This window comes from Diceros bicornis, chromosome 31, assembly GCF_020826845.1.
Source record: "Diceros bicornis minor isolate mBicDic1 chromosome 31, mDicBic1.mat.cur, whole genome shotgun sequence".
In the NCBI taxonomy this organism is placed as follows: Eukaryota; Metazoa; Chordata; class Mammalia; order Perissodactyla; family Rhinocerotidae; genus Diceros; species Diceros bicornis.
Window position 1 is genome coordinate 13,244,077 of NC_080770.1, and position 121,896 is coordinate 13,365,972.

General features: G+C 38.2%; 5 protein-coding genes across 10 annotated transcripts; 1 reads left to right on the forward strand and 4 right to left on the reverse strand.

The window, feature by feature from the left end:
* Positions 1-13,806: 13,806 nt before the first annotated feature.
* Positions 13,807-33,993, reverse strand: MS4A2 (membrane spanning 4-domains A2). Of its 3 annotated transcripts, XM_058526769.1 has the most exons (10): positions 30,052-33,993; positions 27,826-28,101; positions 25,033-25,243; positions 23,189-23,415; positions 21,986-22,109; positions 21,310-21,444; positions 19,652-19,708; positions 18,960-19,115; positions 18,497-18,595; positions 13,807-14,323 (listed from the first exon to the last, which is right to left on the reverse strand). In XM_058526769.1, exons 4-10 carry the CDS (start codon positions 23,248-23,250, stop codon positions 14,141-14,143), a joined length of 816 nt encoding a protein of 271 aa, XP_058382752.1. In that variant the 5' UTR covers positions 23,251-23,415; positions 25,033-25,243; positions 27,826-28,101; positions 30,052-33,993; the 3' UTR covers positions 13,807-14,140. The 3 variants fall into 3 exon arrangements, with proteins under 3 accessions (XP_058382752.1, XP_058382751.1, XP_058382753.1); XM_058526770.1 differs by lacking the exon at positions 13,807-14,323 and adding an exon at positions 17,506-17,627 and having other exon boundaries at positions 23,189-25,243; XM_058526768.1 differs by lacking the exon at positions 30,052-33,993 and having other exon boundaries at positions 23,189-25,243; positions 27,826-29,843.
* An 85-nt stretch (positions 33,994-34,078) lies between these two features.
* Positions 34,079-49,335, reverse strand: MS4A3 (membrane spanning 4-domains A3). Of its 4 annotated transcripts, XM_058526771.1 has the most exons (9): positions 47,917-49,335; positions 45,656-45,711; positions 44,887-44,926; positions 43,978-44,149; positions 43,183-43,317; positions 39,953-40,009; positions 37,176-37,334; positions 35,798-35,899; positions 34,079-34,985 (listed from the first exon to the last, which is right to left on the reverse strand). In XM_058526771.1, the coding sequence occupies exons 4-9, from the start codon at positions 44,131-44,133 to the stop codon at positions 34,890-34,892; spliced, it is 705 nt and encodes a 234-aa protein (XP_058382754.1). In that variant the 5' UTR covers positions 44,134-44,149; positions 44,887-44,926; positions 45,656-45,711; positions 47,917-49,335; the 3' UTR covers positions 34,079-34,889. The 4 variants fall into 4 exon arrangements, with proteins under 4 accessions (XP_058382754.1, XP_058382756.1, XP_058382757.1 ...); XM_058526773.1 differs by lacking the exon at positions 45,656-45,711; XM_058526774.1 differs by lacking the exon at positions 44,887-44,926.
* Positions 49,336-51,994: 2,659 nt separating this feature from the next.
* OOSP2 (oocyte secreted protein 2) lies at positions 51,995-67,504 on the reverse strand. The gene is made up of 5 exons (XM_058527229.1): positions 67,441-67,504; positions 62,364-62,542; positions 61,235-61,338; positions 59,481-59,667; positions 51,995-52,405 (listed from the first exon to the last, which is right to left on the reverse strand). Exons 1-5 carry the CDS (start codon positions 67,502-67,504, stop codon positions 51,995-51,997), a joined length of 945 nt encoding a protein of 314 aa, XP_058383212.1.
* An 8,548-nt stretch (positions 67,505-76,052) lies between these two features.
* OOSP1 (oocyte secreted protein 1) lies at positions 76,053-85,938 on the reverse strand. Its single transcript, XM_058527230.1, is given in 6 exon segments — positions 76,053-76,091; positions 76,946-76,974; positions 76,977-77,074; positions 78,236-78,333; positions 81,905-82,086; positions 85,863-85,938. Coding segments are annotated over 6 exon segments (522 nt in total).
* Positions 85,939-97,004: 11,066 nt separating this feature from the next.
* Positions 97,005-102,859, forward strand: LOC131395301 (oocyte-secreted protein 3-like). Its single transcript, XM_058527231.1, has 5 exons — positions 97,005-97,167; positions 97,347-97,525; positions 99,776-99,873; positions 101,683-101,821; positions 102,621-102,859. Exons 1-5 carry the CDS (start codon positions 97,005-97,007, stop codon positions 102,693-102,695), a joined length of 654 nt encoding a protein of 217 aa, XP_058383214.1. The 3' UTR covers positions 102,696-102,859.
* Positions 102,860-121,896: the final 19,037 nt, after the last annotated feature.

Sequence of the window (121,896 nt, forward strand, 5' to 3'; positions counted from 1 at the left end):
TATTCAATAACAGTGATGTATCTAGAATATATTAAAAACTCAATAATGATAAAGCAAACAACCCAAGTAAAAAATGTGCAAAATAATTGAACAGACACTTCATCAGAGAAGATATAGAGATTACAAATAAGCACATGACAAGATGCTCAATATCATTAGTTGTTCAGAAATGCAAATTAAAACCACAATGAAATGCCTTTTTACTTCTATTCAAAAGGCTAAAATTAAGAAGACTGATCATAATGTGTATCGGCAAGGATGCAGAGAACAGAAACTCTCATACACAGCTGGTGGGCAAATGAAATGACCCAATCACCTGGGAAAACATCTTGGCAGTTTCTTAAAAATCACCCAGCCATCCCACTCTTGGGTATTTACCCAAAAGAAATAAAGGTATATGTTAATACAAAGACTTGTACACATATGTTCATAGCAGTTTTATTTGTAACAGCTCTCAACTGGAAACACTTCCAATGTCTCTTAACAAGTAAGTGAATAAACAAATTGTGGAGTATCCATACAATGGAATACTATCAGTGAGCAATAAAAAGGAATGAACAATCTATAGAAAATGCAACACGGATGAATCTCAATATAATTATGCTAAGTGAAAGAAGACAGCCAAAAAGAGTGCATGCTGTATGATTTCATTTATATAAAATTTTAAAATGGCAAACTAATCTATAGCAACAGAAAGCAGATAAATGATTTCCTGGGAGGGGGATGGGGGTAGGGAGGGGCAGGAAACTTTTGGGGTGTGATGGTTATGTTCATTATCTTGACTGTGATTATGGTTCATGGTTGTATACATAAGTCAAAATTTTTCAAATTTTAGTCTTAAAATAATTGCAGTTTTTTGTATGTCAACTCTATCTCAATGAAGAGTTTTGTTTTGTTTTTGAGGCATTGTTAACAGGCCTGAGGACTGTTCCTCCAGAAAGCAGAAGCTGGAGGATGGATAGAATGACTAAGCTGAAGAAGACCCAGTTCTTGAGACAATTATTCTAGCTCGCTTTACTCTCACGAGAATCAGCACTTTCTTTACAGAAATTGAGGAATCACCTTTTGCCACTCATAAAACAAAGAACATACTCTTTCCTGGCATATGGGACAGCATTGCAACCCAGTTGGATATCCTCAAAAAGTGTGGATTCAGGCTCCAAGTCTTCCTTATATGACCAGACCAAGATTGCTCAATCTTGTGTTTCTAGCTTTCAATAGTGGAGGTTATATCAGGTTACTACCCACCCACTCCCCAACCTAGTAGTGAGATCTTATCACAGCTTTAGTTCCCTGAACTCACCTCATGCTAGAGGATATCTCTGCCACAAGACTTTACTCAGTTGGTGTGGGTCTTTGCCAAGCATATTGGTGACTCTCTAAAAGGGCGAGAACTGGAAATTAACTTCACTGTCTCCCTAGTTATGCAATGGATAGATGATAGACATTATTTTTAATTGTTTCTCTGTTCCTTAGTGAAGATGACGTACCCTGGAAGGTTCCCCTTTTTGGGTCTAATCTGATTGTCAATGCCAGATGAATATATAAGATTGTTTAAATCTTGTAAGCAAGTCATGCTGTTCCCCAGCTAGGGGCTATTTCCCAACCAAGTAAAGAAGGCATCCTAATCTTCTTAGATATCTTCTATCTTTGAATGTCCCTTGAACCACGGCCTGTTTTCAGCCTTGGTCATTGTGAAATCTGATCTTTTATAGACTGTAAAAGACAGAACAATGACTTAATTGAAAGTAAAACACACAATTAATCAGAGGTTCCAGTGAGTTACAGCCCATTTTTATTAATTTTCTATCTAAATTAGGAAGTGTTTTCAAAATGAAAATTACTAGAAAAAATAAATGAAGGGTTATTTCTGAACATCCAGTATTCTAGAGATCAAATGGGGGTTTCTTAAGAAATAATGACTAATATTGTGGAGTGCTTAATATGTGCCAGGAGTTGTTTTAAGCACTTTAAATTTATTAAATCATTAAATCCTGACAACTTCTGTTTGAGGACAATGCCTATTGCTACTATCATTTTACCAATTAGGAAAATGAAACCCAGGGAATTTAAGTGCCTTGCACAAGGTACGCAGGAAGTAGAGAGCGATGTGCTTGAAGGTAAGGTAGACTCTGAAATAGACATGTAAAAGTATAGTGGCTTAAACACAATAGAAGTCCATTTCTCATGCACATAATAGTTCACATTGGATGCCCCTGGTCAGTGGGCAGCACTTTTCCAGGTGGTGATCCAGTGACTTTTTCCATCTGGTGTCTCTGCCATCACTTAGAGCCCTATTCTTATGTGTATTAAACTGTAAGAATGGGAAAGAAAGCAGAGAAAGGCACAATGGGAGATTTTCTTGTGCCAGACTTGGCATGTGTCACTGTCACTAACATTCCAGAATGTGGTCACACTATAGAGTTAGCTGCACAGGAGGCTGGGACATGTAGTCAAACTTTGCGTCCAGATCAGAGAGCAAAATAGATTTTGGTAAAGAGCTAGTTCCTCCACCAGTCCATAATTCTGGTTGCACAATGACCCACAGGCACCCTTTCTTCCCACTCTCAAAACACACTCACCCCTCTCATCAAAGGAAATGACCTGAAGTTCCACCCGGTAAACGTATCCATCTTAAAAAACTGGGATATCTGGGTGATATACAGTTTTCTTCATCCATTCCTGCCATGATTCCTCATGGTCAGAGACTTTTGAATTAAAAAACAACAACAAAACCATGTATTTTCCATCAACCCCTGCTCCAATTCATATACATATATACAAAGGTGGAAAACTCCCATTCCTAAAAGGGGAGAATGGAAAACATGGAGCAGTCACTGGTCTACACTAATAATGGCACCCTGTAGGGCCAGCATCGTGAAAACTCCTTGTGCTGTCAATTAACAAAGTTCATTGTAGAGGACCTGTTTCAACATGGGATGAGCTTATTATCCATCGTCTCCTACAACCCTAGCTTCAGTGTGGGGCTGGATACAAACCCAGTCAGTCTGGCTCCTATCCTATGATGTTAAGCAAATAATAGGCATATGTACATATTGATTTCAAGAGTGATTTACTCTCAGATAGAAAGAACCTGTCACCTGGCTTATGAGAATATAAAAAACAGAACACATATATATAAATATTATAGAGAAATTTATCACCAAGTGTACACTGACAAAGAATACATTAATGAATCTTTAAAGCTTTCAGAATGAGATATTAATGAAAGTCAGGCTGGCATCAACTAACTCATTTGTAACACAGGATGCAATAAGAAATGTTAAGACACAAGTGGAGGTGGGAATAGGCCAGGTGGATTTGCAAGGGCTGTCCCTAAGGAAAGAGTGTTCCTCTGTAATTTAATCTCATTTCCATTCCCCCACTTTTATTCAAACCTGACTTTGTTTTAAGGTTCTGTGAGTAAAGTCACACCCACACAAGTGGCAAAGAATTCATTTTAAAGGAATGGGCTCTGGAATCAGCTGCTAGTCCCTAGTTAATCTGTGATCTTGGAGAATCGCTTGTTATCTCTATGTTCTCTGAAATGAGGATGACAGTAGATCTATGTCAGAAGGCTGTTTTGAAGAATAAATGAGATTTTGCCACAAAGTACATTTTATCTAAAATATACTTGATACATCGATTAAGCTTGACATATGCTAAAAGCTCAGTGAATATTAGCCAATATTATATGAGGCCTGATAGTAACCTCCTATTTTGCCCTGTTCTCTGCTTTATTTAAATTCCTATTAAAATACAGCAGGGCTGAAAACATTATGCTAAGTAAAAAAAAAAACAGACACAAAAGGTCACATATTGTACACTTCAATGCATATGAAATATACAGAATAAGTAAATCCACAGATACAGCATGCAGATTGGTGGTTGTCAGGGTGGGGGGGAGGGAGTAATGAGGAGAAATTGCTTAATGGGTACAGGGTTTTATTTTGGAGTGATGTAACTAGATAGAGTTGATGGTTGCCCAACATTGTGAATGTACTAAATGCCAGTGAATTTTTCAACTTAAAATGGATTATTTTATTCTATATGAATTGCACCTCAAAAAATTGAAAAACAAAATACAGTATGAGCTTAGTTAGAAATTGCTCTTGGATTTGTTATGGGAGAAAGGTATGAAAAGAGACACTGACCAGTGACCACGCCCTTCCCAGAAGATGGCCAGTTCATCCTACTGTGGGAATCTAAGCACTGAAGTCATATTTATAGGTTCACACATGGTAAGAGGGTTCTTATATCACCACACCAAGTCAGCATAAAAAAAAACCAAGGCATTGCTCAAATCTCTTCCTCTCATTTCTCCCGACATGAATTTCTTGGTTTTGCCATTTCATTCTCTCTCTTTCTGTCTTGAATTCTCTATCTTACCTCAGCTGTCATCCTCGGTGTTTTCCATGCTTGTTTAGGCATCCTTCTCCCTGACCAAGTCTTAGCTTCTGATACGGTCCCATTCATGCCATTCTACGACCAAAGTTGTTAGCTCGGGCTACAGGAATTTTTTTTTTTTTTTTGAGCACAAAGTCTGGATGAAAATGAAAACCTTGAGTTAGAGAAGACCCAGGTTAGTACAGTAATTTCTCATTCTTTCCCTACATGTGTTTTAAGGCTCATTAACATAAACTTCTGGCTCTGTTTCCACCATGATATATGGTCTGTGAGTTCTGCACAGTGGCAGGAACTCTCTTACCTCTTCTGAACTGCCGTTTTCAATCCTTTGCCACAATAAGTGCTTCCATTTGTCTAACTACAAGCTATTTAGGCCATGAAACCTACCTACCTGGATGGTAACTCCTTGATTGCATCATTTGTTTCAGCTGGAGAATCACCCTGAACAAATTCCTAAACTGAAACACTTGTTTAAAGATTTGGGTCAAGGGCCTAATAAGTCTCTGAGGCTTCTGCCATGACTTCTTCAAGACATTGCCTTTCTTTACTCTTGAATGCCCCAGGTTTTGAGAAGCATTTTTTTCCTGTATTTCTTTCCAAAGTGGTATATGCTGTAGTGATTTGTACATATTTAAATTCATCTCCTTTTTACAAAGGCACAACCAAATTTGTAGTAGTTTGACGGGTTCTTGAGTTGGGCCTTTCCTTTTCTAACACCTATAGTCTAGGAGGATATGTTCATCAGAATTTCTCACCTTAGAGACTTAATGCCAACATTTCTCTGGTGTATTTATTCAGGAAACAATAAATGCCTTCTAGCCTACCTACAATATGTATACTCTTTGGAAATGCACAATCATAAGCTGTGAGCACGACTTTTGAGCCTCTGCATAAGCCTTGGGGTTTCAAAGTTGGTAGGTCTGCCTTTTTCTATTTTGTCCTCAGTGCAGATTACTCTCAGGTGTGCCTGCCTCAGGCTGCCTTTCCAGACCTGAAACCCAGTTTGAATTACAAGCTCACTAGTGCTTCAAAGGACACAGAAAACTCTCCTGAGCTGCAAGATTAATTAATTTTCTACTCCTTAATATGTAAAAGACTATTATAGGAATACTTTTTTTCTAGCAGAAGCTGATACCCTACTGCCTTTGTTAACATCTTTACCAGTTCCTTTGCTGAGAAACTCTTCCTACCTGTTTACTGTGGTGGTTAATTTATGTGTCGACTTGGCTGGGCCACAGTACCCAAATAGTTGGTCAAACCATTATTCTAGAAGTGTCTGTGAAGGTATTTTTAGATAAGATTAACATTTAAGTTGATTGACTTTGTAGATTACCCACCATAATGTGGGTGGGCCTCACCAAACAGTTGAAGGCCTTAAGAGAAAAAAGACTGATTTCCCACAAGAGAGGGAATTCTGCCTTTGGACTTGAGCTGCAATATCAACTATTCTCTGGGGTGGGTCTCTAGCCTGCTGGCCTACCCCACAGATTTTGGACTTGCCAGCTTCCATAATTGTGTGAGACAATTATTTAAAATAAATCTCTCCTCTGTCTCTCTCTCTTTCTCTCTCTCCCTCTCTCTCTCTCTTTCTCGATAGATAGGTATAGAGATAGACAGATGGATATAGATATCTCCTATTAGTTCTTTTTCTCTGGAGAACTCTTCTGTCTCAACTACTGTGCACACACCTGTCTTTCTAGAAATAACTATTCACCTAGGGACCACGCTCCTATAAGCTAAATTACCATCAAAGTAGAAACCCCACAAGGCCACTCTACAGGACAGCTAAAGGTTAAATCCATCCTCCATACCCATGCAAGAAGCTCCCATCTGTGTGCATTATTCTGTGACCCAAAATAGTAGTTTTATTCTCTTTTTAATGGCCATGACTAATGCACCAGATATTGAGATTTGAGGGACACCCAATAAATATGATTTATCTTCCTTCATGATGTTGCTAACCTATTGAAAAATGGTAGAGTAAAACAGAAGGAGATCAGTAAGTCTGATACCGCCAGATGTGGCTTATACCTGGTGGCTTCTAGATTTCCCAACAACAGGCCTCAGAATGACACAACCATGCAAAGTCATGGCAGGGCTGGACACACAGGATTAGAACACTGTCACATACTACCTTTCTGAGCTTTGCAGCCAGCCCATTCTTATAGACAGAATAATGACTCTCTATGTTATGCCTAATTCTTCCTCCCAAATGTATCAGATCACTTCCTCCTTTCTGCAGAAGTCGTAAGTGATGGATAAGAAAGAGACCAGAATTGTTGCCCTGGTGGAGCTCCTGCCCCATGGGAGGAAACACACTTTGCAGGGGAAAGCAACCCTCTCGCCACCCCATGCACCCTAATAGTTATCCCTGTTTTATAGATGGGGAAATACAAGCTTAGCAAAGATAAGATCTACTGCTATAGGTCACCTCGCTAATAAATAGTTTGACTATAGTTCAAATCCAAGTCTATCTATTGTGGGGGAATCTATCCATGCATTATTCTTTATGAAATAACACTCCTTTTCCATAGGAAATAGAGAACCCATTTTTACATGCTTTATGCAAATGAAATGTGGGCTGAAGGATTTAAGGAGGCAGCATTGCAAATACCCACATTCATTCTAATAAAGATAATGGTCTGGTGGTTTAGAGAAAGAGATTGCTATAACTGGATTAACTGAAGGAAACAAAACCAAAAAAAAAATGAGGAAATCTTAAATATTAATTACACATTGTTTAGGCCTAATTATCATTTTCAGAAATAATCAGAATCCTCTTTCTGCTTGGTCTGAGCGTCTCCCCATATTGATAGACCATGTGTACCATTACTCTTCCTCCTTTGACTGACATGTTCTTCCTTGGCCCACTTAGGGCTCCCATTCCTCGCTTCATAAGAGACTCTCAGCATTGGACGACCTCAGGAAACTATGAAGTGTGTTGCCTGCTGATCCCCCACTCCCACCCCACCATACTAATTTTTTTCTATTGCTGTAGGAAAAGCACTTCCACTTTTACAGCATAGCCAGAAGTAAAGAGACAGAAGCAAAGAGGCAAAGGTATTCCTAGGAAATATATGGTGGAGAAGGGCCCAGACAGAAGTAAGCCTCTTTTCTACCTGAGATCATGTGTCTCGGACCTTTGAAATTGCCCTGGACTCTGGCCTCTATTTAAAAATCCTGCTAAGGTCACAGAGATGTTACCAGATGGAACATCTGCATCGGGCAGATTGTGTACATGCTGATTTCTGATGCCTTTCTAATGTGAGATTCCAACAATTCTATGGTGACCAGTAACAATTGATGATGCTGATAATGTAAGGCCCTTTTACAAACACATATGGAAGAAATTTTGTGGTGATTCTGTAAATGTGGCCACACTTTTAGGTTTACTTTAAGGCCCTACAAGGGCTTTAGGGGAGAGACATTAATCCTGTCTCCGTTTCCCAATGTGATTGTTTGCTTTCTTCTAGCACCAACTTCTGACTGTGAGGAGTAAGGAAGACAATGTCTCATGAGAGTTCAGAGCAGAATTAGGATTTGTTTCAAACTTAATTACTGGTATGCGTTGGATTGCTTATATCCTCAAGGATACAGCCAAAGTGGAAGAGGTGGGAGATTGGTAGAGGTTTCCAAGCATGCTCCCTTAGGGATGACTGAGGAATCAGCACCCAGATTCCTTTCCCCTAGAGAAGAAAAGTCAACCAGAAACTCTGGTGAAATCCATCTTTCTCTTTCCCCAGAGTCAGCCTGTCCTGATCCGCTGTTTACCCTATAAATACAGGGACTGCAGCAGGAGTGAACAGCCAACATGTATATGAGAGGGCACAGGGTCCTCTTTCTGAAGTTATCTGAGACACCAACTTGGCTCACATAGGAAATGACACATTCTTAGTGCCATTTTCGTGAGTAAGGGACAGTCATTCTGGTCCAGCTGTACACACACCCAAATGTAAAGTGTTTATCTAACTATGGGGCTGGTTTCCTGTAGTAAAACCTAATTTGATTTTATCCCCAGGCCCGCTTTGTGAAAATAGGATACGTACTTTCATCGGGTTTGGACTAGGTTTATATCCTTCTCACGCCCAACATAGAACAGAATATTTAACATGTAAATTGGTCATCAGCTTCCAAAACTTCTTCCCTAGGAAGAAGCATGCTGGGTTTCTAAGGTTAGAGCTTCTCCATCAGGCCTGTTCCACAGTCTGAGTGCCAACCTTCCGTGCCATTAGCCAGGCTAAGCGTACCTGCTCCACAGTTATAGGGATGGAGAAAACTCCTCCTGAGCCGGGGATGGCGAGTCCACCTTCACATTAAAGAACTTTCCTAGCCAAACTCTGTTTCCAGCACATGGTCTTCCTGGGGACCCTCTAAATATTGAGGACAGTAGTAGTGCTGAACCTATGGATAAATTTTCTAGTCTGTGCATGGATTGACCAAAAGTCCTAGTGTATGTCTGAAGCTCCTATAGGGTCTTCTACTAAATGCTAAGGAACTGGCTGAAGCTGGCCCTGCAGGCTTAACATCTCCAGGTTCCACAGGCTTAACTTGGATGGTCAGGGACTGGTTTTCTTATAGGAAGTCACTATGGTTATCCTTCCAGAAGCCATGGAAGTTGGTTGTGAATTTGAGTTCCTTTGTCAGGTCCCGTAGTTTTGGTTGTACCTCCCCATGGGACAATCCAAACACGTTGAGATTTGCTTTGTTTAAGCCCTCAGGCCCATACTCTCTCAGAACTTCAACAAGGTCTGAAGAGTATCATATGGACAATTTGCTCTATAGAGTTGATTAATTTTCTATTCAAGGAAAACTTGAGAATTCTCTATGTAGCAAACACTCTTCTAGGCAATTGGGGAACAAACAGTGAATAAAACAAACAAATCCCTCCTGAAGCACATGTTCTAATGGAAATTGATGAATATTAAGCAAAGTAAATAAACACTTTTTTTTTGTTATGTTAGAGTGTAACAAATGCTATGGACCAAATTTTGAAGCTTAAAGGGATTGGAAGTTCTGTGGGTTGGGTTGCAATTTTAAATAGAATGGTCAGGGAAGGTTTGCCTGAAAAGACCTCATTTTTTAAATAGTTGAGGAATGAGAATGAGTCTTCCAGGAAGAGGTGACAGTGTAGTGAGCAAGCATAATTTGTTTACTACAAGAAGGCTGTGGCTAGACGTCGTGACTCAGTGAGAGGTGACAGAGGCAAGGTTAGAGAGGTAACCTGCCTGTCAGGTAACTGCCATTCTTAATTGTGGTAATCATTTATTGGTTTTGTGTAAAATATTACTGAGTGTATATATACATGTATATTTCCAACATAAACTTTCAGTAGGGGGATAGAAAGGTGGATGGAATCATAATGAAGACAGTCTCATGCTTTTCCACCTATGGCATTTTGGAGACTCATTGAAGTTGTCACACACAGCTGTGGTTCATTCATTTTTTACTGCTTTATAATGTACCTTTGTGTGTATGTGTGTGTGTGTGTTATCCAACACGCTATAGATGGATGTTTGGATTGCTTCCGTTGTTTGCTATCACCATCCTTACTTTAAAATACCTTTTTGTGCATGAGTCCTAGTCCACATATGTACAAAGTTATTCTTGAGTATATATCTAAGAGTGGAATAATTGGTTAATAAGAAATGTAGTATGTAACTTTATGAGAAAACCTAAAATTGTTTTCCAAGTTTTTTTTTAATCAAATTTCTCCTTCAAAATAAGAGTAAATGTTCACATTGTTCTACATACATCTTAGCCAGCACTTGGCGTTGTCAGATTCCCTCGTTGGTGTCCAGTTGTATCACACTATGGACCTAATTTACATTTCCCTGAATATTAATAAGGCTGATTATCTTTCTTATTTTTCTTTGTTATTTGCATGTCCTCTTCTATGAAGTCCCTGTTAATATTTTTTGCCCTTATCTATGTCTTTTTTAAAAAATTGATTTGTTGCAGTCTGTAAAGATTCTGCATATTAATCCTGTTGACATTTAGTGTATTGCAATTATACTCTAGAAAGTTATTTTCTGATTTTTCACTCTCCTTATGTTTCTTTTTGATTAAAAAGTTAATTTTATACAGACCATATAAAATGGTCTGTATAATACGCTTTTCAGTCAAATTTTATGCATCTTGTTTAAGAAATTTTTCTGTGCCTCAACATAGTAATATATTATTCAATATTGCCTTATAGACTTTATAAGAGTTTTCTTATCAAAATTAATCCATCATTCATGTGGAATTGCCTTCTTTATGATATGAGTTATGAATCCAATTTCACCTTTTTCCCCCTTAAACTTACTTAAGATTATTGGTCCAGCATCACTTATTTAAATGATTATATTTCCCCCCAGTCTACATCTGTGTCATTTGTCATTTATTAACTGGAAAGAAAACCAGCAGCATACTCAAACAGGATGAGTGAGGATTGCTTTTTAAAGGATCGTTTACACATGACCTTAAAAGAGGGAGATTATCCTGGGTTGTCTCTGGGGACCAATAAAATCACATTTCCTGGCTCCAGGCCCTTCAAAGCCAGCAATGACGGGTCGAGTCCTTCTCACATTGCATCTCTCTGACTCTCCTTCCATTGTCACGTCATTCTCTATACCACAACTAGGAAAAATTCTTTACTTTTAAGAACCTATATGATTATATTCGGCCAAAGAGAAAATCCAGGATTAGCAATCTTAATTCTTTCTGCAATATTTGACTCCTATTTGCCATATAATATATTCAAAGTTTCTGGGAATCTGATGTGGAGATCTTTGTGGGACTGTTACTCTGAATACCACACTGTCATTTGTCTGAGAGTGTGGTCAAGGAACATAGCAAGAAAAATATAGGTTATACATAAAGCCAGAGAGACATTTAACTGTGCCCAATTAATTGTGGTTCTGGCAAGCCAGACTTAGTACTCAGGAGGAACACAGCAATGGGGAGGAGCTAGTGTTGAGAATACATTCTTGCTGTGACGTAGTCTTTAGCATGTGCGAAGTGGAGTTAGATTATTATCTTAGGGACATATTACAAAGCTTAAAAACATTACAGATACTCATCTGGCAAGTTGGGTAAGATAAATCACAGGAAACAAATGGCCAACAGGACTCCTGGCAATGTTTTCATCACACACCACACATCAGAGCAGGTCATTCTTTTTGAGGGCTGTGAATTAGAGACCACACACCAGAAAGGACAATAATACCCATTTGTCCGCTCTGAGGAGATGTAAGGGTAGGAAGAAATGGTTTCTCACTTTAGCCCTGTGCTTGGTCTTTAAGAAGGGATCTGGGTGGGAAGGATATGAGTGCCTGGGCTATAGAACTCCCTGTAAGTTGAGTTAGAGGAAATACCAATTTATTTACAAATAACAAAAGACGTGGCTAGAGGCATAGTGTCTAGCCTAGAACAATTGTCTCTTTAAAAAAAAAAGCCATTGAAAACTACTATACTGTGGAAAAAATCATTCCTAACTTTCTCACATGAGTAATTGCCATCCTTCCATCTGCCCAGCCTAAATCTAACTCCATGACCAAAGCCTTGCAGAAGCACAGGCCAGAATCCAACCCGAAAGTGTTATCTGGGACCCCAAGGAACAAGAACAGGAAATAAGCTGTTCTATCTGGGCTCCTTTTTTGGTACAGCTTAGCCTTAGGGCCAAGAATTGCCCTTGATTATCTCTCTGTTCCTTGTGTTTGTTATAAATGGAGGCTCTTGTTCTGTGTTTCTCGAGCAGTTCATTCCTAATAGGTTGATACTATGTGTTAAGATATTTTTCATTGCTGAAGAGAAGATTTATGTTTTTAGAAGTTTCTCAAAGCTCATCTGATAGCATTTTCCCTATAACCTCTTTCCATCTATTTCTCTGCTTTTATAGGACTAAAACAATTTCACCTTGTAATACATATTTCTTGCGTTTCAATTTACCTGAAAATATTCTACATGAAGGCTACTAATAATTACCTGGTGTTTTCCAGAGTCCCACACACACTTTCACCAACCAGAAATAACAAGGAATTGGTGAATTTTGTCAAAGGCTCCTGAGAAGTAGGGACCGTGTCTCCTTTCCTAATTTCAGGTTCAGGATTAGGCATCGATATTTACAAATGCAAAAATATGTTCCAGACACCCTTCTAGGCACTTGGTTACATGATCTTTGAACATACACAATATATTTGAATTAGTTATGTTTAATATATCCATTTAAGAGATAAGAAAAATAAACTAAGATAAAATTAAAAAGGTTGCCCAAGGGGCCAGCCTGGTGCTATAGTGGTTAAGTTCCCATGCTCCACTTCAGAGGCCTGGAGTTCATGGGTTCGGAGCCCGGACACAGACCTACACACTGCTCAACAAGCCATGATGTGGCAGTGTCCCACATACAAACTAGAGGAAGATGGGCATGGATGTTAGCTCAGGGACAATCTTCCAAAAAAAAAAAAGGTTGCCCAAGACCATAGGGCTAGTACCTAATGTAGCTATTACAATTTGCTTCTGAGTATTTTGTATTCCAAAGTCCACGTTCTAAACAATCCCTGCTCCTCAATGTTGTTCAACAAAACCCTATACAGGGAGTCCCAGACAGAAGCTGTCTGGAAGACATAGATTGAGCCTACTTGACTGTGGAGTGAGCAGAGGTTTTCCAGTGGAGGGAAATAGTCGTGAAATGCAGAGGGTGACTACCAATGGGTTCTCACACTCTTGCTTGTATAAATTTACCTCAATACCATAAATCAAGCTGAAATTATGAATACAGTACCCTATTGTATCAATGTTGTTTGTAGGTAGACCCATGCCTCATAGAATGGGAATTACTTGGGAAATTTTATTTCTAAGACAATTTTCAGGAAGAAACCTTTGATTAGCTTTTGTCAGAGGAATTTAGAACAAATATCATCATCCCAGATGCCTTGCTAGACCATTTATCAAATAACATTAAATAGCCCTGATTGCTGTCCCAACCGCAAACTTAATAATTGTGATTACCAAAAGCACAGAGTATGGAAACAGAAAGATAAGTTGGAAATCTTTAACTGCAAACTGCTTATCTTCAAATGGGAAACCTGAGGCCCACAAAGGGAGAAGACTGTCCCAAGTTCACATAGCACAGCAAATAAATTAGAGACAGGACCAACTAGTAAAATGTGACTCATGATCACAGTTTCTTTTCAACTTTTTCCCACCGTTTATTGACAAGAGATGGCTGACAATCGTTCTTACAACTGTTTTCTGTCTATGGAGTTATTTATAGATTGTCCCATTTGATAAAGCATTGATAAAAAGGAGGACTCCAGAAACTGTTCCTGGTCCTTGGCATCATTGAATTGATGCTTTGATTCTCCGTTATCCTTGATCAGTCCCTCACCCTCATATACCAAGACAAACACAGACAAGAAGTCAAGTTAAATGATTCCAATTTATTACACAAATACTATTAATTGAGGATACATCAAAACTATCACAAGTACACGAATAATAAATGATAATATACTGCATGATGGGGTAAAGTGGTTATGAGGCAAGAAATTAAGGCTGGATGAATAGGTGTGCATGAGGCAGTCTTCACGGACAAGATGACCTTTAAGTTGAAGTTTTTAGAAAGATAATTTGGAGCAATGAATGTGTGAAGAGCATGCCAATTGTGTGCTCAGTGTATGCCTGAGATGGGCGTATGATAAAAGGCAGGCAGGGACAGGACAACCATTAGAACAGTCTCGAGACAAAAATTGCGTTATGTACCTAAGAAATATACAATCAACAATGTGGTTAAAATATGAATCGAGTGGGAGAAAGAGTGGTGTAATGTATCATACAATTGTAAAGATAGACTGGATCCACTTCTGGAAGTCCTGGTAGGCCAGGTTGAGCAGTTTGGATGTGAATATATACACCATGGAAGTGTTGGGATTAATACCTATGGATGATCAAGAAAGGAGATACAGCTTAGCAAGCTACACAGTGAGAGTATATTTTTATGCTGCTGTCAAATTTTCAGAAACACAATTTTATTTCAGAAAAATGGAAATAGAAAACCTGAGGTCCTGAGGTTAGACAAGCATACCAAGTCACTGGATCATTTGCTGTGTGGTTATGTGATTACTTTTATAGTCTGGGGAAATTAATCTCTACCTGTCTATTTTTAATTTTGGCATTCTAAATACATAAAATGTAATTATTTTATTAATGAATTGTAACTAATATACCCAAAGTGGTATTTCAGTCCCTCCACAGGTTTCTTCTATTTAAGCTAAAGACGTGAACTACGTTTTCCCTCTCTTAAAAATAAAAATATCAATAGCAACAAAATCAGTTTGCTTAGCTTACTTTTTCTTCACTACTTTCAATTCACAATCTACTCTCTTATTTCTCACATCACATATACCCCCATCCTCTCTCTCTAAATGCCTCTGCAAATGTTTTATTCATTTACTTATCACCCTAACCATGTTTTGAATTTCTCTGCACCTTTTGCATTCATTCACCATTACTATTTTCTCTGCCCATCTCCATGCCCCACCTGGAGTTGATTGATCACTGTAGATTTTTCTCTTGCCCAAGCCAGCAGAGACTGTCTCTGATGGTTAATTATTCTCTCTTTGTCTAAACTCTCTTTACTTTGGGCTACCTGGTGTCTACTGTTTCACTACACACTTTTCTGACTAATTCTTGTGTCATCTACCCTAGACTTTTTTCCTTCCTTTTTCCCTCTGATTATAGGCACGCGAAAGTTAGCTTGGCTTTACTTTTATCTCAAAATAATTCTCTCAGAGTGTTAATCTGTCTAATTTAATAGTGATCTCTCTTATATGACACCAAATCTCTATCACCAAATTTCATCTTTACCAGAACTTGGTGTTGGATGCCATCAGGCCCTCTCTAGCTGCATTTCTCTTTGGTCTCCTAAAAATGACAGTCTAAAACTACTCTTAATTTAGGTCTGTCTGTACTCCTCTCCTATCAAGTCATATTTCTGACTTCCTATCGCTTCTTTCAACATCACCTAGAAAGATCACTGATCCTTCTAACCTGTTCTCCTTTGATCTTAGACTCAAACACTTAATGTGTTAACCAACCAATTACTTGTCTAACTTTGTTCTTTAATTCAACTCTTAACAAGAAGACCAATTACTCTTTCCCTGTTATAGACATGACAATTTCTGTCCATGCCCACTCACTTCATTTTAGCTCTGGTCTCCATGAATTCATTCTTATTTTGTTTCAAATTCCTCATTAAATGACCTTTCCGTTTATAGTTTCCATCTCATCAGATACTGAGTAACTTAATAAAACTTCCTACTGCCCACTCATCTATCTGCAAACATGATTGAACAATATTGTGTCAGTGAAGGCACTGGTGATTCAGGCAACATACAGATTTTTATGAGACTTTATGTCTTTGAAAAAATGTATTAGCATTGAAGGGATTTAAAATATTTGCATATTGAAAGTTATATATAGTGTAAAGTGTGTGTTCATGTGTGCATTTGGTTTGAAAACTTATCGTCTAGAGAAAGGAGCAATTGCAATTAGAAAAAAACTAAAGAATGAGATGGGATTTAAGATTGGCATTAAAGAGAGAAGAAATTCAAGCAAGCTCAGAAGAGAGGGCAGAATATTTCAAGCCAGGGAGCTGATGGGAGGTAGTCAAGCACAAAGCACATTCAAGAGAAAGCTAAAGTGGGATTAAAGAGTGAGACCTTTACGGTTGGAATAAAATAGACTTAAATGTTGTATCATTAGAGATCACTAAAATTTGGAGATCACTTTTGTGTACATATGAATTAAATAATTTATATAATAATCCCTTTCTCTTTTAGAGCACTTTTAATTTACACTGTGCTTGTGCATGTGTGTGTTTCCACATTTAACGCTGGCAGATGAATTATTCCTAATATCTTAATTTTATAGATGAGGAAACAGAGATTGAGTAAAAGTTAAATGATTTGCTACATCACTCCACTAATAAGCAATAGGCCTAGGATTCCAACGCAGGCTCCCTGCATTTGACAAGAACAGTGATGCTTCCAGGCCGGCCCGGTGGCGCAAGCGGTTAAGTGCGCACGCTCCGCTGCAGCGGCCGGGGTTCGCCCGTTCGGATCCCGGGTGCGCACTGACACACCGCTTGTTAAGCCATGCTGTGGTGGCATCCCATACAAAGTAGAGGAAGATAGGCATGAATGTTAGCCCAAGGCCAGTCTTCCTCAGCAAAAAAGAGGAGGATTGGCATCGATGTTAGCTCAGGGCTGGTCTTCCTCACAAAAAAAAAAAAAATGAACAATGATGCTTCTAACATACCACGTTGTTTTCTCCATATAATAAGATCAAACATAAGCAGGAAGCATCCATTGCTAACCTGATATGGATCCACCAACATGTTTAATACATGCCTGTGGAATCTCTACTCAAATCCCATCTGATTACCCTCCTACCCCTATTCTTAATACACACCCATGTGGTCACCTTATCACCTCCAAATTCACTCCAGAATCATTTCTTTTTCCTTTTCTCCTCTCCTTCCGGCCTGATCTGGTCTGAATCCTCACCCATCCACTCCATAAATACACACTGAGCATCCACTATTGTGAAATACTGGGATACACACTATGAAAGAGACAAGCATGGAAAACTTCAAACACTTAATTGGTTCTCAGCATATGTTTGCTGAACTGGACTTTGCTCTCAAGGTGCTTACAGTCAAGTAGGGGGACATATGTCATGCACATCCGTAGCTCTTGTAAACTCTAAAAAGGGCTAAGAAATAACTATTATCAAACTGTTAAAGTTTAACTCAACTCTCAACCAGCCTTCCTCCTGTTTTCCCTATTTGCGCAGTTATAGGCACGCCGTAAACGTTACTTATTACATGTTGACTTTCCAGAAGGTATGGGTGATAGAAAAGACGAAAAACAGGAGTCTATCATATCTACAAATGGGGGGGGGGGGGTGGGCAGTGTTTAGTGAACAGAAACAACAAAAACAGAATATTGCTATCTGGAAAATAAATCATAATGTAAAATTGGCAGATCATAGAGAGAATAGAAATTTTGCCAGTAGCCCCTTAAACAAAGACCTTGGCTTTGAATCAGAATCTGAATCAGAATGTTCCGGGCACATGATTCTTATGAGTCACTGGGAGAAGATATCTCCCCTCTGTCTTCCAATTCACTGTAAATTGGTGAATATATGTTTAATTCTTCATAAAGACGATCTTCTGGAATCTGATGAGGGAAAAAAATCATTCAAAATCTATCTCCAAGAATTTTCTACTACTAGAAGACTTAGAGGTGTATCTCATCTCCTTTTGTCTTTCTGAGTCTCATATTCTCCCCCATGACACTGTAATTATTCCCTCGATTTCCAACAAACCAAGCCACATTGACTGGCCAAGTGGACCCAAAAGAAGTTATGCCAGTCAATGGCAAGTTGGTGAGACTGTTATGCGTATGAATTTTGATATATCTGCTGTTTCATATTTCTTTGGAGGAAAGTGATCAAAAAAGGCAGCCAGCTTGAATGCAGGCAAGTGGACAGGTGGGGAGAGAGTGTTTCATCTGGAAGATTTGAGTAAGTGCACGTGCATCGAGTATTGGTGATTCTTTTTCACAAATCAAAGGTGCAATGGATGGGTAAGGCAAGTGGAAATGCATTTGGCAGTCACGAATTAGGGAGAAAAGAAAATTGAGACTTCAGAGCAAGTGGGAAGGCAAAAGCCAAGAAAAAAGAGAGAGCAGGAACACGTATAAGGGAGCTATTCTGGAACCGAAAATAAACACAAATATCTGAGTGGTTCCATCACATGCTACCTGAATATTCATGTCTCATGCTCAACACAATTTGGAGCATCTATATTTTCTAAAATAATGAAGATGTTGTTTCCCTGACCCTCAGTCATGGGGATATACTGATATTTGTGCTACTTAGGAGTGGAAAATGTGATTTAAAGTATGAGATTTGGAAATCAAATACAGAAACTGGGAGAAATAATTTTCTGGAAGAAATGTTCCAGGAAAGCCAGTCGTATTTTTAAGTGATAAAGCTCAAATTCTTTAACTTGTCATTCAGGATTTAGGATCAGGCTTCTACCTACCTTATTTCCTTCGATTACTTCTCTCACACCATAGACTGTGAGTGACACAGCACTGCAAAACCCCAAAATGGTGAGAAACAGGATCATCGCCACAATTTCCTGTTGAACAACAACCAACAACCAAAAAAACAAGTAGAGTCACAAGGTAGGTGCCCCAAAACTGCGTTCTCTTTCAGCAGTCTGTTTTCATCCCCACCCCCCAACATGATCAGTCCCTATAAAGTCACACATGCGCACACACACACGGAAAAACCAGGAAATAGTAACTCAAGACAGATGACTCCAACCTTGCAGAATTCAACTGGGGGGTGGGTGGGGGGTAGCCAGCATCTCTGGGCATGGACCTACAGAACACTGCGTTATGTGATAAAGGTTGTAAAAAAGGATTGTGTTCACGAAAAAGGAAAAGATGGCTTCTCACTTAGAGTAGGACCCAGAATCTTAGCCTTCCCACAATACATACAGTAGAAAAAGAAGCCACAAGGCAGAGGACATCCTCATAAGTTTCCTGGCAATTGTAGATATAAGCCGAGCTCTTCTTTAGGTTGATGATCAGGATGATGATTCCTGCTCCTGCAGCAATGCTGCTGACAGTGTTTGCCCCCAGGCTTCCTCGCACCTGATGGTACAGAAGAACACTCAGACCTGGACCTGCAACTGCAAGCACATTCAACAAACCTATCTGCATTTCATGGCTGGATGCATCCAGTAAACTCTGCATTAGTTCAAAATATAGATTAAAAAGGGAAATCTTGAAAATATACTCCTTGTTTAATAAGCATCTATAACTTTCTTGCTAGGACTGCATTCAGGAAGACCCACATGGACACACACAGTCTCTCCTCAAGTAGTCCCCTTAGTTGGAAATGAATCATTTATTTGATCATAGGACTGTACTTAGAAAGACAAGGCCAGTGTGAGGATATTTTTTTCAACAAGTGTCAAGGTAATTACACTTTGTTGTTTTTTAAATGATACAATTGATGTTTTAATGATTATATTTTTAATGATGATATCCAACACAAAATAGACTGGAAAAAAATTATATATCCACCTTCACTCATAATATAGATGATAACATGTCCCCTTCAAGACTCCTAAAATTCAATGTTTCTTACCTTCTCCAGGATGAACAAAGGCAGAATTGCAACTCACCAGATATATTCCATGTTTCTCTTCAGACATAACTGACAAAAATCCAGAAATAACAAACTGTCCAAAAGGGAGGGGGAAAAAAACACAGTGAGTCTCTATCTTTGTCTATGACCCTTTCACCTCTATCTTCCAAATAAGGAAAAGTTAGGGGTTCTCTATAAAGCTACCCATTAAGGGTTTTTGTGGGCTTGCTATTTTCTTATTCTTATTTCCTGTAGAGTGCTTTCTCAAAATTAAATGTGCATGAGAATCATGTGAGAGTCTTGTTAAAATGCAGATTCTTATTCAGTAAGTCCTGGATGGGGCTTGAGAGTCTTCATTTCTACCAGGCTCCCAGGTGATGCTGATGCTGACAGTTTATTGGTCAGTTTTGGAGTTGCAACGTCCAGCAGCACCCAGTGCATGACTCAGCTGTAACACTACTCTCAATTTACTCTAATTATTTGTTTGTATGAGCATCCTGTGTGTTAGTGTCAGGTCCTTTGGGCAATAAACATGTGTTTGTGGCATGTATATCTCCAGAGTGTAATGTATATCACATAGACATGTAGTAATTATGAAAAGGTACATGGCGAAAGATTTAGTGAAAATACAAATCAATAGCACAAATTCATAACAATTTCAAAGGTTCAGATTGTATGATGGATTGAGGGACACCTAGTAAGCTAAGTGTTTCGAATGAAAAGATAGTAGAGAGAAGTTTCAGATAAACTCTGTCAGAGATTCAAGGAGAGTCCTGAACAAGCGATCTGAGTCCTAAGTATTGAGCAGAGTGCCAAGCCACGGTGGTATTTATTAGAGTTAAAATATATCTTTGTGAATGAAGTGTTGGTACAAAAAGCAACACGAATTAATCAAAAATAATTATGCTGAGTGAAGGAAGCTGGATGGTAAATAGAACATGCTGTACAATTCAATTTATATAAAACTAGAAAATGCAAACTAATCTATAGGACAGAAAGCAGATTGGTGCTTGCTTGAGGATGGGAAGATAGAGAGTGGAGGGAGGAATGGATTACCAAGGGCCACAGGGAAACTTTGGAGGTGATGGCTATTTTCATTATATCAATGTGGTAATGTTTTCATGTGTGTAAACATGTGCCAAAATTTATCCAATTGCACACCTTAAATATGTGCCATGTCTTGTATGTCAATTATACCTCAATAAAGCTACATATCTTTGTGATCTCGTTCAGTCATCTAATTTCTAAACAATACAATGATTAAAAGAGATACAATGAGGATGCACCTCACAGAGTTTCTAGGGCCCGTAGAAGTTCATCAATTGCCTTTGACCTTGTTCTCCTCACCTCAGCAATCTCTTTCCCCTCCTTTCACTAAGATAACACCATTGATGAACAGTGTTAGCGAGAGTGTTCTGGAATTGAATTTTGAAAGGTTAGATTCATTTTTTATTAACTAAACGTCCTTTGGATAATTCATTTAATTTTTATTAATCTCAAGTTTCTCATCTGATAAAAGTGTGGTAACATGTTTAACTTGAAGTGCTCTGTAAACTCCATACACACACACACACACACACACACACACGTATATATAATCTAAATACTGAAGACAGACAGTTGGTTAGATCCATCTATGTAAGAGAAAACCTATGTGCAGTGTTATTTCAAAGACAATTGTAGATGTATACTCACAAATACTGCTCCCCAGAATGGGTAGCCGACTTTAAATGATGAAAATAAATCTTCATCAAATTCTGAAATATTGAGCACGAAGCAGACAATTGTTCCAAAACAAAAGCATAGGAAACCAATCAGAATTTGTGTTACCTGTCAACAAATGTATAAGTTTCGTGGAATAAGAAGATATTTTCAAAAAAGATTGCATCCATTTCCTAATAATTGAGGCCAAATGTGAGAAATTGCTTTGGTGTCTTAGGCAGTCCTGAGAAAGGATCCAAATGTGATATTTTCCAGTATCCTCTGACTACTCTAAGAATTGATACAGGCATAACCTAAGGCAGGGATGGTCAATATATTTCTCATATGCCTTTATTTACGTAGTCCTGGTGGACATCAATAATTGTTCTTTCCATATAAGTGAAGAAAGAGATTATAAATCCTTCAAGCAAAATATTACATTAATCCACCAAGAACTGACCAGGGTTGGCAGCTCCTATGTGCCATTCTTATTCTAGCCTTCATGAGGAAATGCTTCTCTCTACCTAACAGGCCCCAGTTAGTGTCAACTCTTCATCTACCAGGTTTTTACTCTCCTCATGAATCCAAGTGGGGAAACTGTTGATGTAACCAAATACTCTTTCCTAGAGCCAGTCCTTACTCTAGTTGAGGTTGGAGGAGGCTCACTCACCCCCAGGAATTCCAGCTCCTTCCTCAAAAATGTCAGCCACGTAAGGCCTGGTGGGGTTGGGGCAGCCTTCCCCAGCAAGCTGGCACCACGAAGGGAAACTTCTGAAACTTCAATTTCAGACACTCTGTGAAGTTTAAACAGAAATCCAGTCATGAGAAAATTCTTTAAGTCCCCATGTAAAGTTCTCAACTGACAGAAAGGGAAGTTTGGATTGTTTATTTTTTCCAAACAATCCTGCACTTAAAATTTTCATTGTAATGTGTAAAAAACTCTGAGACTCAGAGGGTCCAAGTTAGTGGCTAAGATCACTATCTAATCAATGATTAGATGGAACAAAAGGGAACAAAAGCCATGCCAAGTCTTCTTATTCTTAATCCAGGGTTACTACCAAGTTCTTTCCCATTAATCTATGCTGATGATTAAAAATCAAAACAATCAAACAAACATGTTTGCCTATGCATCTTTCAATCTTTTTAACATAGAAATGTATCTGAATATATTTTGTCAATGACACACCAAATTTCATGTGCACAAAGAAATGGCTTTGAAATCTCTTAGTTGAATCTCTTTTCCTATTTTCATCCTCAGAGGAGGCTAACTGGAAATACTGTCCATTCTAAAGCTTCAGAATATACTTACTATTTTATAATGATATTCAATCCAATATTGATTCCCAAAGCTCTGTCTTCAGCCTCTCCTAAAACCTTTAAAAGGAAAGTCTTAACATATGCTTAGCTTTGGTATTGAAAGGAAAACTAAATTGTGCACTTCTATCAGCCTTCACTCCAAGATCATTTCCCCTCTAAAGAGTAGGGCAGGATACCACAGCTGGAGATTCACAGAGACTAACCAGGAAGGAGCCCAAGGTCATTTTGAAAAGTTTCTGTCCCTTAACAGATCAGACACAGAGGCAAGACATCTATACTGACAGTACAAACTCCTCCACCTCATACCCAGAAGATGAGCCTTTACTATGAGAAAACTTAAGTTATTCCCAGTCCACAAGCTGAGTGAAAACCTACCTCCCCATCAACTAGAGAGAACTACTGGGAAAGTATAACAAATAGCTTCTTCATACTCAATATATTAATTAAACCAGATAGGTCCATGCCCAAGTCCATGAATTGGCATCTCCCCAGCACTGTGACTATCTCTGGCCCACTAAGTGACTGGGAATAGAAAAAAATTACAGCCTGTACCTACCTGGAGGGCTCCTGTGGGTTTGGGAGAGCAATAGCTGCTCTAGGTCTGTTTTCCGTGTCCATTTTTTCAATAACTGAGCTTTCCAGTGGTGAAGAATATTGTTACAAGGAGCCTTGGTGGGCTTCCTCTCACAGTGTGCTCCAGATGGGTAGTTAAGATGGGCTGGTTCATGACATTGATGGCAATCTTCACACTTAAGACATTTGTCAGAGACAGAAGTTTCCTGACTGATTAAGATCAACAGGGTTTTTCTTGTTATAATGAAGAGCAAAATTGAGTAGGCTACTAAGTAGGGACTAGTATGAAATGAAGAAATTTGAGACTTCTGGAGAATACTTCTGCCTGAGACCAGTAAAATTCACAGACCCTAAAAATGAGACAGTTTAGTAGAGACTGAGAAGGTGAGAAAGAACTGCAGAACAGAAAGAGATGTTCTTCTCTTCTGGAGCTTTCGTTACTTGTGTCCCAATCAAGCCATTTCTATGCCAGAAGTTCTCCAACTGTACATCTGAAAAGCCTGTCTTCCCTGTTTAAGGCATATTTGGCTTCACCACGTAATCTAATGCTGAAGTACTGTTTGCAAGTATGAGTGTCTTAGTTTCTAAATCTCTGGATTTGTCTCTGACTCCAATGTTTACTGTCTCTCTCTCTCTTCTTGCCTTTTAGACATTTTATATAGCTCTCTGCAGCAGATGGGCTCAGAAACTGGACAGGCAGAGTTCTAACAGCTGTGAACCATTCCTCATACAGTGTGAAAGCTAAGAAATTTCCACACTAAAGACTCCGTTGTCTGCTAAACTCTTAGATTACTCTCTGCTGCTTTGATTTTTGTGATGGCAAGGATGGAACAATGGAAACACTGAGGGGCATGAACTTGATGATAAATCCTATGAGTAGATATAAGCAGCATTGGACTGAGCAGTATGCCTAATTTAGATTTGGAGCTAAACTAATATCTTCAAAAAGCATAACTAGCTAGACAATAGCAAAGTGAATATACAGGTGAGATTCACAGATTTGGAACTCTTTTATTTCAGTTTAACTATAGACATAACCTTGAATGACTCTTCATTCAACTGTAAGATACTACAAATTATACCTCTAATCTCCTGTATTGCTTCTCTGGGGTATGATAAAATTTCTCCTTGTTCTCCAGGAAGCTAATATATTTGTGTGAACAGAGGACATTAAAAGACCTGTTAGCATACCTTCCATAACAAAAATTTATTAACCCATGTGCCATCTTCCCACTGTGTCTTCAGGAATTGGTGGACCTAACTAACATGTTATTGGAATTAAGAAATAAACCTCATTCACTTATACATTCATCCAAAAGGGACTTAATGCTCCATGTCAGACACTACTTTTGTCACTGAGCATGCAGAGATGAACACCATGGTCCCAGCCCTTGTCCTGGTCACAGCCTGGCAGAGTAGAACAAAGATAAATGACATAATATTCCCAATATGTCAGAGGCTGCTAGAACACACAGAGGATATAAACAATTTCACTTGATAGGGTGTATGTAGAATTCAAGGAAGAGATTCTCAGAGAAAATAACATTTGAGCCAGCACTTGAAACCATAGCCTTATTTGCTTGCCTCTGCTTCAGTGAAATTACACCACATCTGCTAGGATTGGGCCTGAAGAAATGTCTGTTTATGGCATTTTCTGGGAGTATATAATAATTCATTACGTGTGCAACAAATAATTAAAAATTACACCCGAGATTTAGACAGGAAACAGATGGAGGATGGTCTTCCATGTTTGGATGCAACATTATTTCGTGAGAATTTTCAACAGAACCTTGCAAAATGCAAATCAGAAACTGAGACATAACTTACGACCTCCAAATTGTTTCACGTCCCAACCTTCGCCAGCTTCTTCTTCATACTCCCTTCTGAGATGCTTGTCATCTTCTGTGCCCCCATTTTGGATCCTTACAGTCATGCTCTTTCATCTTTCACAAGAGTGAACATTGAACCATATGACAAAATGATGTTTTTTTTCTGGTGGGGGCAAAATTATCAAGATGAGTTTTAATCATGCCTCAGCCTGAAAGGAAGAGATAACAGAGCTAACATTTCTTCCCCATCACATATATTTCCTCCTTCTGGCAATATGTTTGCACACGCTTTTCATCCACTCACCATCTGGTTTCCTCTTTGACAAGCAAAGTTTCTTCTCTCCGTTACACACTAGATTCATTTCCCCAAACTCAAAAGAAATTTGCTTTCAGATCCCATCTGAACAATTATTTTCTCAAACTGAATGCTCAATTTACTTAAAATAAATATGAACACATTTGCATGTTACAAATCGAAAGTTTGCTATCTCGAAGCGGGTATTTTCTGAGACTCCCAAAGGAATCACAGTCAGTCTCTCATTTCTACAGCTCAGGGCCAAGCATGGGTTCAATAAACATGGATAAGAGGCTAAGAGAGGCTGAGACTGGCACCAAGCTTCAATGTTCCGTTGGAAATTTGGTTGCAAAAATGAGAAAATATTGTTTACAAAACAAGACAGGTAGGTGGTTCTAAACGGCCTAGAACTGACAGCAAACTTGAAGAGAAAATTTTTGTCTCTTCATTTATGTGACTTCAGGAATGCAAAGAGAAAGCTTTATACAGACTACCCAGGTGCTTAAAATCTCTTTGAATCTTTTCTGAAATTGGGGTTTATCTACTATTGCAGCCTCTGGCTCACTCAACTGCCAAGGTCCAGCACACATTAATTCTTTATCTCCTCACACCGCTTCTATCTTCCAAAATGACACTTTTCACAGGGAAAATTATAAGCATGTAATATATTTGTTCTCTTCTCACCAAGAACATCTTCTCAGTGGAGAAAATTATAAGACACCTAGAATCATAGGCAAGATGTAGACATTAGCTGTTGCTCCCTATCGTGGGTGATGAGCTTATTAGCTTTCTTAAACTCATTCTTCCTTTCTCTCTAGCCTCCTAATATAATTATATCTGACTGTGTGGTCAAATTCATTTTTACTATTTTCAATATTATTCCAAAACTTTAACAATTTCCTATTCTTTATTGGCTTATTTTTGAAAATGTACTTTTATCTTCCAATGCTTTACAAGTGTTGTATCAGTTGCCTGTCAATCTTCTTTTTCACATTGTTAACCTTGGAGAATGACGTATTACATATTGTTTTCCTGGAGTCACTTCTCTCCCCTCATGTTTCAGGCTGGACTGTTTTGCCTTTAAGCATGCCCGCAGCTAGCATCTTAGACTTCCCATTGCCCTGCCTTATGTGGGATTCCCTATTTCCTTGATCCCACTTTTTCCTGTGTCTCAGTGTACTGTTGCATGTGTCAGGGAGGGAGGAAATTCCCCCTTCTACCCTTTTTGTGTTCTTATGACTGGACTAATAGTAAAATTGACACAAGACTAGATTAACAGGAGAAAAACTCAATTTAATTATGTGCACCTGGGAGAATCATGAAAATGATGCCCAAAGAGTGAACAAAGCAGGCAGAATATACATCTTTTACACAAAGAAACAATAATTTTGTGAGGAATGACAGGACAAAGAAACTTAGGTTTGAGGTACATAATTAGTGAGGAATTTAAGCAGAGTTTAGGCTTGAGGTGGTAAATTAGCAAGCTTTGTTGTTATAGGCTCCCTGGCCCTGAATTCTCTAGCTCTGGTGATAAGGACACGGGGAGAGCACCTATCACATGGGAGATTTAGTTCCTGCTTTCAGGGGGAACAGAGACAGCAGGGTCAGAATGACCTTTTTGCTTCTCAAGTAACTTTAATTCAAAATAATCAATATGCCATTGTGGGATATTTTGAGGCAGCCTGCCCTGGGTCCCAACACATGTTGGTAGAATATATTCTTCAGTTACATGCTGAGAAAGGGTACCTGGGAGATATAGTTTTTGAGACTTTGCTGGTCTGAACATTTCCTTTTTACACCTTCATACTTAATTGAATTCTAGAGAGGTATAGAATTTGAACTGGAGAATATTTTTTACACAGAATCATTCACTCCATTTTCTTCTAGCATCCACAGTTCATTTTCAGAATTCCAATGTAATTTTTAATTCCAAATATTTGTATGTGTCATATATTTTCCCTCTGAAAACTTTTATAGTTTCTTTTAAATCCTAGAGGTAAGAAATGCATGATGTCAAGACAATGTAAATCTTATGCCATAATTTTACTGGATAGTGAGTAGCCGTGTTCAAACTAGAGACCCATGTACTTTGTTCTAAAGAATTTTCTATGTATTCTTTTTTGATAATTTCCTCACAAAAATTTTGTTTCTTCTATTTATATGAAACTCCTATTAGAGAGATTGTAGACATCCAAAATTTGTCCCTATTTTTTGTCCTTCTCATATGCAGAATACACTCATTCCATCCATAGAGCCTAAATTGTTCCAGTTTCAACTGAAAAATCTCAAGACCAAAATCTCAACTAAATATCATCTAAATCTGATGTGAGTGAGACAATTCATCCTGAGGCAAATGTTTTTATACATGACACAAACTCTTCTTTAATCAGTATCAAATTGTTACAATTAACCTTTTTTTGGTTGGGGCTTTATTTTAAGCATTTGACTTAATGAATTATCATTCAATGAAAATAGGGACAAAATTCTACAACTTACCGTTTTGAAATTTTTAACATAATGACAAGCACATGGTCAGAGCTCAGTATATATTGAATGAATTAATGAGTAGATCAATCAATCAATCAACAACTTCTCCAGCATCCCCAACTTGCTGATAAACTTGAAGAAAAGAACACTGGGCACAGTCCAGGATCATCAGTGGCTTAGAGGTTATAAGCTGCAAGTTCTTCTCAAATTGCTGATTCATCAGAGACAATAAATCTTCAGAGATTTTTCCATTGGATTCTTTTTGGAGACAGTTTCACCAGGAACCTCCAAAAAGCAATAAAAAAGATTCATATTTTTAAAATATCAAGACATCATTCTCTCTCTCTCCCACTGCCCTTAAGCATTCCAATTGTTGTCTTTAAATAGTCCATAATTTTCTTTTTACCTCTATTGTTTTTTATGTCTCACATTTTTGTCACAACCTGATCATGAGTAATGTATTTTTTTTTTCTTTTTCTGAGAGATTTCCAAAATATCCCCTCCCTGAGGAATGTCAAGACATCTATCTTAGGATTCCAACTTTTCTAAGCCACACTGTCCACTGCTTCCCCGGCCCAGCCTACCCAAAATAAACCTGGGCTTGACTGAAGGGCTTTCTGAGAGCCAGTGGAGAAAAAATAAGTAGAAGCACTTTGCTACCTATAAAATAATCATTTTAAAAATTTGAGTTTTATTGTATTCAGACCTGAATTGAATATGAGCCTATATGTTACTAGCTGTGTGCTTATAGGTAAATATCTTCCTTTCTCTGATTTTCACTTTAAAATAGGAGTAATAATACCTACTTGCAAGGGTTGTTATGATTAAATGAGATAATAAAATGTAAAGTAGCACAGCGTGAAAACTAATAGCTTCAAAGTCAATCTTACTTTCTTCCTCCCACCTCTCCTACTTTTTATCAAATCATAACAATGTTCTGAGGGTCAAATTAAAGTGGATAATAAATGCAATGCACCTAACAAAGAGCCTGAGAAGTAATGTATATTCAATAAATGTTAATATCCTTCTCTTGTGAATTTAGGTTTTGTTATTATTTATTATTATTAGGTTTTATTTGTCATTTATGTGAAGCTGTGCCTCTTCCACTATGTACCTGCTTCTTATAAAGAGTGATAGAAAGGAAATATTGTATCAGAGAGCTTCCAAACAAAGGATTATGTAATTTATATCGTAAAAATAGGAGAGAGTCAAGGAGAGAATGTGGCTTCCTGTAAGGAAACAATTCTCCTGTATCGTTTTGGCCCTCAAAAAAAAAAAGAAAAAAGAAAAAAATCAACCAGTGTATGTGGAACCCAGGATGAAATGCAGACTGTGAAAAATGAATTAAGCCCTATTACAAAGGCATGAAAACTCGCTGCAAGAGGTGGGGGTTAAAAGGAGCTGACCTAAGTAACTGAAAAATAACTGCTTGATTGTATACCTTAAGGCTAAAGATAAAAAGAACTGTACATAAATGCTATATTGTAGTTGGTAAATTTATTTATTACAAGAATACTGGCTAGTAATTCTGAAACAACTGTGTAGGTATACTAAGGTTCAACAAACCCGTCAATAAATTTTGTATAATTGTTGCCAGATTTCTTACATTCAGGAAACAGGTTACAAATTAGCAAGGTGTGGTGGGGGGGATGGTGCTAGAATGAACTCTGTGGCGCTGGATTTGAGTGGACTATATCAGTATAGACTCATGTATCTTTTAATATATGTACAGACAATAGATACAGCAATAATATAAACATGTGTGCACATAGGTTAGTGCATATGCATGCATTTCCTAGCCTTATCCACTGAGATGGCCAAAAAGCAGTGACAACCAGTCACGATAAGCCCCCAGGTCAGGTTTTTAAAATATACTTCTCCAAAAAAAGGAATCAGCGCTCCCTGTAGAAATGGAAATTCTAGGTCTGCAACAGGGAAATGAGCCTGGAGTATCTTGTAGTTCTAGAAAAGAAGAAAGTGCTAAAAAATGGAAGAGTTGGAAGCACATCCAAACTACACAAGAGCCAACCCAGCTCTCAAGGCCCAAAGCTGCAACAATTTGAGTAACAAAATAAATATCAGTCACAGCCCAAAGAGTAATATAAATATCCATGAGTCCATACTGATAGAAATAAATGATTTAATAAATAAATAAATGAGAGAGAAGGGACAAATCTTCTTTACAGAAAAATTCAAATCGTAAATGAAGAAGAAATGAGAGAAATAGAAAATCACCTGTTGAACATTACAGTGGTAATTGCTGCAGCAGAATCTACACGTGAACACAAAAATTGGTGGGTGAAACTTTGAGGAGAAATTGGATATTTGCATAGCCTCAAAACATCTTCTCTGAAATATTTATTACTGTGGTGGTTTCAACAAGTGTTCACATTTGTTTTGATATTCTTCTGTCCAGGTGGTGGCACTCATTTCTCCTCCCCTTGAATGTATGTTGGATTTACTAACTCACTTCTAATACAGAGGATGGAAAAGAAAAAATAGTAACTTTATAGTGCAGACAGCTGGCAGACACTACCTTAATCAAGTAATCATAGTTAGTTTCACCAATGATGTCATGTTGGTATGAGGAGTGTACTGGGTGTCCTGATATGATGTGATGAGAAGAGCACTTTACCTATGTGGAATTCTTCCCCCAGAACTCATAAATTAGCCTAATCATGGGGTAATACGAGACAGACCCAAACTGAGAAGACAGTCTACAAGATACCTGACAATGCTTTTCAAAAATGTCAAAGTCATGGAAAACAAGGAGAGTCTGACAAACTGTCACAGATCAGAAGAGACGAAGAAAACATGATAACTAAGTGCAACGTGGTATCCTGGATTGGATCCTGAAACAGGAAAGGGGCATTATTGGAAAAACTGTGAGACCCTAATAAAGTCTATGGTTTAGTTAATAGTGTTTCTCAAATGATTATTCTGTAGTTTTGATAAATGTATCATGTTTATGTAAGACATTAGTATTAGAGGAAGCTGGATAAAGAGTATACGGGAATGCTGTATTGTCTTTATAACTCTTCCATAAATCTAAAAATATTACAAAATAAATAGTTAAAAATTAATCAGCAATAAAAAAATTTCGTTCAACATTAGCCTGTGCTTCCTTAACTGTTTTTCATTGAATATCTACAATAATAACTCCATATACTCTCTCTCTTTCTGTCTCTCTTGCAGACACCTCACGCAAGTGCAAACAACATATAAATATTCTTCCCCTTTTCAATGTTATAGAAGTTATCTGTGGCAACTCAGTGAGACAAAAAAATATATAAGGATCTATATTCATCTTTAAAAAAGAAAGAAAACTGCCTTCATTTGTAGAAGTAAATATAACAAAAGATGAGCAAGATCTTGAAAGGAAAAATTATATAATTAAAGAGAATAAAATAAGGCCTATAATAAAAATATATAAATGATACCATTTAATATTATAAATTACAAAAATAATGTCAATTCCCACCAAACTAATCTATGACTTTAAGTCAAAATTGCAAAATATCTTTAGAGCTTTAACAGATGATTATAAAAATTCATATAGAGGGACTGGCCCTGTGGCGTAGTGGTTAAGTGCACTCACTCCACTGCTGGCAGCCTGGGTTTGGATCCCGGGTGCGCACCAATGCACTGCGTGTCAGGCCATGCTGTGGCAGCGTCCCACATAAAGTAGAGGAAGACTGGCACTGACGTTAGCCCAGGGCCAGTCTTCCTCAGCAAAAAGAGGAGTATTGGCATGAATGTTAGCTCAAGGCTGATCTTTCTCAAAAAAAAAAAAAAATTCATATAGAAACATAAGATCCAAGTATAGCCAAGAAAATGATGAAAAATAATCACATGGAGAAATTTGTCCTCCGTGATAATAAGAACAACTATATTAAGTATATAAAACAATGTGGTATTTTTACAATAACAAAAATATGTCCCCAGAATAGGAAGCTCCTAAATAGATGCATGCGTGTATGTGAACTTGAATATTATAAATGGTGGAGTATTCAATGAAAAGTTCTGGAGTTATTAGCTTTCTAGAAGGATGATGATGATGATGATGATGGTGATGATGATGATGATAATATTGTCACTCTCTATAGAAAAAGTAAATTATAGATGTATTAAAGCTCATAATATAAAAAGAAAAACTTTAAAACTTTAATAAGAAAAGCTATAATAATGTCTCCATGGCCTTGAGGTAAGGAAAGTTTTCTCGCACAAAATACAAACTGCGTAAGTCATGATGAAAAGTGAATAAATAGGATTACAACAGTTTGGGGTTAACAACAGTTAACCAAAAAAAAAAAAAATTAAAAAACTCAGAATAGGAGAAGACATTTGCAACAAATATTGTTTAAATAATAAAAACAAAATGTATGTGTTCATGACACTTCCAATTCCAGATATAGGTTAAATTTCAGGTATAGTTAGATTAGAGTTTGATTTCTTTCTGAAATTCTCTTATGTTGCCTTCAGCTTAATACTTAAGTTGGTTTTTGTCATGGCCATTAATAGGTACTAGTTCTAGTTGTATCTCAATTCACAAATATGATGAAAGGGAAGGTCATGCCACACATTTGTCATAAAAAGCATCCAACTTGATGATGGCTCTACAACTGAATCAAGCTCTGGTCCAGGGGAATTTCATGGGCTAACACAATCATGAATGGAATTGTCCTGATGGATTTAGACCTATCACGGTGTATCCCTGGAGCACAGGGTGAGGTTAACGCCACCAAAATCCCAAGGTCACCATCAATCTGGGATAGAAAGAATAGATGCTAGAGAGGCAATCACAATGTTTGCTACAGGCTGTCAATATGTTTTAATCAAAATTTGTTAGCAGATATCTTTGGAAAAATATAAAGAAATAATTTATTTATTTATAACATAATAGGAGAGAAGTTGGATTAATGAAAAATGATACAACTGTTACTATAAATACCTTTCCTTCTACTGGTCTATATACATCCATTGTTTGCTTGGTTTACTGTATTAGACTCCTGACCAGCCTTCTCTCCAATGACTCCTTCCAATACAGTCTACGTTGCGACTACAACGATGCTTCTAAATTTCAAATAAGTACATGGCCTGTCCACACTTATCCAGAGGCATGGTGGTAAATATTTAACAATTGGCTCTCCAGGGTTGGAGGGTGGGGGTGGGGGTGGGAATATGATTTGTGGTTTTTGCCAATTTCTGTAGTGTAAATACTCCCACTACAGCCAATTTCAAGCTACCAAAATTGTGTTCACTTGTGCTCCCTGGAAATTTAAAATCAGCTATTGACTTATAAGCCAGTTCAACACCACTGCATAAATTTTCAATTGCCCCTTAAAACTTACAGAGTTGCCCTGTCTTATAATCTCTTGTGATGTATCCACTTCTTCTCTCTCCAAACTTATATCTTGCCATCTGCCCCTCACACACCAAAGTTAGACACACTAAATGCTCTTATTAGTCCCCTGAATACCCTAAATTCTCCCTAGCTTAGAGGTTTCTACATGTATCTCCCTTCTTTCTTTTCCCCTTCATCATGCTAACTCCCAGTCATCTTTAAGATCTCAGTTTAAAAGAAAAGTCTTTTGAAAAATGGTCACTGACATCGCCTCTAACCTCGGTTATGTGCTTCCTCAGATTGCTCTACTCTTCCTATCATAGCTCTATTGCTGTATGTTGTAATTTTATGTTTCTATGGGTCTATATAGCCCACTATGAGCACCTGGAGAGCAGAGACTATACAGCATCCTCTGTTGTATGCCAAACTCCTAGCACAGCACATGGCACATAGTAGGCACTCCCTGAATGATTGTTGAATGGATTAAAAAACAAACAAATAAATAAACTTTGTATATATATTTTTTATATATACACATATGTATATTCTGAAGAGAATAGTAGAGAAGAGTGTAGAAAAATCTTAGCACACATGGTAAACAAGGAGCTAGGAGTAACTTATGCGTATGAGCTTACCGACATTGTGGATGACCAGTTCAGCATCAAGTGAGAGAAATTAACTTATAAATCAGAAATATAAGTATTCCAGCAGTATATTTATAAATCAGGAACCAGATATGGCAGAAGGAGCTTTAACATCAAAATGCCACCTTGAAAAGATGGCCATTGATGTGATTGGGGGGCATAAGAGGAGCCACAATGGAAGCGTGAGGATTTCTGCCACCTTTCCTGCACAATCTCACCTCAGCCTTAACAGTGCAACAAGACCAACAACAACAGCAACATCATTATCAAGTAGTTGTGCTATTTCACATTGGCTTTATTTTTATTTAAACCTCATAGCAACAAATGGCGTAGTTGATACTATTACACCCTGTTTACAGAGGAGGAAAAATAGGTCAGAAAGATTAAGTAACTTGCTCAAGTTCACACAGCCAATAAGTGACAGTATCAGAATTTTAACCCAGATCTGTGAGATTCTTAAGCCCTTATTCTTTACTTCTCTGTATTACAGTCTCTCGCTGCCCTTTGGAGAACAAATGCTGATCTTGCTCTCAAAGTTTCCAATCATTTACCCATCTGGGCATGTGTGAATCTCACCAGCTGATTGAAATAAAATCTCCAAGGCTTGATCCTCCCACTTCACATATAGTAAAATTTATCTTAATGATTATAATGATAATTTTTTGACAGTTTTTGCAACACTGATGTCAACTAAAGTAAGGTACATTTTTCTGTAATGGAAAAAAAAAGATCTGACTCATTTTCCTTCTCTTTGGGTGGTAGGCAGGTATTTTAGAGAAAATACAAGAAATAGGGATTATTCTTCCTGCCTTCTTTAAACCTTATAAGGCGATGGAATAGGTGGGTAAGAAGAAAGAAAACCAACTTCTGGAAACACCTTTGGAGTGGTGATCACAGAAGTTACAAAACCAAGAATGCCTGAAGAAGCATATTTGTCTTTCCATACCCAGGACATAGTAATGGGATTTATAATTAGGACAGAAAGGATTGAGTTAAATGTCCAAGTTTCTCATGATTGGTGCCATGATAGTAGAAATGTGTTTCACAGGCTCATGTTCTCTTGAGTTCTTGGATGGAGCTCTGACTCATTGGGAGACTTGAAGTTGAATTTCCTTATTCTCAGATTTACTTTCATCAGGAGGCATTCCTGATTCCACAGAATTGGGAGGTGGCGAAATTGCCTGGAAAATAAAACAATATCAATCTCCAAGAATAGGATCATCACCTCCTTCTCCTTCCATCACTTCCTACTATCATCATGATCACCACCGATAATATTCATTCACTGATTATTACTGTGCTGAAATTCTGTATACATAGTCCTTACAACAAACATCAGAAATGAATGAAAATGTTTTCATTTTACAGTTAAGATACCTAAAATCCAGAAAGAATTCGTGATTTTTCTTGAGTATACAGGTAGAAAATGACAAATTACAAAAAAATAATAATTCTATCTGTATAAAAAATGTATGCTCTTAGATATGAAATACACTGTTTCTCCTTGCTTTTTTTTGTGTGTGTGTGAGGAAGACATGGAAGAACATCCATGCTAATCCTCCCCTTTTTGCTGGGGAAGACCGGCTCTGAGCTAACATCTATTGCCAATCCTCCTCTTTTTCCCCAAAGCCCCAGTAGATAGTTGTATGTCATAGCTGCACATCCTTCTAGTTGCTGTATATTGGACACGGCCTCAGCATGGCCGGAGAAGCTGTGCATCGGTGCACACCCAGGATCCGAACCCAGGCCGCCGGCAGCGGAGCACGCACATGCAACCGCTAAGTCACAGGGCCGGCCCTCTCCTTGCATTTTTACGTTAAAATTCTTTTCTAGTCTTTATTCCATGTTAACATTCATACCATCTCTGCTCCAGGAACCCCACAAATCATTACCACATAAAAATTTCTGTCCAATTCCAGGAGTCAGACACAACCTCAAACCCTGGAGGGAGGTTGAAGATCATGTGAATTATTAGTCATTTAAAGAAACTCACCTCTCTTGAATGGCAGCAATTTGCTCTGAACCATATGATTGAGAGAAAGACGGTTATGCACAATTCCAGGAAGGTAAAGATCAGCATTATAGACACAAGGCCCTAGGAGATATGATGCTTCATATCAAACTCAGTAGAAACATTCAGAGGAAAAAAAAATGTCAGCAGGAAACAAAACTATGAGATCTCCCTCCCATAAAACAGAAGAAAGTAATCATAAATTAGGTTTAATACATAGCCACACACGAACACTCTATAAGAGACACAATGTCAATCTAAAAGCATGGACACATCTTTCCTAGAAAGAGAGGCATGTATTTCTGTATCAACCCGTGTGAAGTAGTCATGGGGGGAAGATGCTGTAGAGGCAAAATCCTGACACTATCACTAACATCTACCAATTGGAATAGTGGTAACTAAGTCGATGAGCAAGCAGTTTAGGAAAATGGAAAAAAAATGGCTCCTCTACCGTTTCATTAATAGTACTTCCTAGAGGTTTAGGCATTTACACTACCCCTAGAAACTAAAACACCAAGCTGAAATATTAAACACAAAATTACTGGACTTGTGATCTTTCTATTAACACTGAGGCAACCAGAAGAAGCAAATACAAAATTGCTCTGAAGGGAAAATACCACAAAATCCACAGAAAAATCAGGCCCATATAAATATAAACTTAGATCATTAAAGATAAAATAAAGAAAATGAGGCTACAAACTTCCATGGGTAGTGTCAGCAAACAGGAGGATTAGGAGTGAGTCAGTAAATGATGTTTCATAAATCATCATGGGGAAAATGGACAAATTTGAGGGAAAATATTAATTTCTAAGTTCACCTCAGAAGAGGGAGAATACCTAAACACAAACAAATGATAATAATTTGGAAATGTTATTAAAGAACTTCTCTTTGAGAATACCATACTCAAATAAATTCAAAAGTGAGTCATTCAAAACCTCAGCAGGTCATTATTTGAAAATCCAAGACCACAGAGCAAATTGTAAATCTCCCAAGTTAGTTTTATTAAGCAAGATGTGAAATAAAATTTTTTAAAAGTTTAGTCTCTCTGGAGAGTATAATTGTGGTAGTGGTAATATTAATAATAATATAGGACAATGCATACTGTTTTCATTGCTTATCAAATATTAACTTATGTAATGCTTACACCAACCCTGAGAGATTGACACTATTACTATTCTTGTTTCAAAGATGAGGAAATTGAAACACAGAGAGGTCATCTACTTTGTCCGTCATTACAGAGCTAATAAGTGGCAAAGCCAAGATTCAAATCAAGGCAGCACACTACCTGATATATTATTTTTCTGTATATTTTGGATTGTTTGAAACATGTTATCATTAAACCTAATTTTTAAAAACATACATTTGCTACGGCACCCATGTAAATACATGAGTCTGGTGACTGCGAAAATGGACAAGTCTTGATTGACAGCTTATTAACTGCTAAATGCACTGAGAGTATAATAAACCCAGTTAGTGAAATTGTAGCACTGGACATGTTGATCCCATAACTGGTTTCCACCTAAAAAAGAATAAGAATTTTCAGTTAACATGGGCAGCACATACTTCATTTCTTTGGCTACCATTCATTTAAATAAGTTTCTGTTGAAGCTTGTTTACACACCTGAAACCTGTGGACAGTTAGCTATTAATGATTAGGTAGTTAGTAGCTAAAGTTTTTTGGCAATTATTCATTGTAGCTTTTAGTTGTCCACCCACCCATTGTTAGTTGTGTTGCTTAGGTAATATGTTATCCAACTCACACTAGCTTCCTATAGATAACACCTCCTTGGTGCCTGGGTCACCATGGTAATGAATGCTTGAGTCGTTTTTCAGGAAATAAGAGTCAACCTCTGTCTGGTTCAGGCCAGTTGAGACCACCAACTCATCAACTGGGCCTGTGTGGATGACTGATAGGTGACCTCCTGACATCAGGGAGCTGAAAACTCCACCCTCAGATCACGCCAACACCGCCATTTTGTGAACATGCATCCTATGAAGAGGCATGAAGTTTGACCATGCTTACAAAGATCATCAATTACTTCACTTCTAGCCTCCAACTGTCTATTCCTATACTTCAGACCACCTTGTCCCTCTCCCCCATAAATATCCCTAGTCCCCATTTTTGTGGAGGTGGATTTGAGATTTGTTCTCCTATCTCTTCACTTGTCTATCTTGTGAATAAACCCCTTCTCTGCTGCAAACTCTTCTCGGTGATCAGCTTTCCACGCAATGGACAAAACAAACCTGGTTCAGTAACACACCTAGTAAGATTCTAGATGCTGGGAAAACATCAATGAACAAAGATCCCCACCCTCGTGAAGTCTAAGCAGCAAAAAAGGTACAAAATTGCAATTCTTTGATCCCAAAATAAATGCCTCTCTGTCTCTCATTTTGGCTCTTTATTTTTAGGTTAACACTCTGATGTCTCAAGTGAAACTAGTTTAGAGAGGGCCAAGGGTGGAAGCAAGGAGCCCAATTAAGAGACCATGGTAGATTGGATGAGGTGTTATCAACAGAAAGATGAAAAAAGGTCAAACTCAGATATGGCTTGAATGTAGGGCTGACAGGATTTGCTGGATTCAAGATTGTCAAAGAAAGAAGAACCAAGGATAAGTCTAAGGTTTTGGCCTGGGAATCTGGGGAGATGGAATTCCCATGAGCTGACGTGAAGAAGAGAGTGGATGGAGAAGGGTTAAAGAGGAAGATTAGGAGTAGAGTTTGGACCTCTTAGACATCTAGCTGAAGGCAATAGATATGTCAGTCCGATGCTCAGGAGAGAGATCTAGGTGGGAAGTATTTATTTCAAGGTTGTGGGCATATAGATGTTACTTGAAGCCATGAGAATGGATGATGAGATCACCAAAAGAGTGAGTGGAGCAGGTAACAAGAAATTGAGGTCTGGGGCACCCCAATATTAAAAGGTCACAGAGAAGAAAAGGAACTAGAAAAGGAGATTGAGAAGGAAAAACCAAAAAGACAGAAAGAAAACCAGCCAATCAAGGTGTCCTGGAAACCAAATGAAGAAATTATTGGAAGGAAGAGTGAGTGACCAACTGTGTGCTAAATGCTGCTCGTGGGTCAAGTTAAATGAGGATTGAGAATTGAACACTATGTTACCAACACGGAAATCTTCAGTGCTCTTAAAGAGAGCAGTTACAGAGGTACGGTAGAGAAGAAAATAAAGCCTCACTGGAGTGGATTTAGTTGAAACTGGGTAGATAGGAACTGAAGACAAAGCATAGACAATTCCTTTAAGAAGTTTAGCTATAGAACGAAAAACATGTTGTGCCAGTAGCCAGCAGGAGAAAATAAGGTCAAGATATTTTCTTTTCTTTTAAGTTAAGAACAGTAACTAAATGTTTATAGGCTAATTTTAAAAAATCTAGTAGAAAGAGAAAAATTGGAGTGATGAACTTGTGTGGGGAAAAAGGTACAAAATCTATTATTCTGGTACGGGTACTGGCTTTGAAAAAAATCACAGAGAGGTCTCCTATGGTAAGAGGTTAGAATGAAAAAATATATTGGTGCAGATCTGGTCCATTAAATAGATGTTATAGTGGTCTGAAAATTCTCTTCTGATGGCTGGAGTTTCTCAGAATAGGAAGCAATGTCATTAACAGAGAGTAAGGATTAGAGGAAAGGGATTGGTGTTTGAGGACAGAATATAAAGATGAAATAGCCATCTAGGAAGGAGAGAGAGTGAATGGACTGGAAAAATATCATAAATGGGTAGATGATTCAATGAGAAGGAATAATAGAGACTCAGTAATTGTTCAATGAATCACCAATGGAATAGAATTTTGGCTTTCTGTTGTGGAACTAGTGGTGCGAGTGTGTACACTCAAAATAATTAGAATTGGTCAAATTTAATAACATACAGAAATCAAGAAGCCTTTTTCCAAGCTTCAGATTCATCAGATATTCGTAGTAACCATCCCAGTAATCATATTCACAATCTATATGATTTTCTGGTGATCTACCATCTGAATGCCATTAGAAAAGACAATTAATTTTCTTGTACATTAAATGAGACTTAGTGTCTCAGTTGGATTCACCAAACTCTACTCTCTACTATTAATGGATAACTTATTTCTACTCTTATCGTTATATAGAAAAAGAGGAAGAATTGCCACTCACCAGTTTTCTTGTGGGTTTTATCCCAGCTGCAACAGATAAGGATCCTGAAATAATATACTGTTCAAAAATAGGAAATGAGGCAGGTAAAGGAATTTTAAGTCTCAACGATTTTTTCTTGTTCCTCCCTTGCTTAGCAGATATCTAGCAATAGTCATACAAAACTTCTTTTTTAAATTCATGTCCTAGAACACAAAGTTGTACTTGAAGTTGTTCATCATTTTATGTGAACACAATTTTAAATTAATTTAAATTTTGAGTACATTGATAATATTTCCATTTTCTTTTATGTCTGGTTTTTTACAGGTTTATCGGACTGTGCATACTTTAAAAACATACAATAAATATATATTTAATGTAATATAGTTATCTTTACTCTTATATTTATATCAAATGTGAATAATATTTATTTACATACACATTCTCATTTTCTTACCCAAGCTTCAGATAAGGGTTTGATTTATTTGACTAGATGTTCTAAAAGATCTTTTACAAATCTAAATGTCTATATTGATATATCCACTAATTTTTAAATTATTATTTTGATATGCTATTGTTTCTATGACTCTAATTTAGATAAATTGAATTCTCTACATGGTCATGGTTTTCTCAAAGCTTCATTCTGTTTTTTTACCTCATAAATCTTACAACCACTTATCAAGCCACACCTATGGTTTGTGGGAAAAGGTGCCAAAATTATGGAGAGTGAAGGCTTGCTACATAAAATTCAATGATTGAATTCTGGCTGAACACGAAGGAACAGGCTTTAAATTCTATTTCAAATAAGAAAGAGGTTATCACAGGTCACGCCAGTCACTACAGCTTTATGATTAAGAGCATATGCTGTGTGTGCTGATCCCATCTTTAGCTCATATTCATTCTGTCACTTTAGACAAATGATCAAATCCTTCTTTGCCTCAGTTTCTTTTTCTGTAAAATAGAGATCCCGCATATCCCCGTGTTAATATTACTTACCTTATAGCTGTACAGGGATAAAATGACATAACACATAGTAAGGGCTCAGATATGTGCCCAGCCTAGAGAAAGCACTCAAATTATTAACAATAGCTAAGGTTTATATATACATTTTTCCATTTAATTTCCATTTAGTTTCCATTTAATTTAACAGTGACCCAAAGAGAAGGTCCTTATATTATTTCTACCATCCTAGTGAGGAATTGAAGGGCAAGAGTTCACATATATTTTCCAAAGTCACACAGTTACTAAGAATTACTAAGAGAAAGATTAGGCGAATAGAAGGTATCACAGTCAATATACAGCAAATCATGTACACAGAGGGTACCTACAATTGTAGGTAAGGCCAGATATGAAGGGCTTTGTGCCATGTCATGGACCTTAGCCTTTGCTCTGTAGGTGACACAGAGCCAGAGAGAAGCTTCCAGCAATGGGAATCCAATGGTCAGATTTGAATCTTTTAGTGCTGAGGATGCTAAAAGAGTGAAACTCTGGCTCCCTGACTATGGCTCTTTTTTCAACAAACTGACCTCACTTTCTGAGAAAAGAAGACTCTTTTCTGATTGAACAGTTGAGATACTTCATTATTCTCCTTTTTCCAATATGGAAAATTTCCATTTAGGTAGTCAGGATTCATCATGCAGAGCAAATGTGTACCCCAGGTCTTCTAGAAAAATTCATGTTTTAACTATTCCATCAAAATGATATTAACCAATTAAAAATATCAGAAATGTTAAATTCAAATTACATGTTTTAGACTATATACAGAAACAGAAGATAATCTTTTGTCAGAATATGAGATCTGATTTAAGCCAAGAAATTTTGGTCAAATATGAGCACTTTCTTTTTTTTTTCCTTCTGAGGAAGATTTGGCCTCAGCTAACATTTGTGCCAGTTTTCCTCTATTTTGTATGTGGGTCACTGCCACAGCATGGCCACTGATGAGTGGTGTAGGTCCACACCCAGGAACTGAACCCATGCCGCCAAAGAGAAATGTGCCGAAATTAACCACTAGGCCATGGGGCCAGCCCCAAGAGCAATTTCTTTTTTTTGCTGAGATAGACCAGCTCTGAGCTAACATCTATTGCCAATCCTCCTCCTTTTTTTTCCCCCAAAGCCCCAGTAGACAGTTGTATGTCATTGTTGCACATCCTTCTAGTTGCTGTATGTGGGACGCGGCCTCAGCATGGCCGGACAAGCAGTGCGTCAGAGTGCGCCCAGGATCCAAACCGGTCCGCCAGTAGCAGAGAGCGCGCACTTAACCGCTAAGCCACGGGCCGACCTGAGCAATTTCTTTTTAAAGGCGATCTGAAGGTCAGTGATTTTGAAAAAACAAAATCATGAATAAATTAGAGCCCAAGACTTGTTATAAATTTCTTTCTTCTCCATTTGCCACTTACATGTTGTAGTCACCATTTTCAACTAAACTTTCCCATCTTAGATTTCATGGTAGCATCAAAAAAGACAATATCAGGTGATTAACAAATAGTTCCTATTAACCAGTTTTTAAAAAATGAATCATCAGATAAGACAATCAAATGACAAAGCTGAATAAATAAATTTTAAAAATCAGCTAGACGCAAAGCCTATTTTTACTGATTACTTTTGACTCAAATAGGGGAAATTACTCTTCTGATTTTCAGACAGTTAGCAGCAGGTAAATCTCTGATTTCCCAAAGTAGGACTTTCTTGGCTATACCACAAGGTAATTCACCAATACTCATTTTTCATTCAATTTTCTTAGTATCCATAAATTTAATACATGTGTTTTAAGTTAACATTTAGGAGTTAATTTGTACTCAGCAAATGTGATTTCTTTTAATCAGAAGGGAAGACGCTGTGTTTTTAAAACTTGTTTGTGTCAAGAATTACAAATCGAGGGGCCGGCCCGGTGGCGCAAGTGGTTAAGTGCGCGCGCTCCGCTGCGGCGGCCCGGGGTTCGCTGGTTCGGATCCCGGGCGCGCACCGACGCACTGCTTGGCAAGCCATGCTGTGGCGGCGTCCCATATAAAGTGGAGGAAGATAGGCACAGATGTTAGCCCAGGGCCGTCTTCCTCAGCAAAAAAAGAGGAGGATTGGCGGATGTTAGCACAGGGCTGATCTCCTCAAAAAAAAAAAAAAAAAAAAAAAAGAATTACAAATCGAACCCACAGCATGCAACCTTCAAATAACCTAAGAACAATACTTGAACAATCAAACACATCGCTAGCAATGGTATCTAAGAAGTGATCTATGGTCAGGGGAATCTGAATACTCACAAATGGAGTGCCCCATAGCGGATAGCCTGTGTAGAAGGTAAATAAATAGCTGTTGAGGAGATGGGGTAAGGATTGTAAGGAACCCAGAAAAACACCCAGAGCCAGAATTATTGCTCCATTCAGGATCTGGATGGCCTGTAAGAAGGAAAAAAAAAAAAAGCAAATCAAAAACGTAATGGTCATATACCAGTGCACATTGAGAAGAGACTATTTTAATTTTCCTCAGAAAGGAGATGTCAGCGCTTGAAATGGTTTAAAAGTCAAGCTTAAATTAACTGGGCAAGAGCTTACCCTGGGAGGTTTTTGTTCCATGCTGGTCCCACCAACCCTTCCTCTTCACCTCTCCCACATCCTTTGGGAAAGTGGTAGGAGAGTAAAGGAGATGTGGCTGATAATACCGATTGAGTCAAGCGACCCTCCCAACATGCTTTGGGGCCATAATATGATGAACGCAGATAGACATTAAGCAGCATTCTACTCAGCCTTTCCCTCAACCCAATTTTTAAGTTTAAAATACAGAATATGAGTTCACAGAGCTCAGCCTCCTGATGTGGATGGTGAGATTGGAGTCCATTCTCCAATGTTGATAGGATGTTTCCTGCTATGAGATTATGCCTCTGCGTTTCTACTTCCCAGGTCTAAAATACGTCCCAGACTTCTCCTAAAGGAGCAACATTATTATTGACTCAGTGATGAGTAACTCAGAAATTCCTCCTTATGGCCATAAACGAGGTTTTCCACATGACATTTATTTTCTTCCTTCATAAACCAATTTCTTAATCAAAGCTGACTTACCCCAAGGGCTTGAAGTTCCACTTTCTGGTAATTTTGTGATCTATCAATGGGCTGGTAGGCAGAATTTTTCACCACCCCTGGTTCCACATGGCTTCCTGGGGTACCACTTGCTGAGGCTGTCCCCAGCTCTGCATTACCAAGTTCTTGGGAGGCCATTTGGGGTTGTTGATGGCTGTCATAGAAAAAAAATCTAAAGGTTTCATGTTTTCCTTTTTATCACTAGCAGTAATATTTTTTGAGTGCAACAGAAGGGTTCAATCTATCCATACATCAAAATGACTCCACAAATGGGGCAGGAGGGCAGAATAATAGTGTTTACACTGTTTAACTCTATTTTGTCTTGGAGTAGTGGACATCATAAAATCATTGTAGTAGGCCTGGGTGCTTCACTGAACTTTGATAAAGAGCAATTCCTTTTCCCATTTTTACATGTGATTATATATTATATAGTCCCTGCCTCTCTTCAAATCAATCCTGGACAATCAGACATTTGTTTTCAGTGACCAGTGATCTCTTGTGTGAGGAAAATGGCTTTAGTCACATTCCAGTAATAACAATAGGTGTAATTTATGGAGTGCTTACTGCCATGTGCCAAGCACTGTCTCATTGCTGTGAATGTGTTAACATATTTAATCTTCCCAATAACTCTATGTTGCAATGTTATTATTTCCATTTTAAAGATGAGAAAATTGAGGCATAGAGACGTTGAGCAACTTACCCAAACTTATACAGCTCATAAGTGAGTTCAGATTCTATTAGAGACACTCTACTTTAACGTCCAACAGTTTTTTAATCATTATACTATATAGTACTATATGGAAGATACCTTTCTGGGGAGCAAAATAGCACAGTGGAAAGAGTTTAAGCACTATGGAAGAGCCAAGTTCAAATTCAAATTTGGCCACTTACTAGTTGTATGAGCTAGTAGTAAGAACCTCAGTTTTCTCACCTGTAAAATAGAAATAATTTCAATTTCATATTAACATTGCAAGGGGAAACTTTGACAATGTATGAAGCCCTTAACCTAATAAACAATTGGTAAATGTTGACATTTAATTTATACTCTGCCTTGAATCAAAAAGAACTTTAAGTATTGTATATAACGGTCACCAAATAACCACCTCAATCATTACAGCTGAAAAATATGTATCACTAAAATATACACAGTGCAGTCATGCATTGCTTAACAACAGAGATATGTTCTGAGAAATGTATCATTAGGCAATTTGGTCATTGTGCAAACATCATAGAGGGTACTTACGCAAACCTAGCTGGTATAGCCTACTACACACCTAGACTAAAAGATACTAATCCTAGGGGACCACTGTTGTATATGTGGTCCGCTGTTGACCAAAACGTCGTTCTGTGTTACATGACTGTATGTTTAATCTTGAACAATGTAACTTCCCAGTACATAGTGTCCTCAAAATACAAAATATTACAAAATACTTTTGTACAAAAGATTACAAAATACTTATATGCCCTTACAAGTGATGAGGTGGATCGTATGAGATTAACTATAAATAGTGCTGAATTCTGCTAAAACTATTGACTTTGAGTTTAGAATAATCTTAATTTCTACTTTTTGTTGGAAATTATATGGCAGATCCATTTTTCTAATAATTACTCATTTTTGTCAAAATAAATCTATTCCACTTTCATTCAGGATAATACTTACCTTTCTAGTTCTCTATGGCAGGGGTTATGTATCACGCTTATTCAATCACCAAGGCACTAAGAAAGTGACAGTCAGAGCACATTCGAACTTTAACTTGATCACGTTGGTAATTGCTATTTCACCCCTCATAAAAGTTTCCTACCAATTCTTTTTAAACACTGATAAATGTGAAATGACAAGGAGCCCTTACCTCCTAAGCTCAACACTGTGCGCGGAATCCAAGAATAAGGGAGGATCAAAAAAGGTTACAACAAACTCTATTTTAATGAACGCCTAATGTAATTCTGTTCAAGATGTATAATAACAAGAATGGCCAAAAGTAGAATAATATTCTTTAATTCCTTCTCTTATCTATGTTAAACATCACCTTGCAAAGCCTAGGCTTAAAATTTATCCATTGGGAAATACATATATATTTTAGATAAAATATCTAATATGCTAAAATGTATGTAATGTTGGGAGCATTGCTCCTTAATGATCAATTACTTGCCCGTATCTCCAGCTTCATTCCTCACCCCTCCCTATCTCATAGCTCAGGCCAGCCTTGTTTTATTTTCTTTCAATCCTCCCAAGTGTCAAGCTCTCAAAAGTCTTGAATCCTTCTCACTACTGATAAGGAACCTCTTAATCTCAAATTTGTGTGCCCAATGCACACGAAGCCAAACACTGAGACATTGGTGCTTAGAAATGGAGAAAGATTTATTTGAATTGGCCAAAATGACTAGCTGGGAGCCTGAGTTCACTCAAATCCCCCTCCCCAAGAACAGAAAGCTCTTTATGGAGCTGAGGGGCTTGGCAGGAGGAGCTTCAGGGAAACAAAGGGGTCACTCTCCATAAGCCCCTGGGCGTTCTGACTTCTGGGCTTCAACGGCTGCTGAGGACCAGCTATCTGGTGATCACAACCTCCCCAAAGGCATTCTCTTTCTTCTGCCAAACCAGCTCACGGTTCCTCAAGATCCCTGAGTCATCCCTCCAGTTAAACAGGAAAAACAGCAAATTGGTTTAATTAATATCTACAGTACCCTTCAGGTACCTGGCTTCAGTACTGTTCCCTTCTCCCTGAAAGACATTTCCCCCCAAGCTCCACCTGGATAATTTCTGCTCTTCTTCCAGACTGAATCTCAGCCCACGCTCCTACTTTCATGAAGGAAGCCTTTTTCAGTCCTGGCCAAGCCTGGGTGAAGCACCCCTTACAGTAACTCTCAGAATTCCCTCTACTTCCCTTCTATACTTATCAGTCTCAGCCTCAATTAACTGGGTACTTATCTGTATCTCACTGTCTTCTTATCATTGTAACTCCAGTGCCTGGCTCAGTGTCTGTCATATGGTGGGCACTCGGCTATACATGTTTAGTAAATGAATGAACTTTTGATCCAGTCTGATATAGCCATGCCTTACGGATGATAATGGAAAATACGTTTGTAAGGATTGGAGCCTTTCATACAGAGAAACTCTAGAGCAGTTCTGGAGGGAAAATAAAATCTATTTCAACCACATTATTTAATTTGACTTTTTAAAATAACCATAAATATCAGGCAGAATTTTCTGCCTTCACGTAAAATAAACTATGTTCTATAATTTGGTCAATTTAGCTTTTTTTTTTAATGGGAGAAGTGTAGATTTATTAAGAACCCACAAGTTAAGTTCACCTATCTAGCTTTCAGTGCGTGTCAGGCATTATTTTGCTCATGTTCACCAATTTAGTTCTCACAACATCCATATGAATAGACTACTGTTATGATCTTTTCCATTTTACACATGAGAAAGCTGAGCATTAGAGGAGTTAAGTAATTTGCCCAAGGTCACACAGCCAGCAATTTGAGGAGCTAGGGAAGAGAACGTGGTAGTCTGGTTCTATAGTATCATTACTGTCCCTCTGAGCTTATGCAGACACTCAATCACCAAATCCCATACCTCAGATACATCCAGACCATCCTTCATTACCAGAGCTGGCAGCCAAATCTGGGGGCAGCCACTTGGATTTAATATATCTAAGGGGTGTGTGTGTGCATGTGTATGTGGCCATGCCCAGGTTTTTCCAAAGAAATAACTATATAATTACATCTAGCATTTTTTTACCATGGCACCAGAGTAACAATCAAATTCTAAGGGCAGCCATCCTCATAGCTAAATGTTCCAAATCTCTGCATTACAACCAAACGGAAAACTTTGCAGGCAACCACAGTGGCCCACTGGGTGGGACCTTTAACAGACAATAAAGAAAGGGGGCTTTCTGTGGGGAGAGAATCTATAGGGTTTACCTTGGAGCTTCAGGCCTTGGCAGACTTCTTTCCTCTCAAGCCCATCTTGTCGCGACTAGGAGACACTCAATAAGGATCGCCATAGTGTCTCTTCCAGAAAACAGCAGCCTCTTCTAACTTGGGCTTAAAGAATCGTATCGTTGCCTAATGCAATACTTTAGAGAAGTCAGTGAAAATGTTTCATGGGTGGACTGGAGAGTATGCTCATCACACCCACATCCGAGGCCCCTCAGATTGCATTGTGCTTCCCGAAGGCTCTTTGTTGATTAGGAAACTAGTGTCAGCAGTAACTGTCCCCTGGCTTTGAGATATTGCTTAACACATTGTTGGAACAAGAAATACATGCAGAAGAAATGAGTAGGTGGGTGGGAAAGGGTTGTGGAATGGAGGTTAGAACAGTTATTTGCATAGTCAGAAGAGACAACGTCGGATAGTAAGAGTCGTGTCTGGAAGAGGGAGGGTGGTTGCATGCATTATGCTGTTCAATTCTTGCAGACTTAGAAAGGTTAATTAATTCTCCAACATCATCGGTATAAAAGTGATGAAAACTGTAGTTTAAATGCACCGAATGATTACTATGTACCAGTCACCGTTCTAAATGCTTTCCTTGTGTTAACTCATGTCATCCTCACAATGTCCCAAGACCTAGGTACAACTATTAACCCAATTTTATGGAAGAAAAAACTATGGCATAGAGATGTTAATCAGCTTTCTCAACATCCCATGATAACTGGCCAAGCTGTGTGCAAAACTCAGGAGCTGGGTAGGGTGAATTCAGAGTCATGCCTGTGACCCCAGTGTGATTGTAATAACGTGTCCTTTTGTAAGTGAACATAAGTGAGACCATCTTGTTACACTAAATGACTCCAGCCCCTCCTCTGTGTGACTACTCACTGCTCTTCACATACTCTAAAATATTTCACATGCTTTCCTGATTTATGGCCTCCACTTATGCAGGTACTCCCTTATAGCTTCATAAATTAAAACTTTGTTCTATGAGCTTCTTTCCAGGAACAGGCTGACCACAGGTGGGAAACACACTTACAAGGTATCCACCACAGCTGACAAAAGAATGGAACAATGTGATGCCTGGAGCCTGTCACGCCTGGAGACCAACGTCCCTGGACCCCCTCCTCACTGCCCATTTTCTCTATATAACTGCCTCAAGATTCTGTAATACTTGAAGATGGTTTTTTTGAAACATTAGTCTGCTATCTTCCCGATTATGCTAGCTAATCTGATTAAAACTTCCTTTCTTGATCCCTAACTTGTTGTGATTAATTGGATCAGATTGCAGCAAGCAGAGTGAGCCCATTACTTGGTATCACTTTCACTTTCAAAATGTCCTAGTTTAGAAGATAAATTATAGCATCATCCTAAACAAATAAGTGTCCTGAAATAGATGATGGAAAGATCAGAGCCAAGTAAATAGATACCGTGTAAAGATTCATATCAGAATCCTTAGGAACGTCACATGGCAGGACCTGTGAGGAAGACCTAGAAGTGGATCCCAGCCTCTGATCTGCAGGTCTGGGGAGTCTGTGAGAAAGAGAAGAATGTTCTCGGCAAACTAGACGAGGTCCTAGTTCTGGAAACTGGAGTATAAGTGGGGACTTGATCACAGGAAAGAGAAAGAAAGCCAGATTGGGAAGGGGAGATTGTGAACTCTGTGGCAGTGAATATGTAGTGAGCAGGGGCCCTGCAGCCAGGAAAGCATAATGCATAGGAACTCTGTGACCAGGGCTGGCACCTGAGCCTGTAGCAGAGGCTCTGAAGAGACTGCCTCAGAGTGAAGGGAGGGATGATGACAGAGAAGACCTAAACAGCAGTCATGAGGAAATAGCTAAAAGAATGGTGAGAAGAGATATGATCCTCCCTGCCTCATTTTAGCCAGAGCCATTGCAAATGGAATACTGAAGAAGAAGAAAGGAAGGGCAACAGAGTGCCTTAAGGGAAGGTGAGGAAGAAATATCAGGAAGTGAAAAAAAAAAAAAAGTAGTTCCTTTCAACATACTTGTTTCAAATTCAAAGGTATAGAAAGAAAGAACTCTGAAAGGAAGTTACTTAAACTCAAAGAGGTCAGTTATCTCATTTTTAAGTTTAAGATCATAGTCCTCACCTTAGAGAACAGTATAAAGATTAAATGATAGAGTGCATGTAGAGGTCTTAGCAACTAAGATCTTTACATGCATTCAAAAGAAATAAACAAAAACGAGAAGCCTCTTCAATTCTTGAGAGAGAACGGTTACGAGAAACTGCTTTCATCAGAAGATTCATAGAGATTTCCTCCACTGGCCCGCAATATCCTCCAGTTACAAGAAAACATTTTCTAAGAGGCTGACTAACTTTTGGTGCTGAAATATCCTAATGAATAATGAAGTTCAAAATTCAAGTTGCTAATTTCCAAAAGGAAAAAATAAATCTTTATTTGAATGAAGTTGATATTCTAGCTGTTGATTCACAAGGGACTCATCAGACTCTTGGAAAAGTGATATATTGCTCAAGACTTGCTTGTCCTAATCCAGTTACTAAATATCCTTGCTTGCGTTGTTGGTTTTGTCCCTACACCCACACTCACGCTGATGTGTGCACATACTAAAATTATGCTCTTCTGGAGACAGTACCTTTATTTATCTTAATAAGTGTAAACTTTATTGATAAAAATAATTAACCATCTAAGGTCTCTGACTTTGTTAAATGTGTTTGATTCATCGCTTACTAGTTTTTAACTTTGTAAGTTTTTAAGTCACTGCTTTGAAACCATGCCCTTTCAGAAATTATATTATTTAGTATAATTGTAAGACAATAAAAGGTTATGATGGATGAGGATTGCTGTTACTAGAGGCCTGAAAGGCGATCCATCAAATGAAGTGAAACCAATGATCAGAAATTAGCCTTGATTCTTTCCGATTTTGACCTCACGCTGTTTTTTAGATAAAGGGGGAAAAATATATTTAGTAGAGATCTAGTCTTAGAATTTGAAGGAAGGCATTGCATTTCTAGAGTTCCACAGGAAACCAGAGAATTTATCATAATATTTGTTGGTAAAAAGAGAAATAGCCTAGATAGAAAATGTTAGGACTGTTGTTCTCAACTTTCAACTACCTAGTTGAATCTTCTGGGGAGTTTATAAGGCATTAAATCAGTACCACTGGAGTGGACCCACTCACATAGATATTTTTTTTAAACCGTCCCAAGATGATTCTAACGTGAAGCCAGATTGGGGAACCACAGGGTAAATTGGCAAGATCTTTAAAATCAGAGGGTTGGAGATGAGAGAGGAAAGAACAAATTAATTTCTTCAAGAAAGATTGTCCCTTCCACCAAGGTGGCTTGCGTACTTTATTTTAGTGGAGAAAATTGAATCTTAGCTTGAAGTTAAGCAGATTTCACTCATTGGAGCCAATTTTATAGGACTTCATACTGATAAGTATATCCTCTGTGGTGCAAGAGAGGCATTAAACGAAGAATTACAGTTCATTAATTCACTCTCTCATCTATTGACTTTTGTCTGCATTCTCCTCCCCACCAAAGGCAAGCATTCTAATGTCTAATGCATATTATTTTGTGTTCTTATGAAGTGCATATTTCTGTTTTACGTACATACATTTTTAATATACATAAATTGCCATTGTGTGATAGACTTTATTTTCCTTTTTTTACTCAGCTCTATTATTAGTACCCAATCATAGTTATTGTATGTGAGTGTCTAGTCTGCTTCTTCCTACAGCTGCATCATCTTTCTTAGTGCACATTTATCACTTCTTACCTGACCAGAGATGAACACCCAAATGGATCCCAACTCTCACCACCATAATGACTTGAAGATTCTTCTCATATCCATCTTCTCTAAATCTATGTGAAAATTTCTTTGAGACATAAAATCAAAACTATGATTGCTAAGCCATAGAATATGCACATAATTAATTTTGTTGAGGACTGCTAGATTGTATCCTCTAGAAAGCCTGCACCACCTGTGAGCACACATACAGTGTATGCAGTCTCCAATACTCCCACTTTCTGCCCTCCATGGTGCTACCCAGCCCTCTATTTTTAACAGCTTTAGAGTTGTCCTGTGTCAATTAGCTAAGCTGGAACTAGATTTGCCAGAATTCCCTTCCCTGAACAGTTCTGGGTTAAGGTTCGCCACATTAGAAATTTGCGTGAGATCTGGAACACAGAAGTGAGGCAGCAGCCAAGATGCTCCAAAGGTGGATGTAGAGGGCCGGGTGCTGCTGCACCGTGCACCCACTGCTGCTGATCTGCTGGCACACCTTGTTAGCACAGGACCATCGCTGGGCCTGCAGCTTCTCCTGCTCTCGTCAATCTCCTCCTTCATCCTCCCTGAGCCTTGGACCACGTACTTGCGCAACTCCATGATGATGAGTGCCACCTTCTTCTGCAGGTCATCCATATGGTCAAGATTAGAGACAATGAGAGAAAGATGCAGGTTCCAATATGTTCCCATGATTCCATGCTTCAAGTCAAGCTTTTTAAATTATTATTGTGGTTAAAAACACATTACATAAAATTTACCCTTTTAACCATTTTTCATGTCCAGCTTCTTTTTCCAGACTGCCAACCTTGCTTACCTACATCAGCATCAGGTCCACCACCAGATGCAAAGGCAATAACCTTCCATAGATTTCTTTCCTGGTTCCCCCAAATTTATTATCACTTATGATAATTCCCTTATCAATATCACTCACACTGGTTCTGCTTCCCTGATTGAACCCTAACTGCTACAAGATATGAGTATATATGACCACTCTTTCTGGTTTCACTTCTCGATTAGCTTTGGACTCTCCTATGAGTTGTCAGTAGAATTATCGGATTAGAACAGCATAGATTCTATTTTTCTGGAAACAGCTTTCAATCCTAAAATGCCTTTTCAATCTTCTTCAAAGAAGAAAAGTAGTAGATGCTAAGGAACTCTAACATTTTTACACAATACAGAATCCTTGACTTGTAAATAATTCAGAATCACTCCTTATTTCCGAAGTCTTTTAAATATCTCTAATTTTCATTCCATTTCATTCGATGTGAACTTTTGATATTCTGACTACTATTTTGGATGAGTAGGAGGAATATAGGCTCTGTAATCAAAATGGCTAGGTTCTTTTTAGATGTGACTCCTTTGTTGATACACCTCTTGCCAAATTTATGTCCCAACTAGAAACAGAAGTGGATGGCTATAGGGTAAGGGGTAAAAAGGCACATACGTACGGTGATGGATAAAAATTAGACTATTGGTGGTGAGCACGACGCAGTCTATACAGAAACTTATACACAATAATGTACACCTGAAATTACACAATGTTATAAACCAATATGACCGCAATAAAATAATTGAGGGTCCGGCCCAGTGGCGTAGCAGTTAAGTGCACGGGCTCCGCTTCGGTGGCCCAGGGATCGCGGGTTCGGATCCCGGGGGCACACTGACGCACCACTTGTCAAGCCATGCTGTGGCAGCGTCCCATATAAAGTAGAGGAAGATGGGCATGGATGTTAGCCCAGGGCCAATCTTCCTCAGCAAAAAGAGGAAGATTGGGAAAGGAATGTTAGCTCAGGGCTGATCTTCACAAAAAATAAAAATAAAATAATTGAAAAACAAAACTTGTTGAGTATCTATTAGGTACAAGGTACTGAGATAGGTACAATGGACATACAAAGATGAACAGAATATACAAGTTAGAGTCTGGTAGGGTAGATCACAAATGTTCATGAATAAAAAATAAAAAAATAAGTAGATGTTTATGCATATTCTAAACAGTCCTGAGTATTGATGAACATGTGTCTGCTGATGTAACAAGGTAGAAAAAAGCCTTGGATCACTTACTTACAGGTCCTACCTAGGCCTGGATTCCTTCTTGTGCTACTTTCCTCTTGTGTAAGAAGTCCACGTGTAAGTTCGAGGTTCTTCTCCAGGAGAATGCCAATGGCTGGCATGCCCTCCTGCATTTCAATGTCTCCCCATGAAGAGAGGGTTGGTTTCCAACGGGCCTGGGTTCTGTACAGAGCCTGACACTGACTTGTCTTTTTGCAGCAGACCTTCCTGCACTTGCCCTGGGTCCTGGGATGAAGTCAATGGATCAAGTGCTTCATCTTATACCCACAGAGTTCCCTCTAGAGGAGCCTATCCCTTCTGTTGCAGGAAGTGGAGGTTCTTGCTTACAAGGTTGTCTACTAACCCCCTAGTCTGGGCAGGGATTCCTCTTCTCTCTGGCTTAGGAGGTCCTTAAACCTGCATCTCCTCTTCAATGCTCCCCTCCTTTGTGTCTCCTGGGGTCCCCTCTCTCATCAGCTGGCTTGGAAATTAGACCTTTACTCTTCCTTGGGGCTTGAAATATAGAGCTCTGAGCTCCTTCCGACCCAGGCTGTTACTTCTAGCTTCCACATGGACATACGGCACTTGGGAAGCTGCCATGTTCCCACAAGACACATTCCAGGGCTAATTCAGTGGGTCCACTTTGATCCTTAACTCACCAGCATGCTCTTCTTTAAGGCTGTCTCCATATTGATCCAACAACCTTCTTGTTGGTCAAGTGGCATTTCTCAGTCACTAGACTAGTCAGATCCCCAGTTACCTTCTGGGAGTCTCCCCACTTACTGACTCTCAGAATGTCCCCCAATTGTGGCTTAGGATCTGAGGATTGCCCAGCTTTGACTATCTCCTAAACCCTTTGGCCCTTGAACAAGTTCTTTTTTTTTTAATTGCAGTAACGTTGGTTTATAACATTATGTAATTTTCAGGTGCACACCCTTATATCTCGATTTCTGTGTATATTACATCGTGTTCACCACCCAAAGGCTAATTACACTCCATCACCATGCACATGTGCCTAATCACCCCTTTCACCCTCCTCCCTCCTCCCTTCCTCTCTGGTAACCACCAATCCAATCTCTGACTCTATGTGATTGTTTGTTGTTGATTTTATCTTCTACCTGTGTGTGAGATCATATGGTATTTGACTTTCTCCCTCTGACCTATTTCCATTCGCAAATTCTTAAATTCATCTCCAGTATTCTTTTTCTACAATGAAAAAATCTTAGAGGTGATACAGCCCTTCTTTGGTGAGCATCTTCCTTCCAGACTTTCTTTCCCCTCTGTTCTCTGCTGCTAGGCCATTGCTTTTCTCTGGCTGGATTCTCTTGGGACTAAGGTTGCCAGATAAAATATAGGATTCCCAGTTAAATTTGAATTTCAGGAAAATAATAATTTTTTTAAAATATAAGTATGCCCCATGTGATATTTGAGTATTTAAGTAAAGCAAGTCCCAAGTATTACATGGGATATAATTAAAATGAAAATAATGTTATCAGAAATTCAAATTTAACTGGGCACCCTGTATTTTGATTTGCGAAATCTGGTAAACCTATTTAGGGCACAAATTCTAATCTACTCCCTTGGATCATTCTTGACCATTTCCAGGCACCTTGTCCGGTCCATGCTAGCACTCAGCCCCCAACCCCATACAATCCCTTGCCTCCAGAATTTGTCCATGATGCTGGGCTTGAGGGGCTGAAGAGCTTAACTGCTCTCATTCTTGGCCTGAGGGGCCTCTGTAAGTCCATGAGGAATATCAGAGAGGGAACCTCTCAAGGCCCTATTATTTCTCCTCCACAAGTGGGAGAGGGAGACAAGTAGTGAGTTACCCCCAGTGGAGGTTGAAATTTTTATGAGTAACTTGTCTACCTGGCCTGCCTGAGGCTTTTCTCTAAGGAGCTCAGCAACCCTGGCTCAGGATCTCACATGGCTAGATGACAATGGAAAGGAAAAATGGGGAAGGACTAGAATTAGTTCTCAGTTTAAACAGTTCCATGTATTAAAGGAACTTGAGTCCCTTCTGCTACACATACAAAACTATATAATGTGGGCTTCATACCACCTGTTGAGTGCCTGGATCAACGAAGGAAATCTCCCAAGAGGGACTCAAGTGGTGTTTTCAGCCACTATGGTATTAGACTTCTGGTTTGTAAGTGGCTATGAGACGTCTCAGGAAAGAGCAACATATAGTTTGCAGCAAGCCACAGCTGATGCACATCTACAGGGATCCACCCTGGTCAATCTGCCCAACTTGTTGGCCAAGTAGACCTCCTGAGCACCTTCCAGTTGCTTCTTGGTAAGTCATTCTCTGAGTGAGTCATCAACTCCCTTTTGTCTCCTTCTCAGAGTCAGTCTGCAGATTTTCCCTGGGTAGTTTTTGGAGCCTTTTGGTGGGCTATTTAGAGGGCCTCTCTACAAGTTTTGCTCAAGATCCTATGGGGGTCTTTCCCTAGCTGGAATGTGGTTGAGCTCTTCAAATGGAAGTTGCCTGGGTGCTTCAATCCAAATATCCTTAGATCCTTATTGCTTTTTCCATCTCCTTTCCACCAAAATCCTTATTGGCCTCTCAATACTTTTCTTTTTCTTTCAAGAGCATATATTTCATACAATAACTTTCATTTTCTGATAGAACAGTAAATCCCAGCCTAAAAGTCTCACTGATATACTGTTAAATGTTATCTCCATGCACTTAGATTCCTATGGGATGGAGATAATTGTGCCTTGTAGCCAGGCTGGCATATTTTTATGTCAGCTTTCTTGAAATATAATTTATACACAGTAAATTTCCTTCTTTTTCAGCTGTGTAGTCCTATGAATTTTGACTAATGCATACAGAAGTGTGAACACTACCATAATGAAGCTGAAACAGTGATTCATCTACTGATTCTTGGCATGTTGAACATTTTTTCTCTTTATCTACAACTGATCTTGAACCCATGATGTCACTAAAACCTACTTCTCAAGAAAAAGAATTTCTACTCTCCCCTGCCTCCCTCTCTACCTCCCAAGGAAAACAGGAACATATTTTCAAGAATAAAATAAATCAGCATTTAAGCATATCAACTAATCAATACTGGTTCTTCAATGAGTTTTGATTATACCAAGTCCAGCTTTACCTCCAGCAAAACTGAAAACAAAGTATCTATTACTTGTGTGAATTATATTGGGTTTTGTAAATGTTCTTGATGAATTCATCCCTCAGTCACTTACATGGAATGAAACAGAAAAGAAAGATATACACAAAATCCTACATTAACATGGAGAGCCTGGGCAGGCTACTAGCTACGAACTTACGACCATAGAATATTTAACAGAGACATTCTTGTAATTTTATTATGTGCACTTTTGATTTCCAAAAAGGACTGGCAATTATTTAAGTGACACCTTAGCCAAAATAATTATTTTGAGGCTCTGAAATCTTTGCATATTCGATTTTTAACACTCATCACATATTCTCCAACTCACAGGAGCCAACAGTAGATTGTATACACTTTTTCCCACCTGAGAGATGGGGGAAGCATTTGTGGATAAGGAGATTTCGTAAAATAGATGTAGATTGAAACGTTGAGCTTCTGCTGCCTGGAGGGTTGTTGAGACTCACAAATGACTTTACCTGAGTGAGAAATAAACTTTTGTTCTTGTAAGCCACTGATAATGGAGGTCATATTATTGTAGCAGAACCTAATCAATACTGTCTAATGCAGGTGGAGAAACAAGCTTATACTGTGTTGTACAGTTGTCAGTATGACACCTCAAATCGGAATCATTCACTCCCGGATTGCAACTGTTCCAACAACTGTCAAGTTGCCCTACACTATTATTCAAAAACAGTCTTATAATTTCCCCCCAAATAACTTATTAAAAAAAAAAAAAGCAGTGGCAGGGTGGGGGTGGAACAAAGGGCTTGTCCATATATTTTTGAATTAATTATAGAAATATAGACTTGATTTAAATTCTTATATATTTTGCATACATTGGAATAAGAAAGTGAAAAACATTAAATGGAAATTCAGTCAAGAAAATAGATCCCACAATCCCATTCCACCCTTTGCTTTCATTCTCTCAAATGACACTCCAGGTGGTCTTTGATTAACTATCCAGTTATATATCAAAAAAATCACATTGTACACCTTAAATATACACAATTTTTGTTTGTCAATTATACCTCGAAAAGCTGGAAAAAAATTAAAAAATTCATCATGAAATGATTACCACAACCAAGCTAATTAACATATCCATCATGAGGCCAGCCCAGTGGTGCAGTGGTTAAGTTCACACGCTCTGCTTCAAGGGCCTGGGGGTGCCATGGGTTCGGAACCCCGGGGGCAGACCTACACCACTCGTCAAACTATGCTGTGGCAGCATCCCACGTACAAAATAGAGGAAGATTGGCACAGATTTTAGCTCAGGGACAATCTTCCTCAAGCAAAAAGAAGAAGATTGGCAACAGATGTTAGCTCAGGCCCAATCTTTCTTACCAAAAGAAAAGTGTGCATCACCTCACATAGTTACTATTTTTTGTGTATGGTAAAAATACTCAAGATCAACTCCCCTAGCAAATTTCCAGTATATATTTCGAGACCAGCTGTGCAACTCAGGCAAATGATTCAACCTGTGTTTGTCTTCATATCTGTAAAATTTAGATAATAGTAAAACGTAACTCTGGGTTATTAAGATTAAATGAGTTGTGACAGCATGGTGGTAGTATTGCCTGACACATATTAAGCCTTAGAAAAGTGTTACCTCTTAGCTGTATATTAACTGCCAAAGGTAGATGCCCATTATGACAATGTTTAAACTCTTTATTTGACAAGTAACCAACCACAAGCAGCATTTTATTGAAAATAAGATAGCAGAACTTTAAATTTTTAAAAAACTTAATGAAAAATATCTTGGCAAAAAAATCTGTTTCCAGAAAGATGTAGCATCCAAAATGTACATTCAATAAGCAATTGAATAAACAATGGCACAGTTCAATTCTCATACTGATGTAAGAAATCTCCCAAAAATCAGACGTGATTTTTGGTGTATTACATGGGCAGACTCCCTCTTTAGGGAAGGGAGATGGCAAGTAGCTGGTGATAAATGATCATCTAATGAGTTGCTCTTAAGTGGCAGGATGATTCTATGTTTGACCGCCTCGATCAGTCAATTATTTTGAATGTGGAAAAATTACGTCAGTGAGAAAGGAAAATTTGACTTTAAATTTCAGTTAAGGGAACAGTTCTTAAATTCTAGAATATGAATCTAATTTCTTCCATATAATTACTCAAATATGATATACATCCAATTATTTTTAGGACTCAACTTTACTGATTAATTAGGAAAGCTCATACAAGTTAAATCATCGCATAAAAGGACTTTGTCTTTCATGGGAGTCAGTGTCTTAAATTTTAGACTCTGCACAAATTTTAGTTTCTGGCACATTTACATCCCTATGTTTATTTTTTATTCTTACTGAAAAAGATTTAGAACTTATTTCTTGGAGGTTCATATCAAATAGATCAAACTACTATTAGTGAAGACGTATTGCTGAATCTAGAACAGAAAATAAAACTAAGATGAGTAACATGAATTACCTAATAGTTAACATCAAATTAACATGCCATACCCCTAATGAATAAACATATCTAAAAATACACCTTCACTGAATCAGGATCTTTACTGAATTAGGGTTTTTTTAGTGATTAGATGCCTAAGGAAAGATTTATACCAATTATTTTTTTGTACAAAAAACCATTGTTTTTCCAACAAAATTCATGATACCAATTCCAAGTTTCTGTTTCTCCTTAAGGAGGGAGTCAGTGTGACTACAGCTTAATAATCCTAACTCTTCTGGCTTTGTCTCCAAGTCAGCAACAAAGGGACTGAGATCTGATTTTATTTCATTATCTGTAGAAACTGGTATAAGCCATGTTGATTTCCTAAAGAAAAGGAAAACAGAAAGCAGATAAGGTTGGCATACTAGTTACCAGGTCTTTCTGAGTCTAAACTTGGAGCCAAGTTATTTTTACCACCATGATCATTTTTAACACCATGATCATTTTCTGTATAGTGATTTAGGAGTGTGGCATAATGTCTGTACCATCTGGATAATAGATGATTTATAATGCTTGCATTAGCAGAGTACCAAAGTGCCCAATAAAACAGACTTAGACAAGTGGATCCTAAGAACAGTAAATAAAAACTGTCAAAAGCTTAATCTGACCCGGTGTAGTGTTGGCAAAGGAGGGGTGTATGGGTGTGTATGTGTGTGTGTGCGTGTGCGTGTGTGTACAGCAGTAAAATTCATGCACCAAAAACCTAATCATATACCTTTGTTGATCTAGCCTTCATTTTTCTCTAAGGAAGATAAGCTGCAAACTACGTAATAATAACTATCAAAATGGAAATGCCTTAGTCATTACTATTAATTTGGTAGCCTATGCAGAGACAATGCTCCAGGGCATTAGGTCACAGCTTTTTACGTTACTCTAAACATTGGCTAATATATAGGAATGAAAATGTTTGTGTCAGAATCAAGTGTTGGTTCTATTTAGGGTCACCTACTTCCCAGAGTATCACTAAATCCCTCAGCCTTGGTTTTGCCCTATGAAAATAAGGTAAAGGGAAGATCAAGGATATTCAACAATGTGAATGTACTTGTTGCCACTGAACTATACACTTAAAATGTTTAAAATGGTAAATTTTATCTTATGTATATTTTACCACAATAAAAAAATACCAATCCCCGCCCCCAAAAATGTTTTCTGATCATGCTGAAAGACACTGCATATTTTCTCTGAGCTCTAAATTTTTTTGGTGTCAACTTTTTCCATACATTAAACAAAGACACAATTTGCCTATGGTTTTCAGGGGGTTTCCAAGGTTTGTCATTCAGATTTATAACACTCAATGTAAATATTTCAGTGACGTGGTAAAAGTGTATGGGATACACTTGGTCTCAAAGTTCAGTGTGGGGCCTCTTTGGGATTCAATGTCTCAGTCACACAAAACTGCAAAGTGCATTTAATAATTAGACTAATAACCTCTTCCTTTTATGTATCTCCATGAGTTAGCAGTAAAATGAAAGATTGGTTTTCTCTTAATTTTTTATCCATTTACTCTCCTAACATGGAATTGAACCTTAAAATGTATCAGAAAAGAGTACTCTGAAGGAGAAAGCATTGAAAAATAATATCATACTTGATTCTTCCACGTACTAAGGTGACTTGGAGTGTTTAATGACTCTGCTTTGTAGTTGGGTTACTGCAAAATAACCTAGTCATGCTAGATTGTATATGGTTTGATTCTAAAATGAATATTACATTAAAAAAATAAATAAAAAATGAGAGTGTTCATTAAAATATTTTTGCCAATGTAATTTGGTGTTTGTTTGGAATTATGCTCATGGGTGAGTCATAGTCTCTAAAATCTGTGTATCTGTAGAAGAGTCTCATAAGTACAGATGAAGCTAATGCATTCAAAAGCAGTCTGGTCTATTGGACTCACCTAGAGGCAGAACACTCCAAAGGGATTTTCTGACAGTCACACTGTATATTCCTAGGGTTAAAGTACATCTCAGTTTGAAAAAGGAGAGTATCCTCTGAAACAACCTAGGAGAGCACAAAGTTTAAGTAAAAGCTATTTCTAGTAACAGAAGAAGCATACATACACTTGAATAGGAAGTAGAAAACATTCAAGATCGCAAAAACGGCTAGTGGCACTTTTAGGTACATACAAAGTTCTGACAACCCACAGAAGAGATGTGTTATCTTAAGAGTGGATTTAAAGTGCCTGGAAAAAAATCTTAATAGTACACAGGAGCGAGGTTAAACTGCCACTTAGAGCCATATTTATGATTCATTAAGGAAAAAGTTTTCAACAATTCTTTTGAGAAAGATGATTTGGAGGTCAAATAACAGAGTGGTTTAAAGCATAACTTTTGGAGGGTAATCATCCTGGTTTGGCACCTAAACTATCACCAAGCAGCCCTGTATCCCAAGGCAAATTATTAAAGCTCCTTCTGAAGCTCCAATTCCATCATTTCTAAAATAAATTCCACCTTATTCATAAGTGACTATTATAATTAGTCTCTGGCCCAAAATATTTCTGTAGTTTGAATATAAATTGTTTAAATTGGGGAATCTATGAAGAGATAATGTCCCAGGATAACAATACAGTTTAAGATTTGTGCCCAGCAAAATAACCAACAGGGATTTTATTCCAATGAAAATCCACTTCCCATATTGACACACATCCTCATAGAACATGGGTCGATTCTAATGATCTTATGTTGAATATGAAATACCTTCCCAGGACTGGTGATCTTCCACATTAGGAGCATTGAATTAAATTTAAAACTGTCTCCTAAGCTTTAGTGAAATACAATAGTAGCCTAAAGATAATTTAACATCAGGTCCCTAACCAGTCTGGAAATCTGTGCTCTAAGGTCCTATGCAAAGAGATAGCCCAATACTCATTGAATGAAACGCAAGGAACTGTGTTGTCATCTACCCATAAATTACTATAACTAGGAGCAGAATTTATTCTTTGAAAAATAAAGACAATAATTTTAGCACCAGGCATAAATGTCTGAAAAAATGTTTATGTTATTTTTATAAGTAATCACTATTCTCACCTTTGTCCTGATGCCGCAATCATGAACAGGATATATAAAATCATATGCATATGTTTGTATCCGAGTCACAGGGCAGCCCGATCCCAGATATAATTCATCAGCAAATATATACCGATTGCTGCTGTATGCACATGGACTAACTGAGACCATCACCCAGTCCATGGAACAACTTATTTTCACTGCAGAAAGAATCAGATGAGAAAGTGTCAGATGTGTATTTCTCTTAAGGAAGAGCTCAAAGAATATTCAGCTCTGCTCTTTGTAATAAATAAAAAGTGATAACGGCTTAAAGAATAGCATACAAAGAGTTTTCGTATTACCACTCTTTTCCAAAATATTTACATAATTATATCCCCAAATAACTAGATTTCAGTTATTTCAAAGGGAAGAAAATAAACACATAAGAATAAGAAAATCCATAATCTTATATCACCCTGCCTCCTCTTAAAGAAATTAGATTCCAAATTGGGTGATGTATCTAGGACCACACATAAGAGGCAGAAGTAAATTGCAATGCGTTAGAATAGGAGAGATGTATTCCCAGTAATACTTCTGGAGAGGGCGAAAGAGAGTGAGGCTGGTATAGCAGAATCCATATCTAGGGCAGCCAGAACTGGAAACAATTGTAGCCATAAGAGGAAATAGTTTGAAGAGACAAAAATCCACTGTCTGGGATGCAAGTTCTATGAAATTTTTTATGTAAAACCCATTCTTATCCACTACATTGAAATCTTCAGTAAGTCAATACTAATCACTATTTCTAATGGATTCATTTTTCCTTGGGAAGAAATGCAAGTGTGCTGGATTCTGACTTAGTGTGCTAGACAAACATTAACCAGAGTTTCTGAAGGGGTGATCAGAATTAAATTCCATAGGTCTTTCTATTGTTGGGGAAAAAAACAAAGATTTATTAGCCTTCATTTTTAAAGATGCTTGATAAGTAGCAAGGGGAAAAAAGCAACTTTAAATTACACTGCAATGTTTCCAAGCTAGAGAAGAACAAAATAGAATGAAAGACAAAAACAAATAAATTTCAAACAATCTGGAAGGCAAAAAAAAGAAGAGGGAAAACAGACAAAAAGCTAAAAACAAACCAACAAAAGAACAAAAAGTAAACAATAAAAAGACGTGCAGAAGAATATACTGCAGATTTATTTGAAAGAGGAAAAGAACCCAGAATAACCTACATGTCCACCAAGAGAAAAGTGGATAAATAAATTGTGGAATAGACATACTACAGAATATCATATAGCTGTGAAAATAAATAAACCAAAGCAAGAATTTCTACTTGGAATGGAAGTGAACACTGACTTTGGGCTGTAAAAGTCCTACTAATATTTATTTTATTCATTTTTAAAAAGTAAAAAAAAAGAGAAAGAGAGGGACAAAAATAACTTATCCTCCAATCTACAGGACCTAAGTTGACAAGCACTTTTGACATGATTTGTCTTGGTCTCATTAACTCCCAAAGCAGACATATTATGATTTTTTAAATCTTTCACCTATTAAAAGCAGATGGAAAAGGGGATAAAAAACAAAGGATGCTTGCAATCAATGAATTCCAAGTGTATCAATAACAACAAATGTAAATGAACAAGATAGTCCAGGCAAAATGACCAACAGCAGAATGAAGAAATAAATTGTGATATATGCATATAATCAAATTCTATATGCCATGGAAAATAAATTGTAGTTGTACATATAAACAGATAAATCTAAAAACAATTGTGAGAAAGAAGCAAGTCACAACACAAACTTTATACATGTGTTGATACAAAGTTCAAATGAGAGAGAAATATTTTTTTTTAATATTTTTTCCAAGCAAGCAGAGACTATTTTTAAATAGCCGATACCTATCCTACACTTATTAAGGTATTAGAATCACGCCTCAAAACATGACCCTCGATCTCATTTGATACAGCCTTCTTGTGTTTTACACAAGCAAAAGCAATAGGGTTTAAATCTTATCTTCCTATTTTGACGTTGATATAAGTAACTGTAACACGACCTGTCATCCAAGCTGGAAAAAATACTTTGAAACATGGATTTCATTTCTTAATCATCTTTATAGTCACAGCTACACAGAACACAGTTGAACATATATACATAAAATTTGAATTGTAGCCCTTGCAGATAGTAATGTCTGCACACAAGACTTCCAGTTGAGCAGAAATTACAGAATTTCCACTTTACCACTCAAGAAAGGAGAAGGCAGGAGAGAATGCAAGCCCCACTAGCAATTCAAATTAGGGAGGCAGCGTTCTCCCAGGTGGCTGGACAGAGCTTGCATTCTGTAGACACCCAATTATTAGTTAAAAAGAAACTAGTTAAAACTGCCATACAACTTACTCATAAGTCAGTGAAGGCTACCAAAAGTGAAGATTCACAGTCAGGTTAAACATAAGTTGTGGTAATTTGACTGAGTGTACTTGGAGCCTCAGATCAATAGGTGTACTGGGCTGAAGTTTAAGGTGAATGTACATTCAAGGTGACAATTCTACCTGGTAACTGGAAAGTTAAGCTACAATAGTTTGGAATGATATTTAAGATAAATTTCGTATACTCTCATAGGTGTCCTCATTACTATACGCGTTCTAAACATAGCCACAATTAAAGCACTTATATGTCAGTTCTTTTTTTGGAGCCGAACGAAACCTAGAAAGTAAATAAAAGTGGTATCCTCTTAGTCCCCAAATAAGTAATTCAGTCACTGCTGAAGTCTGATCAATACCTGCTGTCCGCGACCAGCATATCTTTCAAGGCAGAAGAAGAAAAAAAAGCAAATCACCAATAGCAGTATGCTCAGTAATACTCAGGACTGATGATAACTAGAAAGGACATAAGGTGATGAGTAAATTGATAAGGGATTCCAGGTCTGAAGCCTTACTTAAAGACCCCTTTGGAAGAAATATATGAAAGATATGTGGTCAGAAAATTATCAGGAGACAAGATTTCTTTCTTAGTGCAATTTAGATAACTTCTCACCGACGTTTTCCATGTTCGTGCTAATCTTGGTAATACGCTATATGCCAAACATTGTCATTGAAGTGTGTAGATCATCTAAAGATTAAATTACCTGTATTATTAGGCACAAATCATACACATGATTGACCTTGATCCTATGCTCTTCACAGATCTACTTAGTAAACTGTCCCTCAATAGTGGCTGTAGAAATGTTAAGAATCGGATGGTTTTTTTCCGCAGCAAGAGCTCATTAAAGTATCTCCCTGTAGATGAATCTTTCATCAGTTTAGGAATTGACAACAGGTGGCTGTTGGAAGAAACACACAAGGGTCTTTAAAAATGACCATCTGTCGTCAATATTTTTTGTACTTATCACAAATAAGCCTAACAAGACTCTGAGCAAGCCGGACACGTCAGAGGGGCTAATTGTCTATTTATTCTCTTCTTTCTTATATGACGGATGCTCACTCACACATTCATTGCAAAGTAATAATAGTAAGCCAGATTACACAGTGAAAAGAATAGGTAGCAGTTCAAATCTTGACTAGGAATGCTCCCAAGCCAGTAACAGGGACTAGTAGGCCTTGGAAGACATTCAGGATATTCTTAAACACTTTGGAGGAGCTGAATCTTCCCAGCATGAAAAAATATTCATATGATTAATGAGCAGGAAACCTCCAACACCATTTGAGCCTGGAAGTTCTTGCTCTTTACGGGTAAATCATCAACAAGATAGCAAGAATATGCAGGGAGACGTTTGGGGGAAAAAGTGGGATTGGGGACAGCAGGTGTTCTACATCAGTAATTGTAACCTCAAATGACATCTCTCCATGTGTTTTAAATATTATTCTACATCACCTAGATAAGATTATCAGGAAGATCCTTCCTAAAGGAAAAAAGGTCCCAACAGTTGGGATTAAAGATGGATTTAAAAGGCTAAGTGGAAATAGACACACAAGAAGTCCATGCTTCTGCCATCACTACTTTTATTCAAACAAATATTAGAGTCAAGTTTCATTTTGACATTGAGATTGTATCTCAAATAGCTGAGAAATCATTTGAGAAAAATCCTGAGGAACACACATAGCTGCTGTTTACATTAACTGAAGCAGAATCTTCCTTACACCTGAGCATCATGTACCATAGCCTGACCTGAACGCCCTGCTCACCCCATCCCAGAAGCCAAAATTCTTCCCCGACTCCCAGGTCACTGCCCTTTCTCCAAATGTGCTGAACTGAAATTATTCAATTGTCCATAACTAACTGCTACATGTGAGCTGCACTATTCTAGGCATTCTGAAAGATTCTTTTTAGGTAAAATGGAAAGATCAGAAACTATACATAGTCCTTGCTCATAAAGGGTTTACAGGCCAAATGGATGAATAAGAAATTCACATACCAATTCCAAAAACACACCCCACCTCAAACAGAAGGAAACAGACACGTCTCAGTGACTTTTAAAAAATCATATAGAACACAAAAAATAATATTGAAATGCTACCTTAGAGTAATTGACAATTTAGTCAGGACTTGAAGCTGGGAAGCATTTGGATAACATAAAAAATGGAGAATATTCCAGGTAAAATAGGAAAGATATACTGGAATCAACTAATAGAGGACCCAGACATTGACTTTGCTTTATCCTATTGGCTTTGTAGAACCATTGATGAATTTGACATGAGCGAAGGTCAGATAGTATTTTAAAAAGAACAAAAGAGCATCATCAAGGGGAAATATGAAGACTCCAGAAGCAGGAAGTTCAGTTAAGATAAAACCAAGTAACTTACAATACAATACAGTCAAGTACTACTGGTAATTGGCAGTGGGTTTGAAAAAAACCTGAAACAGAGCCAAGGACTATTTCTGAGGAACCTCTGCAAATAAGATCCAGGTGGAGAGATGACCACAACAAAAGAGAAAGGAAAATCTCAGACATTCAGGCAGAAAGAGAAAATGTGTCCACAGTATATTGACTCAAGTTTACTTGACCCGAAAACACTTCTCTTCTAGCAAATGGTAAGATCAGATCTCTGCAGGGAGGAGAACGCTGGCTGGAAAGCCATCCTTCTGAGTAACCCCTCCAGGGGAGCATTCTCTAAAACTGGTCATTTACCATAGATGTTCTCAGCGCAAGGCCAAATCAAGGCAGCCAGGAGAATGAAGACCTCTAAAGACATAGAGACCTTCATCTGGGCCAACCACCAGCACAGGACTTCTGAGGAAATAGGAAGTGGTGACTGCCTTAAGTGGTTTTATATGGCATACCATGCTCAGCTGCCTTCATTTTCCTACTCATTTAGATAGTCCATGGGGTTTTCTCACCACGGTGTCAACCCCGTGAAGGCTCACCCTCTTCAGATTACCCAAACACCGAAGCCCAAAGAGCATATCAGGCAAAAGGTGCCATCTGATACCTGTGTCTGCATGAGGCCTGTGAAATCATCTGGGAGGTTGGCCTGGCACACAACCCTTCCAATAAATGCTAAATTGGAGGAAACTATTTTCACTAGGTAATTTTCAGGTGTTATCTAATATGCTGAACAGCCTAAATCATATAATTTGAAACCAAAAGACTATTATGTCTCCATTTCTATGGGTTTGGCGGGCAGAATCAGCAGCAGAGATGATAAAATGACTCGACCAGGAACATAAATCCTTAGGAGGAGACAAGGACCTAAAGAAAAACCATCTTTCTTGGCATCAAGAAAATCCACAAATCCATCTCTATTGATTCTTCCATAAATTAATGTTATAGTTACTCCAATAAGGTTAAGCCTTAAAATTTATTTACTTATAAGAGACTAAATTTATGTATATATCTCACAAGGATAAATATAAATGTATATATGTCTTCATGTTATGTATACATATATATATAATTTTATATGTATGATAAATATATATATTCATTCTACTACTCAGTTGGAATAAAAGTTCCAGCTAAAGATTTTTATTATGTTTTCTAAGTGTCAGTCGTGACACGAATGTGACTATGTAGTTTTGAAGTAAATTGAAAATCAAGGCTCACAGTAAATAAAACTCAATAAGCCTGAATTGAAGGCCTATTACTGTTTTTAGTGACATCTGAATTATATTTTCAATGTTATAATCTGCTCTCAAATAAGTAAATGCAGGGCTTCCCTGAGTGTTAGGAAAAGGACTTCCATTTCCAACATCACATTCTCTAATGGACAGTGAGATCCCCAAAGCTGCCGTTCATACAGTATTCTGCGTCTGGATATACTGCAGAACTCAGTCGCCAGCCACAAAGAGGAAAGGGTGTTGAAGAAAGACAAAGACAAGTCCACATGTTACTATTTTTTGTCTTTTCTTTTTAACTTTCTCCTGATATTATTCACATTGCTGTGAGCTAGTTCATAAACCTTACATTTGTCATTTAAGTCATTCCAACACAAGCATCTACCATTGTTCCAAAAGGCATCAGAGTCTACTGGTTAAGAATTTAACCTCTGGACTCATAGACCAGTTTTTCCACTCTTAGTTTATGCAAATTTGGGAAAGTTAGTTAAACCAGCTAAAGCTCTTGTTCATACTCCGTAAAAAGGAGATAATACTGCTTTCTACCTTGTAACTTTGTTGTGAATATTAAAAGAGAGAACAAATGTCAGCAGTCTAGCCAAAATCAATAGTGTACAAAAAATACATAATATGTGACTATTGTCCTCAAACTTGAGCACAGTTAGTTCCGGGGTTTTATGCCGTGTTCCAAGAATTACTCAAAGCGACAGAATGAACAAAGGCCATTTTCCTGAAATTCCCATTTTAATACAGAATTTTGCTGTGAAAGGATAATGAAATTTAAATATAAGTTTAATGTAAAATGGATAGAGATAAAGCAGAGATAAAATATGTCTTACTTTTTAAACAATTTCTAACTTAGAGAAGTGTTGCAAATATAGTTCACTTTTTTTCCCTGAACCACTGGAGAGTAAGTTGTTGATACAATACTCCTTTGCCCCTAAATATTTTAGAGTGCATTTCTTACAAATGAGGACATTCTCCCACTGCAGTGGCTCTCAATATATGGTCCTTGGATGTCTGTGAGCCCACATGATCAAAACTATTTTCATAATAATACTAAGACATGATAGGCCTTTTTCACCATGTTGAACTTTGCACAGATGTGCAAAAGCAGTGGTGATGAACACCACTGCCTCCTAAGCAGTCATGCAGTGCCACCAAAACTATGTTAGTTGTTGTGTTTTTCACCCCACTATACTCACAGTAAAGGGGGAAAAGCCAGTTTCATTTAAGAATAGAAGTAGTAAAAATTATTCATTTTATTAAATGTCGACACTTGGGTTCATGTCTTTTTAATATCCTGCTAATGAAATGGAAACTATGTATGAAGCGCTTCTATTGTGTATCAAATATGAAGATTATGCAATTGAGTCATGAGCTCAACCAGCCACTTTTTTCATAGAACACCACACTTAGCTGAGAAAAGGACAGCCAGAAAAACATTGACTATTTGGACTTGGGTATTTGACAGATATTTTCTAGAAACTGAATGAAATATCCCTGTCACTTTAAAGAAAACAACTTACAGTTTTTGCATCCAGTGATAAAATTCAAGTTTACAAGCAAAAATTAGAATTTTAGAAAACTTGTGTTCCCTACTCCTGAGGTTGGCACTGAGCTGGGGAGCTCAGTGGTGATCATACAACTGTGATTTTATTTTAGTTGCATAATGAAACATGTTGACATTTGGAAGATCTGCATAACTGAGTGAACCAATATTTTCCAAATAACCAAGGTCTGATGTGGTAAAAGCATGCATGTGTAAAAGTTTCATTCAAAATACAAGAGAGACCAATGGATTTTAATATAAGTGAGTATGCAAAATTTCTTGATATATTTCCTGATTCCACAGTACAACTAACCTTGAGGAAACTACCTTTGGTAGAGATTTGATGTGGTATCAAAGAAGAATAGCCACAATTATCTGAGAAAGCTATTAAAATACTCCTCCCTTTTCCAACTATATATTTGTATGAGACAAAGTTTTCTTCATATACTTTATAATTTTTTATTTATTTATTTTTCCCTCAAAGTCCCAGTAGATAGTTGTATGTCATAGTTGCACATCCTTCTAGTTGCTGTATGTGGGATGCGGCCTCAGCATGGCCGGAGAAGCGGGGCGTAAGTGCGCGCCCGGGATCCGAACCCGGGCCGCCAGCAGCAGAGCGCACACACTTAACCGCTAAGCCACGGGGCTGGCCCTCTTCATATACTTTAACTAAAGCAACATACCACAAAGACTAGATGCAGAAGGACATATGAGACCCCAGCTGTCTTCTATGAAGCCAGACGGGAGACATGCAAAAATGGAAAACAATGTAACTCTTCCATTTTTTTGGAAAATAGTCATTTTTTATAAATTATATGCTATTTATTTTAATACATGCTAGGTTTATTGCAGTTATTTTAATTATTTAATAAATATTTTAAATTTTTATTTTAATTTCTTATATGGTCAATTTGCATAGATGAAACCCACAAAAACAAAAGTTCTTTGGAGTTGTCAGTATTTTAAGAGTGCAAAAGAGGTCCTGACATTAAAAGTTTCAGTGTTATCAAAACCAAAAACTTAAGCTTTGATATAGTACTGGCTGTAATCTTCACACCTCCTTCAAATTTCACCAATTGCCCCATTAACGTCCTATATAGCAAAAATAATAAAATAAAATCCAGTTCCGAATCACATGTTGCATTTAGCTGTCTCTTTAGTCTCCAACGTTTCCTCTGATTTTCACCACCTCGACACTTGTATTTTGTAGAACGCATTCAGTTTGTGTTTGTCTGACATTTCTTCATCGTTAGGTTTGGCAGAATTATCACAGAAGTGGTACCGCATTCTTATTGCATCCTATCAGGTGGTGCACAGTTTCAATTTTTCCTTTTACTGATGACGCAGATTTGATCACTTGAGTAAGATGGTGTCTTCCAGGCTTCCTCACTTATAAAGCAACTGTTTCTCACTTGGTAATTGATTTGTATTTACGGGGAGATACTCTGAGACTGTAAATATCCTTTTCCACATTACCCTTTCAATTTACTTGCTTATATCAGTATTCACTCATGGTTTTCCATTTTAGTCTATGGATTATAACTCATTACTGTCATTATTTATATTTATGCTCAAACTGTTTCAGATTTGACCAGTGGGAGCCTCTTTAGATAGCTCTTGTATTCTTTTGATATTTCTCTAGAATTCTTTGAGGAATTCCACAGTTTTTTGGCACCAAAAGATGTTCCATGTTTATCTTGTACTTTTCCTGCCCCAGCCCTGGCATTGGCCATTCATTCTGAGGAGACTTGGTTTAATTAAAACATGGTATTTAGGAACTGAGAAATGGGTGCTAGATGTAATCATTGCCACTAGGTGTCACTATTCCCACGCCCTGTCAGTGGATAAAACTACAAAAACGTGTACTATATAGGCCTGACTATGTTTATGTTATTTCTATATTTATATATATTGAAAACTATGAGTTAAAATTTATATCTCCAATTCCAATTCAAAATAACAAGGTTCATTTTAATCTGTCTTTCTGTATTTTTTTCCCTTATCCAACAGTGACAAATCTGGTTCCCATTATCTTTAGTAGGTGAACTTTTTGGATCAATATCCCTGTATGAAACAATCTACTGTCATTATCACCCCCACCAGGCAGAAACCATACTCACCCCACTCTGCTCCAACCTCCCCACATGCTATGTCCATCCCTCTCTGTGTGGATAACCACCTCATTCCACCTGAAACCCAAGGTCATGTTGCTCTCCCAGGCCGATGCCCTTTTCACGCCACTAGGAATCCACTTGAACTTCAAAACTCTAAACCAATCCTCTCCACCTCACAGCCTCGTGTGGATACTATCCTAATCCCAGTGGAGCTTCAACACCCAGTTTTGGGCCACAACATATTAAAAATAAGTTATCTTGAAGACACTGATATCCACCTTTTGAAAGGTCAGTTCTTAGCTAGAAGAGTCTTAGGATGGAATTGGGGAAAAAAATTCCTGTAAATTTAAAGTAACTAAAATTCCTACACCTGAGATGTACAACTAAGGGTTGCAATTACCACTGGCTGGTTTCTTTTTGCCCCGGACGTATCTGCCTCCGTAGGATCTAAACTAAGACTCTCTCAGCCAGGGACCAGCCTTTTCCGATTAATATTTAAAAGCTATCAGCTCTAAGGAAAAATATGTAAATAACAAATTCTTCTAGAACCGGCATTATGTATTAAACACTTCTTACTGCTAACTCTTCTGCACATTGCTATTTCTGACTATGAGGCACAAAGAACTTGTATTCACTATGCTTCTAGGAAATTACTCCAGGTCCGTTTCTATAACTAAGGCTGTGGCTTTCTTCTTCCTTCCTGTCTAAGGGTTTGTATATTTCAATCATCACATGTTTTCAATAATACGTGATCTTAGAGGCTTGGCCTTTTAAGACCAAGGTCTACAAAACCATATTCACGTTGTACTTTCGCTCTTTGTGGCCTGCCCGGGACAGACATCTCTTAATTCCAAAAACTCTCCAACTGCATCTTGCTCATGAATCACACCCACTGCCACTCACAAACAGAGAGGAAAAGGAATGGTAACAATGAAATATCAGTAAAAACAAAAAATTCAAACCTAAAGCACCTGTCACTGAAGTTCTGGCAGGTATAGCCAATAATTCCAGAATCTAATTGGGTTATTCCAAATTTAGTCACACTGATTTATTACAAATTATCTCAGGACAACTGCCTTAAGAGTGGTATCCTGGGGCTGGCCTGGTGGCGTAGTGGTTAGGTTCACGCACTCCACATCAACGGCCCATGGTTCACTGGTTCAGATCCAGGGCACAGACCTACACAACGCTCATCAAGCCAAGCTGTGGCGGCATCCCATATCCAAAATAGACAAAGACTAGCACAGGTATTAGCTTGGGACCAATCTTCCTCACCAAAAAAATAAATAAATAAAATAAGTGGTGTCTGCCAAACCCATATTGTAGACAAACCTGTAAACAAGGTTGAAAGTGAGACTTGACATCTCATTGGCCCCCAAGAATTACCTAGGTGTCATGCAACCTCCTAAGGTTATATGTAGAGTAAGTATCATCTAACAGTTACTTATCTCTAGTTCGTTTGCTCAGTGCCAAGGCTGACGAGTCATTTTCTGATCCACTACATACAACAGGACAGGGAGGTAAAAATGGAAAAGCATGTGTCAATCAATATAAGATGTTCCTACAGAAATCGGAGGATAAGCAGCATTACAGAATTAATTTAGGAAGAGCATCCTAGACGAGAATTTGATGATCAGGGCACAAAGACCAGTGCAAGATTTCTTGAAAGTTGTTCTCATGGAGGGTTCAGACGTGGAAGAGGTACGTGGCAGAGGAAAAAATGTAGACTTGGGATCAGAAGAAAATACCTGCTGTTTACAGAATATTCCAGAAAAGTAAAGATAATATCAATTCGAATTTAGTACATTAGCTGATAAAAGGGAGATAAAACAGTGACACTTATTTGGCCCAAAGTCTAATTAGAACCAGAAAATCCTGGTTAAGTTACTCCCTGCTTACTATCCAGTCAGGACAATAAGAATCAGAAAATCAAAAAGAATCCAGTTCATTCATTCACCCCACATATTGAGCATATCAGTGTGCCCAGATGACAACAAATGCTATCTCTTTAGGAAAATTTCTTGGATTTCTATTTTATACCACTTGGTGCTCCAGAACCAAAGTCAAAGCAAGAAGGAGATGCACCAAAACTGACTTCAAGGGAGGCTATTTGATATCAGATCCAGAACAATGACTCTTTTTTTTTTTTCCCTTTTTCTCCCCAGAGTCCCAGTAGATAGTTGTATGTCATAGTTGCACATCCTTCTAGTTGCTGTATGTGGGATGCGGCCTCAGCATGGCCAGACAAGCAGTGCGTCGGTGCGCGCCCGGGATCCGAACCCGGGCTGCCAGTAGCAGAGCATGTGCACTTAACCGCTAAGCCACGGGGCCGGCCCCCACAATGACTCAGGATACAGAAAATAACAGAAAGCTGAGCCGCCTCATGTGACTTTACAGCTCTCAATGAACTCAGGTATTGTATATGCTCATAGCATCAGGTGTTACTATACACTCAGCCCAGTTTCCTAAATCCATCCTTTACTGATCACATGGGTTCTAAAATTCAAGAGAATAAGTAAAGTAAAATGTGAAGTTTGGTTGTGCCAGAGATCTGGTTCTTCTTTACGTCTAGGGAAGTGACAGGAGAGAAAGTATATGTAATTCTTATGCCATATTTTCTTTTCATTTTAGGATCTCAGTCACTGTAGAAGTAATTTGAGCAGCACCAGGAGACTCCACCTGACTTCCTGAAGGTCCTGAATCTTCCACTCACAACCTTCTCTGCATTCAGCATTTCAGCAATCCATCTTATTCCCTCCAACTGTACTCTAGATCTTATCTCCACTTTCCCCGACAACCACCCAATTTCTATTCTTCTCTTTACAGCCATATTCCCAGGAAAAGCCATTTATACTCACTCAGGTTCCTTTCTTCTCATCCTCTCTTAAACCTGATTCAATAGACTTTTGCTCACACCTCTCCACCAAAATTGCTTTTGTTAAAGTCATCAGTGCTCCTCACATTGCTAGATCTTATGGCCAATTCTTGGTTCTCATCCTACTTAACCTTCCAGCAACAATTGAAGTGGCTGACGGCTCCCAAGTCAGACCATGTCACTCCCCCATTTGAAACTTTCCACCGGCTCCCCATCTTGTTTCAATGAAAGCCAAGTTTGTCACATCAACTTTGGGAAACTATATGACCTACCCCACTCCATTCCTATTGTTTTGGGGGTTTTTGTTTTTACTTCGTTTATTACCACTCTCACTCTCCAGCAACACTTGCTTTCTTGCCCTGTGAACACTCTGGGCACACTCTTCCCTCAGGGACTTTATAGCAGCTGTTTCCATAGTCGTGAATAACCTTCTCTTCAGGACCTGCACAGCTCATCCCCTCGCTCCCTCAGGTCTTCTGTCAATTGTCATCTTCTAGTTAGGCATTTCCTGATGCCATGTTTAGAACAGCAGCATCACCCGAACATTCCCAATCTCCCTTCTCTGACATATTTTTTTTCCTCAATAGCATTTACTCCTTCCTGGAATACTGTAGAATTTACTTTTTGTTTTTTCATATTCTGTCTCCTCCTATTAAAATATAAACTCCAGGAGGGCATGTTCGTGGAATAAATAAATGAATACATGCTATTACCAGGTCCAACCATGACTAAACCTTAGCTAAGGGTATGAATCAGCCACAAAGGAAAGAAAAGTTAATAATTTTACCCTTAAAAACCTCTTTATAGTGAGCATCATAGCTTAAAATGACACACGTCAGCCCTTTAATAATTAGAGCCAGCCATGTAATAGGACACACTTTATTCATAAATAAGTCTCCATAAAGTTAAAAGCAGAGGCAGTGACTTTTTAGAAAAGGGAATATAAAAAGGCAACATGCCATTTTATTTAAAATTGCAAATTAGTTTTTTTAATGGAAGAGAATTGGGGTATCATTAAGTTCCATACCAGCTTCTGAGATTTCTACAAAATAGCACGTAAAATTCTTAGTCATGAATAGTCACTTCAGATTTGCCTCTGAACATAGGAGTGAACAACCCAATTCTTCTCTTGCAGTAAAGTTACATCATTTGATACACAAGGGAATATAACATTCAGATTCTCCCTAAAATGGAAAAAGACAGTAAAAAACAATTGGTTCCAATATAAACATTATTTAGCTCTTGCTAAGAACCTGCTATTCATAAGTAAAGCAGTTTATGTGTGTAGGGGATGGGGATGGGGAGAGAGGATGAAGATTGAAGGTGAGGGAAGAGAAGAATTTGCAAGAAAGGAAATAATCTATCCTTGAGACCATACCAAGTGTATAATAATTCAAGTGCAATGCATGTATAAGTGAATAAGGATGCTCTTGCCTCTGTAAACCAAGTACATCCAAAATGTTCTAAGACTATCCCAGTACCATGTGTAAAACATAGCTCCATCCCTTCATTAATAGCCCAAGATGAAAATATTGTGGATTTTCTGTAATATTCCTTCATATGTGACTTAAGAATGAAGAACTGTACTGCCTTATAGGCACTTGGCCCTTCCTAGAAGAAGCTGCAACCAAGCTTTATGGCACTTCTGTGTTCACTTCCCCAGAGATTATCACCATATCTAAGCTAGCATTTTGTAAGCGCAGTTTGACACTCGTTTTGTTTTAAGATTCAGAATTTTGTTGACACTGGAATTGATGGGTATTTCACCTTTGCATTGACCATAGAATTTCCTATGATGCCCTAGAAGGACAGCTCTTATTTATATGGGATCCCTGTCAGTTAGTGACAGATTAACAAAACCACCATGATCAGCAATACCTTCAACAAACACAGGAAATGCATGAATTTGCCATTCCTGAACTCTTTAAGCATAATACCTCTTAATACAAATACATGACATTTCCTTGCCAATTGTATGGGCTCTTATCTAGGACTTGCCTGGACAAAATCATAAAATGCCACCTCTGAGTGCCCTTACCATGACCGCACTGCAAAAGCAACTTCCGCGTCTTCATTTGCAACAAGTGCTTTTATTTTTATTTCCCATTTGGCAGCACTGCCGGTTTTATTATCTCTCCTTTTAACTTCATTTAAAAGAGGATACTGACTAAAATGAGACAAGAAAAGAGAAATATCACATAAGCCTAAGGAACTATTTAGACCCTAGTGTTTACAAGACTGAACTTGGGGCCGAATTCCTACTGAGTGGTTGTATTCATTTCTGCTTATTGTTCCAGAACATTACAGGCAGTGTTTGTGGTGCTAAGCAGCATGGGCTTAGAAACCAAACTCTGGGTTTACTTCCTGGTTCTACCATCTGCCAGCAAATGATCTTGAGCTAATAACTTAATTTCCCTGTGCCTCAATTTCCAATTTCCTCACCCATAAATTGGCATAATAGTATCTACCTCATTGAGTTGTCATGAAGAACAAACACAGTCATACAAGGAAAGTTCTTAGAACGGTGCCGGAATACGGTAAATGATTAATAAATGTTAGCTCCCATTTATTATTACTATTATCTGTGAGAAGAACCCTATGTAGTGTGGCTTTCCTATAATCATTGAGAGAAAAAAGAAAAATCTCAGTTCAAGATTTTAACCAGAAAACTCTAACGGAAAAATTGCCCAAAGAAAGTCCCGATGAGTATCAGAATTTTGCTAAGACCTGATCAAAGTTGTTATGATCTAAAGCTTGATTATCTTAGACTTTCTCAAAAGGTTCAATCAATAAGATACAAAAGAAATCTAATCTTGACCTGTGGATCTTGTTCTAGTAAGTTCCATCTCTCTCCCCAGATCTTCAGCCCAGCACAGTACCTACTGATCTTTAACTCCTTGGTGAGTTTATGTATCACTTAGACCTTGTTTCTTGTTTATCTCCTTCAGAAATCTTGAATGTGGGCTCAAACTTAAAACTACAATAACCTGATTTGGCTAGTTAAGATCCATCATATTTTCAGTAACCCTGATACTTGTATCAAACAATGAATCATCATCATTCCGTTTTTTACTGTTCCTAGTATTCTTATATCCTAGGGGACAAGTCTAATAACTTTTGAAGAATACAGGGCCAGGGATCAACAGATTGGTCTTCCCATTTGGGTTTTGAGTCCTCCTTCGCCAGTTAGGCAATTTAAACTTTCAGGTTAGTTTCTTTCTTTTTTTTTTAATTAAGGTATAATTGGCATACATCAGGTTTGGTTTCTTATCTGGAAGGTAAAGATGAAGGCAGTGGCCAGGACAAGAGTCTGGCACGCCATACTCACTTTCGGACAACACACAACAGTGGCATTTCAGCTCGGGCGCTGGAGTTTCTTGAGATATACTTGATTTTAGTTTTAAACAGAAGAGTCTCCTGGAGAGTCTAAGGGGACAAAGACAGGTTTTAAACATGTTTGTCTCAAGCGTCTCAGGAAATTTAAAGGCATTTGAATAAGAATGTATGGATCCTTCAAGCTCTCTAAAAATGGCCACACTCTCACTGAAGTGACTATAGACAGCATCTGTTTGTGGGACATCAGGCCATTTCCAAATGGACAGATGGGTTCAAGTCAGGCACAGTGCTTGTACATAAAAGACAACTAATACTTGTTAGTTGAAAGAGAAAGGATCTTTGTGATTCATGTTCAAGAAAGTGTGTTTACACCTCTTTTGGAGAAACGCCGTGGTAGCTGGAATACTGCTCAGTGGTAGAGGGCATGAGCTCTGAGACCATATGAATCCAGGCTGGAATCCGGGAGCTGCCTCTACTCACCATGAGTCCCTGGGAATTTTGTTTAAACAATTAAGTCTGTTTCCTTATCTCTAAAAAGAGCAGCAATCACGGTGGTGAGGAACAATAGTGATGAAGTTCTCAGCATCTGGTAAGCGCCTAATAGGAAGAATAGCTGGGGGGAAGGAGTTAAGACATTTAATAGCAAAATGCTTTCCTAGGAATGTTTAACATGTGATTCTCAATATAAGGCCCCGTCCTTGACTCCGTGGGAGGATTAGATGAATCAGAAGGAGTTATTCACATTATATGCTTTTAAATATAATGTTTCTCTTCCCTGAAGATATACCATGCTTCTTTTTAGATAATTTGAAAATATAAGGATAGATCAAATGGATTTCACCTACTGTCACCACCCACAGATGCTTCAGTTAATATATGGATACTTCCCCCTGCATTTTTTCCCCTCCAATCTGTATCAAAGTTGATGATGTTCCCCAAATTCTTGTGGTGGACCTGTAATTTGCCTCCCAGATCCCCCTTCAGTAAAGGGCCAGTCACCCCAGATGCTGGAATACTGTCACCAGATAGCCTTCATGTCTCCGCCCCTTGAGGAATTGTCACAGCTGCAGAGAGCTCTCTCCCTAAGGCCCCACCCCTCTCCTGGGTGGCCCACTTCCAGTGACTTATCCAGGAGGACTATGAAGCTCCCTGCAGGGTTAGCCAAAGCTGTCTTTGGGCATACATCACAGCTCAGCTTCCTTCTTTGCCCAATCTTCTTCTTTCTTTTTCCTTTCATAAATGCTGATCCCAAAGACACTTCTTTTTTTACTTTTTTAAATGAGATATAATTGATATATAATATAGTGTAAGTTTAAGGTATAAAATGTGTTGAGGGGCCGGCCCCGTGGCGCAAGCGGTTCAGTGCGTGCAGTCCATTGCGGTGGCCCAGGGATCGCTGGTTCGGATCCTGGGTGCACACCGACGCACCACTTGGTAAGCCTTGCTGTGGCGGCGTCCCATATAAAGTGCAGGAAGATGGGCACGGATGTTAGCCCAGGGCCAGTTTTCCTCAGCAAAAAAAAAAAAAAGAAAAAAAAGGGGAGGATTGGCAGATGTTACCACAGGGCTGATCTTCCTCACAAAAAAAGAAAAAATAATTTAAAAAATGTGTTGAATTGATACACATATATTGCAATATGATTACCACTGTAGTATTAGCTAACACCTTTATCACATCACATAATTATCGTTTCTTTTTTGTGGTGAGAAATTTAAGATTTACTCTCTTATCAATCTTCAAGTATATAATACAGGATTGTTAACTATAGTCACAATGTGTGCATTAGATCTGCAGAGCTCATTCATCTTCTAACTGCAAGTTTGTGCCCTTTGACTAACATCTCCCCAATTCCTCCACCTCCCAGCCCCTGGTAACCACCATTCTATTCTCTTTCTATGAGTTCAGCTTTTTAGATTCCACATATAAAGGAGATCATACAATATTTTTCTTTGCATGACTTATTTCACTTAGCATAATGTCTTCAAGGTCCATCTATATTGTCACAAATGGCAAGATTTTCTTCTCTTTCTTGGCTGAGTAATAGTCCATTGTGTATATATAGACATATATAGAGAGACATATATATAGCACAACTTGTGTATATATACATACACACACACAACTATATATATAGATATCACAACTTCTTTATCCAATCATCTTTTATGGATATTTAGGTTGTTTCCATATCTTGGTTATTATAAATAATGCTGCAATGAACATGGAAATGCAGATATCTTTTCGATATCCTGTTTTCATGTTCTTTGGATATATACCCAGAAGTGGAATTGCTGATCATATGGATAGAAAGTCCTAGAGACTCAACCAGAAAACTCAGTGAATCAAGGAATTAAGTAAAGTTGTAGGATATAAAATCAACATACAGAAATCAGTTGCATTTCCATACACTAACAACAAAATAACTGAAAAAGCAATAAAGAAAACAATCTCATTCACAATGGCATCAAAAATAATAAAATCCTTAGGAAAAAATTTAACTAAGGAAGTAAAAGATCTATACACCAAAATCTACAGGACTTTGATAAAAGAAATTGAAGACACAAAGGAAAGATCTCTCATGTTCATGGATTGGAAGAATTATTATTAAAATGTCCATACTACCCACAGCCATTCATAGATTCAATGTAGTCTCTATCAAAATCCAAAATGGCAGAAATACGGAAACATTTTCCTAAAGTTTGTATTGAACCACAAAAGACCTTGAATAACCAAAGCAATCCCGAGAAAAATAAAGCCAGAGGCATCACACACCCTGATCTCTAACTATGCTACATCCAGTTCAAGATGGTGATGTAGGAAGATGGTGAACTCACTTCCTCCCACAGACACACTGAATCTACGGCTATATATGGAACAATTTCTTCTGGAAAAAAACAAACGATACTACAAAGCTGTAGTAATCAAAGCAGTATGGTACTGGCATAAAAGTGGACACTTCTTAATAAACATTCTGCATGATCAATTCCATCTCAAATTTTGCTTTCTGTGGACACCAGTCTGTGACATTCAGCTAGGCCTGACAAAGTTCTATTACTTCTCCTAACATTTCATTTGGGAGAGTGAAAATAACGTTACAGCAAAGTTTCACTGAATGAAAATTCATTAAAATGAACTTAAAATTCATTTTAAATTAAGCCAAAATTCCAACTATATTTTTAGCAGTGGTCTGCATAACAGATCTTTCAGTGTGCCCATTAAGGCACACCAAAAGCTCTGGTGAACGGGGCTTGTGGCTGGTAAAGTATTAAACATTCTGATGCTTGCCTAGTGTTACTCCCTTCTTCTGTTTGCCCTTGGCCAAATTTCATGAATTTTATTGTCTCACTAGTTTGAGAAACTGCTTGAGAAACTTGTGATGCATGGAAAATGCTTTTCTCTTCCTACACCTGTCAACTCCCTGACTTGCTCCATCACTGAGTTTCATATCTATGAGGGACATATTCGAGTTTGTAGTTACTGCCCTACAAGAAGAAAAAAGTATTTATCATCTCCTTCCTTAATTTCCTCTGTCCTGAATGTGACTATTAGAGATATCAGTCTAGCCATATTACAAATAGAAACTTAGTGACTTCTGGTTTATAGGTCTGTTGAGGAATCATAAAACACTCAGGTTTTAGGTAAAATAGCCACTTCTCTTACTTTGGTTACGATGCCACAGTCATGAGGATGGTAGAAAAATTCATAGTAAACATCCCGCCAAACGTCAGTGACAGGGCAGTCATCTCCTAGAAATGCTTCATTGGGGTTCATATACAAATTGTGGAATATTGTGGGTTTAATCCTGGCATAGAACCAAAAGTTGGTGCATTGTACTTGCACAGCTAAGAAGTAGAAAAGAGAAACTTTCTGTTAATATTGCTATTACATAATAAGCTCAGAAAAATTTAGCATAGCCAGTTAATACAAATGAAGAGATCATCCCTCCACTAAAATAAAACATGTCTTAGAAATGAGCAAGTCTGTAAAAAATGGTCTCCATATTTTGCTTTGTCCTCTGAAAATACTCATACAAACATACATCTTTCAAAGAGCCTCTCAAGTGAATCAATATATGAAAAGTTAATACAAAATAAGACCTTATGATCCAACTCTCCAGTTGTCTTTTATAGAGCTGGCATCATAAGAATATATCTATATTATAGCATTCATGCTAAGTGTAGAGCATGTTTGATCTCCCATGTTGAACTGAAGTCCTCTAAGCAAGCCATTGTTTCCATGTTTGTATCCACAGCTTGATGATATATAAAAGGAGGCACTGAGTGTTGATGCAGCAATAAAGACTTATCCAGAAAACTAAAACCTAGCAACTAGGCTTTTATAGAAATTGAGTACCTATAGTGCTTTATCCTTCCCCTTCTAACTTGAAATACCTGGACAGTAATTACTTTTAATCTGAAAAAGGGAACAATTTTCTGATAGAATCTTCTATCCGAGCTAGGTTCCAGGAGAAGAGAATTAGAATAACCTAGAAATTATGGGATTGGGTAGGACATGAGAGAAAAGAGTCAGGTTGACTATGTATCTAGTCCCCATTAAAGATAAATTCTCTCAGTTGCATTTAGGATATTGGAAGGAGCCCCAGAGGATACTGAGAACTCACTAGCCAAATGGAAACTATATAAACCTACAATCTTTTCACTGAAGGAGATATACAGATTGCAAATAAGCACATGAAAAAGATGTTCAACATCATTAGCCATTATGGAATTACAAATTAAAATCACAGTGAAATATGACTACACACCTTTCAGAACAGCTAAAATAAAAATATGACATCAAATGCTGACAAGGATGTGGAGAAACTGGACACTCATATATTCCTGGTGGCCGTGTAAAATGATATAACCACTCTGGAAAACAGGTTCTCAATTTCTTTAAAAACTAAACATACAACCACCATACGACCCAGCAGTTAAACTCTTGGGCATTTATCCCAGGGATATAAAGATTTACATTCACATAAAGTGTATACAAACATTTATCATAGTTTTATTCATAATAGCCAAAAACTAGAAACATCCCAGGTGTTTTCCAATGGATAAATAGTTAAACAAACTATGGCACATCTATGCCATGGAATACCACTCAGCAATAAAAAAGAATGAGCTGTTGATACATACAACAACATGGATGAATCTCCAGAGAATTATGCTAAGTGGAAAAATCCAATCCCAAAAATTAATATACTGTATGACTCCATTTATGTAACATTCTTGAAATAAGATTATAGAAATGAAGAACAGATTTATGGTTGCCACAGATAAAAGGACTGGGATGGGAGGAGGGGAAGGTTGGCAGACGGAGTTCAGGAGGGAAGTAGAAATGGCTCCCAAAGGGCAACATGGCACATGAGAGATCTTTGTTGTGATAGAAATGTTCTGTCACTTGGCTGTAACAAAGTCAATATCCTGACATAACATTATATTATAGTTTTGCAAGACGTTACCACTGGATGAAACTGAGTAAATGGTACACTTGATCTCTCTGCCTTATTTTTATACAACTGTCATGTATTACCCAATTGCATATGAATCTACAATTATCTAAAAATAAAAAGGTTAAAAAAATTTAAAGCCTGGGTTATTGTTATTTCACACTCAGGTTGTCAAAAAGTAAGACATCTATAAGCACCAAGTGTTGGCAAAAACCAGAAGAAGGAAGAGCTTTCATTCTTCTAGGAAGGCTGTAAACTGGCTCACCACAAGAACAACTGAGCAAGACTGAGTTGGTTTTCAGATCTGCACACCCTGTGGCCTCATGATTCTATTCCTGAGTATGCAAAAAATACTCAAGCACAAACACTACTTGTCACAGCCAAACATCGGAAAAATTCTACCTATCAACAGGAGAATAGAAACAATTTACGATGGATTCATTCAATAGAATACCATATAGTAGTTAAAACAAACCAAAACTATACTTACAAATCTCTAATGTTGAACCAAAAAAAGCTGTAGAATAAAACAGAAATTAAAGTGCAATGCCTGCAAAATGTATTTATGGATCCATAAATTTGACATAAAACTGTAAAAGGCACCGAGAAATGAATAATTACCAAACTCACATCTGGGCCAAGAGGAAGAGAATAGCATCAGGGATGGCCATGAGGACTTCAACTCTACCTGAACTTTTACTTCTATCAGAAAACAAAATTTAAGCAAATGTAGCAAATTATTATGGATTTAATAAAGCTGGATAGTGGGTTTAATGTAAGCCCTGACAATTGGCTTTTCTTTTTGTAATGCAGGTGCCTGACTTAAGCTTTCATTGCCAAGGCATACATTTCAAAGAGGCATCTGCTTCAATGAAGGCAATCTGGAATAAACACATTGCCAGCCACACGACTAGATAAAGAGCCGGGACACGTAGCCCCAACCCTACACCGTGAGGTTCCTTTGTTTTAGAAACCCTGGTTGATTTAGATAACTGGCCATTTGGGCCACTTTTTTTTTCTCTCTTCCAGCACTTTAAATTCCCGCTCCTATGTTTTAAATTCGCAAAACCCTAGATTCCCACCCTCGACCCCAATAAAAGCAGAACCCCAGGCCTATGCTCTTTTTCTCTCTCCCCCTGCAACCTCTGTGTGGCCCCAGGTGTGTCTGGTACACCCCAGGGCCTGTAAGTAATAAACTTTTTTTCTTCAAGGTTTCCTAATGGTTATTGCAGAAGGGAATTTTGCAATCATAATAAGAACCAAAAGGTCTGTCCAATCATAATGTAGATTGGGAAAGAGGCGATGCCTGTTCGTGGCTCACACCAGGACCCAGGTGAGTGCCCCCAGGCATTTCTAGCCGATAGCATTATGGCTGAGATGGCACAAAAGTGGGTCAATGATTATTTATATGATTTCTTATAGTTGTCTGTTTTAAATATTTCCTAAATAAAGGAAAGAAAGAAAGAATAATGAATACACTGAGATCCTTACAAGTACACACACAGCAGGTCTGTGTGGTCTTGTCAAACAGGTAACTTGATAAGAACACACACACTCTTACTGCAACTCTGAAATTTCAACATCAGAAACTGACAGCCAAAGTTTATACTTAGGGTGACCAACCATCCCAGTTTGCTCAGGACAGGAGACTTTCCGTGCCAAAACAGGGAAGCCATGAGGAAAACCCAGATGGTCACCCCACATAGAAAGGGCTGGATGCTCCCTCTCAAACACAATGGATTTATAAAGAATAATGTAAAGGACAACTGAGCATCTGATAAGGCTTCCTTCCTGTATGTCACACTCAACAGAGTCCTGAGGACCTGCCATCACCCGTGGGAGTCTCCTTATATTCAACCCACTTCAACTATTTAAGTCCCCAGAACCTGACATGGTCTGAAAGGGGTCAGAAGAGAAGAGGAGTTGAGGAAAGAAAGAAACTTTCAAGTTTGGGCACATTCTCTAGTCTCACGACTAGTATTCAAGAGAAGAAACATGACATCCCAAGATCAAGCATCTAAAAGAAACCTGCACTTCACGCATCCTTAGCTATTTCTAGGAGTCAACTAGGCCCAAACTGTGAATAATCCAAAAGCCACATTGGAGGCCCCCATCTTTCAGCATTTGTTCAGAAACTCCTAGTCTCCAAGTCATATGTTGTACCTGACCAATCCTCAGCACAGGTCCATATCATAGAAAAAAGGAGAAAGAGCCCTCTTAACCCCACGAAAGTCTTCATTGGCCCCGATTGGAAACAAAATCCCACTCAGGAAACAGGAAGTTGGGAGGAGAGGTGGCCTTATAAGCCAAAATGGCTGAACCACACTTAAGTGTGAGTAATTAACTACCAACTTCAGACAGCACACACATGCCGTAAATATATCATTAGTTCATTATATAAAACAACACTTTTATTCAAATATCAAATAATGTGAGCAAAAGTAAAGTAAAATGTGCTATTTGAGTGTTCTCACGGAACAAGGAATTTTGTGAGCCTACAAAAGTGCCTGTGAAACTCACACACAAATTGTAATGATGACTATTGAAGTATAAGAGGTAGGTCTTTTAGATGTGATTCAAAGATCAATGGAAGGCTCTGCTTCACTCGCTTTAGAGTCTAAATCATCAAATATGGAGTTATTTTTAGGCACTAAGGCTTATTTCATTAAAACTCTCTATTATCTTGTAATGTCTATCTCCCTGTCTGAGCACTAAAAAAAAAAATAACTGTAAGAGAATTTAATTGTCCTGTGCACCTGAGAAGGCAAAGCCCTGAGAATTTGGGGATTACAGGACTGATTTCTCCTACTTTCACCTTATTCTACCAACCAACCTCTAAACAGTGGCTCTCAAACTTAACAGACATCAGAATCACCTGGAGAGCGTATTGAAGCTCAGCTCCCATAGCTGAGCCCCACCCAATTCTGATTGAGTAAAACTGGAGTGGATTGGAAAATCTGCAGTCCTAACAAGTTTCCAGGTGATGCCAATAGTGTCCAGGGACCACACTTTGAGAATCACTGCTCTAAAGGGTTTGTCTTCAGAGGACATGCTGAGTTGATGCCCATTAGCAGTTCTTCTCAAACTTTAAGGAGCGTACACATCACCTGTGGATCTTGTTAAAACTCATATTCTGATTCAGAAGGTCTGGGGTAGGGGCTGAAATTCTGCATTTCTAACAAACTCTCAGGTAATACCAATTATGCTGGTTTGTAAATCATTTTTAGCAAAGCATGAAAAGACTTCTGCAGCATTTAGATTCCTCTCTTCAAAACGGAAGGTGCAACTGAAAATGAGAAATTCAAAATCATATTAAGAAAAGGAATCTGAATGAATATTTGGTTTAAATGCATTCTGCTTTTTTTCCCCTCTATCTCACCAGTTACTAGAATTCCACAATTTTGTGCTGTTTTAATAGAATACGAGAAGCAGAAATTAGAAATGATTAGATAAATGCATTTAACTATCCTTAGTATTATATGGATTTTATAGCTACATTCACAGTCTGTTCTAAAAGTAAAGGCCTCTGAATGATGGGATCTTCAAGGGCAGGGACCATTCCCTTGTATTTTCACATCTGCAGAACTTGGCAAACCTGGTATCCGATAACAGATCAGGAGAGGAGAAGCAGTAAAAAAGAAAGAAATACAGTTAATTAACATTTTTTTCTATTTAAGAGTTTACCAAATATTTACATTCCACTTGAGTATGGGTATAAATATATTTTAATTTTAATAATAATTATGCTTTTTAAATTATATGTGTATTAGAATAAAAAGCATATTAAAACACCATTACATAGATCTTGCCATCTAGATGGACAATGCTAAAAACAGGCCAATGAGGGTCAAGCTTTGTGCGCAGGTACGTACATCAATGTCTCCAACTTTCAGTAACACAATCTTAACCCCCAAATCTGCTGTCAAAATTGACAATAGTGAAGCCATTTTAAAATAGAGTCGGAGCTGCCTTTCCAGAGAAACTGCCTTGCTGACTGAACCTTGGACTGGGCCAAACCTTTGGACTGAGCCAAAATGGCAATTGTTTTACAAGCAATTGTTTGAGAAGTCAGCAGAAGAATGGACACCCTGATCACAAAGACTGAGGATTGTGGACTTTCTGAAGATAGAATCAATAGTCAATCAATGGTTAGCAAAGACTAGCTCTCTGCCTCCAACTCCAATTAAGGTTCTTTGTAATACAACCTCCCTTCTTTGCCTTTAGAAGCCCCTGACTTTTACCCCCTCATGGGACATGTTTGGGTTTCTACTTGAATCTGTGCTCCCTGGATTGCAATTCTTTGATTCCCAAATAAACGCTCTGCCTCTTACACTGGTGTCTGATTTTGAAGGTTGACACTGCCAATACGCAAAACTGTGATTTTTAGCAAATTGTTAGCAAACTGGTAAGGAAATCAGTGGTTTAAATCTTTAAATTACCTGGTTAACTCTCTAGCAGAGCAGTACTTTCAGTGTGAGGATGGAGGCAATGAAGAGGTGGTTGTCTATGTCTCTATATTATTTTTCTTAATTCTACTCATCAGCCTCTATCTTCAGGCTTTCATGATCTTTTTTTTTTAATAAATCCCTACTTGCTTTCTATGCCCTGAACAAAAATATCCTTTCTCTATTTTAAGTACTCTTTTAAAAAACATTTTAAACTAAGTTTTAGTACTTACAGAAATTATGTTAATAATATAAGTCTTAGTAAGAATATATTTCAATTTTTGGAGCGCAATGGTTTGGAGTACAGGAAATAGCAGGCAGGTGAGATAGGACCTTCTCCTCCTTACCCACTATGTTTGAGGTTCTAGAAACGTCCAGACTTATTGAGGGTGATGATCTAACCTACAGGCCAAACTTAAGGTTTTCCAATTGTCCTCAGTGTGTCTTTTTATGGCTATTTATTGTATTCTGAATACAATAAAGATCGATGCATTGTTTTTGGTTATTATATCTCTTTAATCTTCTATAATGTACTGAAGTCCACGCCTCGACTTTTTCAGTTTAGATTTTTATTACCTTTTTTCTTGCTTTTTAAAAATTAAGGCAAAATTTACAAACAGTAAAATTCACTCTTTTTAAGTCTACAATTCCATGAGTCTAGATGAATATGTGCAATCATGTAACCACCACAATCAAGATATACAACATTTCCATCACCCCAAAATGTTCCCAAATGCCTCTTTGCAGTCAACAATTCTCCCTTCTCCATCCTCAGGCAACCACATGTTTGTTTTCTTCCCTGTAATTTTGTCTTCTCCAAAATGTCCTTTAAACGGAATCATACAGTATGTAGCCTTTTGCATCTGGTTTCTTTCACTTAGCTTAATGTTTTTGAGATTCATTCAAGCTGTTAGAGACAACAGTAGTTTGTTCCTCATTATTGCTGAGTAGTGTTTCATTGTATGTCTGTTCCACTAGTTGTTTAATCATTTATGAGTTGATAGACATTTAAGCTGTTTCCAGTTTGGGGTTATTATGAATAAAGCTATAAACATTTATACATGGATCCTTGTATAGATGTGTTTGCATTTCTCTTGAGTAAATACTCAGAAGTGGGATTGCTGGGTTGTATGACAAGTGTATGTTTAAATTTTGTAAAGAAATTGCTAATCTGTTTTCCAAAATGATTGTGTCATTTTAGAATCTCACCAGAAATTTAGGAGAATTCAAGTTGCTCCATATCCTCACCAGTACTTGGTGTTATGGGTCATTCTAATTTTTGCCATTCTAGTAGGTATGTAGTGGTCTCTCATTGTGGTTTAAATTTGCATTTTTCTAATAAATAATGATATTGCACAACTTTTCATGTGCATCTTTGCTGTCTGTATATCTCTTTTGAAGAAGTGTTTGTTCATATATTTTGCTGATTTTTATTGAGTTATTTTTCATCTTGCTGAGTTGTGCCTCCTGACTTTTTTGTTTTTTATGAAGATGTCTTTTTAGAAGAATCATGGATAGTTGTCTTAAGACTCACACTCAGAATCTGTCTGATTGTTTCCTCATAATTAGACTTAAGTTAAACCCTTTTGGCAATAATAAATCATAAATGATGTTGTGTCCTTGTAGTAAAGTAAAAGATCTCATAAGCTTATTTATATATCATTTTCATTGCCCATCTTTCTAATTTTTTTTCTTTTTTATTATGTTATAGAGTTCTTTATATATTAGGCAGATTACACTTTTATCTGTGATATAAGATGCAAATATTTTCCTCCCAGGCAGTTATTTGCCTTTTGACTTTACTTGTGATAATTTTGCCTCAAAGTTTGTTTAATTTTTTTTTCAAGTTTTATTTGGTCATATTTTACTTATTGCTTCTGGACTATAAGTCATAGTTAGAACAGATTCCTCCACATCTAGTTAGTAAAATAATTAATACAAGCAGGCTAAGTACACAATGGACTCTGTATTTGGAGCAGGGTGTAGCCAGTACAGGGCCACTAAATCACTACCCTATGTCATTTGTACTTCTCTGTCCTTTGTTTGTTTATATCCAACGTGGCCCCCAGACACCTAACTGATTCATATTAACTCTCAGCTAAGTGGCTAGTAACACTAAAATATTTCAGCTATGTCCCATTAACACTTGTATGCAGGCAGGAAATAAGAAAAGAAAGAAGGAAATCTCTCACTAGCTAAGGTTTTCAGTGGTCCCACCTACAGGCCTGTCTCCCTGAGTAAAGGAGACAGAATACCTCAGTCTCACTCTCAGCAAGCCCTGGACCAGGGTTCTGCCAACATTCCCTTCCAGAGGCTCAAGAGACTGAGCCACTGAAAGGGATATTCCTGTTTGCATCTCCTATATGTGTCAAGATACTCCTATAAGCATCTACATCCTCTCCTTCTTCTTGCCTTGGGTTTAAAGTTCCATTTCTATTTTGCCAGATTTTTTTTTTACAAAAAGAATTATTTCCCTTGGAAAATTTACAGGATAGGTGACAAGTTACGCAGAGAATCCCGAACATTCCCACAGTTCTCTTAATGGCTCAGTAATTTTTTTTACAGCATCTCTAGGTCAAAAGAAATACCTACTGGCTCCATTTATTAAATAGTTATGTAAAAACTAACTTAGTAAATATTTAAGCCCTAACAACTTCATAGCCATTTGAAAACATTAAAACACATACATTGAAAGAAAATTTAATATGTTTATTTTATTGTGTAAATAACCACAATTACTAACAGAATGTGTATGCCCGTTCAACAACGCACAGCTTCTCAAATCCTAAAATCAGATTGGACATCAACACTCTTGTTTTTTGTTCCACATTGATTTTCCCACGGTGATTGCTTTTGTTTCTTATCACAGCAACCACTGCACCCCCAGCTTGACAAAGGCATGGCCTCATTAAAAGGACTTTGTGCCATCAAATGTTGGAACTGTGGGTTACTGTGAGCTAGTAGTTTGCACAGCGCCTGACAGTTGTCAAGTATCACTGTGTCCCTGGAAATTTTAAAATATTCTCTGGTACCCCTGGGAGTTCAGTGCAGTGACTCTGAGCTCCTCAAAGCAAAATAAACATACATTACATACTCTGAAAAACTTTAGAAAAAGTTGATCACAATGGCTATCACCAAGGAATGTGTTAGATGGGACTTTAATTTTATATTTTTAACCTTTTGCATTACATGCCTTTTATACTATTTCATGGATTTTCTTAAAGCCACCTAGTAAATAGTAATCTCCCACCACTGCTGACTGAATACACGTAAAACTTAGTTACTAGGCTTGCTGGACCTGGAATAACTTTAAAGTCATTCTCTAAAATCAATGACGTTTCGGATCTAACTATCTGGTGCTTCTCAATCGGTGAAACAGGGGAGAAAATGAACAACACCATAGTGTATGGGGATGTAGCTAAAAGCTGCATGCTTGAAATACAGTTTTATTCTAAGTATTCATAGAAGTTGCCTTTCCTTTCCACAATGCCATCCTCTTTATTTGCATTTTAAATATCATTTTAAATTGTTTTCCAGATAAATCATTAAGTACCTCTCTGACAGATTCTCCAGGAAATTTTTCCATATCCATCCTTTCTCTGACTATATTGTGGCACATGATAGCACAGCCACATGTGCATCATGTGGCACATGATAGCACACTGGGATTGTATAAATCCCAGTATGGGAAGAACAATGCTACTGGAGAAACTAATAAATATTTTCATAGGAACCAACTTGAAGAAATTTTCATAGATCATAGGAATTTTGAAAATCTTCCAATTAAACAGACTCTCCAGGAGCTACTCATTGCTCACCTGGGAGCATCCATTGGAGCTAGTACACCACAGTGTCTCTCTGGGGATATGTAAATCCTGGTTATATCAAAGAGTTACACTGTCTGACCTCTGAAGAGGATGTTAAGAAATCAAGTAAGAGAATGAGACTCTACCAGGTTGATTGTTTACAAAATGTAGAAGCAGTCAAGTTTGGACCTCCTGGCCCTGTTGGCTTCTCTTTCCAGGGTTGATAATATTGGGCAAGTCCTACAGCTACTGGTGCAGACTCTACCAGCATCCCAAGTAAACTTATTTAAAAAATAAAAAACATAAACTGGGAAAAAATGGTTCCAACAGTGAGTGATGAAATACACCATCAGGTCAGAGCTTTGTGGCCTCCCTAAGTCATCCCATATAGTATCAGAAATTGGCTTGCAAATGACATTTATTTGAGCACTTCAAAGGTCTTGGAAAACACAGTTCTACGGTCACTACATAAAGCTGTGTTGTGTTCACTTTATATGACACTATGGGTTTTCTATCCCCAAGTGATCAAGAAAGGGTCAGACTTCAGGAGCTGGAGCTGACAATATGTTTAAAGGCTTTCTCTCTCTTTGGCAAACTGGGTTAATTGAATACATCTGAGTGTGGCATCGGCTATAAGAACACTTCATGTTTCCCAGCTTCTCTCAACTTCCTGTTGCCTGAAGAGCTCTTAGCCCCGGGTCCAGCACAATGAAGGCCTTTGTGGAGTTAGGAGGGCCACTGCTGCTACTTGCTTCCTTGATTTGGACGTGTTCTGGACAAGAGCCAGGTATTACAGTGGACCCTGACTGATGGTGCTTTGAAGGGGTAGTTTCTCATGACCATGAGTCGTGGAGCTTCTGGTGCTTGGACTTGATTGCCTCCCCTAAAAATTAAGAACTCGATAACCCTCATAGCCCCATGCTTTATCTTCCCCTTGGACCCAGCTAACGCTGATGAATGTGTGAAGGAATATTGCACTCAAGTGGTTGTTATTTTCTCTGCAGGTTCTCAGAACTAGTCTCTCCTCTTTTCCTCCCATTTCTTCCTACTTGTCAGCTAATGGAGTTTCCCACTAAGTCATCCTGGGACCATCTGCTCTTTCACATGACTTCCTCTTCCCATTGCTGGTGTCTTCTCTGCTCTCTCACCACTTCACACCTGGATTACTTAATCACACATTCTTAACTGGCCTCCCTCATCTAATTGCCTCTCTTTGCCTCCAGAACGTCACTGCATAAATTTTCTTAAGATACGACTCTGACCAAACTCCTTCTTAAAAACTCCAGTGCTTCCCCGCAGCCACCTGGGTACGGCCTAGACTGGCCTTCAGGATGCCATAAAGACTGACCTCAGGCTACCCTCAGATCCCATGCGTCTAATTGCTCCCCAAAGAGGGACTTTCAGATTGCTTGTTTCCCCGCTGGTGTTGCAGAGTCTCACCCCAGCACCCAGAGAGAATCCGGTGCAGAGCCCACCATAACATACCCAGGCCGTGTAGACCACGGAGACTTGGTCGTCTCAAAGGATGCAGATTTTAACTTAACAAATCTTGCAGATACATAAGCTATTCTAAATGCTCAGAAGGAAAAGTAAAAGTAAGGATGGATTACGAATGCACGTAACAAGTGGAATTGATGTGGTTCTAGGGGGGCAGGAGAGGTTTCCTGGAGAAGTCATATTTGAGGTAGGACCTTGGGGATGACATTATCTTTACTTAGGGGAAGGTTTGGGTGGTGGGGAGCAGGGAACACTCTGCTTTTTCCTTTAAGTTAAAAAAAAAAAAAAGGTTTTGCAAAATGCCACTATTTCAGAAGTGGTGATCTGTGTCCAGGCTGATGAAATATGCCAATGTGAATGGAATAGAAAGGTTGAAAAAAAGTGATTTGAAAGTGATTTGAAAAGGGGAAGACAGGGCAGTGGAGAATTTTGAGATGGTGGGGGGATGGGTGTAAGCAAGAAGACCATTCGCTTCACACAGAGCATTCTCTGAAAGCAAGCCTTTCTGATATTTAGGGTAATGTGCTGTCACAGTGGTTATTAGAGGGCTGATGAAAAATGTAGACACTGTGTGAAAGCTAGGAATGGGATGTTTGGGTTTATGACTGAAACATCAGGACTCAGAAGTGAAGCGGGTAGAAAAAGAAATCAAAGAGGATACCTCACTTTGTGCTGGCACCCCATAATGAGCAGCACAGATTGGCTCCCCACCCCACCTGGCCCTGCCCTCAGGTGCCATATCCCAAGTACCAGGGCCTGGCTTGCTTCTGAGGCAGGATCCAGATTGGGCAGGGTCTTGCAGCTCATGTTAAGGACTTGGCTCTTTTTCCTACTCACAATGAAAATCCTAACGAGGAGACCAGGGTAGCAGTAATGGAGATGAGAATAGCATGCTGGGTATCTGCTATATTTTTGTTGACTCAAGATCTCGACCACCCTATAATAACCTTTTCAAAGCCTTGCCTGGTGCCCTTCCCCAAGCTGCCATCATCTTCACAAAACCACTTCAGATTGATGAAGGATTGTGGAAGGGAGAATTAATTTCTAAGCAAATAATCCCTCGTAAACAAGTTGTCTGAAGTGGTGGAGTCCTGGCCTGACTGTGCCAAGATGGCCTCTGGCCAGATTCTAAAGTTGGCCACCCAAAGCCCTTGAGTCCCTGTTTTCCTCGTCTGTCAAATATGGAGGATGCTTATTCAATTTCCCAAGGATATTAAGAAGTTCAAACTTAAAATAATAATAGAAATGTGATGGTCCAAAGAAAGAATGAATATGCAGGTCCTTTTTAAATATAAATAACTCTCAAAGTTTTATACAACGGAATTAAACAAATTTTTTTACCAGTAGTAGGATATACCTGGTGGCAAAAGAAGCATATGAGACTGTCAGGGCTTGTTGTCAAGTGTCCCTTATGCTTTAGAGCTGACAAAGTAACTTTAGTGCAATTTCTATACCCTATGCTCACCCTTAATACTGAATCTTGCCCTAGTGAACTCAGGCTCAGGCAGCTTTATTTGGGCTACTTCTGTTACCATAGTAACACCATGATACTTCAGGACCCTCACACAGGTCTAGAACCTGAGTGAGATCTTTCTTCCTTTCCTGAAAGCAAGGTCCATGACACACTTCTGTTTCTGTCCTTCCAGCATTTAGAACAGACGGTATCCGAATGTTGTTTCCATTTCACATTTTCTTTCCTCATCTATTTACCTACCATATATCTGACTGTTGCTGGCAGTAAAAATATGTCAGTAAACAGCTTCTATCTCTATGGATCCTGTATTGTATTTGGGGAGATAGACACTATAAATAGGTAGATAACCACTAAGTCCAGATTATGATAAGAATGATAGTGTAATAAATAGGGTAATGTGAAATGGCAATAATTATGGAAAAGAAAAGAAAAACTGCTTGACAAGGATACTCATGTAAGGTCTTCCGAGAAGGTGACGTTGAACTAGGACATGAAAGAGGAGACATCAAGGCAAAAACCCAGAGGAAAAGCAGTCCATGGTATAAGGAATTGGGAAGAGGGTGGCAACCTCGATGAACCTCGAGGTCAGTGTGGCTAGAGAGTGGCTATTAAAACCAAAAGGCACTGCTCCCTGGGGCATGTTGAAATTTATGCTGCTTCATTCTGAACAAGACTGGAGGGAAAGCAAATATGCTATACAGCCTGCAATTCAAGGTACAATCCCATACAGCAAAGAATTGTCCCATAAGAATTTCAAATATTTCCCCATTCTTTCATATAGGTGCCAACCTGTTTATAATCTGAACCTGGAATTTACCCTTCATTTACATATAAACAAAGAGTCTTTTTATGCAGGTTATACATATAAACCAAGGGAAAATGGCATATTGTTTTGCTTGGAACTTTATGTTCATCATTCTGGAAAACTCTCACTACTGAGAGAATGGAAGGCTACTCTGGTCCTTGAAAGCTCTACATCTGGCTGTATTAGCAGCAGTCTCACCCAAGATGACTCTGATGTAAGCGTCAGAGTACTTCTATAGGTCTCCCTGAGTATCTACACATTGATATACATTTTACTTTATGATACATTGCTTTCCTTTTATTTCTTTTATACTATAATTAGTAAATGATAGTGACTTTTTAAGAAATGTGTGTAGATAGATTATCTATGAGTTTTATTTAAGGATAATAAAGGGAGCATTAAAATTGCTTATTATAAAATTAGAGCATTGAGTCTGATAGGTTGAGACCCACTAGGCTAGAGCTTAGTGAATCAAGGAAGGTTAGGTGGAGAGAGATTCAGGGACCAGGACAATGAAAGTATTACGGGCCATCAGGATTTCAGATTTTAGGCAAATTGCAATGGGAAGCAATTAGAGAGCTGTATGCAATCCGGTGAAAAAATTTTATCTGTGTTCACATTTTAGGCTGCTCTAGAAGGAGAACAAAACTGGAAGCAGGATGCCCCTTTACAAGGCTACTGAGGTAGTCCAGGAGAGACACAGGGGTAGTGTGGGCCAGGGCATTGATCATGGAGAAGTGAATGGACGTGAGATAAATTTTGAAGGTAAAGGTGAGAAGATTCAGTGGTAGACTGGATGCAGGGAGGAAGGAAAAGAAGAAATTGGGAATAAATCCTAGCATCTCTTGGCTTGGAAGTTGGATGGATTGTGGTGCTATTGACTGTGATGGAGAGAAAGCAGAAAGAGTGGTAAAATCAAGGGTTCTGTATTGGACATGCAACTTTTGAGAGGACTATTTCAAATATCCACTTGGATATCTAGTAGCTAATTGGAGAGATGACTCGCAAACGAGGGGGGATGTCTAGGTCAGGCGTAACAGTCTGCGGTTCCAAGGTAATATAAGGTAGTCCAAAGAGCAATGAACCAAGCATGATTTTCAGTCTCAGCTCTTTATTAGTTCTGTGACTCTGAAAGAGTCATTTCATTCTTTCCATATTTATGGCATATCTGCTTCTGTGTGGCACACAGCCATGGGCAAAAAGCTAAAACATGGGATCTATTTTCAGAGAGTCCAAGTTTTCCAAGGACACCAGGTATTGGGGAACTTAGGACGTAGCATGAGCGCCCTAATAAAGACATGGACCTCTGCTCCTCCACCAAATGAAGAGGCTCAAGGAGATGCCACTGTGGTTCCTTCTCATGTAAAAGTTCTGAGTGCTGTGCAAGTTGATTCTGGCCATTCTGAGACTGCCAGGGACGAAAGGGGACTGTTTGAGAGAGGTAGAAAGAGGGATGTAGTACCGTGAAGGAAATTAGTTTTTACACAAATCTCTAAGCTTCATTTCTTTTAGCTGAACACGGTCTTCCTTCATGTTACCTAATCCTGCTCAAACTTCTTTGAGCTGTTCATTGAAAGAGAATTGCTGACTGATTTTTTTTTTCTTTGCCTCTTTTAACAGTGTTGGTGGAATGTAGCCGTTTTCATTTCCGTGCTATTGCCAAAAGAGCACTATTTTATAGAGATGAATTAGTAGGCCTTGACGAATTACTTCTGGGGACTGGCTGTCAGGCAATTCGAGTGCGACCAGATGAACTTGAATTTCATTATCCTGTTAATCTCTGTGGAATTGTCACACAGGTAAGAGAAACATCATTTTACCTCGTACCATCTGTAAAACTTTTAGAAGCATTGCTTTACATTAGTTCTTATTATAATATGCTACTAGTATTGCTAATTGGTACCACAGACTGAGCAGATGCCTAGAAAGAACACGAAAAACCTTTTTTCTGTTTCCATTCATTCACCAAAGACATATGTGTAGAACATTGAGAATGAATAAGAAACTCCAAGATCTTTCTCTTGTGAAGCGTATGGTCTATTAGGGTAGAACTCCCATTAAATGTATAGCATGATACATTATCCGGCATTTTCACACATTTTCTAATCCTCATAATCCTCTGAGGTTGATGTCATTCCCATTTATGTACATTAAGTAATTGAGGCATAAACGCCAGCAATGTAATTACACTCCAGAAATTAATATATAGCAGAGCCAGATTTGCTGACATCTATTCTAATCAGCCCTTTGTTTTATTTTCAATTATGACTCTAGGATTAGCAACTCGAATTATAGAATGTATAACGATGGTTTTAAAAAAAATTGCCAGGGAAGTTTGGAGAAGAGAATGATCTGAGAGGGTCTTGAACTAGAAATAGAGTTTACTTGTTCTTTTGTATCTCACAAAAGATTATTGGAAATGTACCCATATTATATCAACATCGGAGTAAGGAAAGCTTGGAAGATTTTGATATAGGAGATTTCTATCACACCAAAGGTAAGTATAATATATCCAATTTATCTCAACTTAATTCGCACTGCTTTAAATATGGGGCTAAATATTTTCTGCCAGGAACCTGGCCTTCAAGTCACAGGCAAGGGATAACTCAGACATGTTGGCATGAAGTTCTTTCAATGGATCCTCTTCACTGACCCATAGGTATTATGGTGAGAGCACAGTTTATGCTCGTCCAAGACACGCCATTGCACCAGCCCTAGTCCCCCACAGTGAGATCTAGTGACTCAGATATGCTTCTCTACACCTGCCATTCAGAGATCCAAAGGCATTTGAGATACTTTCTGTGGTTAAAAGCATTTGTCCTTGGCAATAGCCTAAACCAGTAATTATCAAGTGGGGATGATTTTGCCCCACAGTGGACGTTCGGCAATGTCTGGAAACAATTTTAGTTGTCAAAACTAAGTGGGTGGGGAGGGTGCTATTGGCTTCTAGTGAGTAGAGGCCAGAGATGCTGCTAAACACCCTACAGTGCACAGGACAGCACCCCCACCCCCCAAGAAAGAATTATCCAGCCTAAATTGCCAGTAATGTCCTGGGCTAAATCATCAGACTTGCCTTTTCTCCCTGCTTAGTGTTCTAAGCAGCCTTTCACTAAGGAGCTTAGAATCATGACAATGGAAACAGCCTAAACTTTGGCTTCACTGCTATACAATCCAGATGAGGGCATGTCATACTTTTAAAATTGCCTTTTTCCCATCTTATTCCTTGATTTGAATTGCTGAACCAGATAAATCATTTAGACCCCACAAAATACATGATCCATCCATCTTATAGGATACTATGCAGCTGATATATTTATACAATAATTTAACAACATGAGAACCTCTCTATGAAAGTGAGAAAAAAGAAGATATACAAACTTAACATATAGTATGATCTCAATAGTGTCAACACAGGAGGGCTAAAAAAGTTAGATGGAAATACATGCAAATAGTTACAGAATTAAACCTAGGATGATATGATGATAGGAATTATCTCATTTGTTGAACACCAAACGTATTTCAAATGTTCCCTATGAGGAACACATACTTTATGTTCAGAAAACTCAGTTGGTTAGCACACACACATAATTTTTAATTAGCTGTCCTCCTTTTGGTCTAATGTTTTCAAGGATTTGGAGACCAGAAGTAAAGAGAAAATATCATGTTTTAATTCAGAGATCATATAAAGTATTTCAAAACCCCACAATAACTGTCTTTTTGAAAATCCTTTCCTTGTGGAACAATTCTTCTCCTAAGCAGCTGTGAAAACATTTTCTTGCCTAGACTTTTGATTTGAAGAGTCTAACATAAAACTTTCGGGGTTGACTGACCCTCAGTTGCCAATTCTATTCAAAATTTTCTGCCATGTGTGTCTGTTCTGTTTTCTGGTGAAGTTGAGTGCCTCTGCTCTGCCAGAGAGAACTTTAATTACCTTAATTGGGGTAAATATCATGACCTCTAGAGACATCGGAGTGGCCAATCTTTTATTTGAATATATTAAAATATGTTCTGACAGATGAACACATTTCAAAGGTCTCTTTTCCCACCAGGTCTTCTTTGATGGAACTGTCATTTACTCTTGGCTTACCTACACACCAAAGGATAGGTTCATCTCTGCTGAACTTCGTTTGGAGTGTACGGTTCCCAGGTCAGTCCAAAATACCCATTGGCTCCTCCCTTAAATACCAATAGCTTTTTGCTGAAATTTGTCATTATTGTTAATGATGAAATCATGAAATTGAAAATCATGACTGTTTTTGTCTAGCTTCTCAGCTTTACAGTGTGTCTGCCAATGTTATTTAATTTCTGTGGCAGCTCACTATTCAAAGGTCAAAACTCAAGACAAGTGAGTTACGTGAAGTTACAAAGCCAGGAGTGGACCTCGCCTCTTAATTCTAGACCCTCGATTCTTTCTATCTACTCTCCTATGGCTTATGAGGACATGCTGCCAAACCTAATTCACAGCCCCAGCTCTCGAAACACATCATCTATGGAGGTTTCTTAGGTGTACAGATTGGCTTTGACTCTTCCACAATTCAAGAAGCTCTGAGTTGTGCAGATGAGTTGGGATTTGGGAGGTCAAATAAATAAGAACACATTTCCTGCCTCTATTTGAAATCAACTAAGTAATAAATCATAGGATATAGAAGATGTAGCTCAGAATGTAGCTTTATTTCTAATAAAGCCAATTGGCAAACGATGCTTTAGGTCCTCAACTAGAAACCCTCTTACAAGTCCACCATGACATGAGTTTGCTGACCCAGGGGAAAGAAGTACTGGAAAATTGCAGGTCTTCCCCTTGCCTGCAAAGATCCTTTCCAGTAAGCTGGCCCCCTGGTTGCAGACCAGACCAGAATGTGGCCCCCTGAAGACAGCCTGGCTCCACAAAGAGAAATGCAGTGAGACTAAACGAAGCATCATCAGTTCCTTTTCCCAAGTTTACCATCAGATAACACTTTCCTGTTCCCCAGAGGAAAGTGAAGAGAGAAAGCCTAGAAAAGGTAAAATTGTTCCCCTATAGTTTCCACTCCTAGAGAGTGGACCAAAATATACCTTTCTTTTCTGGAAACTTAAAAAATTAAAAGAAAAACAGTATCCAACAGCCTGTAAAAAGAAAAATTCTATAGTTTAGGCAGTAAATATACAATTTCTTATAAGCCAGTGGGAGTTGAATAGGGAGAAAAGGTTAGAAAGTTTGCTAAGCACAGCTTCTGTCAGGCAACAGTTTTTGAGCAAAAATGCTGTTTGACCCTTGCTAATAACAATAACTTCATTTATTAACACTTACTGTGTGCCAACCACAAGTTTACAAGAACTTCAGGCATTTTAGTTGTTATTATCAACCCTAGGCATGAGTCAATAATATTGTCCCTGTTTAATGTCTGAGAAACTTGGGCACAGACACATTAAATGATTTGTCAACATCACATGGCTAGACAGTCCTAGATTTAATTCTAGGTAGAATGGCTCAAAAACCACTACCTTACGTCGCTATGATCTAGCATGCTGTGCTGGTTAGTAAGCTCTTGTTTCTCTGCTTCCTGACTGATGTAGTCTTTTGAATAAAAGGAATAGGACTTTATTAGCTCTTTGGTAACATGTTAATAAACTTCAAGAGACTCTAGGAAAATCTTGCCTTAGACCTATTATTATTTTCAAGCAAAACTTACCGTGAATATCTTCCTGAAATAGCTTTTCTTAGTTTAACAGAGAACAGTTTCTGTACGCATCATTTATTATCCTACAATGAAGGATTTGGTGAGGGGGTGAGGGGCCGAGGGTGCTATACAAGCACAATGTGCTAATGTGTTATTCTTAAAACAAAATAAAAACTTATAGCTGTTAAAGCAAGGCCTAGTAACAGTGGGCCCAACATTCAATCTCAGGAATGATATCCTAAGTCTTTGTGTTACTTTTTAATTGGCTTTGTTTTTGTTTTTTTTTTTTCCTTTCAAAGCCTCTATGCCTCACCTGATGATTCTAACAACACCGAGATGAGCAATGTCTTCATCGTAGCACCACCTGCTGAACACTGGTTCTTGATAGAGTACAGATACTGTGTGAGATGTGGCTATGCCCACTTCAGAGAATCTTGGGTATGAATAACCACAAAAGCTAATATTTAATGCCTAAGAGGGTATTTTATGAGCAAAAAATGGATTATTTGGGGCAAGTAACAATAGGTAAGCTCTAAATCCCCAATGAGGTCTGAATGGCATACAGTCAGTAGCAGAGATATATAAGTAGGGTTAAATTGAGTTCTCTCTCTTGTACTTGTATCATACCATACTTGGTGTTAATATGAGGAAGACCCTATACCTACTAGTCTTATAAATCTCTCCTCACCCTGGGATTTTTTTTCTTGACAATAAGGATTTTATTTTGCTAAGTTCAGAACTGATTTTACTTTACTAAGCTCAGGCACAAAACCAGTGACTATGATGGAAGGAGGGGTTGATAAGTTCAGAGGTTGCCAGTTTAGAACATTTTTCTTATCTTCCATGAAGAGACCAAATATTTTAAGGTTGAGGAGGGCCCTCTGAAGGAAACGTATGAGCTAAGTCATTGGGTTCTCCTTCTGGGTCCAGTTCCAACAAAATTTCAAACATGTACAAGATTCCCTTGAATTTGGTTTTCTTTTTTTCTATAATCTTGAAGAGAGAGAATCTATGTTAGTCCCATTGTCAAAATTTGGACATCCCAAGACCATCTAGGATATAGTTCATATCTAGGAGTTATAAGAAAATGATATCCTAAAACTAATCTTATGTATTTTAGCTGGTTCCATTCCCATGGGTATGATCTCAGAGAGTCCTCCCCCTCTTTTGAACAATATCCCTGAATCTTGGGTCTCATAAATACCAAATATTAGCTAATTATGAACTTTGTCCACAGTCAACACCATTTTATGGACCACGCAATTACTCGCTTCAAAGGTTTTTGATCCATCCTTTCATCTATGAATTTTAGAAGCTTGTGCCTTTGGACATTTAGCAGCAACACAGAAGTAACCCAGTTTAACAATGTCTTGTGGCATTCTACTTTTATACATTTACATGTTTTTCATTTATTTTAATCTACTGTAATCCCCTTCATGATGCCTTCAAGAAGAGGCCATTTGTGTTTTTAACTTTCAATGGGGCTACAAATCCATGAATAAAACTTATTTTATTGTATGTGCATGTTTATTGCATTTCTAATTTAGCATTCTAAGCTGCTGGACTGAGTTACCAGGAAATTGGGAGCTGGGGGGAAGGTTATTACCAATATTGTTCTCAATGGTGATTTAACACCCAGCTGTTGAAAACAGCAGCTAGTTGTATGCAGAACTATGGCCAATGAGCTTGCTTGGAAGAGAGTGACTAGAAATTGAAACCCATTAGAATCATAGAGAGCTCATAAGGGTGAGGGAACAGGATCTATTTAGATCCCTCAAACAAATTATTATGTAATACAAGATCAAAGGGTTGGATTTTGTCTCTACCCATGTGTCGCTCCATCAGTCACTTGGACGTACTATGAAACATCCTCGGATATAAGCAATATCAGCAACCATCCTGTTCTTGGTCCCAACTGTGTTAAATGGCTACTTGCACAGAAAGCTCTGAAAGTTATGATCATGTCTACGATAGCTTTTCAGATTTTACTTTTGTGAAGGTTATCACCTTTTTAAATTTAGAAGCCATGTTACCATCAGAGGAATCTCAATTGTATGCTCTGTGGTAATGATTCAAGCACAGCCACTTTCTTGTGGAGTGATGGAGAGGGTGAAAGGAGATCCCAGGCACAGGATAGAGTTTTTCCAAAGTCCAAACTGGCCTTTGAGCTTCTGTCATCTTGAACTTGGATGAGTTCTTAACTGCCTAGTAACCCTGCCCTTGTAATTCCCACGTATTTTCTTCTCATGCATTACTAATAATAGATATCTTCAATTTGCTTGTCCAGGTTGCCTGAATTTAAAGAAGGGAAACCCACTCTCTGAAGCTATAGCAGCCCCAGCCCCAGCCCTTTCCACTTTCATTTTCACAAGGAGCAGCTTAGTTTCTCAGTGAAGGTAAAGGACACCTTGATCTCAGTTTGCCTAGGGCAAGACCAAGACTCTGCAATCCTCCTAGGTAGGACTCAGGTATTAAGAAATTGGCCGTTTGGGCCTGCATCCTCTTATAATTTCTCGTGACTACCTTTTTGCCTTGCAAGTAAAGAAAGCTGCTTCCATTTCAGAAGTTTTGTTTTGCTTTGCTTTGCTTTTGCTTCCTCTGACCCATCATTCTGATTGACTCTCTCGTGCTGTGCATGTACAGGAATAGGAACCACAATGTCAGGCTCCTGTGCTTTCCTCGGCTTTGCAACAGCAGCAACCCATCTAAAGAGATCCCCTTGCATGGCCCTCCCTATGCAAGTCAAGGTTCCTGATACTTGGCCGGCTAACTGTGATACTCTTCTTCCTCTTATTGTAGTTTTCCCACTGCTAGTACTATTTACCTACCATCTCCCCACGCATCACCCTTTTTATTTTAATTTTACAGCTCTTACCAATGTTTTAGTAAACAAGAGCCATTCAAAGAGCAATCCAAACCCTGCCAAAAGCTGCAGAGATCATGCACAAAAGCCAGGATTCTAAAGTAAACCTCCTCCCACCAATAAAATAGACAGATAGATACAAAAATTCATATTTTCTAGGACTTGTACCTTTGAAGAGGCCCAAGCCAGGGGCACTGCAAGACTATCCCATACTGTCAATTGACGTCAGTCCAGGAAGTGGCTATTTTTCTATACAAAATAATATTTGAAATAGAAACATCAGTGATTTGGCACTTTAGTTACTGCCACAATACCATTCATTCAGTTAACAAGCATATATTGAGAGATTACTATGAGCAAAATATTGTTTTATGCCTAAGAAATACATTAATTAAAACAAAAGACAAATCTCTTCCCTTCTTGACCTTACATCCCAATGGATAAGCAAAACTAAATAGGTAAGTAAAATAGTATATGTTTAGTGCAAAGAAGGAAAAATAAAAAAGGAAGAGGGATATAAAATGTAGATGTGTACGAAATTTTAGACAGAGCAGGGAGAAAAGGACTCAGAAGAGAGTTCTGAATAAAGACATGAAGAAAGAAAGTAGCCACACGGCTATCTAGACGGATGGAACAGCAAGGGAAAAGTCCATGAGACAGAATGAGGTATCTAAAATCATGCCATTTAAAATAATTAAAGATTCATGCACACAAACCAACTCAAAAGATAGTCATTAACTACATTAGAACAGTTGCCAATGGTGGAGGAGAGATTGATTGATCGATTAAATGGAGAGGTCTTGCACTGGCCAATGATAACAATGTGCAATTAACTCGACCCTTGAAATCTCTTTAAAAGGGTAACTCTACCTAGTTTGATTTTGTCTAAAATTGGAAGTAGATGGAGCGAGCCCTCCAGGCTTTCCCAGATAGAGAAGAGACTTCCAACCAGAAAGATTAACTCTAACAGTGAATAATTAGTACCTCAGCGCCTCAACCAGTATGTTCAGCATCCTTCAAATCATCCCCTGTGGGCGGCCCCCTACACAGTGCAGTGGTTCTTGAGCTTTACGATGCATCAGAATCACCTGGGGAGACTGTGAAAACACAGGCTGTTGGGCTCCCACTCCCAGGACGAAGAATTTGCATTTCTAACAAGTTCCCAGGAGAGGCTGCTGTTGCTACCTTGGGGATCACACTTTGAGAACCACCACACTATGGTAGTGAAGGTTAGTCTGCAGAAAACACCCACCCAGGCACTTCGAAAGTCCTAAACATATCCTAAAGATGACTCACAAAATGCTTCCATTTGATTTGATATGATAACATCCTGCACTTCAGACCTCAGGAGTGTGAAATTACAAGTGTTGAGGGCTTTCTCTTTGTTCTCCTGCGTAGTAGTCAATCATACCTAAGTGTGGGTTTAGGTATAAACCCACTCAGCCTTCTCAGCTTCTCGAAACAACTGCTTGCATGAGGTGTTCTTAACCTATGATCCAGCATAATGAAGGCCTTCATGGAGTTACCCTCTACCTGTCTCTTTGACTTGGACATGTTCCAGGCAAGAGCCAGGTCTAAGAGCGGACTTCGGCTGATAATAATTTGAAAGGGTAGTTTCTTTTTTGTTTGTTTTTTTGTTTTTATTTATTTATTGTTTCCCCCAAAGCCCCAGTAGATAGTTGTATGTCATAGCTGCACATCCTTCTAGTTGCTGTATGTGGGACGCGGCCTCAGCACGACCGGAGAAGCGGTGCCTCGGTGCGGACCCGGATCGGAACCCCGGGCCGCCAGCAGCGGAGCATGCGCACTTAACCACTAAGCCACGGGGCTGGCCCATGAAAGGGTAGTTTCTTGATGACGATGAGACATGGGGCTTCCCGGCTAGTTGCTTAGGTTGGATTGTTCTTTCCTAAACACTGAGAATGGGTGACTCCAATTAGCCCTAGATATTATCTTCTCCTTGGGTCAGCTAATACTGTTGTAATTGATGAGCTCACATCATTATCTTCTCTCTCAAAAAATATAGTTTGAGAGTTCTCAAATTTAACTAATCTCTCTTATCTCCTATTTCCTCCCGTTAAATCATCTTTGTCCCATCTGTTCCTCCTTCCTGCTGATGGTACTTCATCCATTCTTGCACCACTTCACACTAAATTATATTACTACACATTATCAACTCTCCTCCCTTATCAAATTGCCTCTCCTCCAGAACACTATTACCAAGTTTCTTAACCACCCCCTCGTAGACCAATCCTTCCTTTAGAATTCCAGAGCTTCCCTAGAGCCATCTTGGTGAAAGACAGACTCAAACTGGGATTCCACCTCCCATATAAACCTACCCCAGAGCCCACACGTCTGATGGCTGCTCATCTGAAAACTTCAGGAAGGACATTCATGACCTTTTTCTCTGCTCGAGTTTAAGTAATCTGTCTCCAATACCTTATGCAGACCACACAGGTTCTAGAAACAAGGTACCCAACCTCAGAGAAGAGACCAATGTTATTAATATAATCATGCTGCTTGTGATGGTTAATTCTATCATGACTGGGCCATGGGGTGTCAAAATATTTCATCTAACGTTATTCTGGCTATGTATATGAGGGTGTTTCTGCATGAGATTAACATTTGAATCTATGGACTGAGTAAAGCAGATTGCCCTCCCTAATGTGGGTGGGCCTCATCCAGTCAGTTGAAGGCCTGAACAGAACAAAAAGGCTGAGAAAGGAAATGCCTCCCACCTGACTGCCTTTGAGTTCAGACACTGGTTTTTTTCCTGCCTTCAAACTCAAGCTGAAACATCGGCTCTTCCTGGGTCTTGAGCCTGCCAGCCTTTGGACTAGAACTACACTATCAGTTCTCCTGGGTCTCCAGCTTGCCAACTACAGATCTTGGGACTTGTCAGCCTCCAAAATCACACGAGCCAATTCCTTATAATACATGCATACATGCACACATATATACATACTTACATTTATCCTATTGGTTCTGTTTCTCTGGAGAACCTAATACACAGCTATATAAACTTTGTTCAGTGCTATGAAAAAAAGTACTGGGAGCTATGGATATGAATAATAAGAAGAACTGGTGTAGTTTGAGAGGGAGAGGAAAACCTTCTCTGAGGAAATAATCTTAAAGCTTATGGATAATATATTCTTAGGGATGGGAAGAGAGTGACTGTGCCAGGCAGAGAAAATAGCAAGGACAAAAGCCCTGATGTCAGAAGCAGTATCTTACATTGGTATGATATTGAAAGGCAGCTGTGTGGCTGGAATTTGGAAAGGTTAGAAATAGTGATTTGAGATGAGGTTGAAATTTTAGGGGAAGCTGTGAAAAAGGGATGGGGGATGGAGATGGAGGGGCAGGTGTTTATCTCACCACTCCCAGCACAAGTGTATTCTCTTTGATGGAAAAAACAAGAAGCTGTATGAAAGCAAGTATCAGCCCATTTGATAAATAATTGGAAGGTGAGTGGTCAGTGGGGCAGATGGAGAAGGAGGTTGAAGGGGGCATCTTCAGTGTCAGCATTCCCCCAATGACAGGTTTGGTCCTGCCTCCCACTCTGTGTCCCACCCTACTCTCAGGCTCAGTATCCCAAGTATGGGGGCCTGATTTGTTTCTGAGGCAGCAGCCTAATTGTGCAAGACCTTGTTGTGTTAAGGGCAATGCAAAACCTAGTCAGGGACCAGGACAGCAGATGTGGAGTTGGGAGCAGTGTGAGGAGGACCCATCTCAACTGAGTTTATTCGAAGTCTCCATTTTTTTTTTTTTTTTTGATGCTAAGATAGTCTATTATCAAATCTTGTCTGACATCGCCTGCCCACTGTCATTCCATAAGGAAAGTGTGGAAGGCAGGAAATCTAAATGGGAGTAAACCTTGTGAACAAGACTCCTGCTACTGTGGCCTGATTTCTTACAAATTTTATACTTGGGCCCATTACTCACTCCAAGGATCTCTCTCTCTCTCCCCCCCTCTCTTTCTTTCCCTCAAATGGGAAATAGGGAGATTGCTTTCCCTACCCATCAAAGACATTTTAAAACAAAAAATAATAAGTAGAAATTGGACATTTCATGGAAAAAATGGATGCACAAGATCCTCGCAAATATAAACACCCAATTGGAAAAGGATTCTGCAGTGGCAGGAGAAACAATGTGCAAAAAGTTTGACTTGCTCTCAAAGGCTTTGTGGAATGTCCTAGTGCTGAAAATGAGTGAATCAAGGAATTCCCAAATCCTTATATTTACCAAAATTTTGAATCTTGAGGTCTGGGATCTCTCTCCCTCATAAAGCAAATGACTCAGGTCAGCTTTCTTTTAAGTGACATTTTTTTGTTAATATCTCCTGTGGAAGCTTGATAGTTCTAATTACCCTTCAAGGAAAAAAAAAAAACCTCTAAACTCTCTCTCCTTAAGGACTAGATCCTTGGATAAGATGCTCCCTACGCCCTTCCCAAAAGCAAAGTCCGTGTACTCCTAGCACACAGTCAGTTTCATTTGCCTCTTCCCATTCCTTGTCATGATGGAAATGTCAGTTGATCAGCTGGCAGTGATGACAATACAGCAGTGAGCAAATAGCTACCTTCATAGATACCACCTTCTAGTGGCAGAGTCAGAATCATAAAATACACAACCTAAATCTATTTAGCTTAAGTGATTCAGCAAAGACAAAAACAATGATATGGAAAAGATAGCTATTTTGGATAGGGTGCTCAATGCAAGTCATGCTGGGGAGGCGACATAAACCAAGACATGAAAGATGAGACACATCAGTGGAGATGTCCATTTGAAGAACATTCAAGACAGAAGGAAGAGTTTGGCCTGTTCAAGGAACAGAAAGATGGTCAGTGTCCTTTCAGCAATGGTCATCGACAGGGAGGTCCCAACTACCCCAGGACCAAATGTAATATGGCCCCAAAAGAAGAGAATTAAATGAGCAGTCCTGTGTTCCATACTTGGCTTTCTTATCAAGTGACAGGACTCAGAAAATTATCAGCTGGATTGCAAGAGTCGTGTAAGAGATGATGAGGGCCTGAATTATAATGATAGGATTCAAGAGGAGGCAAGTTCAAGAATTATTTTTTAAAGTAGAATCAAATATGTGATTAAAAATGACAGGATTTATAAATGTGAGCTACTAACCTCATCATCCACACCTTCATCTTTAACACAAAGAGGCTAACATCCAAGAGATTTGACCAGGTAGATGTAAGACATAAATCACCAATCGCTTTCGTAACTTAATTTGTTTATAAACGTCAACTTTCCAGATTGGTGAGGAAATGGGAATAAGTGTAGTTATAAATGGTTAAACATGATATGTGCATGTCTGAGCATAGGACCTGTTTTCATGGAGTCTGAGACGGTGCATCATAATACACTTCCTTTTTTAACTTTGTCCTAGGCGATATTATCCATACAAATAAGAGTTTAGTGTCACATTAATGTTTCTTATACATATTAAAATAAAAAATAACAAAACTTTACATTTTCATATGGGTATAATCCATAATCATCTCGCAGACCACAAAATATACCTGCAAAGTGCAGAGAAGTCTTAAACAGAAACAAGTGTGAATTCATGGTTTGCCTTTTTTTTTATTCCTCTTTCTTAAAATTGATCTCTTTTTGTGCACCACAAATGCAAAGGTAAATAGACCAGGCCCCTACCCTTGAGGATGAAATTTGTTAAGGCAATCAGTTGGGCTATAAAAATGGGGAAAAATTTCTGAATATACGGATAGGATTTATGCATCCCTCCATTTTCAGAACAGACTGGAAAATTAATAATTATACCCTTCATATACAAATGATGACAAAATTGATTATTCATCTATATAGAGAGAGACCTATATTTCCCAATTTTAACCAAACACGTAATCATGATTCTCAAAGTATGGACCCAGGGCCAACAGTATCAGCTTTTCCTGGGAACTTATTAGTGTTACAGACTCTTGGGTTCCACTTCAGACTCCTGCATCAGAAACCTTGGTAATAACACATCCTTAAGGTGACTAGGATGCATGCAAAAATTTGAAAATCACTGTACAGTCCTTGATCTCTAGCAAATGATTTGACGTTGAAAAAAAATATGCTACATATGAATCAAATGATGATTTGAGGTTTTTTCTTAGTAAGTCCTGAATTTTTAAGAAAAACTTATTAAGATTTCCAAGTGACAAAATGAGGAATTTCACTTTAGCACTAAGTATTTCCTAATATTGCATTAACTAAGAATTAGCCTTTGACAATGTTGCCTACTGGTGATATTGGGAGCAGGTAAAACTGGTCGTCCAGGTCCCAATTATTCTCAGAGCTTTGCTTTGGGATGTACAGGAAATGTAATGGTCCTTGAAGCTGCTCACTTCGGTACCACCACCACCCACCTAGAAATATATACAGTCAGAAATGGAAATGTTAAGGAAAAAAAACAGAAACCTGCAAGAACTCCTGCATAGGTTCAGAGTCATCAGCAAGGAAGTTGAGCCTCTCTGTGCTTTTCAGATTACCTCCCAATGACCTGCTTTCCGAAATTCAATGAGCACACACTTGAAAGTAATGGATTCACAAATATATCCTGACCACAGGGAAGACAGTTTCCATGGAAACATTCAAATAATACATTTCATTCTACTCACCTTATTAATCTTTAGCACCTGTAATAATAAAATGCTAAATTTTAGGTTTTCTTATAATGAGTAAAAGCTCTCCTCAAGCTACTCAAAGTGATGGATTATTGCGGACACCTGACAGGCTTCAGTTATTATAACACAAGGTAGGTGGTCCTCTCCCAACTTCCTCTTCCCTGAATGGATGTTGCCTTGGGCTCTGACCAGATGAAGGTTTTTCTGGCGCTAGGAGGGCTGCACCTCCTTTTTTCTATGATTTGGACTTGCTCTGGAGAACAGCCAGGTATTTACAGAGTATTAAGAGAGGTGGTGAGTAATTGGTGATCAAATGAGGTTGCTTCTTTGAGTTTCCATATCTGAATATTTCAATCTGCTGCTACATTGCTAATAGCTAAGAGCCTACACTAAATGGTCTGCTTTGGATGGCTGAGGTTGGAATGCCTTGTTTCCCCACCTGGCTTCACTCCTGGTAACTTCCTTTGTCCACAATATCCTTCCCCCATCAACGATAGCTTATCATCCTGTAAGGAAAGTGGGGTCAGTTGATTAGATAGAAGAGGTCTCCATATATCTGAGATGGAAGGGTTATCTTGGTTTCAGCTGTAGATAATGATGCTTAGGAATAAACTTCGAAAAGAGAAACATTCACAGTAAATGTATATGTATCAAATTCTTACCTCTAGATTCTCAGCTATTTCAGAGGGACCTTTATTTTCTTCAGTTAAAGCAAGATGCCAAGTGTTGGAATTATTTGTAACAGAAATTCTGACATTGAGTCCAAGAGAGTTATGTACCAATACATTGTCAAGATAGAGTCTGGTCCACATCCAGAATCCAGTTATTTGAAATACACACATAAGGACCTCTGGATGGATATTCTTAGTGCTGTTTCTAGAGAAAAAGTAAATGATCTCTCACACCTGGACAGACTAACTCAGACTTCTAACAAATGCAAATCCCATATCCCTCAGTGGTTTTTGAAGACTTCTTGTATAGGGAAGACCTGGGATACATATTGAAAATGTAGACATCTGGGTCCCCCTCCACATGTAACGAATTGGAATTCTGAGAATTTGGCCAAGGAGTTTGCATTTTTAACAAGCACTAACGATGACTCCACAATAGAATTTTAGTAAAAAGTTAGAGACTTTATAACTTCCTGATTCCAACCAAAATTGGGATTCAATGCAAAGTCACTTTATGTACATATTGATAGTGGACAAAATGACCTCTCAGAAGATTTGGTAAGATCCTTCAGTTCTCCCCTACCACATATGAGTTCACTTTAATATCTTCTATATGTTAAATTCTCTGAGATCTTATACTCACGTATTATCTCCTTTGAACTCTTCTGTGTAACTACCTATTCAACATATTAATTTTGATGTCCAATATGTATCTTTAAATTTTTATATCTACAATGAAATGCATGTTTTTTTTTTTAATCTCAAACCTGCCTCTCCCCAGTTTTCTTTATCTCCGTTAATAGCAGCCCCATCTATTCAGGTGCCTTTAGAATCATCACTTTTCCTTCCCTGGCCCCACATCCACATGCATCCAAAATGTTTCTAGAATTCCACTAGTTCTCTCCACCTCTTCTACAACAACTCAGGTCTAAGCCTCCAACAGCTAGTCCTGGTCTATTTGAATATCCTTGTAACTGATCTCCCTGATTCCACTCCCACCCCAACAACCCACTCTGCTCCTACCCACCAGAATGAGCTTTGGAAATTGTAAATCAGATTCTATTTACCCCACACTTGCTCGCTGTGGTTCATTACATTCTGACCACACTGGCCTTCTTTCTGTTTTTAGAAGTCACCAACCAGGGTCTTTGCATTTCTTAATCCCACTCCTGGAATGACAAGTGACTTAATGCCTGTCACTTGTAAAGAGAGAGTACCTAGTCTACCCACCATCCACGAGCCCAAAAGGGAAAACGGACAGGCCAATGGTTTTATGTGAAGCCACTTTCATGATTGCAGTATCAAGATTCTCCAGTGGTTGGAAATTGCCAGCAGCTAAAAATGGCTTTAGAACTGCGAACAGTTTACCCCTAAAAGCTAATCAATCCCACCATAGGTTAATCTTCTAGTGGTTCTATGCCTGCCTCCTTAAGAGAGCTTATAATTCCTTCTCAGATTTTCCAGTTTGTCTTCTAAATTACTAGCAGTCCCAAATTACTCCGGGATTTAACTGCCAGATCTTATATTTCACCACCCTATTCTTGACTTCTAGCAACCTTTAACACTTCAATTAAAAATTTGATAGCTCCGATTATCTTTTGGCTAATGTTATATAATATCTCTTGAAGCCACCAGTTCTTTCCAATCCTCTATCAGCAACACCTAGGAGACTTCATCCTTGGGCCCCCCCTTCATCACAAGTCCAAGTTTTACATCTATCTTACTTCCCTTAAAACGTAGCCCAGAGATCAGGGAAGGTCTGCACATGCTTCCCTCTTTCTCAGCAATAGGTAGTATTGTTCATGTATTCATTCAACAAATATTTATTGAGCATTTATTGTGGGTTTGTGTTCTTGGCTTTAAGTAATACAGCCATGAAGAAAACAGACCAAATCTCCATTCTCATGGAGCTTACGTTCTCATGAAAAGAGGACAAAATTTTAAAAAATATAATTACTAGATCACAATTAGTAGTAACAGAAAAAAAGTATTGAAAAACTGTACTGGGTTAAGCTATGATCACTAGAATTCTATCCCAGCTTTGTTAGTTTTATTTTGGTCAAGTAACTGTATGGCTTCAGAAAATCCCAAAATTAAACATAGATACCAAGATTAGAATAAAGGTTTTGCTTTCTGGGAGTTAAAATTGGGAATGAGGGTAGGCAGACTATTGCACATAATTACTAATATATATGCCACAGGGGAGATGGTCTTCCACTGAGAACTGTAAAATGGGGCATCTGCGATCTTGTTTGGGTTAATTCTCATCCATGTATAGGATCACCTGGATTCTTCCTGGAGGTGAGAGGGCATGTGAGTGGTTTAAGGGAAAAGGTAAGACTATAAAGATCACCTCTAAAACGTGTTTTCCTCTACCAAGGGGGTCGCCTTTTATTGCCAATTGGCTCTGAGCTTCCTGGACCTTCCCTGGTGCCACTGGAAGGATTATCTGACACTTTCTCTTTTCTATCTCTCAATAGTGTATGTACGATGCAGCTCCTCTTGGTTCTTGGCCAGGGTTAAGTCAACTGCATTTGCTAATGATCTACCTGTGGCCCCCGATGAAGTGTTTCTGGGAAATCAATGTCCTGTAACCTCAGTGTATCAAGGATTTTATGAGTTTCAATACCATCCCAGTGATTGTGACATCAGGACTGAGGTAATTAGATATCCTCTTAATTAACTAAATCTTCTTAAAGATTTTCAGGCTCACACATTGCATGCCACGGGGATTTTTTTAGGTTTTTTCCTGGTAATAAGCCAAACTGATTTTGCCAAATGTCACATCCAGGCCATGGGCAGTGAAGGAAGATAAGAATGAACATTTTCCATTTGTCAGTCAGTTGTACCTCCCTCTAGAGAATGTAAAACTAAATAAGATATGCAACTTGTCCTAATTTTAGAGAAGAAAAGGCTTTTGTTTTCTTCTTTACCCCTGGGGTCAGCAAATTACAGCCTGCAGGTCTGATCTAGCCCACCGTCTACTTTTATGTGGTCCATGAGCTAAGGAAATTATTTAAGTATTTAAATGATTAAGAAATAACAAAAGAAGAATAACATTGTGTGATAGGTAAAAAGTATATGAAACTCACATTTCAGCGTCCATAAATTCAGTTTGATGGGAACACAACCACGCTCATTCGCTCATTTATTTACTTTTTGTCTATAGCTACTTTCACACTGTAAGGGCAGAGTTCAGTAGCTGGGACAGAGGCCCACAGAGCCCACAAAGTCAAAAGGATTTATTTTCTGGCCCTTTACAGAAATTTGCCCGTCCCTGCTCCACAGTATAAAAGCTAACCAAGTAGCTTCATATCCCCCCAAATTTTTATAGTCTTAAGAAGCAGCCAGTCCTTCCTAGCTGTAGGCAAATGGTGGAATAGTTTGAGTGGTTGACACATCTGACATTTTCAAACGTCATCTTCAAATGACTGCCTGACCCGCCTCCTGACATCTCAGCGCCCATCAGGATTCTGGCGCCCCCACCCTGGTTTGGAGGTCAGGATGTGTAGAATAAGGGCATCAGTCTGAGGAGGGATATGGAGAGTGTGAAAGCCTCACAGGTCACTTTGATGCCTCGCCTTGACACAAAACCAATCTCATTCCACCCAACCTCCTGTGAGAAACCCTAAGGGAAGTGTCATTTCCTTCACCTGTTCTCCATTCAAAAACTAAGAAACAAAGACTTCATGCCCTTTTAAGGCAAATATTATGTTCATGTTCCTATAAAAATCTTAGGATGTTAATGAGAATTAGTGGCAGGGCCAGATAAGCTAACAGGGGGGTTTCAATTATGTTAAATGAATATTGAGAATAAAGAAAGAAAAATGCACAAATATTCACTGTGGCAGTTTCCAGATGATAAGACTACATCTTCATATTGTCCATACTACTTTTTTCACATTTCCTAAAAAAAACTGTTATTTCTGAAGAACACATAAATTATTTAAAGTATTCTTTATAATTATCTGTATCTCTTACTCATCTAGTATTCAAAGGTCTTGCTCAGTATCTTAGGGCCTCCTAGAATCTAAAGAAAAGTTTCTCAAGAGAAGAGATTATAAACCCTTTCTTGACAATAATAGCTTTGAGGTAATATGATGCAAGCTCAAGTGGCAGGTACTCTCGCCTCTATGAACCATATCCTAAACCAGATATTAATTCTTCTGGCCACTTAGAAAATGGCCCTCTTTGCCACTGAGATGGTGACTTTGTGTGTGTCCATTTTTTAGAGATGTTGATTAAACGCCTAATTCCTAACAAAATCTTTAAGTCAATTTACAGATTCCCTTTGTCTCCTCAGGTCCTCCCAGGGGATCGTCTCCTTTTTGTATCTGAAATCATCTTTAAATCAAAGTTCTCAGATCTTGAAGCTTCAATACCTGTGGCCTGTGCTATCCCCCGGTGAGTCTAGAATGCCAAACTGGTTTCATATCTTCTCAATTGCTTTTAACTCGTTAGAGGAGGAGAGGAGAGCTGAAGCTGAGAGGTTAAGTTACTATGAGAGGGTTGGCCAAACCCTCATGAGAATCTTACTCTCTTGATGCCATATCATTCTAGGTTCTTGATCTCCCAGCTCTGCTACTTATTAGCAGCATGCCTTTGGGAAGTTACTTACTAACCCTGTGCTTCAGGCTCTTCGTCTTTAAAGTGGAGCTAATAGTGCCTGTTTCATAGCTTTTTTGTGAGGATTAAATGAGATAATGCACATAAAGAGATTAGAACAATTCTTGGCCCCTAAAACGCATGCAGTGCATAGTGGCTGGTGCCATCATTACATCAGTTAATTCTCTTCCATGTGGTATAAAGCTGTGTGTAAGACTACTAGGTCTAGCTTCATCATTACGTAGAAGATTTTAGACTGAGAAATCAGTTTGTTCTAATTACATTTAGTGTCCATATTACAAATTCTGTTTCTTGTCCCTTAGCCAAGACCAACTGGCTACAGTAGAGGTCCTGACTAAACAACGAGGGGATGAGAGTAGGCTGAGCTCTATGAGCTTACAGGCTAGGGAGAGAAGAGCAGTTTACTAGAATGCTAGTTTTAACTAGTTAAATATTTTAACTTTCTCCATGATCCATGGGATAGGACTCTTATTAGTTCATTTAGACTCTACCTTTTATAGATGGTCTAAGATCATCAAATTTTAAGTTAATGACTTCTCAGCTAAAAGCAAATCTGGTGGTAATTTGGGAGGGCTTTCTTTTACATAAAGCTTACTCAGTTCAATTATTAAACTAATAACTCGTTTTCTAAAATGAGGACAGGAGGACAACACTTCATAATGTTTCTCCCACTAGTGGAAAAGGATACTGGTGCAAAAGCAGGAAAATAAGGATTAAGGGCTTGGCTTCAGGTTCTGAACCTCACTCACGGGGACTTGCATAGATCTTAATCCCATTCCTCTTTGTTTATCTTCTTTTCCCTCGCTGTAGCCATCCAGCTCCTAGAAAAATAATCACAGGAAATGATGCAAATAAACAAGGTGGCCCCCCAAAAAGATCAGGAATAGCAAATTTATACATGGGAGAGACAATCAACCAGAAAGTTAAGGTGAGGTTATGCAAAGTACACAGATTAATGCTATCCAAGGATGTTTTATAACAGCAAACAAAAAAATGTTTACAACGAAATTGTATAAATGCCTGTGCTTCTGATTCAGAAAAGGCTGGTTAATGCATTCCTTGCTGACTAGAGATGTTGATCTTCTTGGCTGCTCCTTGTCTGTCTGGCATTAATTGGCATATTAACCAGCATTAACCGTAGGACTCAGGTTGTCCCTCGGGAGCCATGGAGGATGAGGCAATAGATGAAACACTTTTACCCAAACCAACATCAATAGAATATTAAATAGAAATGTTTTACATTTGATACCAAAACCACAGAATGTAGACTTTGATGAGGTAGATAATCCATGAGAATGTGCACTCAGAAATATCTTAAACTCAGACTCTGTCCTGAAAGGATTAAATACTTGTCTGCCAGGGAGTATATTTCCTAAATTATATGGATTCTCCATCCTAGACAGCTGAGAAGGAAAATTATGAATATATACATATATATATCTTACACTCTTTGGATGTAGCTTTCCATGAAGGGAAAGACGTGTATACTAGACAGATGGTCAGCGCTTTTTAAAAGTTGGGATGTGTTACAGATGCTCTATGAAATCAGATATATATTACATAACTCTGACATATTTCATGGGTAAGAGAAACAAAGATATTTGTATCCCTAGACATATTTAACTCCTATGTTAATTTTTTTAGGACATGAGCCCAAATACTACCTCTTTTCTCCCCACCCTCTCCATCCCTCCCTGTGACTTAGGAACACTAGCCCTTTTGAGGCAAAAAGTAGAGAACTACACGGTAGCAGTTTCTGATTCTTTTTCTCTTTGCAGAGCAACCATCTTAATGTGCAATTTTGCTACATAAAAAAATCACACGGCTCATGGTTCTCCACCTGAGAATTTGGAAGCTGACACAGATCCCCGTAGCTGTGAGCTGTGAGTGTAGGAGGATTACACGTGAGAGGCTGGAATACATTCTGAGGATCCCATTTATTATCTTATATTTTTAAATGTTTTAGATGATTTGATTTTTAATGGAATGGCCCGTGGCTGTTTTATGATCCCTTATTTAGAAGGGTCTACCTCTGTTTTTAACTTCATAAAGAATTATAATAAAGTGTGTTTTCTCTTAACGGGTTATCTATTATTTCTTAATGTACTGTGCTATGGTATCTCATCATATGTAAAACTTGTTACATGCAAGCTGGTGTTCATTAGTTGTTTAGTGCCTGTAGTCAAAGGTTAATCCTAGTTATGCTGAATAACATGGCCTAGAAATCCAGCTAATATATTTGGGACTGGTTAGAAGAACTACTGGAAACAAACGAAGTTAGTGTTGTGGGTGAAAAGTTTCCTACTTCAGACCAGAATATTCAGTTCCAAAGAGAGAAAGGAAGATACCTGGAAATAAACGTTCTCATTTTACTAACGGGGCTTCTGATGGCCAATGTAGAGAAGAGGTTAGTCCTAAACTATCAAAGCAGGTGGTAATAGCTAGGTAAAAAGGAGGATGCTTTGACTACTGGTCCAACACTACCACCAAATCCACAATTAAGCTGAAATCTCAGAACTGGTCCTGAATTTGGGGTATGTCTCTTCTTAGGGAATATTTGTAACTGTTTCTAGAAATGACCCGTTAGCTGAAATATAAATAGCTCAATCCCATCCTCCAGGTTCCTCCAAATATTTTCACTACTAAATACTATAGACCAGAATAAAAATAGATTTTTTGAACAGTCAACATAATAGAGTCAAATATCCCAAAGCAGAATAAATATTAGTCTCATACTGTATTAGTTTGCTAGGGCTTCCATAACCAAATACCATAGACTGGGTGGCTTAAAACAACAGAAATTTATTTTCTCAAGATGCTAGAGGCTAGAAGTCTGAGATCAAGGAGTTTTTTCCTGAGGCCTCTCTCCTTGGCTTGTAGATGGCCATCTTCTGCCTGTGTCTCCGCATATGTTCTTCTCTCTGTGTGCGTCTGTGTCCTAATCTCCTCTTCTTATAAGGACACCAGTCATAAAGGATTAGGGCCCATCCTAACAACCTCATTTAACCTTAATCATCTCTTTAAAGACTCTATCTCCAAATACTGTCACATTCTGAAGTACTAGGGGTTAGGCCTTCAATATAAGATTGGGGGGGGTTAGATAATTCAGGCCATAACGTTTCACCCTCTGGCCCCCAAAATTTGAATATCCAGCTCAGATGAAAAATACATTCATCCCATCCCAACAGCCCCCAAAATTGTAACCCATTCAAACATCAACTCTAAGTCTAAAATCTCAAGTAAATATCATCTAAATCAGGTATGAGTGAGACTTGAGGTATGATTCATCCTGGGGCAAAATTCCTCTCCAACTGTGACCTGTGAAACCAAACAATAAGTTATCTCCTTCCAAAATACAATAGTGGGACAGGCATAGGATAGATATTCTCATTCCAAAAGGAAGAAATTGGAAAGAAGAAAGGGGTCACAGGTCCCACGCATGTCTGAAACCCAGCAGGGCAAATTCCATTAGATTTTCAGGCTGGAGAATCATCCTTTTTGGCTCCATGCTCTGTCCTCTCCGCCCACTGGGATAGCAGCTCTGACCCACTCACTCCGGGCCCTCTGGGCCTGTGGTGGCAGTGTCAGCCCTGCCAAACTCCAAACCAACTTTCAGGTCAAATATAAAACACTGTTTTATATTTTAAAAAGTGAAAGTCTATTATAGAACAGAATACAAAATTTAGCTTGAAAATTTTAGATAAAAAGACTAAATAAATGTCATGCTTGCCACAAATAAATTCCAACTATCTCCTCTTCTACACATCCCATGAAGGTGCTCATCTACTCCCCTTGCCACTTAGAAGTTAAGGATCTTTACTTAGGATCATCCAAATATAAGACATTGATTTTGTTACTGAATTGGGGAGATGGCTTTGGAGTAGCATGACTTGGAGCTGAATTTTTTAACTGACATTAAAATCAGCAGCAATAGAAAGCCCCTGTTGGACAGTTGGCTTTTGCATGCCTATAAAAAATGAAAAATAATTTCATCTTTAAAAAATTTTTTACAAAAGCAATGTCTACAACTCATACAAAAATATCAAAGAATAAAACTTTTAAATTAGAAATTCTATAATCTCCTCTACCCCCAGAAATAATCACTATTATCAGCTTGATAAGTGGTCTTTTATATACATAGATGTCTTCACAAAAATATGATACTCTTCTGCCATTTTCAGTTAATATATTGTTGACATTAATCTGAACCAATAGCTAAGTACCCAGCACATTCTTTTAACAGTTGCATAGAAATACATTGTATAGATATTATATGATTAACAAGTGACTTTTGGTGAATATTTCAGCTACTTCCAAATTTTCATTGTTGCAAATAATAATTAATATCCTAAAATATATACATTGTTGCACACATATTCAAGCACTTCTATAGTATAAGGTCCAAGATGTGGAGTTTTGGGAGCAAAGGATACGCACACCTATTTTTAAATGAACATTGTCAAAGGTGGTATAATTTAATACTTGCCTTAGGGTGAGTGATGTTGTCTGTTTTCTTGGACCTTGAACAACACCAGGTATTATAAAACTTTTGACTTGACAATACAAAAGGCCCAAATTGATAGCTTTGATCTTGCATTTGTATTATTGATGAAGGTGAACATTCTTTCATAAGCTATTAGCCACTTATACTTCTACTAGAATTGCCCGTTCAAGTCCTTCACTCAATTTTCTGTCTATATTATTTTCTAATCCATTTTCAGGCTAATTAACCATAATCAAGTATGTTGCAAATTATATTTTTTCATTATCATTTTAATTCAATTTATAATGTTTTTACAGTACAGCAGTAATTTTTATTCACTGTAATTTATTAGTCTTTTCCTTTATAGTCTCTAGTGTTTTATAATGCTTCTCCAACCCAAGATTCTAAAAGTACTAACCAATATTTTCTTCTAATATATTTATGACTTAATTCTTGACACTTGAATCTTTATCAATTTGGAGACTTTTAAAAAAATAAGTGAAGTGGGATCTAAATTTTTCTATCTAAATGCAACTCAATTTTATTGACGTCATTTATTAAATAACCCCCTGCGTCCTACTGATAATTGACCAATAATTATATACCATTTAGTTACATACTTGATCTCTTGCTGGCTTCTCTCTTTTTACCTCTTTGAGTGTGTCTTCCTACATCGCTATCAAAGTGTGGAAGTCCTCTAGTTTTATATTTTAATATCTTATAGAAAAATCTCCTCATCTCTTGTTTTTTTCCTAAAAATTTCCTGGAACTTCTACCATGGTTTTTTTTGGGGGGGGGATCAAATTTACAATCATTAGATGTCCCCCCAAAAATTCTATTGGTATTTTATTTGGAATTGCATGAAATTTTCAGATTTACTAAAGGAAAATTTGCATATTTACAGTTACTTATCCAGTAACAATGCATTCTCTCTCTTTTGTCAAGGCTTTTGTTATATTCCACAGATTTTTAAGATTTCCTGTTTAAAGGTGCTGCATATTTTTTGTATTTGTTTTCTAAATATATATTTCCTTGCTATCGTGACCAAAACTTTACTTCCGCTGTATTTGTAACTCATTATAAACATACATATTTATGTCTACGATTATTTATGCATATAGCATACTATATATGGTAAATGTGATGCATATTGTTTATGTTTAGTATGTATCATAGATTGAATGCTTGTGTCCCCTAAAATTCATATGTTGAAACCTCATCCCCAATATGAC

Excerpts from the sequence above, each read along its gene's own strand:
- LOC131395301 (XM_058527231.1), top strand. The coding sequence starts at position 97,005 with ATGAGCGCCCTAATAAAGACATGGACCTCTGCTCCTCCACCAAATGAA. Across the intron at positions 97,526-99,775 it reads TCTGTGGAATTGTCACACAG|GTCTTCTTTGATGGAACTGT; the intron begins GTAAGAGAAACA and ends TTTTCCCACCAG. Across the intron at positions 101,822-102,620 it reads CCCACTTCAGAGAATCTTGG|TCAACACCATTTTATGGACC; the intron begins GTATGAATAACC and ends CTTTGTCCACAG.
- OOSP2 (XM_058527229.1), bottom strand. The coding sequence starts at position 67,504 with ATGTCTTTAGAGGTCTTCATTCTCCTGGCTGCCTTGATTTGGCCTTGC. Across the intron at positions 62,543-67,440 it reads TTGCGCTGAGAACATCTATG|TGAAAATAAGTTGTTCCATG; the intron begins GTAAATGACCAG and ends TTCTTTCTGCAG. Across the intron at positions 59,668-61,234 it reads TTGGAGTGTTCTGCCTCTAG|GAAATCAACATGGCTTATAC; the intron begins GTGAGTCCAATA and ends CCTTTTCTTTAG.
- MS4A2 (XM_058526769.1), bottom strand. The coding sequence starts at position 23,250 with ATGGACACGGAAAACAGACCTAGAGCAGCTATTGCTCTCCCAAACCCA. Across the intron at positions 19,709-21,309 it reads CATTCTGGGGAGCAGTATTT|TTTGTTATTTCTGGATTTTT; the intron begins GTGAGTATACAT and ends CCTTTTGGACAG. Across the intron at positions 18,596-18,959 it reads TTGTGGCTTCTTTTTCTACT|GAAATTGTGGCGATGATCCT; the intron begins GTATGTATTGTG and ends GTTGTTCAACAG.
- MS4A3 (XM_058526772.1), bottom strand. The coding sequence starts at position 44,133 with ATGGCCTCCCAAGAACTTGGTAATGCAGAGCTGGGGACAGCCTCAGCA. Across the intron at positions 43,318-43,977 it reads TGGAACTTCAAGCCCTTGGG|GCCATCCAGATCCTGAATGG; the intron begins GTAAGTCAGCTT and ends TCCTTCTTACAG. Across the intron at positions 37,335-39,952 it reads TAAAACCCACAAGAAAACTG|GTGGAAACCAGTTATGGGAT; the intron begins GTGAGTGGCAAT and ends ATTCTTTTTTAG.